This window comes from Marmota monax, unplaced genomic scaffold, assembly GCF_021218885.2.
Source record: "Marmota monax isolate L192 unplaced genomic scaffold, Marmota_monax_Labrador192_F-V1.1 WCK01_AAM20220418_F8-fsc00108, whole genome shotgun sequence".
Taxonomy (NCBI): domain Eukaryota; kingdom Metazoa; phylum Chordata; class Mammalia; order Rodentia; family Sciuridae; genus Marmota; species Marmota monax.
The window spans coordinates 6,139,241-6,261,136 of record NW_026694593.1 but is presented as its reverse complement, the minus strand read 5'-3'; the positions used below and the strand labels follow the sequence as shown (position 1 = coordinate 6,261,136).

The window sequence follows — 121,896 nt, the reverse complement described above, 5'->3', positions numbered from 1 at the left end:
AGCTGCATCAGGAATGCCAAATACAGAATTATGACAGGAGTTCTGGCCTACTCCAGCCCATCCTCATTCAGCAAGTTTGCTCTTTTTCTGTTTCTGCTCCCAGCTGACAGAGCTACTTTTAAAAAAAGAAATCATTTCTGCAAACACATTTGAAGCAGCTCATCCCTCTGGCTTTTAACAGAATAGGACTCTGACAGAATAATCTAGAAATTGTTTTCCAATGCTCAAATAAAAGTGCTTGAGTTTTTACTATTGGGGGAGGGTGTTATGCCGTTAGAGTAAACAAAAAATATAAATATCTGTGTAGGTTTTGGCTTGTCCAAAATAGCAGATTTTGGACATTGCAGCTTTTGGACTTCTGGGCATTTAAAAATGCTCATATGCTGTAAGTGTTATTGCATAATTAATTTTAGAAGCTTTTTTCATAAAGATCAACACCTGTTTCTTTATTCTTAATTTGTTTCCTAATGAGTGATAAATTGGAGATAGAATATTCCAATTCAGGGCAAGGCTGGGGAAAGTTTGAGCCCAGGGAATGAGTGGGCGTAGCAGCAGGAAAGAAAGATAGCCTGAGTTTAAGGGACCGAAGGGGAACACTGAGTGCAGGTGTGGGTTGTATGGGTACCCTCACAAAATATAGTGACATTTAGAACACCTAATATCCTCACACAGAACTGTCAGCTTCCTGGGTTCTAGAAAAAATAAAAGTAATATGCCAATCTCTATCCTGATTATGGGAGTTACCAAATGTTATGTTTCTACTGCTTCCTTTAAATGTACATCTCTTACATGAGCATGGTGGTGCACACCTGTAATTCCAACGACTCAGAAGGCAGGAATATTGCAAGTTCAAGGCCAACCTCAGCAACTTATGGAGACCCTGTCTCAAAACATAATAAAAAGGGCTGGGGATGTGGCCCAGTGATAAAGTACCTCTGGCTTCAATCTCTGGTACCTAAATAAATTTATATCTCTTTTATGGTTGCAATAAAAATACATGCTCAATTAATGTTACCACTGTGTGCCAATGACAGTGCTAGGAAAGGATTTCTCATTTTTACAGTGCACCTGCAGAATAGTCAATTATATCTTCCATTGGACAGTTGGGAACACTGGACCCAGTGAGTCAAGTCACATAGCTTGTGAGGGAATAAAGCTAAGACCGGGATTCTGGTTGCTTCAGGTTCAAAGTCAGTCTTTTCATGACATCATTCTATTTCCTGATGACATATCTTTGTCTGCTAATTGCTCATATATTGTTTTGTTATGAAACTTGACCATGTTACTACATGGTCTTCATCATTGATCTTGTGATTGTTCAACATTCCAAATGAGATAGGCAGGCTCGTAGGAAGAAAGAGACCCTTAATAGATGGAGACCCAGAATTATGAGTGACCAGCCATGCTTGTCTTTAATTAGATGAACAAAACCTCCAGCATATGCTTGTACCAGATCAATCAGAACAAAAACATAATCAATTTAATTGTCACCAGATTCAAAGACCTACACAATGTGCCCACAAGTGATTTATGGCTAGATCAGTTAACCAAGAAGAAATATTCTGAACTCCAAATATCAAATAATTGAAATGAGATTTGATTTTCAAAAAAGCTTGCCTGGGAACTTGCACATTTCTTCCCAGGAAAATCATCCTCTCTGGGAGGTGAAGGTTATCTGCAACCCCTGCCTTTGGAGTGTGTATGTCTTTGTCGTCTTTTAACCAGTCTTTATTGTGCCTTGCTTTCAATGCATCCTAAAATTCTTTTCAGCAGCATAAATCAAGAGCTCTACCAGCTGATTTGAGGTCTCACTACCCCCTTGGAAGGACCTCCTCAAACCTCTATCTGGTGACACAAAAAGTGAAGCCATGGGGCTGGGGATGTGGCTCAGTGGTAGAGTGCTCACCTAGCATATGTAGGGCTCTGGGGTCGAGCCTCAGCACAACATTAAATAAATAAATAAATAAAATGAAGGTATTGTGTCCAACAACAACTAAAACAAAATTATTTTTTTAAAAAGTGAAGCCATGATTATATAATCAATTATTTTCCCATTTCTGTTACTTTTAGGATGATAAATAAAGCTACAATGCATTTGGGAGTGGGGGTACTGGGGATTGAACCCAGGGGCACTTAACCACTGGGACACATCCCCAGCCCTTTTTTGTACAGGGTCTCACTAAATTGTATAGGACCTCACTAAGTTGCTGAGGCTGGCTTTGAACTTGCAATCCTCCTACCTCAGCCTCCTGAGCTGCTGGGATTACAGGCATGAGCCACTGCACCTGCTATAGTGAATGTTTTAAAAACTGTTTTAATAGAATGGTCCTCAAAGTTGAATCCAGGGAAAAAAAAACAGTATGAAATTCAGATCAATTTTCAGACTAGGCTCAGTGGCTCATGACTCAGGCAGCTAAGGCAAGAGAATCTCAAGTTTGAGGACAGACTCATCAATTTGTTGAGTCCCTAAGCAACTTAGTGAGACTGTATATCAAAATGAAAAGAAAAAGGGCAGGGGATGTAGCTCAATGGTAAAGTGCCACTGGGTTCAATGCTTAATAACAAAAGAAAAAGAAAAAAGCTTTCAGGTGATTTCCATATTGATTAAAATCATTGATTCATCTTACTTAGTGAAAAAAAGAATACTTATCCCAACTTATCAATATCAACAACACATAAAAAATTAAACAATTGGAGGTCATGCATGTCTTGTTTAGTTTTAGAACTGAATTATTCATCTGATAAGATTTATATGTAAGTAACATAAACTCTGTTACCCTGGATAACAAAGTTATTATTATTAATTATTGATATTAATTTATAAGTTAGATATGTTCTTTACCTATGGCTATTTTCAAGCATATATGAAAAATAAGAGCTAGCAAAAGTAACTTTTGGCAATAAAGACATATATCTCTAAGATAATGAACAAAGAGGGTGGGAGAATAGATTGAACAAAAACAAAATTTTTGAAGTTGGATAGTAAGTATCTAATTTAGCAGATGATGCATTATCATATAGGTGACACCTTATCATAAATTTTAATTCTTTAAAAATGTATGAAAAAACAAAAATATATGAATATTTGCTAATCTTAAAAAATTAAACACTCTGAGTATACTGTAGAATATATAGTTTTGAACATTATTTTTCTCTTATTGTGACTGAAGTTCAATTTGCTTTTTTTGGCAGGGTGGTGGGGATTAAACCCAGGGCCTTATACATACTAGGCAAACACTCTATCATTGAGCTACATCCCCAGCCTTTTAGCCTCCTTTTTTTAATTTTCTTTTACATTAGCAAAGATCTCTGCTGTTAAATAGCAGCAGTCACAACAGGCATTCTCGTCTTATTCATGAAAAGGCTTCTAATATTTCATAATAAAGTGTAATGTTTAATTAAGTTTTTAAATAGATAGCCTTTATTAAATTAAGGAAATCTCCTTTGTCTACTTATAATAGCTTTCATTAAGAGTGGGAGTTAAATTTTATCAAGTTTTTTTTCAGTACTTTAAATAATTATCTTTTTATTCTTTTTTAAAAAATTTTTTTAGTTGTCAATGGAACTTTTTATTTTTTATTTATTTATATGCAGTGCTCAGAATCGAGCCCAGTGCCTCACACATGGTAGGCAAGAGCTCTACCACTGAGCCACAATCCCAGCCCTATTCTTTATCTCTCAGTACAGTGAACATATTCCCTATTGTCACTTATTTTACTGAGATTAATCTTGATTAGTTAGGATTAGTCAATTCAACAAATATGTATGTACCTAATATATGCAGGTTCTGGTCTCGTCAGTAGGCATGTATTAGGGAACAGGCAATGATTGTATCCCAATGGAGTTTATATTCTATAGACACATCTATGATCTATTTTTCTTTTAACCCATTGCCAATTTTAAATTGCTAATATTAGACTTAGCGTTTTTATATTTACATCCATAAGTGAGATTGATTCAAGTTATGTTTCTTCATTTTTGCTTTTATGATAAACTTGTTGACTTCCCTTTCAAAATTAGGCTAACCTTAAGGAAATATATTGCTGAGCACCATGATACACCCCTATAATCCCAATAGCTCCAGAGGCCAAAGCAGGAGGATCGCAAGTTCAAAGCCAGCCTCAGCAATTTAGCAAGACCCTGTCTCAAAATTAAGATAAATAAAAAGAGTCACTGGGGCTGGACTGTGGCTCAGTGGCAGAGCACTTGCCTAGCATGTGTAAGGCACTAGGTTTGATCCTTAGCACCTCATAAAAAAAGTGAAATAAAGGCATACTGTCCACCTACAACTATTAATTTTTTTTTTAAAGGAACCGCTGGTTTGATTCCTGGTACCAATTAAAAAAAGAAAGAAATATATTGCAAGTGTTCCATTATTTTCTATGCTATAGGAATACAGAAATAACTGATAAATTTCTTAAGAGGTTTTCTATAACTCACCCATAAAGCCACCTAGGCCTGGAACTTTTTTTTTTTTCTTTTAATTAAAAAATATTTTAAATTGTGATTTTTAAAATTGTTGTAAAACACATAAAATTTACCATCTTAATTTTCCCCTCTTTGGGTGGTGGGAATTGAACCAAATACCTCAAGTTCTCTACATCTGAGCTGCATGTCCAACACCCTTAACCATTTTTAATCGTATAGTTCAGTAATATTAATTATATTCATATTGTTTGGTTTATTTTCCTCTTAAATTATTTTTACTACCTTTTAAATTGTTTCTATAGATTTTGGTTTATTAGTTCTCTACCTCTTTTTGACTCAATTTGGTTTCTATTATCCCAGAAATTTCTGATTCACCTAGATTTTTAATGTATTGATCTTAAATAATGTCTAATACTTTCTTATGCTTTAAAATTTTTCCTGTTATGTACTCCCCTTTTTTTTCCTTTTCATGTTTTTATATTGTTCTCCTTTTCCATCTTTCTTTCTCTTTGCATCAGGCCTGCCAAAGATTTATCTATTTGACAGTTACCAAGAATCAGATTTTTAATATAGTAATTAAGTCACCTTCTCTCTCTCTCTCTCTCTCTCTCTCGGGAGAGGGGATGGAGGAGTCTTGGGGACTGAACCACTGAGCTACATCCCCAGTCCTTTATTTACTTATTTATTTATTTGAGACAGGATCTTGCCAAGTTGCCCAGGCTGACCTTGAACCTGTGAGTATGCTGCCTTAGCCTCCCCAGTCTCTGGGATAACAGGTGTGTGCCATCATGCCTGCTCAAATACACTTTTGTTTAAAATGTTTTTATTTTGTTTATTCATATGCTGTGCTGAGAATCCAACCCAGGGCCTCACACATGCTAGGCAAGTGCTCTACCATTAAGCTACGACCCCAGCCCTCAAATACTTTTTATTGTTTGTTTTCCACCTCATTAATTTCTGCTTTTATTTCTTTTGATGATATCCTTCAGTGTTTTTCAAGGGTTGTTGATGATGTTCTTTGTCTAGCTTATTAAGTTTAATGTGTGGTTCATTGATTTTTCAATCTTTCACTTTCTAGAGTGAAACACTAGTGCATTTCTAAAGCCATACATTTTTTAAAATACCACTTTCTGTATACTTAAAGGTTTAGCTTTGTAATGTTTTCTGTGTTGTTTTAAATTTCAATTTCTATTTACACTTTAATTAAAGAGTTATTTACAAAAGTTTTTTTTTTTTTTAAAGAGAGAGAGAATTTTTTTTTTAATATTTATTTTTTAGTTTTACCCGGGCCGCATGCATGCCAGGCGAGCGCGCTACTGCTTGAGCCACATCCCAGCCCACAAAATATTTTTCTTTTTCTTTTTTTGTACTGGGTATTGAACCCAGGGCCTTGTGTGTACAAGGCAAGCACTCTACCAACTGAGCTATATCCCCAGGCCTACAAAAGTTCTTGTTGGCACTATATACTTTTACCCCAACTCTCTTTTCACATTCGTTTCCACCCAGGGAATCAGTCCCCCACCTCAGGGCAGACACTCTCTAAACTAGCCCCCTCCACTGAGCTAAAGATGAACATGCCTTCTTCAGCTGGTGGTCCCCAGACACTCACTTTACCCTGCTCCACCTTTCTTTATACATCTCTTTCCTGGCCCCGCAGAGGCCCTAAGGTAAGGAATTCAGAGATCTGTTATTACCATATTTTGAAACAATGATTCTCAAAAGGAGGTTCAGAAAACTTTGCATTAGAATCACCAGCAGTATTAATTTAAAGCATTGTTTCCTGAGTCCCATCTCACACTTATTATGTCTGATTGAACTCAGGGGCGCTTAACCAGAGAGCCACATGCCAGCCCTATTTTGTATTTTATTTAGAGACAGGGTCTCACTGAGTTGCTTAGTGCCTCGCCTTTACTGAGTATGGCTTTGAACTCCAGTCTCAGCCTCCTTAGCCGCTGGGATTACAGGCGTGCCCCATTACACCTGCCCCAGTCCTTTTTACATTTTATTTTGAGACAGGATCTTGCTAAATTGCTTAGGGTCTCACTAAATTGCTAAAGCTGGCTTTGAACTCATGATCCTTCTGCCTCCGCCTCCTGAGCCACTGGGATTACAAGTTTGTGCCACCATGCCCGGCTCTATTATGTCTTTTGGGATAGGGCCCCAGAACTTCCATTTTTAACAAGCTGAATCTATTCTAGCACATTGAAGTAACAATCATTGCTCAGAGTGACACACAATATGCTTTAGGCAAGTTCAGAGCAATCCAACTGGGTAGAAAGGTCTTAGGAATCATGTCATGTAAAGAATACTGTATTGGGATTGGGGTTGTGGCTCCAATGTAAAGCATATACTTCTGATCTATGCTTGAGGCCCTGGGTTCAATACCCAGCACTCTTCCTCTCAATCCCAACCCTTTCATCACCACCCAGCAACAACAAAAATTTTGTGTCAAAGGAAACTAAGATGTTTAAAGCTAGAAAAATAAAAGACTCGGTGGGCAGAAACCAAGATGCCACTTGTGCAAAAGGTCCTTTAAATTTATTCCATAAAGTTTTCAAAAGGTTAAGACAAAAATGTAAAAATTGGTGATCAGTTTTGTCTCTAAAATAAGGAATAGATTTCCAACAATTTAAGCTCTTTAAAACTAGAATAAGGTTCTTGTGAATTAGTGAGTTCACCCCATCTGAACAAGCAGATAATGAGTGACTTACGCCAGAAATGTTGAAAAGGGACTTTTACAACAGGCTAGGTGATCTCTATGTTCCTTTCTGTTGGGATAAACACTAATCAGTGCCTAGAAAGACTTGTTCTAAGCAGGTGAGATAAGAAGGACTCCAAGGAATGTGATAATGAAGAAAATTTATAAGGGAAACTGGCCACGTTCCTTGTCTCCAGTGTTTAGGGTGGGGGTCAAAGCAGAACCATCTTGGTTGTAAAGTAAAAGAAAATACTCGTAAAAAACTGAAGAAATCCATCTGCACAGTGGGCGTGCAACCTGTCTTATATTCTCCCCCTAATGTGGGCCCGGGGCAGCCCTCCATATCATCCTGGCCTGCTGCCACTGAGGAGCACAAATATTAAACTGTTCCGGCCTCTCCGCTGAGTTCCTCAGGTTCCTTTATGCAGATCTGTAAACAGTATGCTGAGGCCTTTGAAGCCCTGAGGTTGAACACTTTCCAACCCTCAGGATTCTTAAGATTCTCTAATTTTAGGTACCTGAGCTCAGTAAGAATTATAAAAACAGATACTAAGACCCATTTCTTCATAGTCAAAGATTCAGAGCACACTTAGTGAGTAAACAGGACATGTACAAAAACTGGTCTGAATACACAGGTGTGGTGGCATACGCCAGTAATCCCAGCAGTTTGGGAGGCTAAGGCAGGAGGATTGTGAGTTCAAAGATAGCCTCAGCAATTTAGTGAGGCCCTAAGCAACTCAGTGAGACCCTGTCTCTAAATAAAATGCAAAAAAGGGCTGAGGATGTGGCTCAGTGGTTAAGTGCCCATGATTCAATTCCTGATACAAAAAAAAAAGTCTGAATAAGTAAAATTTCACACAATCACATTTTTTTCGAATTTAAGAGTTGTTAAAGGTTTAGTCTAGGTAATATTTTTGCACATATATATAATGTCCAAACTATCCTAAGGGAAGAAAAACACAAGTCTTATAAAAAATCAGATAGGCAATGACCAAATACCTCAGATGTGCAATGACCACATACCTCACTTATTGATTATTTGAAGATCAAGGATATGGGGCAAGAAAAATTACTTATAATAATCCAATATGATAATGTCTATAAATAATTCATCTATTCCTTCCAATTTCATAAAGGTGAAGAATAAGATTTAAAATATGAAGTAGACATGAGATGAATTATTTATCTATGAAAATGGTTCTTCGGTTGTGTATCTTTAAATTGACAAGAAGAAAAAAGAAACTCAGTTATAAAATCTAAAAATTATAAATCACTGTATAGTAGTTGTAACCAATGTCCTTAAATAGAAAAGTGTCCATGGTGTCAAGGTAATTAGTAATAGCATTGCTATAGCTTGGATCTGTAATGTTCCTCAAAGGCTCCAGCCTGGCACTCCAGGGAGGTGGTAGAACTGTTAAGAAGTGGAATCTGGGCTGGGGCTGGGGCTCGGTGGTAGAAGGCTTGCTTAGCATGTGTGAGGCACTGGGTTCAAGTCTCAGCACCTCATATAAATAAATAAAACAAAAGTCCATCTGTCGCCAAAGGCTTTGTCCTTGTCCCTGATGCCAATGAGGACATGGTTTTGAGAAAAAGGAAAAAAGAAGGTTTATTGCTTTGCTAGCAAAGGAGAAACACAGGGGACTCCTGTCTCAAAGGCTGTGATTCTATCCATCAGCAGCAACAGGAGGCTTTTAAAGAGGTGATTCAGAGAAAATGGATTAGGGACGGGAGATCAGGGAGGAGAAGAGGGGAGGAGAGGTTAGGGAAAAGAAGATCAGAGAAGATCTGGGAAGAGATGATATAGTTAAAGCATCAAGTGACACATCAACAACTAAAAAAATATTAACAACCATAAAAAAGAAGTGGAACTTAGAAGGAAGAGGTTAGGTCATCAGGGAATATTGGGACCCCTTCCCTACTCTTCACTCCTTGGCTTCCCAGCCACCATGAGGTAAGTAGTTTTTCCCACCACACACTGCCCACAATGATATTCTGCCCCAAAGCAAAGAAACCTACTGACCATGGACTTAAACCTCCAGAACTGTGAACCAAAATAAAACTTTCCTGTTTCTAAGTTGATTATCTCAGGTATTTTGTTACAGTAATAGGAAGCTGGCTAACACAAACACTGAGAGTGATTTGGGGAAAAGTTAACACTTTATTTCTTCTTAAACTAAATTATTATTATTATTTTTTTTGGATTGGAAATTGAACACAGGGGTGCTTAACCACTGGGCCACAACCAAAACCCTTTTTGTTTTTGAGACAGGGTCTCACAAAGTTGCTTAGGGTCTTGCTAAGTCATGATGGAGGCTGGCTTTGAACTTGTGATCCTCCTACTGCAGCCTTCTTAGTCACTGGGATTACAGGCATGCACCACCACACCCAGCATTGTTCTTAAACTAAATTATTCAAATCAGAAATATTATTTGGGGCTAAGGATGTTTCCATTCCCAGCATTGAAAAGAGAGACAGAGCTCAAGGAAATATTGTTCAATGAATATATACCAGAGTTTAGGGAAATTTTGGAACACGGAAACAAAGAAAGCACTGAGAAATTTATTACTCTACTAATATTAGAAGTAAAAGTTTTACTTAGATAGCAATTTACTTGCCTTGTTGTACCTTATGTCATCTTCACTAAGTCTACGCTGTTACAGTTCTACGTTAAATAACAAAAACAAATTATATATTTTGCGTAATTGTTATGTTACAACAGTAAGCTAAGACTAATAATATAAATCCACCATCCACTGCCAACTACATTCTTATAGTGGGTGCTCAAGTACATAAAAATGTGAACAAAAAGGCTTTATATTTATCTTACAGAGGATATAAACATCAATTTATAAGGAAGAGACACAGGCCTTATTCAGTTAAAAGTAATATAATTAACATGATTACAAAAGCATTTATAATAAAGCAGCAGAAGTGTTTAGATCACTTGTAGCTCCATTCGGAGTTTATATAACCTTTTAAAACAATGTCAAAACAATAAAATATGAGGCAAATATCCAATTAATTTGTATTGCTCTAGCATTTATTTCCCCCAAACAACCTAGTCTTAATTCCTATGGCATACAGCATGGTTTGGGAAAGTAAGAAGCTGAAAATTGGTCATTTCTGAGTTCCAGTTGTGTGGCCTGTAGGTGACAAAAGTGACAGTGAAGCTAACAGGGAAATGCAGTCTTCCCCCACAGAACCCACTTTTCCTACAGTCTGTTATCACAGTCTTCAGAATCCAACCTCGCCCTCCCCATCTCCAGGTCTCCAGCTAAAATCTCCCAACTCAATCTAAACTATTTATTTTAAAGACTCCTGACTGATTTCCCTTCTTTTGCCTAGGTCCCCTGAAATTAATTCTCAGCAGTGAGCCTCTCTTCTCAAAGCTCTCCAGTGACATTCTTTTTTTTCTTTTTTTGAGAAAAAAAAAAAAGAAAAAGAAGGTTTATTGCTTAGCTAGCAAAGGAGAAACAGGGAACTCCTGTCCCAAAGGCTGTGATTCTGCCCATCTGCAGGAACATGGGGCTTTTAAAGAGGTGACTCAAAGGCCACATTCCATGTGTTCTCTGTCTGGAGTTGTATTCACTTGTTAATTTGGGAGAGAATCATTTCTGAGATCTTCTGGTCCATCCCCAAAGTCTAGATTAGTTCGTTCCTCTGGTGGGAGTGTGCTCAGGGACAGAAGGGGAAGAGAGGAAATCCCCTGTCCCCAGAGATTAGGGAGGGGGAAAGATTAGGGAGGAGCTGGTAGAGGGGAAGAGAAAGAAACATGTTCATTTTGAAAATAAGGTGCATGGCAGAGCAGCAAGGGCTATATTCCAAGCATAAAGTGGACCTCTGTTACATTTCCCACTATCAATTTCTACAATCCATTTCTATGGAAAAATGGGCAAGGACATCTCCAAAGTGTTTCCTGCTGAAAGTGGGAGAAGTTGGGAGAAGTCACCCAAGTCCTTGTTCTCTCTTAGATGGGGCGGGGATAGCATCCAGCATCAGAGCAGTCCAGAGGTCCACAGCGGCAGATGGCAGGTGAGTGGCCAAGGCATACACAAGGCAGGGGTCATGGGTTCAGAGGTCTCAGTCCATAGAAGGCGGCTTCATTCCCTGGTGCTCCAGCAGGATGTCAGGGCAGAGGAGTGTGGCAGAGGGAAGCAGCTCACACGTTGATCAGGAAGCAGAGAGTGACATTCTGTCTTAGGGGAAAGTCGACATCCTCACGTTAGAGTCACACACAAACTACTGTCCATCATCTGTCTGCCCCTCGGCTACCCTGACCACTTTGCTCTTTATGAACAGCTCACTCCCACTTCAGGAATTTTGTAGTTGCTCTTCCCTTTACCTGGAAAGTTTTCTGTTTATTTGTTTTTTTTTTTATTTTTATCAAGAGTCCATGTGGCTTATTCCTTTCACTTCCTTCCAGTTTTTGCTCCATGTCCACTTTTCAGCAAATTATTTCCTGAATATTTTATTACTTTTTTTTTTTTTCTTTTCTCTTTTTGTACTAGGGGTTGAACTCAGGGGCACTTAACCACTGAGCCACATCCCCAGCCTGTTTTAAAATTTTTTGTTTTGAGACAAGGTCTAAGTTGCTTAGGGCCTTGCTAAATTGCTGAGGTTGGCTTTGAACTCACTACCCTCTGGCCTCATCCTCCAGAACTGCTGGGATTAGAGACATGCACCATCACACCAGTGTCTTTTTTCTTTTTTAAAGACAGCGTCTCATTACCTTGCCCAGTCTGCCCCCAAATGCTTGGGTTTAAGCAATCCTCCTGCTTCAGCTTTCTGAGTGCTGGGACTACAGACTACAGGCACGTGCCACCATGCCTCGCTGAATACTCTATTTATAACTGCAAACTTTACACATTCCAATACTCCTCTACCTCCCTTCTTTAAACAAGTTTTATTTTTCTCTATAGAATCTACCACCATATAATTACTATATATTATACTTATTTTCTTTATTGACTTATTGTCCTCACTAGATTGTAAGTTCCATGAGGTTAGGGATGTTTGTGTTTTGTTCAAGGCTATATTTCCATGGTTAACACAGTGTTCAATGCTTGTTGAATGAATGTATACCATCTACAAATCCTTTAGTAACTAATAAGAACTAGATGTACACATATGTGGCCCAAAGACTTTTCTCTAAAACTGTAGAGAAAAATAACTTTAGCAGAGGTACAGTGGTAGATGCTGTAATCCTGTAACCCCCAGCTACTTGGGATGCTAAGGCAGGAGGATGGCAAATTGGAGGCCAGCATAAGCAATTTAGTAAGACCCTGTCTCAAAATAAAAGGGCTAGGATGTAGCTCAGTGGTAAAGTGTCCCTGGGTTCAATCCCCGGTGCCAAAAAAAGAGAAAGAAAAAAAAAAAAGCAGCATTATATTAACCATTCACAGAAGAATTGGGCGATCATTCTCTTCACGTTTTGCTTATTTTAAGAACTGATGCCATCACTTAACTTTCAGAAAGATATAATTCCTAAATGCCTCCACAGAAGAAAGGTAAGGAATAAGAATAGAGATTATGACATCCTTTATTCTGCAGTCTTCTTCCAAAAGTTGACAAATTCCACACCCTTTCACCAAGAGTTAAAGACCAGATATAGCCTTTTTTTCCTCTAAGGAAATGATTTAACCAAAATTAAAGGAAGAATGTACAAGCTATTCCCAGGAACTCATGGATAGATAGAAGAAAGACCATGTCCTAAGAAATGTCACAGACAAATGACTCTGAACTTTACACCCTTTTGAGAATTCCTCACGAGTGCTAAACGAGGCACATTATCTCATTTATATTAACACAGTGCTCCCAGAAATTGAACAAGACATGTTAACATGTGGATATGAAACAGAAAAATTCCCACATACAAAACCACCAAACTCAGATTTGGGAACTGAAGTTTCCTAGTCCTTCATTTGAAAGACAGTGGTCTAGTGAGATTAGTTCTGAAACACATTCAGATATTAGTAAAATACACTATAAATCAGATTACCTGGTTCTCAATTTCAGTTTTCATTGTATCATGCTACTTTCTAAATATGCGTGTTTTGACCAGGAATCAAATCATTCTATGGCATCTGAGTTTAAATTACTATCCCACCAGGAAATTAAAAGTCAAATTTCCCAGTAATATTCCTAAAGTAAGTAGTGGAGGGTCAGAATGTTGTTACATACTTCAACAACAACTGAAAGTTAAAGGGGAAAAAACTCAAATTCACTATTATTCACATAATTGGGCCATGAACAGAGGAAAGAGTCATTTGCTGTAAAATTTACTAGGCATAAGCATGGATTCTGGTGTTCAAACCTCCAATTCAAGTCCCAGTTTTGTTACTTATCAGTGGAAATCATCTTGAACTAAGACACTATTTTCTTATTTTTTGTTGTTTTTGTCTTTAGAGACAGGGTCTTGCTATGTTACCTAAGCTGGTCCCAAATTCCTAGGTTCAAGGGATCCTTCTGCCTCAACCTGCCAAGTAGCTGGAATTAGCAGCAAGCACAACTGGGCCTCTTTTGTGTTCTTTTTGGTTTTTGTTTTGTTTTTGTGGTATTGGAGATTGAATCCAGGGGTATTCTACCACTGAGCTATATCCCCAGCCTTTAAAAAAAATTGGGGGGCGGTACTAGGGATTCCCTAGTCCTTTATTTATTTTTTTATTTCAAGTCAGGGTCTTGCTTAGGGCCTTGCTAAATTGCTGAAGCCGGCCTCAAACATATGCTCCTCCTGCCTCAGCCTCCTGAGTAGCTGGGATTGCCAGTATGTGCCACCATGCCTAGCTTCTTTTCTCATTTTTTTAAAAGCAAATAAAACATATTTCAAAACAATATGTTGTATTCAATAAACATGATTTTGTAAATTAAAAATAAATAAAAATTTAAAAATAAAAAGAATAAGAACACTATTCATTTCATAGAGCTGTTCTGAGAATAATGTACAGAAAGTTCTTAGCCCATGGCCTAACACACTGATATATTCATATTGACAGATACATTGTATGTTTCAATCAGTATTGCCATCAGACATGAATGGAAATTATCATTTTCGCACACTTCAAACTTTATAGATATTTATTAAACAAATCTTCCAAATTAGAATGCTTGTTGATTTGAAACCTATAGCAGTTACTTTTATCTAGTCTTTAAGAAATGAAAAAATTATATAGTAAATTCATGCAATCATTCATACCCTGTAGTCCCAGCTACTTGGGAGTCTGAAACAGGAGGATCGCTTGAGCCCAGTTAACCACAAAGCTGGCAACCTAGCAAGACCTTGTTTCAGAAGAAAGACTGCAATAAACAAGCTTTTTATTATCTATTTCAGTTAAAAAAAAAATGTTTCCCTCTCTTTTTTTAAAAAAAAAATATTTTTTAGTTATAGATGGGCACAATATCTTTATTTTATTTTTATGTGGTGCTGAGGATCGAACCCAGTGCTTCATGCACACTAGGTGAGCCATGGCCCCAACCTGCTTCCCTCTCTTATTCATATAACCATTACTCAGTGGGACAGCACACAGTTTTGAAGAACCCATTAGTTCTTGGTACCTTCTTGGTAGTTCAACACCGCCCTCTGCCGGACTGCTGAAAAATTCCAAAGCCAAATTAAATAATAAAAATTGATGTTTTCTCAAGTAAATTCTAAACAGTTCTATGGAATTGATCTTTTCTTTAATCACTGCTAGAAGATAGTCGGGGAAAAAAGCAAATATTATGTCCTTTCTTAGAAGACCACCAGAATGGTCAAATCTACCCTCCTCTGTAATTTACCCGGGAAAGAGGATTCATATTTCTCTTATGTCATCCAATAAATTTACTGGTATGAACCACCTAGGTAAGTTTACCGCCTCTTTGTTCGTTCTGCCCGTGTAAAACTACACTTTGTTTAACATGCCAGTGTAGCAGTTTGCCCAGTAACAACATTAAATATTTACTGGGTATCCTCTACGTGCAGGACACTGTACTAGGTAAAAAGGACAGGAAAAAACCTTCCCTGTCCTTAAGGAGATGATAATCTAGTTTCCAAAACGGGATGTGTAAAGAGGATGTGTACAAAGAAACATTCAGTAAAAGGCCCACTGAAGAAGCGTGCTTCTCTAAATTTGCTGCTTTGTGGCACCTTGGGAAAGTTACTCAGTTTCTCTGAACCTCAGTGTATCTGTAATATGGCAATAACACCCAGCTCAAAACAAAATTTGCAAAGGCTATTTGAAATATTTGTAAAGGTCTCAACAAAAGATGGCTGTTATTTATTATGACCCTTATGAGAAAAATCTTAAATAATAATGTCCTACATTATAAATTTCAAACATACCTCAACATTATAAAAGCTATATATGCTAAACCCAAGGCTAATATCTTATAAATGGAGAAAATTTGAAAGCATTCCCTCTAAAAACTGGAACAAGACAAGGATGCCCTCTTTCACCACTTCAACAATGTCCTTGAAACTCTAGCCAGAGCAATTAGAAGAAAGAAATTGAAGGGATATGAATAGGAAAAGAAGAACTTAAATTATCACTATTTGCCAATGACATAATTCTATAGCTAGAAGATCCAAAAAATTCCATCAGAAAACTCCTAGAATAAAGGAATTCAGCAAGTTAGCAGGATAAAAAAATCAACACCCATAAATCAAATATGTTCCTGTACATCAGTGATGAATCCACTGAAAAAGAATTAGGAAAAATACCCTATTTACAATATTCTCAACTAAAGTAAAATATTTGGGAATCAACCTAACAAAAGAGGTGAATGACCACTACAATGAAAACTAAAGAAAGAAATTGAAGAAGATCTTAGAATATGAAAAAATCTCCCATGCTCCTGGATAGGTAGAATTACTCTTGTCAAAATGGCCATAGTACCAAAAGCATTATACAGATTTAATGCAATTCCTATTAAAATCTCAATGACATTCTTCATAGAACTAGATGAAGCAACCATTAAATTCATTTGAAGAAATAAGAGGCCCAGAATAGCCAAAGCAATCCTTAGCAGGAAGAGTAAAACAGGAGGCATCATAATACCAGACCTTAAATTATACAACAGAGCATAGTATTGGCACCAAAACAGAAGACCAATGGTACAGAATAGAAGACACAGAGACAAACCCACATAAATACAGTTATCTCATACTAGCCAAAGGCACCAAAAACATAGAGAAGACAGTCTCTTCAACAAATGGTGCTGGGAAAACTGGAAATCCATATGTGGCAAAATGAAATTAAACCTTATCTTTCACCCTGCACAAAACTCAACTCAAAGTGGATCAAAGATGTAGGCACTAGAACAGAAACCCTATGCCTAAGTAGACCCAAATCTTCACCATGTCAGCTTAGGAACTGATTTCCTTAACATGACTACTAAAGCACAAGAAGTAAAATCAAGAATCAATAAATGAGATGGGCTCAAACTAAAAAGCTTCTTTCTCAGCAAAGGAAACAATAATGTGAACAGAGAGCCTACAGAATGGGAGAAAATCTGGTAAATGAATCTCAGATAGAGCATTAATCTCCAGAACTCAAAAACCCCAACACCAAAAAATCAAAATATCCCAATCAATAAATGGGCTAAGGAACTGAAAAGACACTTCACAGCAGAAGAAACACAATCAATCAATATATGAAAAAATGCTCCAACATCTCTAGCAATTAGAGAAATGTAAATCAAAACTACTCTAAGATTTCATCTCATTCCAGTCAGAATGGTAATTATCAAGAATATAAGCAACATGGGGCTGGGTTTGTGGCTCAGTGGTAAAGTGCTCGCCTAGCATGCATGAGGCTCTGGGTTCAATATTCAGCACCACATAAATGTAAAATAAAGATACTGTGTCCACTTAAACCTAAAAAATAAATATAAAAAAAGAATATAAGCAACAATAAATGTTGGCAAGGATGTGGGGAGAAAGGTACACTCATATACTGCTGGTGGTGCAACCACTACGGAAAGCAGTCCTTAGAAAACTTGGAATGGAACCACCATTTGACCCAGCTAGCCCACTCCTAGGTTTATACCCAAAGGACTTAAAAATCAGCATACAACAGTGACACAGCCACATAAATGTGGCTTCACAATAGCTAACTATGGAACCAACCTAGGTGCCCTTCAACAGATGAATGGATAAAGAAAATGTGGTATAGATACACAATGGAATATTAAGCAGCCTTAAAGATGAATGAAATAGTGTTTGCCAGTAAATAGATGGAGCTGGAGAATATCATGCTAAACAAAATAAGCCAATCCCAAAGAACCAAATGCCAAATGTTTTCACTGTTGTGTGGATGCTAATTCACAATAAGTGGGAGGATTAGAGAAGAATAGAAGTACTTTGAATTAGACAGACAGGAGCGAAGGGAGGGGAGGCGATATAGGGGTAGGAAGCATGAATCAGACATTATGATCCTATGTGCATATATGATTACGCGACCAATGGAATCCTACATCAGGTACAACCAGAAGAATGAGAAGTTATACTCCATTTATGTATAATGCATTCTATTGTCATGTACAACTAATTAGAACAAATAAAAAAAATTTTCATTTTCTTCAAGTGGAAAGATATATAAATAATTTGCAACTTTTTATAATATTAAATATTCTTTCTAGCAAATAAAAAGTGATCTTGATCAAACATTTGATTGAGTTGATAAGTTATTTCTTTTTTTAAATATTTTTTAGTTGCTGATAGATCTTTATTTTTTTAATATGTGGTGCTGAGAATTGAATCCAATGCCTCACACATAACAGGCACGTGCTCTACCACTGAGCCCCAGCCCCAGCCCCGATAAGAAGTCATTTCTAATGGAATAATTTCTTTTTAAAAAAACTTTTTTGTAGTTGTAAATGGACAGAATGCCTTTTGTTTATTTTTATGAGGTGCTAAGGATTGAACCCAGTGCCTCACATGTGCTAGGCTCTGCCACTGAGCTACAGACCCAGCCCTAATGGAATAATTCAATATGAAAAATATCACACTCTAGACTCCTTTATCCCTAATGAGATTTAAGGAGATATTAGAATATGAATTTTCTCATACTTAAGTCATATGACTTTCCCGGTCCCTTGAAACATTATCTAAGATCTTAAAAATAATTTAATCACGTTTATGGTCCTTTACATATCTAACACCACGGAGCAGCCCCACAACAGAATCATGATTCTAGCAATAATCAAACTTGATACATTTTAAGAAATTAGAACTTATTATGAGTCTCCTTAACATTATAAGGCATTTTAAAATTTATTTCATGGATTTTTCATAATTTCTCAGGGAAGCAAGAATATAATAAATGCTTTATATTTAGTTTGTAGATGAGGAAACATAGCAAAACTAAGCATGGTATAAAACATTTGCTAAGAAAAATTAAAGCTAGGCCAAAGACTGTATGTATTATCTCAATTCTCACACTAACCACAGTAGCTGTTATTTTCTCCTTTCACAAATGAGAAAACTAAGGCAGAGAGAGGTTATGTAACTTGCCAAATTCACACAGAAGAATTTAATCCAGAGTGGTTTATTCCAGAGTCTGAAACTTTAATCTCTATCTTATGTTCTTTCTATTACTTAAAAATAATAGTTTTCTTAAAAATTCATGTGTCCGACACCAGTATGTGATTAAATATTTATTTATTTGTTTGTTTGTTTACTTATTTATGGTACTGGGGACTGAACCCAGAGGCACTTAAACACTGAGCCACATCCTCAGCCATTTCTGTATTTTTTTAGACAGACAGGGTCTCACCTCGCTGAGTTGCTGGGGCTGGCTTTGAATTCATGATCCTCCTGTCTCAGCCTCCAGAGCCACTGGGATTATAGACATGTGCCACCGTGCCCAGCAAGAAATTCAATTTATAAGTGTAGAAGAAATAAGGAAAATAATCCCTGTTACGTAAACATCGGTTGTTTGAGGCAAGACCTATTAATGGATTGCTGATAATATTAAACAGGGACAAATATGAGAAACAAGATCTTTTCATCATTTTATTAAGTACATTTGTCTACATGATAAATACTTATTACAAGGAGATAAGTAGTTTACAGTGGAGAAACCCAGCAGATACCATCTAACCCAAGTGATCAAAGTTAGCATCATCAATAATAAGAAATATCAACATTATATTCTCCCTGTATTGAAAGTACATCATTTCTGTGATGATTCTGCCAGAACAACTTTACTCTAATAATGAGAAAACATTAGATAAATCTATACTGACATTTTACAAAACAACTGACCTTTGACTCTCCAGCAGTGCCATGAAAGGCTGAAAAACTGTCACTGATTGGAGAAAACTAGGACATGACGAATAAATGCAGCATGGGATTCTGGACTGGTTCCTGGACCAGAAAAAAAACTTAGTTGGAAACTGGTGAATTTGAATAAAGTTTTTAATTTAGTTCATGGTGTTTTGTTGATGTTAATTTCCTGGTTTTGATCTCTGCACTATGTACAAAAATCTTTGTAAGATGTTAATTTTAGGAAAGATTGGCAAAGGTTATAAGGGAATTCTATTTTTGCAACTTTTTTCTAAGTCTTATTTCAAAATAAAAAATTGAAAAAGAAACAATTTTCTTAAAATTCATAATTCAACCTTTACTAATTTATCTTTCTCTGTCTCCTCAGAGAGTCCAAATTGGTAAATTCTTCCATGAGGTGACCAGTGTCACTGGGAGAGGAGCTAAGAAGAATTATCCAAGGGTCAAACCTGTCCTTCATGTACTATATGCTTCTTAATGAGACTGGATGATGACATTATCCAATAAACTTGTATATATAAATTGTAAAACCAAACATTTCAAAACTAAAGGTCTGCTGGGTACAGAGGCACAAGGAATCTGAGATAGGAGGATTGTGAGTTCAAAGCCAGCCTCAGCAACAGCAAGGTGCTAAGCAACTCAGTGAGACTCTGTCTCTAAAAACAACAACAACAACAAAAATCCAAAGAATCTCTTTCCTAGATTAGTATCCATAAGTCTCTAATCATGAAATAAAATCATTGCTTATGATTCCGAAATTTTGTGTTTTTTTTTTTAATATTTTATTTTTTAGTTTTCGGCGGACACAACATCTTTGTTTGTATGTGGTGCTGAGGATTGAACCCGGGCCACACGCATGCCAGGCGAGCGCGCTACCACTTGAGCCACATCCCCAGCCCCGAAATTTTGTGTTTTAATATAAGACATTATACAGTGAAATAACACTGTTAAGCTTTGCTTAATAAAGTACATTTCATTATCAATATGCTTTATACATGTTAACTCAGTAATATTTACTGCAAGAATGTAGAAATAACTGTGTAAAGCCCATAAACGTGAATAAACAAATTTATAGTTATCTAACATTATAGCTACACCCAAAATGTATTAACCAAATCCAAAGAAGAAAAGTGAGTGTGAAAGCATTTCCCTCAGGTCCTTAGAGTATCATTATGAGTCCATTTCATGAGCAGATACTAGCAGAAATGGACCAAGGATTATGAAGCAGAAGGTTTAGGGGAATATAATAATATTATTATTATTATTATTATTATTATCATCATCATCATCATAGTTGTAGATGGACAGCGCGCCTTTATTTATTTTAATGCGGTGCTAAGGATTTAACCCAGTGCCTCTCACATGCCAGGTGAGCACTCTGCCTCTGAGCTACAGCCCCAGCCCACTTGTTATTGTTATTATTATACCAGGGATTGAAGCCAGGGGCACTTTACCACTGAGCCACATCCCAGGTCTTTTATTTTTTATTTTGAGACAGGGTCTCACTTAGTAGCTTAAGTCCTCAATAAATTGCTGAGGCTAGCTTTGAGCTTGTGATCCTTGCCTCAACTTCCCAAGTAGCTGGGATTATAGGTATGGACCCAGCATTTATTCTCTTTCTTTAATGCCCAATCTAGTTAGGGGAAAACAAACATTCACTATGTTTATCAGGGTAAACTTAAGCTTAACTACACAACATAAACACAAATGATTGAACTAAAAGTGGGAGGGATCAATATGGATTGCATGACCAGTTTTATCTATTTGACATTTCCAAAAGAGCACCAACAAAGGAAAACAAAACTGCCTTTTTTTTTCTTTTGCTATTGTGTATTTTCAGTATTCTCAACCATTTTATAAAGTACAAGTAAGGGAAAAATCAAAGGATAGACGTAGGGCTGCACATCCTTATTTAAGATTTAAGTATAGAAATACCACACAAGCAGTGGCTCCTTCGAAGAGTTTCAGCGCTTTTTCACACATTTTTTTTTTCTATAGGTAACATCCAGGGCTGAAGGACTTACTCAGCAATAAATACCTATTAGGGGATGAACTGTATCCCTTTCAAAATTTGTATGTTGAAGTCCTAATGTCCAGTATCTCAGAATGCAACATATGTAGACAGGCTCTTTAAAGAAACAATTAAATTTAAATAAGGTCATTAGGGCAGGCCCTAATGCAACAGACTGGTATTCTTATAAAATGAGATTAGCAGACATACACATTGGGAAAGATCACCCAAACACTGGGAGAAGATCACTATCTACAAAAGACCTCAGATGCCTTCATCTTGGACTTCTAGCCTCCAGAAATGTGAGAAAATACACTTCTGTTGTTTAAGCCACTCAGTCTGTGGTATTTTATTACAGTAACCCTAGCAACTTAATATAGCAACTAAAAAAGTATGCAATAGATATTTATTTAAGGAATGAATGTTGTATTTTTTTCGGCACTTAATTCTGCTCAAAGCTGAGGCTGGTGGCTGACTTTCCACCAGTAAGGCTGAGGAAACATTTTTAATAAAATAAAACATGTTGAGAGCCACAATCAAGTCAAGTTGGCGCCTGGCATTTTGCTAGAAGGAGTGGTTGAGAAGTAATGCCAGGGAGCCATTAAGATGATGATAATTAAGTTAAGCTGTGTATAATTATTAAGATAATGACTGATTGCTGTAACTGGATGATGCTAAATTGAAACAAGCTGTGTATTCAGTTGTGTATATAAACCTCTGCTGTCTGGCAATAAGGCGGCTCCTGCTACCTCGGGTGCCCACTACTTTTGAGTTCCCGTTAAGTTCTCGCAGATATTGTGTCCATCTACAGCTAAAAAAATATTTTAAAAAATATAGTATCAGTATTATAATTGAAGGACTCTGTTCCGATCGCCAGCTGTCACCCTCTTGCTCCCACTTTAGACACAACCACTAATTTGAATTTGGTTATAATTTGCATGCAGCATTTCTTTGTACATTTTTCTACAGGCCTGTAGTCCTAATCAATATGCTACTGTTTTTTGCTTGCTTCCCAATGTTATGTAAATAATACCATATTCTACAAAGACTGTGTATGCTGCCTTTATCCCCCTACCATTTTTTTGAGATTCGACCACAAGGATGCCCTTAACTCTGGTTCATTTAAAAACACTGAATATAGTATTTTATTATGAAACTACTATTTATTATAAATAGGATTTATTTATTCATTCTTCTATTGATGGACACTTATTTTCAATTTAGGTTACTTTTAACTTTTTTACTATTATCAGAAATACCTGTAAGGACATTTTTGTACATGTCTTATAAACATGTAAGAAATCCTATAATCCCAGCAATTTGGGAGGCTGAGACAGGAGAGGGTTTGCAAGTTCAAGGCCAGCCTGGGTAACCCAGTGAGACCCGGTCTGAAAACTTATAAAATAAACAAATACAAAAGGCTAGGGATGTAGCTTATGTGGGTGTGGGGGGAGTCCCTGAGTTCAATCCCAGGTACTGAATTCTCAAGAGCAGTGAAATTTCTTTTATGACTATACACACTGGGAAAACATAGGTAAAGGACTAGGGCTGTTCAGACAGTGGAGACCTGCTCAGGGACTCTAGCTGTCTCAAGTCCTGCTTGGCCACTTTTGACATAACAATAAGGAAGGAAAGCTCTGTTCTAGATGTGTACCAAGAGCAGAATTTTTGAGCCCATGAATGCACTGTCAGCTTTTTAAGATATTTCCACTTGCTCTTCAAGACATCACACCAATGTTTACACTCCTCCTGGCAATACATTGTTTTCTACATTTTCTCCAAACTTCTGTCCAAGAAAATTTTTCCTACTCTGAGCAAGTGTTCTTTTCTACCTATGTTGGCTAGGATCCTCTCTTGAACAATAAAGTACATTCTATATTATATATTAGAATTACTTACAAAACTACCATGGTCCACAGTCTACATCTTGAAAACTGCTAACCCATACAATGGTATAGAATTGGTTAAAAAGTGAACAAGAAAACATGAATTACATTCACAATAATTCCAAATCCATAGAATCAAAATTTCACTCAGACTAGATCATTTCAGCCTTGGTAATGCAAAGGTCTTATTTAAAGGAATTTTAGTTACCTGGCTCTTTCAAAATATTGATGGTGTTTCTGTGGATAGGAATGGTTCTTGCTGTGGGCTTGTTCCCACACAGAAATCCAGCTTCTTTGGTAATCTCAAAATCTCAAAAATAAATAAATAAGCAAGCAAGCCTGATGCAGTGGTGCACTCCTGTAATCCCAGAAGCTTGGGAGGCTGAGTCAGGATTTCAAGTTCAAAGCCAGTCTCAGCAAAAGCAAAGTGCTAAGCAAATCAGCAAGACCCTGTCTCTAAATAAAATACAAAACAGGGCTGGGGATTTGGCTCAGTGGTTGAGTGCCCCTGAATTCAACTCCCAGTACCAGGAAAAAAAAACAACTCACAAACGAATTTATTTGTAATCAAAACTATGAATTCAGGATCATTACTTTAAAAAAAGCCTGCACGGATTCCACAGATGGTTGGCAGTCATGCTATACAAACTCAGCTAAGCAATACAACCACTCACTAGGACTATTATCAATTAGCTTACCCAGAAAGCTGGAGTTATTGATTGTGCAGAAAGAACTCTTTATGCAAATATTTTTTACTTAATGATTGGAAGGTATTAATACTTTCACTGAGCCAACTGGGATGAAAATTTTACAAATTATTTGATTCTAAACCTTTGAAATCACTTGAAGCACATTTTTTCCCAAGTTTTGCCTTCATAAAAATTGCATGCTTTACAAATTATGATGGAGTGGGCCAAATATTTCCATGCATATTTCTATTATTGCATAGTAACACAAAATAAGATTATTATGGAAACTACATTTAGAAGTTATACTTACAAATTCTGAAATCAATTCTATTTTTAAACTTCCTTGTTAACAGGTATATTAAAGAAAGAAATGAGTTAAGAAAGCATACTAATCTTTTTATTTCCAATAACTAAAGCTAATACATGTCTGTGTGTATGTATATGTAAAAAGAGTGAGCATTTACCATGTGCAAGCTCTGTACACTTTTGGCACATCATTTCATTTAATTCTCACAATTTCTTGTGGTAGATTATGTTATCACCATTTATCAGAGGCAAGCAAGGTTTTCCCAATATTTTTTCAATTGCTATCAAATAGGAAAGCTAGGTAACTGCAGTCTCACTGAATTTTATCTTTACTTCTCTCCTCGTCGGGACTTGAAGGAGAAGTGTTTATACAATTCAGAATAACCCAGAGTTTGTCATATCTTTATTGTAATTATACTGAACCTTATTTACATATTGTTTTATATTGAGTTTTAATGGGGGGAAAACATGATTTTGATTAAAACATGATTTTGATTAAAACCTCTAAATATACATTTTGGAAGAAGCTGAGGTGCATATAATTATCATTAACTAATTTACATATATACAAGTTTAAATGCACAAATGTAAAGATCCCATTTTTAAACTTCTTGTTGTCTATACTTAAAGCATTGATTTCTTAGACCCAGTGAAATTAAACGTCTCAATTAAGTGCATTTGAAGCTTTTGTAGCATAATCATTCATATTTGAAAGACATTACTTATTTTCCAAGTTTAAGATCTTTATTTTAAAATATATTTCTTGATTACAGTTTATTTACAGTCTAAACAAGTAAAACACTTCAATTGACTGAATTTTCTATCTGTTGCCTATAACAAATCACTCTGAGTTTATCCTGGATGAGTCACAAAGCAAGAGTTCGGACTTTATCACTGGTTTCAGCGCTAGTTTTGGAGAGATGGGGAGACAAAAAATGTTCTTGATCTGGAGACAATGAAAATGGCTTGTGTGGCTTTCTTCAGGAAGAAAGTAACGCTGTCAAATTTCAGGACCATGGAGGTACCCTTTAAATATACAATTATTTTGTTCAAAATGTTTTTTCCATATCTTATCACTCAATGCATAAAATAACACAGCCACTGACATCAATGGAATTTTATGGGAAATGGAAAACTCCCTTGTCAAAATAGGCATTTTCCTTCTCCCTCAAAAAAGTTATAACTGCCCAAGTATAAATAACCAAAAGGATGTAGATTCTTTCCATGTTTTCTTGGCAAACGATTAAGGTCTAAAAAAACACAAATTTCATGGACATGCCTTTTTCTCCTCTAGGTTCTTTCTCAAAAAAGTGCAGAAAATAGGGGGGAAAACCCCTTATAATACAGTCCAAATTATAGGTAAGAAACACAAAATTCAAGTGACAAGGGAGGTGAATTTTACTAGTGGTATTTGTAGGTGAATTTTTTTTTTCATGAGCATTGTTTCATCGCTTTCCGTTATGTAGGAACATTTTTAGTTGACAAGGACAGAATTTTAGGGGCTGGGATTGTGGCTGAGTGGTGGGGCACCTGCCTAGCCCATGCGAGGCACTGGGTCCCATCCTCAGCACCACATTAAAAAACATACCAATAAAGACATCGTGTCCATCTACAACTAAACAAATTTTTTTAAAAAGAAAAGAATTTTACATAACATTTGCTTTTATTTGTATCCATTTAACATAGTTATTAAAGACTTGCTTCAAAACACATCTCAAAAGTAATAAAACATTCAACTTCCAGTAGAAAAACCCGAAAAGAATGCATTCTTCTCAATTTCGGAGATGACAAAAGTTCCAAGTTTCCAGTGACTCCTGGTGTCCTCTCGAGGATCTGGAAGTTGGATATGCTGTATAATATCAGCCCGACTAAGGCCCTGTCTTAATCGACTACTTCTTAACGATAAACTGAAATAACTTACTTGTTAATGCTGGATACACTGATTAAACCCATCCCCAAACGCTGGCCGCCGTCTTAGTGGGAATACTCAGGAGCATCTAGTCCATCCACAACGCGGGGGCCGGCCGCGGGCCGGGGAGGCCTGCCGGCCCCGCTCCCCCCACGCCCAGTCGCGCGTCTCGGCGGCCGCGAAGTCAGGGCGCCGGCAGCACCGGGCCCCTCCGCTCGCCCCTCCCCGCCGCGCCCGAGAAGGCGCGCAGGCACGCGGCCACCACGGCCACGCTCGGTCCTTCTCGCCTCCGAGCCGGCCTCAGAGTGAGGCGCCATCCTCTACCCACGCAGGAGAGGTTCGGGCCGAGGCCCGGGTAAGGCACCCACTGCCCGGAGGGGTCTGAGAGCTCAGGCTGCCGACCCCTCCGGGCGGAAGGAGGCTCGCGCGTCAGGTCCGTGCGCCGCACCTCCCGCGCTCTCACCGCGTTTTCCCACCCGGCGGAGGGGCTTCCCCGCCAGGACTCTACAGCGGAACTACAACTCCCCACGCGGTGGCCGCCCGGACTCCCGGAAGCCGAGGCCTGGCTGAGCGGAAGCCGTTGCGACCCCGCCAACAGGCCGGGTGTTAATTCAGCTAGAAAAAGGGGGCGGGAAGGGCTGCGGGGCACCTGTCAGCTCGCCACCATGAACGTGGTTTTCGCTGTTAAGCAGTATGTCTCCAAAATGATAGAGGACAGCGGGCCCGGGATGAAAGTGCTTCTCATGGACAGAGAGACGGTGAGTTTGCTTTTGCTCAGTATTTGTGTGTGAAGGAACCCTCCCTCCCTGAGAAGGTCCCCTTTCACCATAGGGTTTAGTATTTAATGCAGATCCCAAGGTTCGGTTCTGCGCGGGACTGAAAAGTTGCATAAAGCTTGCGCAGTGGGTTTCCAGTTAAAGGCTTTCACTGCTGCCCACAGACTTTTGTACCTGGAACGGCGTCTCCGCCAAGAAGTCATTCCTGGGAGAGCGGTGGGAACCTTCGGGGTGCCTGGGATTTCCCTCAACCTGGCACTTTTAAAATAAAGCTGTCGGAGGCTCAAGCTGATGCCTCGGGTTATTTGTTGGCCACAGATTTTTAAAAAAAGGAAAAAAAAAATAAAACTCTAAGGCTACGGAGAAATTATTTTTGGAAATTTATGGATTGTTTGTGTTCAGAGAGATCGTGTTTTTCATTCTGCTACATTACTATACTTTTTGGATGTTCCGTAGATGTTATTCGGTATGTTAATGTGTAAATTACCCTAAGTACTAGTGGGAAAAAAGATATAATATTGATGCTTGTTTTTATTATTCTGAGCTAGCATAATCTTAGTTCATTCTTCTTCTTTACAGACTGGCATAGTGAGTATGGTATACACACAATCGGAGATTCTTCAGAAGGAAGTGTACCTTTTTGAACGCATTGATTCTCAAAATCGAGAGATCATGAAACACCTGAAGGCAATTTGTTTTCTTCGGCCTACGAAGGTACTACGTAAATCGACCTGCTGTCTGCTTAGGCAAATGCAGAACTCTCTGATCTGAAAGCAAAGAAGGCAAAATAAATTTGTATTATCATCATTTGTGGCATCATAATTATCATGGTTTGTCAAGAATTATAACCTTCATTGTTCTCCTTTCCATGGCTCAGTTTACCCCTTACAGCCACTTCTTATTTCAAGATATCGTTTAGCTTCACGGTTACTCCCAAAGTCATAAGCAACTCTAAGACCCACATCACTTTATTCCTGGACCGACCTCCATACTTACTACTGAACATCATTTCCACTTAGTCTTATATATAGCTATTACTTTCTTGAGCTTTTACCATTTCATTCACGTCTATGTTCAGGAAACAATAATGGCTCAGTGTGATCTCCATGATTAGTAGCTTAGCAAAGTCCTCCTTCAGCTGGTTTGCTCTGCCCTTACTTATCCTACCTTTCTATGTACTGATTTTCTTCCTCCGCTCTAACCAACCAGGCTTTTTTATCATCCCTCGACATGGTCATTCCTGTCCCTTCTTTGTTTGTTTTTCCCTAATCAAAGGATCTTTAGCCATTTGTCAGTTTTTGTTCATCAGCTTCTAAATCTAGCTTGAGTATCTCCTTTAAAAATTCTTTCCTATTTCAATCTCAGTTTGTACATTCTCTTGCCTCATTCATATTCTTAAATTCTAATGCACTTTTATCACATTTGTATTTTCCAAAATGCAAATCTGATCATGTCATCCCTATTTTAAATCTTTGAATGACTTATTATTGCTTTTATGATAAAACAAAACTCCTTTCTTGTTTTCTACAAGGCCCAATATAGGTCTAAATCCTACACTGTCTCCAGTCTCATTTCAAATCATTTCCCTTTTTACACCCTGCACCTTAGCCACACTAATCTTTTAGTTCACACTATTATCCTTGTTTCATCAGGCCAGAGGACCTTTGCATGGTCTCTTCTCTTTGCCTGGAACTTCTTCATCCCTAAACAAACCTTTCCTGGCCTTCCTGACCTTTTATAAGCACTTCCAGCACCCATCTTCCTCTCTCATCACTTGTCATGATAGAAGTTGTGAGGTATAAATGATTACTTAATATCTGTCTCACCTACTAGCAGTAAGCTCCATGACAGCAGAGATGTTATCTGTTTTTCTGACTTTTATGTCCCCCATAGCGGACACTTGATAAATAGCTGCTGAATTAATGAATACATATTGTGTTATGGTGGTTTCCAATTGTTTCACATTTGTACTCATGAAACTTTGGCTTGAGAGGGATCTTAGAGATCATTTAGTTCATTATTTCCTACATTTTTAATGAGAAAATATCATTCACAGTTATATATTTTCTCTCAAACGCTCAGGCTTTGTTATTTTTTATCTAGCATATTATGAGGAAGTAATATTAGGTTTAAAATATTTTTATTAAGAACAGTTTGTTCTTAAGATTATATCATAAAATTAATTTTTAATTTATTTTAAGTCTAAATGATAGTTAAGCTTTTTTCCATTTAATAAGCAATGTGCATTTCTTTTTTTGTTTTACAGTACTGGAGATTGAACTCACAGCTCTTTACCACTGAGCTACATTCTCCAATCTACAGTCTTTTTTTTTTTAATTTTTATTTTTTTTCGTTGTAGATGGACACAATACCTTTATCTTATTTATTTATTTGTACGTGGTGCTGAGAAGCCAACCCAGAGCCTCACACGTGCCAGGCAAACGCTCTGCCACTGAGCCACAACCTCAGCCCCTACAGTCTTTTTTTTTTTTTGGAGACAAGATCTCACTGAATTTCTGAGGTTGGCCTCAAATCCTGCTTCACCCTCCTGAGCAGATGCGATTACAGATGTACACCACTGTTCCCAGCTATAATGTGCATTTCTTAAACTAATCTTAATACTGTATTCATGCGATATTTTTTAAAAATTCAGGAATTGTATATCATGTTTACTTTGGAGGCCCAATTTATAGTGAAATTTAACTATGGGTACTACAAAAAAAAAAGCATGCAATTTGATATTATGTAATTGGAATTCTCATATTTCAACCACATAAAAATAACTCATTTTTTGCTTGTAACACTCATTTTATTTTAAAATAATACAATTATAGAAAAGGTCTTTGCCTGATGTTGCAAATATTTACAAATATTGCTGTTGTTCAGACTCTTAGGTCCAATAAGTTAAAAGCCGAAGTGAATATAATTAACTATATTTTCTCTTGAATGTTGTTGAAGGACCAGACGCATTTTGATGTTTGGGGTGGAAATTTTCATCAGATGAATATAATTTATAGACAAGCAACTTGAGGCAAATTTGAAGAAATATTATTAATCTTATGTTGTATTTCAATATGTGGCCTTTATATATTTAACTTAATTTGGCCAGGATAATTCAGCTAATTAATATTGAACATTAATTAATATTACCTGTATCCTATAAAATCATGTGTATGATTCTGATCATTATGTTTAATGTAGCTCTTTTTTTGTCCCCAGTCCTCACTGCCCAACATACACACAGTCTCAACCTCAGCATACAGTAGGCCCTCAGAAAATCAATGAATGAATGGATAATACTTGTTATTTTTTTATTTAAGCAACTCCCCTCATAATTTGTTTGCTCTTTATTTTCTAGGAGAATGTGGATTATCTAATTCAGGAGCTTCGAAGACCTAAATACAGTATATATTTTATTTGTAAGTATGTTAATTCACTTTTTCAATCATATACTTATATCCCCCCTAGTATGTTCCACTGAACACTTCATATCAAGTTCATTGAATTCATCACCATAAAAATCTAGTTTAGTTAGTGTTCAATCAAAGTATTATAAGTATTGTGACCAGCATTCTCTTTCAGAGAACTAAATATGGTTTTCATTCATTGATTGCCTTGATTTTAAAAATTTAAGTGTTTTTTGTGACTTTATCTTATTTATTTATTTTTAATGTGGTGAGAATCGAACCCAGTGCCTCACACATGCTAGGCAAGCACTCTACCACCGAGCCCCAACCACAGCCCCTAAAAATTTTAAGTCTTATTTGCCTTTCAAGATGCTTAATAAGTCAAAAGTTGTAAGTAGCCAAATTTTATATCCCACCTCCATCAAAACAAAGTCTATATTTATTCCTATTTTTCACTTATGAATTGAGGTATATAAACTGATTTATTTATTTGGGAGAGGATATACTTGAATTTGTTGGAAAACCAGAGGTTTCTTTATGTACCAGATGAAAACATCCCAATTCTCTTTGCCACTTTATCTAATTCATGAAAGTATAAACCACCAGGAAGTTATCTCTTATGTGTATACCTTTTTTAGGTAGAGGGTGCATAGGGAAACTATGGAAGTAAACTAGGTTTATGTTTGCTATACAATTTATATGGATTTTTCTGATCTAATACATTCTGCTATGGAAATTACATCTGTTCTCCTCTAGATGTCATTATTGATCTTTGTAGGATAGCTATAACTTATTTGGTAATGTTCCCAAAACCAAGAACAAAACATAACACTCACTTAACTTACTTAATAGTAAGGAGGGCATTTGAGAGGTTTTAAAAATAACTTAAAGGCTTTAGAATTTTAGGGTTTAGACTATAAGGCATACATATTTTCTTTAATTATATCCAGGGGGCCAGGGTTGTGGCTCAGTGGTAGAGCACTTGCCTAGCATGCCTGAAGCACTGGGTTCGATCTCTGTCACCACATAAAAATAAAAACAAATAAAATAAAGGTATGTGTCCATCTACAACTAAAAAATAAAATATTGAAAAAAATGATACCCAGAATTAACACTTGTAGTAAGACTAAATATTTTATAGAGTTGTATCATTTTATTTCATTTGGCTCTTTGCAACATTCCAAAAGGTAAAAATAGATTATTTTATTTGTCTCTCATCCTAGGTTTTGTTTAGGGCTAACAGTCACAGGTTTTCCTTCTTTCTTTCTTCCTTTCTTCCTCTCTCTTTCTTTCTTTCTAATTTTCCTTCTTTCTTCTTTATTTGCAGTACTGATGATTGAACCTAGGGCCTCACCAGTGCTAAGCAAGTTGTCTGCCATTGAGCTATATCCCCAACAGACCATTTTACTTTTGAGATGGTCTTGCTAAGTTGCCCAGGCTAGCCTTCAACTTGAAATGCTCCTGCCTCAGCTTTCCCAGTTTCTGGGATTACAGCCATGGGCCACTGCCCCTGCAGCTTTCCTTTTTTAATTAAACTTTTTATTTTGAAATAATTGTAGAGTTACATGTGCTATGATTTGAATATGATTTATCCCCTCTAAAATTCATGTTGAAATTTAATCGCTGTAGTAGGATATTAAAAGGTAGGAAAATTTAAGAAGCAATTGATATAAACTTTAAGAGGTTATTGATCCATTTATGTGATTGAGGTGTTAATGTGTTATTTGAATGGATCTGCTTTAAAAGCTTAGATTGGCTAGGTCTCTCTGTCTTACCATGTGATGCCTTGCACTGCCTCAGGACTATACCAGCAGGAAGGCCATCCACAGATGCTGCCCTAATCTTTGGACCAGAACCATGAGCCAAAATAAACTTCTTTTCCTTATAACTTACCCAGTTTGAGGTATTGTGTTATTAGCAGCTGAAAACTGACAAAGATAACATGCAGTTGTTAAAAATAATACAGAAATCTCATATATCTTTTACCCATTTCCCCCTAATATAGCATCTTACATGACAATATTGTGTACAAAAACACAACCAGCATATTAACATTGATACATTCAGGTTACAGAACATTTCTGTCTCCACAAGGTTCTCTCTCATATTGGGCTTTTATGAGCCATGTCCACTTCTTTCCTACCTTAATCCATCATTAACCCTGGGAACTACTGCTCTGTTCTCCATTCTGTAATTTTGTCATTTCAAAAGTATGGAATAAATGGAATCATACAATATGTAACCTTTGGGGATTGGCTTTTTTCACTTAGCATAGTTCTCTGAAGATTCATCCAGGTTGTTGTGTATATCAGCAGTTTGTTTCTTTTTATTGCTGAGTAGTATTCCATTGTAAATTTTATTTAACTATTCTCTGTTTCTAGTTTTGACTACTACAAATAAAACTACTTTAAATATCTTTATATAGGTTTTTATGTGAACATAGTCTTTATTTATTCAGATAAATAAAGCTTAGGAATGCAATTGCTGGGTCATGTGGTAGTTATTTGTGTTTAGTGTTTTAAGAAACTGCCAAATATTTTCCAGAATAACTATATCATTTTACATGTCCACTAGCAATATACTGGTGATCTGGTTTCTTTGCATCTTCTCAGGCATTTGGAATTATCTCTGTATTTTATTTCAGCATTTTTTAGTCTTATCACAAGCTAGGTCCTCTGTTAATATATATAAATAAAATATCCACACATATTCATGTATGTATGGGTGTGTAATATACATGTATATATTTGGCAGCATAGAGAATATCTATACATATTCATATTCTCTATGCTGCCAAATTTAATTGGATATATAATATAAATACTGTTTTACTAAGACTCTACTAAAAATTGAAGGGGGTCATGTGACAAAAGACCATTTTATCCTGTAAAGAGAGTTCTTTCATGCAACAATTGAGATTAAGGATAGTAATGATAATTAAGAGTATTTACTGGGCTGGGATTGTGGCTCGGCGTTAGAGCACTCACCTAGCATGGGCGGGACCCAGGTTCGATCCTCAGCATCACATAAAAGTAAAGGCATTGTGTTGTGTCCATCTACACCTAAAAAATAAAAAAAATTTAAAAATTTAAAAAGAGTATTTACTCTTCTGCTTCTAAAGATTGTTTAATTCAAGACATAACTATGAAGTGGAAGAAAAAAATTATATTAGTTAATACTAAATCTATGAAAAATAGATTTGTTAAAGTAAACTAAAATATATTTTTATACTAATTTTGGGGGGCAAGGGACCAGGCAATGAACTCACAGGCACTCGGCCACTGTGCCATATCCCCAGTCCTTTTTTTATTTTATTTAGCGACAGGGTCTCACTTACTGCTTTTTGCTGAGGGTGGCTTTGAACTCCTGATCCTCCTGCCTCAGCCTCCTGAGCTGCTGCGAATACAGACTTGTGCCACATAGGCAGCTATTGGAATTTTATGCATTATAAATTTTTAGCACAATTTATATTGACACTAAACTGTCCTTTTGTTTATCTTTTTTCTTATCATTTTTTGGCATGTTTTAGGCCTACTAAATTGGTTATATAACCAGCTCTTCCTCTTATTAAAAAACTTTTTATTATGAAAATTTTCAAATGTATAACAATATAACAAATCTCAATGTACCCATCACCCAGGTTCAACAATTATTGAGCCATGCCCAATCTTGTTTTAGCCATGTTGATACCTTCTCCTCCATCAATATTATTTTGAAGCAAATCTAAGACATCATACATTTCATCCATAAGTATTTCAATATGCCTCTCTAAAAGATAGATTAATTTTTATAAATACTAGTATTTTAGACAAATAAAAAATGAAAAATAATTCCTTAATATTTTCAAATACTCATTCAGTGTTCAAATTTCAAATTCTCTAATGTCTTTTTTTTTCATTGTTTGTTTGAATCAGGATCAAAATAAAGTTCACATATTGCTATTGGTCAATATGTTGAATTTCTTTAATCTTCTATAGGTCCCTCTCTTCCATTCAATTTATTTATTGAAGAAACTAATTTTTCCTCAGCCTGAATCTTGCTGATTGTATCCCTGTGGGGGTAGTTGTACATGTTCCTTGCAATTCAAAATATTCTTCTTTCCTTGTACCTATAAATTTGTAGGTGGATATGGAGCCTTATTTAGATGTCTCAGTTTCCTTTTGGAAAAAATAATTAAGTGATGTGGTATAGTTTCATTGGATGTTTCTTCTTGTGATGCTAGCAGCTGTAGATAAACAATGCTTAGATCCATCTACTGATTCATTAGGGGCTGGAAAAATTGATGAAATTCTAATTATTAACATTCTTTCTTTGTTTTTTAGATGGAATACTTCCATAAAGAAAATCTTTCCTAGTTTCTTTTTTGGTTCAATGTCTATATATAATAGAGGATAAGAGCTTATTTCTTTCCCTTTAGTTGTTATTTTCAGTGTAATAACTTGGTTCCCTGATATCCACCAGTCATAGCCCCCCTTTTTTAGTACTGTTATTAATTTATGCATTTAAACACCTTTATGCTTCTCATTCCAATTTGAAGCAGTGTGGTTTGGCATATACCACAATATGTATCAAACATTGCTTGTTCATTAGGCTTTAACTCTCAGGCCCATTTATGTCTTATTACAGCAGAGATGATCTTGCACTCTCATGTGTCTGTTTCAGATTTCAGTAATGTGATCAGCAAGAGTGATGTGAAGTCATTAGCTGAAGCTGATGAACAGGAAGTTGTGGCTGAGGTTCAGGTAAATATGTTGGTCCTGTAACACTGTCTTATTTGGCCCTTTTAAAAGATCCTACTCTAAAAATAAGGTGAGTTGGAGTTGTAGCCTAGAGGTTGAGCGCTTGCCTAGCAAGTGGTTGAGCACTTGTGAGGCACTGGGTTCAATCCTCAGCACCACACCAATAAATAAAGATAGTGTGTCCATCTACAACTAAAAAACTTTTTAAAAATAAATAAATAAAAATAAGGAAGGTGCTGTCTCAATTTGGGACGCTATTGACTAGATGGAATAACTATGCCAGACTCTACTTATATTCAGAAAGTTTGGAAGAGGTATCAAATTGGATAAGAACAATTAAAGGAATAAGTAAAAAGGAGAGAGGGCTAATGAATTGATAGGAAGAGTTTCACTGGGTTGAGGACAGTCAAGTATGTCCTATGTTAGTTTTATGAACCACACTATAAAAATGTTCATCAACAGGACTATACTTAATGGGAAGAGAATAACAAGAATGGTTGTGAATGACATTTCTTAAAGTTCTATTTGTGGTTATTATTCTTTGGGAGGTAATGGATGACTTTTGTCATTAGGTTAAAACTTGGAAACTCCTAAACATTCATTCTGCGTGCTATATAATACAGCACTAAAAAACCAGGACATATTATATTACCTTTCCTTCTTGAATACTTTAGTATTCTTAAATACATTTATCACAAAAGTGTGAATATATTTATCATCTAAGTGAAAAATATTGTCTTCAGGGGCAGCAAATAAATTAGTTTTGAAATTTTTAGAAGAACTGCTAGGTGAATTGCTCTTTTTTTATATTTTTGGTACTGGGAATTTAACCCAAAGGTACTTTACCATGGAGCTACATCCCCAGTCCTTTTTATTTTTCATTTTAAGGCAGGGTCTCACCAAGTTGCTGAGAGTCTCACTAAATTGCTAAAGCTGTACTCAAACTTGCAATCCTCCTGACTCAGCCTCCCAAGTCACTGAGATTATAGGCAAGCAACACTATGCCTGGCTGATAAATGAATTTTTCAAATGACCAATTTTTTTTTTTTTTTTTTTTTTTTGGATACTGGGGATTGAACTCAGGGACACTTGACCATTGAGCCATCCCCAGCCCTATTTTGTATTTTATTTAGAGACAGGGTCTCACTGAGTTGCTAAGTGCCTCACTTTTGCTGAAGCTAGTTTTGAACTTGTAATCCTTCTGCCTCAGCCTCCCAAGCTGCTGGGATTATAGGTGTGTGCCACTGTGCCCAGCTAAATGACCTATTTTAAATCATATTCTTCCTCATGAGAATGTATTAGCCGGGTGGAGTGGCCCTCGGCTGTAATCGTAGCAGCTTGGTAGGCTGAGTCAGGAAGATCAAAGGTTCAAAGCCAGCCTCAGCAACTTGGCGAGGCCCTAAACAATTTAGTAAGACCCTGTCTTACAAAAAAAAGGGCTGGGAATGTGACTCAGTTTTTAAGGGCCCCTGGATTCAATCCCTAGTACCAAAAAAAAAAGGGGGGGGGGATACATTAGACAGCAAAGCTCTTTTTAATCTGAGTGTAACTTTGTATATCCTATAGCAGTATTTTATTTTTACTAATTGATATGTGTATAGAGGTTTCCTGAAATATAATGTGTATACTGCTATGACTTTTGTTTTTTTAAATTCATCATTATTGCTGGTGGTTTATAATTATTTTAATTCTACCACACTGACTATTGTTACTCAATTTTTATTTGAACATTTCATATTTCTTTATACCTGGGTCTTACCATTTGTTTATATCATAGTATTTTATCACATATAATACTTGTGCTTTATAGAATTCATGGAATGACTCATCTTGATGCTTTATTTACAGGAATTTTATGGTGATTACATTGCTGTGAATCCACATTTGTTTTCCCTCAATATTTTGGGTTGCTGTCAGGTATGAAATGAAAGGATTTAAAAAATAATTTATTGGGTGGAGTTAATTCAGCAATAAATTGGACTTGTAAGAGAAATAAAATATTTTCTCTGAATGTATGTTTTTAACACAAAGGGTCGAAATTGGGATCCAGCTCAACTATCCAGAACAACTCAAGGACTGACAGCTCTTCTTTTATCTCTGAAGAAGTGTCCCATGATTCGTTATCAGCTTTCATCAGAGGCAGCAAAGAGACTGGCAGAATGTGTAAAGGTATGGCATTCCCTGTCCCTAGCTCCAAATCATCAAGGCCATTTATTTCCCTTTTGTATTTTAGAAACCATCAGGAATATTTTCTCTACAGCCAAGGGGAGGTTGATATGTTAGGTTTACTGGCAAAGAAGAATGTCTATATATAATTCAAAACAAAAAAAGCAACAAATTAGAGCTAAGTTTGGATTTAACCTAACAAACATTCACAAGCTTTTTGGATAAATGACTGGTAGAGTTTCAAGTCTTAAGCTCTTACATAGTATGCTGCAAAATTTGTAAAGTTTAAAAAAAAAAACAAAAAAAACCCCTTGTAACGTTTTAAAATCCTTTTATGGAAGGCCCATGAGGGTATGAAGAACGGCTAAAAGTGGTTTTATTTATCAATTTTCTATTTTTACCATCTCTATCTACAGCTAATTAGTTGTTCAAACCTTCTCTCTCTCTTACCTACAGCAAGTAATAACTAAAGAATATGAGCTGTTTGAGTTCCGGCGGACAGAGGTTCCTCCATTGCTACTTATTTTAGATCGCTGCGATGACGCCATCACTCCATTGCTCAACCAGGTGTAGAACCCTTTGTTAGCATGATATAAGGATGATTTTAAGTGATGTTCATCCAACTGCAGACATAGTCCCTTCACTTGTCTCCTTTTCCCCTCTGTTCTTGTTTCTTGGCCTAGTATTTCTTGGTGTTTTGGTATCACTATTTTTCCAACCACAGTCACGGTCACTCCCTCTTCCGCCTCATCCTTCCTATCCCTTTCTGCCACTAATCAAGGATTCTTGTTTGTTTGTTTGTTTCTTTGTTGTTGCTTTTATTAGAGCATTATAATTATATGTAGTATTTAGTTTAATTTTGACAAAACCACGCATGTAAGGAATTTGATTTTAATCCCCATTCCCCCTCCCTCTTCTTTCCCTCCTACCTCCTCTTATTTTCTCTCTTCTCCTCTATTGATCTTTTCTTTCTTTCTTTATTTTTGCCTAATCATGGGTTCTCATTTCCAGTGTTTAATTCTATGTGCTCTTTTCCATTATGATTGTATTGCCTTAGTGTAGACCCTAATCTCTTATAGAAACACTGCAATAGTCACCTGTTTGGTTCCTTTCTTTTAATTTCTTTTCACTCTAATATATTCCACAAACACGATGTTATTGAATTATTTTTCCTAAGCCCAATTCCAATCCTATTATTTTTGGCCTAAAACTCTTTATTGGTTCCTATCTGCCTGCTGGGTTAAAACACAGCACACACACACCCCTGACTTTGGCATACCAGCTTCTTAACAGTGTGTACTGAACCTCATATAAAACTGATAGCTCACTGCTACATAGACGCCACATGTTTTCTTGACATCTTGCTTTTGCTGTGGCCACTGTCTAAACTCTGAAATGTTTGGAATACCTTCTCTTCCCATCTTTATTTTTCAAAATTTTCTCCCTTAAAACCACTCAAAAGTCACATAACATCTTTTTGAAGACTGTTATTACTTTTTTATTCAGACAGGTTCTTTTATCCCTAAAATCACTGTGGAACTGTGTCTCCACTGTATCTGGACCTGCACTGAGTTCTGTCTTTGGTTGTTTTTACCCTTCCCTGGATTACATGATCTGTTCAGGCAAACTGTGTCTCACCAGTGTTTATTTTCTTTCAAGTAAAAGCACAGTTCCTTGCACTTAGTAGGTGCTCCATGAATAATGACTTTGGATTTATAAGGAAAAGCAGAATCTGTTTCAGTTTCTGCCCAGCTTATAATGTTGATGCTAAGAGAAATCTGTAGCTGTGGAAACTTCTTTATTGTATAAGATAATCCTGTATTTCTAAAATTGAAAGTAACATATGTTTACTAAAGAAACCTTTGATAATATAAAAAGTTAGAAAGAAAAATAATTGCCTATAATTCTGTCTCACAAAATAAAGCAACCATTTGTTCAACAATTTTCACTAAGAATCTATTATGTGCCACACACTAAACTAAGTACTAGAGATAAAAGGTCAGGAGATGCAGTCTCTGCCTTCAAAAAACTCAATGGCCCAATGAGGAAAGCAGAAAACACATGGCTTTATTACAGCGTAAAGTGGTGTGGTAGAGCCAAGTACGAAACATGACATTATACTTATTTTAAATGCCCTAATGGAACTTGCTTTATTAAAGGTTCCTTTGGCAAATGTTTTAGGAAATAAAGCACCTTTTTTGTTAATTTATAAGTTATTTATTAATAAATCTAGTTTGTTTGAACTAAAATATATTTATATAAAAATTTTAGCATTTGAATTCTAGATTTAAAAGATAACATGCTGGAAATATTTAGTTTTATGTAATGGACTTATGACAGAAGTAATCCATTCTCCATTAGCGGTGAGAAGGCAAAATTTGGAAGTGTTTTCTTTTCAGTTTTACCAGATGAATTTACATTTGAGTACCAGTCTTCTTTGTAATTTGTACTAGGTAAAAATATAAAACAAAGTGGATTGAGAGGCAAGTTTTCTGAATATGCCAGTGTTTTGACCAACTCACAAGGTTTCTTCTGATAATATTAGTGTTCCCAGGATAAATATAGCATCTCTCAGATCTGCAAGAACACACTTCTCGTGCTGCAGAAAACCACAGAAGCATACAGGAAATGGCACAGCTTGTCACTGCAGTACCGATATAGCCCTGTCTGTGAAGCCAAAAATATACTCAATTCACAGGCGAAAATTAGAGCTAATGATAAATATAATTTGTTTTCTTTCTATCAAGAATATTAATCTTGTTGTCTTTCTTCCAAAAGTGTGAAATCTAAAAGTATTTTGACTTTTGGGTGTTTAACCAATTAAAATGATAATCTTAATGCTTATTATAGCATAAACTATTAATAAAATTTGAACAAAATAGAGAATCTTCATGTAAGCAGACTAGTTAATTAAGAATGTTATCAATTTTACTTATTTTCCTGAATATGTGCTATATCCATGTTTTGTTAATAACCAATTTTTTTGTCTTAATTCTTTATTTAGTGGACATATCAGGCCATGGTTCATGAACTACTAGGCATAAACAACAATCGGATTGATCTTTCCAGAGTGCCGGGGATTAGTAAAGACTTAAGAGAGGTGGTTCTGTCTGCTGAAAATGATGAATTCTATGCTAATGTAGGTGGTGTTAAATTTTTAAAATTTTGTTTGTTTTTATGTAACAAGGTCAATATTGACTTGTTAGAATGGGGACAGGTATGGAATTTCATGTAAAAAAAAATGATAGAAGCATACCACAGATAGGTTGCATCTCAAGGGAATGCAAAAGACTTGGATTCTGATCCTCTAAAATAATTTTTTTCCATAGATATCACATAGTTATTTACTTCCCTCCCTTCCAGTGGCTCTTTGTGAGAATAATAATGGTATTCATCACTGGTGTCCTGGCTAATGTCCAAATTTGGTAATTAAAATGGAATTTTCCCTTCAATTCTGTATTCAGGATTCTTTTTCACTTCTTTTAAATTATCTGAAAGACTAGTTCATGAACTGTCTTCCAACTTCCTTTTTCACAGAATATGTACCTGAACTTTGCAGAGATTGGCAGCAATATAAAAAATCTCATGGAAGACTTCCAGAAGAAGAAACCAAAAGAACAGCAAAAACTAGAATCAATAGCAGACATGAAGGTAAATTGAATACACATGTGGTTGACTTACATGTGACACTTTGGAATTATTCATGTAAACAAGATTCTTGGAATTTCTGGGCCTGATTTCTATCTTGGTTCATCTGGTTTTGTTGAGACATTTTCTGTAACGTGTCTCTTTAGTAAAAAATATAGTGAGAAGTTCATAATAAGCCTTGTGCTTGTTTCTGTTGTTTAGTCATATTTCTATTCTTTAAAGACTTAGTCTATTGCCATACATCAGTTTTTCTCTCAAGCATCACAAAATGTTGTATGATAGAGAGCTGTAGGTGCCTTAGCCTGTACAGAAAAACAACTCCTGGATTTTTTAATTATTATTATTCCTTCTTCATATATGTCTGTTCTCAGTCAAAAAGTAACAGAACCTTTCCTCTTGCTGTTTTATCATGGCAGGCCTTTGTTGAGAATTATCCACAGTTCAAAAAGATGTCTGGGACTGTATCAAAGCATGTGACAGTGGTTGGAGAACTGTCTCGGTTGGTCAGTGAGCGGAATCTGCTGGAGGTTTCAGAGGTTGAGCAAGAACTGGCCTGTCAAAATGACCATTCTAGTGCTCTTCAGGTCAGTCCAATTTGATGAGCACCCACTATGTGTAAGACACTGTGCCAGGCAGAGCAAGAGATGCAAAGGCAAGTACCTTCTTCATCAACGTGGAATTCCATTTATCAAGAAGTTAAGACAAGGACACAAATGAACACCATTAAGATATTAAGATAGATATTATAAGAGCTACAGAAGAAGTATAAAGTGCAGTCCCCAAGGTTCAGTCAGTTAATTGAGTATTTATGAGAGCAGCCTCATTAACTAGAAAGAGCAGTAGACTAGAATTAAGTTCTGGATATTAGTGTTTGGTTTACAACTTACTGGCTTTGTGACCTGGAGCTATTGACTTAATCTCTGAGCCAGTTTTCTCATTTGTGAAATGGATATAATAATACTTGTTTCACGGGGTTGTTAAGAAGACCTTGACAGATAAAATGAATTATCTAAGTTTTAAAAAAATTATTGAAGATTGCTTTTCATTCCATAACATGTGAATGCCTCTTATATGCACATACTGCTATGAGGATCTAGGAGTACAGAGATGAATAGATACCATCCCCTTCTTCAATATGCTCACATTATGGGAGGTAAGGAACTATAATACCATGCAGTAAGTGCTGTAATAGTGGTATTTCCAAAAGAGTTTGGAAATACAGAGGAAAGACAAGGGTGAGGCTTGTTAAAACTTCCTAGAGAAATGTGACATGAAAACGGGGTCTGGACAGCTAAATAACTAGGAGTGCACCAGGCCGAGCAAAGGGAGGAACATTCTCAGCAAAGAGTATGCAAACATGGAGGGGTGTATGTATGAATAGAGTGTAGTTCAGTGTAACTAGTGTAGGAATAGATGCTGAGGAGAGGTTTTAGATAAGCTAGAAAGATATATTAGGGTTAATTATGGCCATTGAAATGAGGTTGAGCTTTAATTTTAAAATGATGAGAGCTACCAGAGGATTTTAGAAGAACAGTGACATAATCATACCCTGACCTCAAGAAATTTATAGTCTATTATAAAACTAAATTTATAGTCTACTATAAAACTAAACTAAAGCCAAAGAAATAAATAATGTTTATTATTAAATTAGGCAAAACTAAAGCACAAGAAATAAATAATGTTTCAAGATAATATTTAATTAAGTTAAAATTATGATACTAACTATAATAGGATTTTAAGTTATTAGGAAGACTTTCTTAGTGAGGGCAATATGAAGATGAACCAAAAGAATGAATAGAATTTAGAGGAGGATTTCAGTCAGGAATAACAGCAAAAGAAAAGATGCATAAGTATGCAGGAAATAATACATAGCTTCACTTGTTGAGAGTGGGCGTGAAAGAGAAAGAGAAGATGAAGTTGGATTGATAAACAGGAATCAGTTTATAAAGAAGCTAGTAAGAGAAGTTTATATTTGCTGAGATAGGTGAGAGATCCAGTGCAGATCTTATGTAGAAAGTTGATGTTATGAAGGCAGTGTTTTAACCTAGTGAGGATGCATTAAGGTGAAAAAACTGAGAGGCTGTAGACTTATCGTGATATTAATGACAGTGTATAATAAGGGGAGATCTAAGAGACATTACAAAGGGAGAAAACCATTAAATGACAGATTGGATGTAAGGATTGAAAGAACAAATCAGACGTAATTCTAAGGTTCATGAGTTAAAAAAAAAAAATGTGTTGTCCCCAACAATTAATTTAGGAGTGAGTCCTTTGGGAGATAATAATTTCTAAGCCACCTGTAAGAAGCACATTTCCTCAATAATAGGATTTTATATGCTAAAACTTAGTTTTACTTTCCCCACTGCAATTCTACTTGATTTCATAAAATAAACCCAGTCTGGTATATCGGAAACATCACAGGCTTTGGAGCCAGGCTGTCCTGGCTGGTGTGTTATCTCTACTTGCCAAAGTTTTTTGGGAAAAATTTCTTACTTTGTCCAAGCATTAAAGATAGTGATTTCAAACTTTCAGATTGTTATAAAGAATCAGTGTGATAATAAAATGTTTCATATATGATAGGTGCTTTGTAAATATTATTTCCCTTCCTCTAAGCATAATATTTTTTGCATGGTATAATCAAAAGAAGGAAACCCACCTATGGGTACTCTGTGTTATATCAAGATCTTTATTGAGATTTTTAGTTTTTAGTTTTAAATTTTTAAAATGTTTATCAGGATTTCTCAGAAAACACCTTCATTTTGAAAATTACAAAGTTGCTATTTGCTTTATATTTTATTTTTATGTAAAGTGCTTCTCTATCATTGTTTTATTTTGTCCCCGTGTTTCTAAATCTTCACAAAGGACTCTGTTCTTTAGACTGACATTATTTTAATAGTGTATTAACTTTTAACTCTTAAATAGATGATATAAGTATTTGGTAAAAGAGGTGTATAGTGAAAACTGAGTCTGTTGTTTTATATGCATCCTTTCAGTTCTCCATGTATATGCAAGGCTTGGTGTGTGTGTGTGTGTGTGTGTGTATATATGTGTTTTAATTAAAATGTTACCATACTAGACACAGAATTCTGCATTTTTTTAAAAATATTTTTTTAGTTGTTGATAGACCTTTATTTTATTTGCTTACTTAAATGTGGTGCTGGGAATCGAACCTACTGCCTCACACATATGAGGCGAGCGCTCTACTGCTGAGCTACGACTATAGTGCCCTACAGTTGTTTTTTTTTTAACTTTGTATCTCAGAGACTGTTTCATATCAGAACCTAAAGTCTCCTTCATTTTAATCACTAAATAGTATCTTTTATAAAAATGTATTAAAATCTATTTTACCAGGGCTAGGGTTGTGGCTCAGTGGTAGAGCGCTCACTTCTCAAGTGTAAGGCACTGGGTCAGATCCTCAGCACCACATAAAAATAAAGTAAAGGTACTGTGTCTACCTACAAACAAAAAATATTTTTAAAAAAACCTGTTTAACTTTGCCAATTTATTTTAAACAACCCTACTAATAGTTTTTAGTTGTTTTATAGGCCTAACAGAAGTGTTCCTATCTTTATCTCAATAAAATGAGTTTTCTGCCTCTTATTAAATAAAAACAAAACTTTTTCCAATAACCAAATATAATTTTTCTTATGTTTATCACTTGATTTTTCCTTTTAAAAGGATAGAACCAAATTTAGCCAGGTGTAATGGTACATATCTGTAATCCTAGCACCTTGGAGGCTGAGTTAGGAGGATTGGAAGTTCCAGATCAGCCTGAGCATCTTAGGGAGACCAGTCTCAAGATAAAATTTTTAAAGGGCTGGAGGTGTAACTCAGAGGTAGAGCATGTCTGGGTTCAGTCCTCAGTGTGGAAAGGAAAAAAAATGTCAAAGCTTTATCACTAGCCAATTTCAGTGTCTTTATTTGTATCTCTCTATCATATGGAAAGCAGTTAGAAAAATTATTGTAATTCCTTCTTTGAAACTTTGTTCACTTTAAAAGTAGATATTTAAAAATGTGAACCTGATTTCTGATCTACTTTTTATTTCTAAAACTTATCTTTTGAAGACTTTCTTGTCCAGGATATTGGAGTTTTACGGTAAGCAGTGGATTCGGACTCTCCCACCATAAATGATTTCTTTGGCGACATGATTTAAATAGTCTATAAAGGGAACTTTTGTTTGATAGTAAGTAGATGCCAGGGGCCTGATCCCTAAATGGCTATAGCATTCCTTGGCTTGACCTTAGAGAATAATACGTCATGAAGCAATGAATTGAGGTTTTGAGTAGAGATGGGTTGTTTTATTGAGTAGTAAGTATATCATGGTTAGAAAAAGAAAAGCTCATACATTGCTAAAAATTAACCTATAAATTGCTGCCCCTTCTATCCTACAGGTTAACAAAAATATGATTTATAAAGAATTTTACCAGAACCAAAGTGCAATGTACTACTATTGAAGCACATCCATATTCTCAAAAAAAGAGATTGATTTGATTAGTAATGAAGATTTTTCATATCATTAAGAGAAACATCTGCAGAAAGTGAGCAATCCCCACCCTACTCCCACAGTCCCACCCATGTTGTCATATCACAACTTTTTATTTGAGAGGAGGAACTGGTCTGTTTTATATCCTTTTTTCCTGATCTTGCATGAAAGATCTCAAATCATACTGTTAATGACACATGGTAAAAACTCAATAAATATTTATTAGAAAAATGAGGAGAATGAATCCTTTTTGAAGCTATATAGAATGGTGGCTTAAAGCTTGGACTTTTGATGACTTGAGTTTGGAAATGATTCTTAACTACCCTAAGCCCCAGTCTTTATCTCTAAATGTGGGGAAATAACAGTACTTAATTCAAAGATTGTGGAGAGGATATAATGTGCTAATATATGTAAACACTTATTATGTACCAGGTACTTAAAATTTTCAACAAATATTGTCACATTAATCATAATATTATTTGATGGTACATTCTATTTTCATTCTGGGATTTAGAACATGTTTTTTTAATCCACAGGTGACTTTGGATCACTCCCCACTTTCAGAAAGGTTTTTCTGTAAAATTATAATAAAACTGCTTGGAACACATTGGACCATTTTATTTTAATCAATTAAGAGTAAAAATGACCCTTTTTTCTCTAAACCACCACTTAACCAGTATTTCAGAAATAATGTTGACCCTCAGGAGATCTACTAGAAAGCTAAATTTTATGTTAGCTAGTCATTAAGAAAAATAATACTGACTCACATGTATTTATCAGTCAGTAGTATTGGGTTCTGACTACTTTCTATTATTTTTCCTAAATAAGCTCTTTATTGTTCTACAACACTGCTAGATCAGACTCATTTTTATCAGATCAACATATTGAATACCTCTGCCAATTTTGTCTTCATATCCTAATCTATTATTATTATGATGATGATTGTTATTATAATACCAGGGATTGAACTCAGGGGCACTTGACCACTGAGCCACATCCCCAGCCCTATTTTGTATTTTATTTAGAGAGGGTCTCACTGAGTGCGCAGTGCCTCGTTTTTGCTAAGGCTAGCTTTGAACTTGTGATCCTCCTGCCTCATTCTCCCAAGCAGCTGGGATTACAGGTACACCACTGCACCTGGCCCTAATCTATTACTTTAATTACTTATTCATTAACTGTTTACTACATTATTGTGATGGTTGTTAGCAAGGAAGGAATCCTGTTCTTTAGGTTAAACTAAAGTGGCGAGGTGTGGGGGAAGGAGACTCTTTGATTACTGAGTACTCTGAAATTTGTATAATGTATGTATGTCATACAAAATTTTTTTCTTTTTCTGTGCTGATTCATCAGTTTTAATAGAAGAAAACAAAAAGCAGTCAGCTAGAAACAATGAAAGAATCTCTAAATATTAGAAAATAATTGTTTTCTCATTATGAGTGGATGTTAGTGCCTTTTGGAAACTTTCCCTCTAAAAGACAGTATTTTTGCTTTTCTTTTCCTGTTTCTTGTTTAGACCTACACAAAGTTTTTGAATCCTATCTTCTTAAATAGACACTAATTTTCTGTTTTGCTCTTTATTCATCTATTGTCATTATGAGGCAGTGACCTTTTCTCTCTTGGTAGTTTCAAGACTTGTAGAAATTTTATCTATCGGTAGTAGGAATTGAACTCAGGGGTCCTCTACTACTGACCTGCATCCCCAGGCCCTTTCATTTTTATTTTTGAGACAGGGTCTCCCTAAGTTGCCCAGGCTGGCCTCAACTTGCAATCCTCCTGCATCTGCCCTAACCACCCTAACCCCGTTTCCCCACCACTACTCAACACTGCACCCCAACCAATAGCTGGGATTATAGGCATGCACCACCACACATAGCAGCTTATGGAAATTTTATTGAGAAATTAGAAATTTTAAAATTTATTATAGAATTCAGTAATATTTCCAACATATAAATACTACCATATGGCACATACCAGGTCTGTAGTTAAAAGTCTCTCTAATTATTTTTCCTCCTCTTCTCTGGTTAGTACTCTGGAATCTCAATATAACATATGCCATTGTCAGTCAAGTTGATGAGTCAAGTAGCCATAGGGAGATAGTTTAAAATCAAAAGATAACATGGGATCAAGTCAGACAAAAAAAAAGCCCTGCTTTTTCAAGGACTGACATTGCTGAAAGAGAAGAAAGAACTCAACTTGTACCTACAGGTTTCTTCTCATGAGGAAATAGGTTAAGTCTAGCCAGATCGTGGATCTGAACCCTGAGTTGGGTTCTAAGAACTCAAAAGTAGGCAGACTAATCTACTCAAAGTAATCCTAGGTCAGATCTGGTCAAAGTCAGGGAATCTGCATACCAGTACCATATCTCAAGAAAATAGGAGTGGGGCTGGGGACGTGGCTCAAGCGGTAGGGCGCTCGCCTAGCATGCGTGTGGCCCGGGTTCAATCCTCAGCACCACATATAAACAAAGATGTTGTGTCCGCAGAAAACTGAAAAAAAAAAAATTTAAAAAAAAAAGAAAGAAAATAGGAGTGGATTCTTTTATATTTTTTAATCTGTTCTAATTAGTTATACAGGACAGTAGAATGCATTTTGATACATTGTGCACAAATGGAGGAGTGGATTCTTAAATGGGAAACAGAACCCAGAGTCAAGATCCAAGTGAAGGTAATTAGGAAGGAAGCAAGCAGGAAGGGTATTAACTGATTGCTGCAGATAGTCTTTAACTTTTTGATGCCAGTTATCTGGGTTTATAGTTACATGGGTATCTCATCTCAGATTTGTTTTAAAGTACAGAGACAGGTCAGCCAGAAATTGAGCAGATTATACATGAAAGAGTGCAAGGGCAGGAAATGAAACATTGTGCCTGTAAGAAAAGTGACAATAGCGATTCCAAGGTGGGATTTCTTAATGTTTTAAATTTATGCCCAGTTGATTAAAATATATGTGAAGTTGTACATAAATACTTGAAGAATAAACTGTACCCTGTCATATCTTTATATTATGATAGAAAATAGTAGAACACTTGAGCATGTATTTTAAATAAGTTATATTCCATGGTTGCTCTGTAGAAAACATACAACAAAGGGAGAAAAAATTAAATTTTCTTATGAATGTGGGTCTAAAGGAGAAATTTATTCCTTTTTTAGTCTCTTAAGGATGATGATAATGAAATATTAACCAGAAAAGCCACAACAGGAGTCCCTCTCAGAGAACTTTCTACTTGAGAGCTCCTGGGGAGGCTCCCATTATCATCCTCGTCGCTACTCGTTATGTACAGAGAGATTCTTAGACGTTGGACATGGCTGTTGTGGGACACCAAAGAATGATGTGTATGACAGCATCGTATACATTATAAAGTGCCACACAGACGGCGGTTGTCATGTCCTCAGAAGCCGGCGCCCTCCCAGTTGCTTGCCACTCTCGCGTTCTTTCCTCTGCTTTCACATTCCTGTTCGGGATGACACTGCTTTCATTCCTTTATACCAATTCCAACTGTTACTGATTCTTTTGCAGAGTCACCTCCGTTGTGAAGTCTTTCCTGTTTCCTCAACAATCAGATGTACTTTATTTTTGTCTTTTCTCCCCTCCCCATGGCACTGATTTTCAGCCTGTTTTCTATACATATATGTCTGTTATAACGCCACATATTTGTTCCTGAAAACTCTTATTTTCTACAAAATCATGCATTAAAAATAAACAGATTATGGGAAAATACGGTTATAAGCAGACCACTTAAAAATCTAAAAAAAAATATAGATCTATATAACTTTGTAATCAGAGCACTAATAAAAATATTGTCAATTCTAATAAAAATACTAACAAAGGAAATCTCCACTGGAATTTGCACATAGAAATTGAGCCAGTCCACATTCGCAGCCTTATTCCTGAGGTTCCTGTTTTCTTTAAGATCCAAGGTCTTGCTGGGTGCAGTGGCACATGCCTATAATCCCAGCAGCTCTGGAGGCTGAAGCAAGCAGGAGGATCGTGAGTTCAAAGCCAGCCTCAGCAAAAGTGAGGCACTTAGCAACTCAGTGAGACCCTCTCTATAAATAAAATGCAAAATAGGGCTGGGGAGTGGCTCAGTGGTGGAGTGCCCCTGAGTTCAATCCCCTGTAAACCTCCACCCCCACCACCAACAGATCCAAGGTCTTAAAGACATTTGCTTCTCATGGAGACTAATTTCATCAAAATTAAAAATACCATTTGAGGTAGCCTTCTTCATTCATCAATTTTTGCTCATCATTTTGGTTTTTTTTTTTATTTTTAACAGTGAAATGTCTTTGAATCCTTTTCATTCGCACTTGCTCCTTCTCCAGATAGTTTAACAGTGGAAAGTGCAGCAACTCCTAAAACCAGATCCTTCCTGTAGAAAATACTTTTGTAGCATTGTCATCTTTTTTTTTTTTTCTCTTAAAATTTTGATAAAGCTTCTTCTTTAATCATCAGGAAGCCTGTCCATGCTGGAAAAATTACATGTGACTCAACATGCCTTCTGATATCATACCATTTTTACTGTTCTCGTAAAGCTAAAGTACATTAACTGGACATGCTTTGTAACAGAATGGATTATACTCATTTCACCTCTCTTTACCTCATTGTCTGTGTACTCGCTGAGGACAGAAATTGGCTCTAACTCATCTGTGTTTCCCTAACAATGCCTGGCATAGTGCCTGATGGGACTTAAAAAGTTTGTTTTTGTTTTTGTTTTTTTTTTTTTTTTTTTTTGCTTAAATGGAATTATTTGTTCTGTATAATAAATATAAATCTGTACCATATGGAAGACCCTTAATGTGAAAATGGAAAAATCTAAACATGTTTTCTTTTGGCTCCTTTTGCTATCTGTAGCTGTACTTTAAGATCATAAATACTCAATTTAGAGATTGCATGCTTTACCATCTTGAGACATATTGTTACTTCTGATGTTTCTTGGGGATTAAGTTTAGTCCTATGTAAAATTCTATCAACTCGTCTCAGTATTTAATCAAAGCAAAGAGAAAGCAGTAGAGTTGCAAGTCAACTGCTCAATTCTGTGTGCTGTATTAACTAAAGTGGTGGAAAATAGTATCTGTTCTTATTTCAGCAAGGAAATGATAACTTGGGTTATTAGAAAACAGGAACAATCCAGTATTAAATTCATTTTTTCTAAAGCAATTATAATGGGAATATATTTCCTTATTTAATTCTTATCTTGAGCAAAAGGCAGTTAATTTTCTATAGTTGAGACCTGGGCATTGTCATCATAGCCATCTCATGAATTCAGATGTATCACTATCACTCAATAATTGTTAACTCTAAACCATCATACAAGAGATCACTCATGTGAAAGGGGATAAATATCAGTTCCTTCTTCCTTCAGAATGTAAAGAGACTCCTACAGAACCCCAAAGTGACAGAGTTTGATGCTGCTCGCCTGGTGATGCTCTATGCTCTACACTATGAGCGGCACAGCAGCAACAGCCTGCCAGGACTAATAGTGGACCTCAGGAATAAAGGTGTTTCTGAGAAGTATCGAAAGGTAACCGATTTTACATGTTGAGCCCAATAAGTAGGAACCGGTTCTGTCATATTCTTAGCACCAACCAATGATAAATCATACCATTTTTATTTATAGAACTGTATAATTCTGTCTTGTCATGTCTTCATTTCCTTAATAAAGGTATTTTTTATTAAATGGGCTTGCTGATCCCTAAGCAATAAAAGATAATTTCTATTTTTTTCTTTCTATAGCTCGTGTCAGCAGTTGTTGAATATGGTGGTAAACGGGTTAGAGGAAGTGACCTTTTTAGCCCCAAAGATGCTGTGGCTATTACCAAACAGTTCCTCAAAGGATTGAAGGTATAGACATCTCTTCTGTGCTGAGAAACAGTCAAAGCCCCTAAGGCAGAAAGTACATGAACATGATCTTCAAATTAACTTCAGGAGTGCTGCTGGTTTAGTACTAGATCAGTTAAATGAAATTACATCAACCATCTCTTGAAAGCTTTTTCTTTCAGTGCTTTCCTGTATTGGAGTAGTATCAGCACTGGCTCAAATAGCCAAGCAGGAAATAGCTGAAGATATTTCCAGGAAGTACTCAAGAATAAAAAGACAAACAATTCTGTTAGTTACAGCTATTTTTCATATTCATTTGTTTATAATCTGGGATTTAGATAGTTTCTCTTTGAAGGACATTAAAGAGAAAGCAAACATTTTTGATCTTTTAAAAATACTAACCAGGGGGCTGGGGATGTGGCTCAAGCGGTAGCACGCTCGCCTGGCATGCGTGCGGCCCGGGTTCGATCCTCAGCACCACATACAAAGATGTTGTGTCTGCCGAGAACTAAAATAAATAAATAAATATCTAAAAAAAAAAAAAATACTAACCAAATTTTTTTTAATGGTCAAAAATTAGTTTTAATTTGCTAGCCTTTCTCATGCTTCCTGAAGTTTCTTTCTTTTTTCTTCCATGTTTACAGTCTCCTTTTCTACAGTTCTTTCCTTTCATTTGCTTTACTTGTCATTTAACATTTTCACAACAAAATGAGCAAGACTCATTAAAGACATGATAAAAGATTTAAGCAACTCCAGTTTTAAAATTCTTTTATAATAGTTAGCATTAATTTTAGTATTTTTATGAGATTGGAACATTTCTGATTAAATTTTTGAGTAAAATATTTTTCTTTTTCTTTTTTTTTTTTTTGGTACCAGAGATAGAACCCAGGGACACTTAATCACTCAGCCACATCCCCAGCCTTTTTTATATTTTATTTAGACAGGGTAGCGATCAGTTGCTTAGGGCCTCGCTAAGTTGCTGAGGTTGGCTTTGAACTCACGATCCTCCTGCCTCAGCCTCCCAAGCCTGTGGGATTACAGGCATGTGCCAGTGCATCCAAAGAAATAAAATAATTTTTAAAATATCATAAAATTCCTATTTGAATTTATCCCAGGAAATATCTATTGAGTGTATGTCCTTTTCTAATGTGAGTATTATAAGCTGTTGTATTGCTAGTTTTCCCAAAATGACCTAAGAACCATTTTCCCCTGTTTTAGGGAGTAGAAAATGTATATACTCAGCATCAGCCTTTCCTACATGAGACCCTGGACCATCTCATCAAAGGAAAGCTTAAGGAAAACCTCTATCCTTATCTAGGCCCCAGCACACTCAGAGACAGGTAAGGTAACAAATATATTAATAATAAAAACCAGAAACACTCTGAGAATAGGACATTTAGAGTAATGATAGGAACAGACACCAAAATTATGTCATGTCCTCCTTCCTCTGCTTGAGTTCTAATATTCTTTTTGTTTTACATATGTGAATATTAGATATGAATTCCCCTGGTAAGCCTGAAACATTTATGTACTTGGGAATAAAGAGACAGGTGTTTTGGAGGGTCCCGATCCTTAATATTCTGTGTTTTAGTAGCAGACCAGTTTACTTATGCCATGTAAGGTTCAGTTCTATGGCATCTGGCATTTGGAGTTTCAAACATTAAGGCCAAAAATAGATCTGGGCTTGATTGCCATCCAGAGCAGGTTGTTACTATTTTTGGTGAGGACTGGACTTTGCCAAATGTGGCCAGCACACAACCTGAGAAACCTAATTAACAAAAGCCATGTGTTACAAAGGAGAAAGAGATAGGCTGTCTTTTAGTTGTAATTTCAATTCAGTAGGTAATAAATTTTAATAAATATAAAACATGTCCAGAACAATTTACTTATATCAGCCTGAAATTTTAAATATACACAAATTCTACTAGTTAAAAATACATTCCTATATTTGTTATTTGGACCACATGTTATGCAGGACCTACTATATATAGCTGAACTCTATCGGGCAGTTTAATGTGAAAATTTTCTATTAGTAGTATAATTCTTCTGTTATTTCAGCTACTAATAATCTAAGAGTCTTGGGCAGGGTAGTATTTTAAAAATGAATTTCTGAAAAGGGAAAATGTTTTGAGGTTCAGAGATGACTCTTTTATATGATGAAATATATTTCTTCACTCTGTCCCTTTAAAAAAAAATCTCTATAATTTGATACAAAACAGAAAAAAAATCATCTTTTTAAAATCCAAGGTTGAAAGGCAATGTTAAATTAAGAGAGTACATTCATTCAAATAAATGTTTAAGGTCCTTGGCATCAAGATTCAGAAATGTCAACTAAGGGGGAAGAATGAACACCAATCCAAGATATTTGTCTGAGAGGATTTTCAAAAAAATGTAACTCTATTGTTGAGACTTTTAATTAATTTGAATAAAGGAAAAATATTAATTTGCTTATGATATTTATATAAGAATTGCTGAAGAAGAAATCAGCTACTCATTGCTAGAGGGAAACCATAGGCTGGAAGAATATATTGTGTATGATTAGTGCACAACAACAAACCTTTCTAAGTTTCATGGTTCATGCCCAAACAAAGCTCAAAATAATGCTCTTCATCCAAAATACACATTTATCAATTGTTGGCATCTGTTAGCGTGTCACTGTAGTCTAAATATGTGTATAGTTAATAATTCAATCACTTCACTCTTTTATACAGATGCTTATTTAATGCCTTCAATATGTTAACTGTTTTAGATGCTAGGGATACAGAAGTGGCAGGAAAGAAAAGATACCTGCCCTCAAGGAACTAAAATGAAGGAGACAGAGTAAATAAGTAAAAAAACCTAAGTGCTATTAGGATGTAAATAGGATAATAAGCTGCAAAGTATCTGTGGAAGTGGGGAGAACTACTATAGATGGAGAGAGCCTCTCTGTGGAAGTGATACTTAAAATGAGTTTTGAATCACAAGAAAGCCAGTCACATAATGATTAGGAGAAAGAGCATCCCAAGCAGAGGCAACACCAGATCACAGTCTTTGAAGAAAGGGAGAGCTTGGTAGGTAGGTAAGCCAGAAGGAAGCCCTGTGTGGCTAGAGTAGAGTAAGGAAGGAGGAAATTGAAGAAGATAAATAGGAGCTGGATCACAGAGGGTCTTGTAGGCCCTGGTTAAAAAGTTTTTGTTTAATTTTTTATTTTAATATATTATAGGAAGCTGTTGAAGAACTTGAAACATGTAAGCAATGTGAACTGAATTATGATTTAAAAGTTCACTTTGTGGGCTGGGGATGTGGCTCAAGCGGTAGCGCGCTCGCCTGGCATGCGTGCGGCCCGGGTTCGGTCCTCAGCACCACATACAAACAAAGATTGTGTCCGCTGAAAACTAAAAAATAAATATTAAAAAAATTCTCTCGCTCTCTTAAAAAAAATTTTTTTAAAAAAGTTCACTTTGTGGAGCAAATGGATTCTTGAAGGCAAAAAATAGAAGGAGGAGATGTCTATAAAAGTCAGAAATCAAAGTGGGTTGGATAGGAGGCTGAGGAAGAAAATAGAATCCATAGATTTATTTAGTGGTATAGATTGATGGAACAAAGGTAAAAGAAGCCAAGAATAATGCTCAGTCTTGTTAATTGGAGATGCCTTTTAACCAAATAGAAATATCATGCTGAATTGAGAGTTAACAAGATATTAGTGATACCTAAGCCACAGGATTAGATAAGATTACTTAAGGAGAAAGCATAGAGAGAGAGGAGGTCAGTGGGGTCACACACTGTCTGGAGGAAAGGAGCCGGCAGTAGAGACTGAGGAGGAGCCAGAGTGGTAGAAGGGAGTCCAGGAGAACATGGTCAGAAAGGCATCGAGTGAGCAGGGAATGTAAGAAGGTGAAGGAAGTAAAGAACCTATCAAGGTGGCAATATAAAGAAGGTCTTTGATGTTCTTATTCCTACGTTTCAGTGAGGTTAGAAGCCAAATTAGGTTTACAGGATATAAAATAAAATGGAGACATTTATATGTAACACTTTTTAAGAAGTTTTGTATAAAGGAGACAGAGAAATAGGAGGGTATCTAAGAGATTGTGAGTTCAAAAGAGAGATTCCAGAGCATGTTTGTGATCTGTTGAGAGCTATCCAATACAGGAGGAGAAATAGATGATGAGGAAGAGCTGCAGAAGTAAAATCCTTAGGGTATCTAGAGCACAAAGGAATTGCCTTTGATAGTGGCAAAGGTACTTTCATTTTAACAGGAGAGAAAACAATGTGTATAGTTACACCAGGTTTGTAGTTCATTTTTTGTTTGTTTGGTATCAGGTATTGAACCCAAGGGCACTCAACCACTGAACCACATCCCCAGCCCTTTTTATGTTTTATTTTGAAACAGGTCTCACTAAGTTGCTTAGGGCTTTACTAAATTGCTGAGGCTGGCTTTGAACTTGTGATCCTCCTGCCTCAGCCTCCTGAGTTGTCAGGATTGTAGGCATGTGCCACCATACCCAGCCACTTAGGTTTATAGTTCTGATCATGAGAACATGGGCTCATTCTGTCTGATTTTCTCTGTAAAATATGATGGTCAGATTATCAGCTAAGGGAGGGGGTGAAAACAGAAAACATTGTGAAGTTGTCATCTTGCAGTCTAGGAATCAGACTTGTCAGGGGAATGTTAAGTAGACCTTCTGGGCAAGGTAGAGTGCCTATTAGTGGTCATTAATTTAAAATAGTGAGCCTGGTTGTGTGGTTTTATCCAGCAACTTTTAGATACTCTGGGTTAAATGTAAAGAAGGGAGATAGTTTGGTTTAGCCAGCATTTTGGAAAATGGAAACAGAAAGAAGGTACTGGATAGTGAAAAAAGTATCAGTGATGAAGTCACAGAGTTATTATATTAGAGCATTTTTGTAGTTGAGTTAAAAATTGAGAGGTGGTTATTAGACAAAGAGGTGTTAAATTGAAGATTCTTGTAATGAAGAGTTGTTTGTAATCAAGAATGTAGGTGATTGATTACAGGGGATGGAATAAAAAAATCAATGTGAGGGAGGAGACCCGGATGTGAGACGAGTAATCTACATTGATGTCAGAGTCACCGAATATCTTGAAAAGAGAAGGAATAAAAAGGAGGACAGTAAGCCAGAGCTAAATACTTTAGAGAGTAAGAGTGACCAGGAAAGGAGGTCAGGAGGAAACAGTGGGACTGAATCACAAGCTTCTAAAATTGGAGAGATTTTGGAGGAATACAGAGAAATGTTTATGAAACTGTAACTATCTACACCACCTCCTGGTTCTGCTTCATAGAAATAAGACTGCAGAAGACTTGAAGAGACTCCTTCCTGATAATTTCACTTCTAAAAGTTCACCCTACAAATATACTTGCACAGGTATACAAAAATATATTTACAAGATTGTTCACCAAAACATTATTTGTAATAGCAAAATCTAGGAATAAGTTAAATGCCCACTAATAAAGGACTGGTTATCTAAATTACAGTATATTACTATGCATTCTTGTTTTAAAATGGCATAACTCTTTGTGAGGTGATATGCAAAACATTTTTTTATTATATAGAAGGAAAGATGCTGTCATATCACTTTTAAAAATATGTGAGCATAAATGTGACTATATGTGTGTATAAAATAAGTATATACTTGAAAATAAATATGTATGCAATATGTATGTATAATACATATACAAACATATATGTATGCATACAGTAACCTTTTTTTGGTACCAGGGATTGAACCCAGGGGCACTTAACCTTATTCAGCCACATCCCCAGCTCTTTTTTTATATTTTATTTAGAGACAGGGTCTTGCTGATTTGCTCAGGGCCTCACTAAGTTGCTGAGGCTGGCTTTGAACTTGAAATCCTCTGCCTCAGCCTCCTGAGCTACTAGGATTACAAACTTGAACTACTGTTCCCTACAGTAACTATTTCTATTTTTTTTTTCTTTTTCCTTTTTTTTTTTTTAGTTGTTGTTGGACCTTTATTTTATTTATTTGTATGTGGTGCTGAGAATCGCACCCAGTGCCTCACACATGCTAGGCAAGTGCTCTACCACTGAACTACAGCCCCAGGCCCCCTACAGTAACTATTTCTAAAAGAATAAATAAGAAATTATTGGTAGTCCTTATCAATGGATATTGAGACAGTAGTTAATTGGAATATACATATCTATCCTTTCTATTAGCTATTATGTTAAGTATTATAATACTGAAATAAGAATTACATTTTATTAATCTTTGAGGTTTTCATAACAGTTAACATGATACTTTTCAAATAATAAGTATTCAATACTTGTTCAGTAAATCATGTAGACATGTATAGCAGTTGATTTGCCAAGATTTGTGTTTGGAAAATTTAAACCAAAGGATAAATTTAGTTGATGCTACAGAAGACTTAGATTTTTGCAGGTTGCTATTAACTCTACATAATATTTTGGCTTTGCAGCTACTTGGCCCCACTGTCAGTTCTGTCTACTTTCTTGGCCCTGGTACATCACATTGAGAAAAGTTATTGATTTTGGTCATCTTTATAATGATTTAAATCTCATGGTAGAACATCTTGGTTTTATTGGTGTTGTAATATTGGAAAGTGTCAGAGGAGATGTAGCAGAAATATAACTTTATAAACCCAGAACACTTGTAGAAATTTCCTAGCCCTTAGCTATTAAATTAGTGGTTAACCTGTTTGGCAGCATAGTCACATCCATAAATTGGGTTTGATCTTTATCCTACAGATGGGATTCCCACATGTAATATTATCAGGCTAATTTTTTTCTCTCCAGAATTGCTTCTTTCCTTGATTTAAAAAACAATAATAAGTGCCCTCTTCACTTGGTGGTAAACGGAGCTGTGTGATCATGCATTCCAGAGTCAAAGAGTTCAAGGAGATGCCTCCGTGTTTTATGATTTTAGCAGACTCTTATCACAGCCACTTGCTTTTGTTTCTATAAAGGCAGAAGTCCTTTTTTCTGGCTTTTTTTTTTTCCTGCAGTAAATACTCATAAGAATTTTACCATGTGCAAGTATTTTAAAAATTTGAATTTTAGACATAAATGTAAAGGTTCAAAAATTAGAAAAAAATATTGCCTTTTGAAGTTTGTTTTTCTGTCTAACTTATTCACATACAGAAATAATTATTTGCAGAAATACTGTAAAAATTTTTAAATTTTTCTAAGAAAGTAAGATACAAATTGGGTTCTTAGGATGTCCTTGTATAGCTGGCTACAGTGTAAACTGGCTGCTATTTTCCAATGTTTGCTGTCTGCGTTAATTAATGCCTTTGGTTGCTATGGTGAATTAAAGAGCACAAGAAGATGTACACAAAGAATTGAACTTGTATTTTCCACTTAACTTTGACCATCATATAAAACATTTTGCTGTATATTTTACCATTGGCTTCATCAGAACATCTGCTTTTAAAATTCACCATGGAAAGGAAAAACATCAGAGAGATTAAAAACTCTTTTTCATAGATACCCTTCTGTAGACCAGATTGAATACGTAGAGGAGGCTCTGGAAACGTGCATTTGTGTTTCTATGATCAGATGCAGCGAGGTCACCTTTGTTAGGTACGCAGTTGAGCCTAGCACTCAGTCCCTATCCTAGTATTTATGTTTTGTCCACACATCTGTATAACCTGCACCCACAGATAGCTATCCATGACATTTTCTTCCCTCTTTAAAAATACCCTGCACCCTGCAATTATCAACTAAAGGACAACATTCTAGAAGTCTGCTTGAGTTATTCTCTCCCAGTTCTCATTTTTCTTTTCCATAACAGACAGCTGTATTCTTGAGGTAGATTAGTTGTAGTTGTCAGTACCTTTATTTTTTTATTTATTTTTTTACGTGGTGCTGAGGATTGAACCCAGGGCCTCACATGCGCTAGGCAAGCGCTCTACCGCTGAGCCCCAGCCCCAGCCCCAGCCCAACAATCTGTGTAATTCATCAGTGTTCAAATAAACCCGTATGATGGACCTCAGTAGTGTTGTCCCTCACCATAAGGGACATTGCACATGGAATCTTACTGTTACAAAACACTCAATTGGTAGAGTGCTTGCCTCAAATGCACAAAGCCCTGGGTTCAATCCCCAGCACCACCACCAAAAAAAAAAAATACTCCTCCAGGTGTGGTGGTAATCCCAAAGACTCGAGGCTGAGGCAGGAGAATTGTGAATTTAAGTTTAGCCTCAGCAACTTAGCAAGACTGTAAGCAACTCAATGAGACCCTGTCTCTAAGTAAAATATCAAAAAGGGCTGGGGATATGGCTTAGAGGTTAAGTGCCCCTGGGTTCAATCCCCAGTACCAAAAAATAAATAAATAAAATACTCGTTTTCTGAGAATATATTGTCTGTATTCTCTGGTCTCTCTTCTTTCTTTTTACTTAGCCACCAGTATTCAGTCATGGGAGTCCACCCCGATAACTTTATCTAACTCTAATCAGCTCCCAGAGGTCCTGCTTCTAAATGCCATAGCCCCCTCACCAAGGGAATTAAATTTCAGGATATGAACCCTTGGGGGACACCCTCAAATAATATCTAAACCCTAGCAGGTAGCCACTAGCTACATGTGACTATTGAACACTTGAAATGTGTCTAAAGGTACTGAGGAGCTGAACATTTTTATTTTATTTTGTTTTAATTAAGTTAAATTTGAATAACCATATGTAGCTAGTAGACACACTATTAGAGCAGATCTAGGGAGTATGTTAGGTTAGGAAGGAAGAAGAACCAATGACTAGACTCTGGGCACTATATCATTAAGAGATTAGGGAGATGAAATAGACTCATCAAGAGACACTGAAAAGTAACAGCCAACGGAGTAGGGAGAAAACAAAGAATGTGTATCCTGGAAACCAAGTCAAGAAACTATGTCCAGGAGGAACAGTGATCAACTTAGTCAAAAGTTGCTGACAGCTGGGCATGATGGCCCAGGCCTGGAATCCCAGCTACTCAGGAGACTAAGGCAGGAAGGTCACAAATTCAAGGCCACTCTGGGCAACTTAGGAAGACCCTATCTCAAAATTAAAATAAATAAATAAAAGGGCTGAGGTTGTAGCTCAGTGGGAGAGCACCCCAGGTTCAATCCCTAATACCAAAAGAAAAAATATTTAAAGAAAATAACTGAAATGAGAAAGGACCTTATTTTTCAGTGTAGCCTTTTGTATTTTATACTATGTGCATGCATTTATCCTTTCAAAATCAATTATTTTTTAAAAAAAACAAACAAACATGATTTTAGATAAATATACAGCAGTCTAACTTTTTAAGTGATATGGTGTTAGTCTATTGTTTCAGGTGGGTAGTCTTGAATGATGTTTATTTTGTCTTAAACAGTAAACTTAGTCCTGTCAGTGCCACATACCTGTAATCCCAGTAATTCAGGAGGCTGAAGCAAAAGATTGCAAATTTGAGGCCAGTCTCAGCAAGTTAGTGAGGCCTTAAGCAATTTAGCAAGACCCTGTCTCAAAATAAAAAATAAATGGGCTAGGATATAGGTCAGTGGTAAAGGACCCTTGAGTTCAATACTCAGTACAAAAAAAAAAATGCAAATTTAGAATTTGGGTACAGTGACACACATTTATAATTCCCGCTACTTTGGAGACAGACAAGAGGATTACAATTCAGTTCTTTTGTGTCTCATGGTTTTAAGTCCCATCAATATAGAAATGTAATAATTGACTCTACCTTGTTGATTGCATTTCTTCATAATTGGGAAATTTCTGCAATGTGAAGACTATCTGAACATCCTTAAATAGCTACAGTACCTGATTCTGTTCTGTGAAGTTCCACTAAAACAAATACCCTCTACATTAATTAATTAATTCCTTCCAGGTGTCTTAGAAAGAGAGAGACAAACAGAAAGGAAATGTAGAGTTGGAGTTTTATTTGAGATTTATACATAAGCGTGTGTATCTCTTAATTAAAGATGTTTCTGGTTGAGTATTATGTCATAACCTCCAAAATGGGTGTTTCTGCTTGATGTAGTTTTAAATAGTGTCCAATGAGTAATTTAATAAAATTGCTTTCCTTCTAAGATAAAGTAATTTTATCTTTCTGATGGCACAAGGAAAAGAAAACAAGACAAATAATAGCTTTAAAAAATAACATGAGGGGGCTGGGTTTGCAGCCCAGAGCGCTTGCCTCATACATGTGAGGCACTGAGTTCCATCCTCAACACCACATAAAAATAAATAAACAAAATAAAGATATTGTGTCCATGTGTAATTAAAAAATATTTAAAGAAAACAACATAAGGGGCTAGGGTTATAGCTCAGTGGGATAAAACACTTGCCTAGTCTGTGTGAGGCACCTGGGTTCCATTCTTAGCACCACATATAAATAAATGAAAAAAAAAGCTACAAAAGAAAAACTTAAAGAATTAGAAGTTTAAAAAATAATAATATGAGGGACTGGGGTTGTGGCTCAGTGGTAGAGCATAGCATGTGTGAGGCACTGGGTTCAATTCTCAGCCCTGTATATAAATAAATAAATAAATAAAATATAGATCCATTGGCCGGGTTTGGTGGCCCATACCTGTAATCACAGTGGCTTAGGAGGCTGAGACAGGAGTATCATGAGTTCAAAGCCAGTCTAGCAGCAGTGAGGTGCAAGGCAATTCAGTGAGACCCTGTCTCTAAGTAAATACAAAATAGGGTTAAGGATGTGGCTCAGTGGTCAAGTGCCCCTGAGTTCAATCCCCAGTGCCCTCCTTCCCCCAAAATCCATCAACAATTTAAAAAAAAAAAAAAACACTTTTTTTTAAATAGTAATAATATGAGTTTGTTGATATCTGCAAAAGAAGCTCATAGGAGAATCATTCATTTGTTATGAAGCCATTTTAATAGATAGAAACACAGTAAAACAACCTAGTGTCCCCAAATTAAGCTAGTGGCTGAGCTGATATGTGATATGTCAACATGTCCAGTATCAAAATTACACCCACTTTTTGTTGTTGTTATTGTTTCCATGGTTTCTTTTTCTTGCTTTATCAAAGGATTCCAAAACAAAAAATTTAAGAAGAGGTGGAGTTCTTGGAAGTGCTATTAATTTATGTGTTACGTTCTTTTTATGTACTCAAAATACTAAATGTTTCTAGTTCGAGTGTTATGGATATCCAAATATACTATTACTTTCCGAAATGCTTTGAGGTCCTTGGACAGAAGCCATTGTAATAACACTGTACCAACTATTTGACACAGGGTATACATGAAAGGAGATTCATGATACAAGTCCAAATTAGTGCTGATATCATGTCACAGTATGGTATTCTGCAGCCTCTTGATTATGAAAGATTATTTCTACATTTGGTTCCAGCAAACACTATTGTGCTATTCTGAAATCCACAGCACAGAAATTATAAGACATCCGCTCATACACAGAAAGCAAATCACTATTCAGCATTTCCTGTTCTGTTTCCTGCCAATTTCAGATAATTAAAACTTTTTTTAAACCTTTTATTCTATTCTGCTTTAATTCTGCTTCCTCCACCAAAAAAGAAAGATTAAGAAATTAAAACTCTATATAATAACAACAACAAATCTTTGCCCTAGTTTTTTCTTATCCTGTGACATTATCTCTGTCTTCATTTTCTCAGACCTCAAGATATCATTGTATTTGTAATTGGAGGAGCCACCTATGAGGAGGCTCTAACAGTTTATAACCTGAACCGGACCACTCCTGGAGTGAGGATTGTCCTGGGAGGAACCACGGTGCACAACACAAAAAGGTAAAAGACAACAACCATCCCTGCAGCTCTCTCCCTTTTCCCAGAGAATAAAGCTTAAATTCCCTGTAGGTTGGAGAGATTGGTCAGTGATGACCAAACTCCTATTAACCAAATGCTCTGTGTATGCAGCATCAGTTCATAGAATAATTGATCATTTGTGAGATGAAGGTTCTATAGTCCCTTAAGTTCATCACTCACTTTATTAGGTCAAAGACCTGGAGAACCATCCTATGCTGTCAACAATTTGTGTGTTCTGTGTTCAAATAAAGAGAAACCCAGTAGTCATAGGCTGGCATTTTAAAAATAGCTAAGCATAATGGCATTGAATTGACAGTTTTTCTATATTGTCATTAAGTACATTGTTTAATAAGTATTTAGTAAGAAGACTACAAAGACAAACTGAAGATCTTGTCTCAAGTTAGTCATTGTCTATTAGGAAAGACAGAACAAAAAAGTAAGAAAATAAGTGCCTGGAGAGACAGAGAAAAGACTCATGGATTCTTAAGAGTGGCTATAGGAAATCAGCAAACGTTTCATGGAAAAGACAGTATGAAAACTATGCCTTAGGCAGAAAACCGGCATATGGAAAGAGAGTATATTCTAGGTAGAGTTAACCACAAGGACAATTTGTGAAAGCTGTAGACAACAAACATACACAAAGAACAAGTAGTCAGCTATCTGGAAGGAGTGTTAAAGTAAAAAGATTGTTATAATTATGGAAGGGCTTAGATGCTAGGCTAAGTAAGGAATTTGTACTTTTTTATGTAGAAAATATTGAAAGTTTTTAAGCAATGAAATTTTAAAAGAGTCACAGTACTTTAGGAAGATTAATTTGTCAGCAAAAGGTAGAGGAAAGAGAAACTGGAGAATTGTGGCAAGATGATTGAATTTAGTGATTGGGGCCCCTGAGAGAGCAATGCATGGATAACTGGGAATCATTAAAGATATTTGTGTATTTTTCTTTGTGTATTATTATTTGGTTTAAAAAAATACAACTTTCACCTTTATTATGATATAATATATGCTTATTCTGAAATTCGTTTGTTTGTTTTTTAATTCAGGAAGCATATAGAAAATAAAACCTACCATAATCTAATCACTGTTACATTTTGATCTTTTCAGACTTCTTCTAAGCCTGTATAGCCATTTGTGTTGAGTGTATGGGCAGAAATAGTTCTCATTGTACAGTCTGCCTTATAAGTTTCATTTCACAGTTTGATAGAAACACCTTTAGTGTTTTATATATATATATATATATTTTTTTCCTCCCACTCAGGTAAATTACCTAACATCTTTGTCAGTGTCCAGAGCTCATTGACCATTTGTATATTTTTTGGGTGAATTACCCATTCATGTTCTCTACTCATTGCCAGGTATTTTTTAATTTTTATGAATAATTTTTCAAAAATTCTGTATATATAATTAAAAATTTTGTCCATTCACATTGTATTTTACAAATCTTTTTCTTCTGTTTGATGTTTTTATTTTATTCAGTGTTTTGCAATATGAAAGTTTTCTTGTTATTGTGTTCATTTTATTTAGCCAAAACGACCAGCGATTTCTGCCTTTGGTATTATGCTTGGAAAGTTCTTTCTCCATCAAGATTATACTAACTATACTAACATCCATTTTTCCATTGCTTTTAGAACTCATATTTAAACTTATATCTTCATAATCTATCAGAATTTTATTTTGGTTTAAACTGTTCTGTAGAGTTTTCTTTTAAAACTTTGAAAGAACTATTTTATTGAACTATTATTGTATTTTTGTCATTAAGTACATTATTTAATAAGTATTTAGTAAGAAGACTACAAAGACAAACTGAAGATCTTGTCTCAAGATAGTGCTCCTGACTATCAAATACCTGGCATCTTCTCTAACACTACTTCTCCATTTCTCTCGATACCAACTGGATGCTGAACAATTCAATTCTAACACTAACTGGAGTTAGCATCAGATCTCACGAATTAAAGAGACTCATTTCCACAAGACTGTCGGTCCTTCAAATGCCAGTCACAAGTCCCAGACCACCCATACTCTGTCTGACCACCTATAAATTCAGGATTCTCATGACCACTTCTCCAAGTTTGAGAATTTATTAGAAGAGCTCACAGAACTTTACTTGCTTTACTTGCATTGCCAAGTTATTAGGAAGGACACAACTCAAAAAACAGCCAAATGGAAGAGATGCACAGGGCAAAGTACAGTGGCGAGAGGGATTTTCCAGGTCTGCTCCAAGCACACCACCCTCCCAGTACCCTACCAGGCTGGAAGATCTTCCAACCTAATCATTTAGGGGAATTTAAACAGGTTTCATTATTTGTGTCAATGGATTAAATTATGATTGATTAAACTATTGGCCATCTGGGATTAACTCAATCTCTAGTCATTTTCTCCTCCCTAAAGGTTAAAGGGTGGGCTGAAAGTTCTGAGCTTTAGATCAAGACTTGGTCTTTCTAGTGACCAGTCCCCTATCCTGAAATATGTAGGCATCCTTCAAGGATGGCCTCATTGGTATAAAAGACACTCTTATCACCCCTCAGCAAGTTTCAAGGGTTTTAGGAGCTATGTATCAAGAATGAGGGACAAAGTCAGATATCTTAATGTGATACCACATACATGTATTAAATATAGAAAAATATATAAATGATAAGACATCTCAATAAAATATCACAAAACAAATAATTCAGTATAGCCACTGCCAGCACCCTCAAAATCACCTCTTTTGCCCACTCCATGTCTTAACTCCCCACAAAGTAATCAATATTAAGACCTCTGTCACCATAGATTACTTTTATTTGTCCTTAAAACATATTTGTTGGGGCTGGGGATGTGGCTCAAGTGGTAGCGCTCTTGCCTGGCATGCGTGCGGCCTGGGTTCGATCCTCAGCACCACATACAAACAGAGATGTTGTGTCTGCCAAAAACTAAAAAATAAATATTAAAAAAAAAAAACATATTTGTTGCCAGGCATGGTGGCGCACACCTGTAATCCCAGCAACTTGGGAGGCTGAGGCAAAAGAATTGCACGTTTGAGGCCAGTTTCAGCAGCCTAGCAAGCAACTTAGTAAGATCCTGTCTCAAAACAAAAAAATAAAAAAGGTTGGGGGATGGGGTTAGGGATTTAGCTCAGTGGCACCCCTGGGTTTAATCCTCAGTACCCTCCCCCCCAAAAAAGATACTTGTTTACTTGTTGAATAAAGAAATAGAGAAATAGACACCAAATTTTTCCCTCCTGTGCTGTGGATCAACCTAGGCAAGCACTCTACCACTGAGTTACATCCTCAACCGCCATAGAGGTTAAATTAATCTATCTCAAACTTTTCTCACAAATAGATTTGCCACCCATTTTCCTCGGTTTGTTTGTTTCATCCTGACTCTTTCATTCAGTTTTCTTCTTACTAAAGAATATCCTGTAGTAATTCTTTCAGCTACTGGTCAACCTGGCATTTTTGTCGGAAAATGTCTTAGTTTAGCTAAGTTTAGAATTCTAGGTTGATAGTTTTCTCTCAGCACTTAAAATCAAGATGAAAATGGACTATTAACTGTTGCCATTAAGAAGTTTGCTCTCATTATCATTATTTTCCTTTTGTAGGTAATCATCTATGATTCATTTTTAATATTAGTCTTTAATGTTTTGGCTTTAATATTCTGTATCTAAATGTTTATATATTTTTATTTATGTTACTTGATATGAAAATTTGTGTTTGGCATATTTTTGGAAGTTTTCCAGTCACATTTCTTTGAGTATCGCCACTCTTTCATTTCCTCTTCTCTCTCCTTCTAGAACCTCTTATGAGATATATGTTGGACATTCATCTGTTCTTCGGGCTTCTTAACCTTTCATTTATATCACCTATCTGTTTTTTCTATTTGCTGCCTTCTGTGTAATTTTTTCAGATCAGTATTCCAATGCAGTTAAACTCTCTCTAGCTGTATCTAATTTACATTTAATTAAATTTTAATTTAAAAGTTACATTTTATACCTATAAGTTCTATTTGCTTCTTATTCAGATTTGCCTGATATTTTTAATACTGTGTTTTTTTGTGTTTTCAACTCCTTCATCATCTTTCAAAGCCCATAATTTTTCTTTAGAAATTACAGGAGTACCTACAGAAGTTAAGTACCTCTATAATCTAAAGTACTTGGAGGTGTGATACTACTATTGTATCTGCTAACATTAGCTCACAACGAATCATTTCCACATGTTCTATTAGTTTGAACCATAAGTCATTTTAAGCAGAGTTTTATTTATGGGACCCAAGAGGCCTAGGTTGAAGATATATTTCTCCTGCATAGTTTTCCTTTCACTTTGGCTAGGTATATCAAGAACATTATCAGTCTGGAATCATTTTTATGTTGATTTCTATATAGTACTTGAGGTTTCCTGCACTGTTCAAAACAGTGCCAATTTAGGTTCAAACTTCCTTGTTATCTCTCTGTACAGATAGATTTTTTGTAAATCTACTTTTTTAGTATGGTCCTCTACATTATGTGGGAGTCTTGATTCTAATTCCTCTTCGTATTGAAGTGTATGCCTTGTTTCCTGACCCTATGTGGCTTTTAAAACACAATGCTCTTGTTTAATAACACTAGCACACGTCTATCAGGTAGCCATAGCATTGGCTTATACTTACCAACCTAAGTTCTGACTCCATTTTTGTGATGACTCTGGAGACTTCATTTCTCCTTAGGAGGTTAGATATTCCAGAGACTAGTTATTTTAAAGGGAAAGGAAGGAAGGTGAATGTATTACCCAACAGGTCCTGAGTACCACCTGAACAATCACCTGTCCTGCAGTTTAGCACTTCTTAAGACGTTTTGGGGTTTTTTGTTGTTGTTGTTGTTTTACATTTTTTTAAAGTTGTAGATGGACATACTACCTTTATTTATTTATGTTTTTGTGGTGCTGAGAATTGAACCCAAGCGCTCCACCACTGAGCCACAACCCCAGCCCCTTCTTAAGACTTTGGACAGACAGAAAAGTAAATCCTGCTAGATGACCCCAAATCAGCAATCCTCTTACTCCCAGATTCCCTTTTAGGTCAGTAATAATGACTGCACGTTATAGGTTCGCTATATTCAATTAAAATTGAATTAGATTCAATTAGGCCCTTATTAGCTATAAATCTGCAAAATGATTAATAATCCTCTCTTCAATTATTTTCTCTTTAACTGGCAAAGTTGTATAGTGCCTATAGACATTCCCCTACCACCACCAAGTAAATAATTCCTTCTGGTTCTAAAAAATAGATAAAACTGTTTTTGTTTGTTTTCAGGACTGGGCATTGACTCCAGGAGTGCTCTGTCACTAAGCTACACCCCCAAAGTTTTTTCCTTCTTTCTTTTTTTCTCTTCCTTTTTTTTTTTTTTTTTTTTGTTGTTGTTGTTGTTGTTGTTATTATTGTTAGTTGCCCAGGCTGGCCTCCAACTTGTAATCCTCCTATCTCAGCCTCCCAAGACACTGGGATTCCAGGCATGCACTGCAACACCTGTGAGGATGTGTCTTTAACCATTGTCACATAAATGATTCTCAAAAAACATTGTATATATTAGAAGTCCCTGACACCATCCCTGATTATTTCCTTATGATAAATCTGCAGTGAGGCAATCTCAAATATGGCTAGTAGAAATGTAAATTGGTATAACTTCTCTGGAGAACATTTGGCATTATGTATTCAGAGGGGTAGCATTATCTTTAAGGCTCTTGTTTTTGTTGGATTTTGTTGGTTGTTGGATTTTGTTGGTTAGAAATGTCTTTTATCTTAACTGAGGAAGTGGTGATGTAACTGGAATGTTAGTCAGATTCATCAGTTGATACCCCTTAAAGTCAGTGAATTTTATTGTCTGTGAATTATATCTCAATAAAAATATTAAAATGTAAAAAAGCAAAGCACCATAGTACCAAACTGATACTTTCTCCTTGACACAATCAGAAAGATGGAAAAACAATTTTTAAAAGAAATGGTTTTCTGCCAGGCACGGTGGCACATGCCTGTTATCCCAGCAGCTCAGGAGGCTGAGGCAAAAGCCTGGCAAGATCTAAGCCAGCCTCAGCAAAAGCAAGATGTAAGCAACTCAGTGAGACTCTGTCTCTAAATAAAATACTAAATAGGGCTGGGATGTGGCCCAATGGTTGAGTGCCCCTGAATTAAATCCCTGGTACCTGCCCCGCCCCCCAAAAAAAGAAAGAAATGGTTTTCTTACTGCATGATTCAGTGTTATTTAATGCCATGTTCCAGAAACCCGATGTCAGCTGGTATTCTGAGGAACACACTTTGAGGAATACTGGTCTATGGCAATCTAGACAGGTTGTGATGACAATGAGAACTAAAATGTACTGAGAACATACCATGTGCTAGTGTTCCTCTATACTTTATACATATGCTGTCCAGTGGTGTAGCCTCTTAGCAGTATGGAGCTACTGAGAACATGAAATGTGGTTATTTTGTAAGTAATACACCTGTAATCCCAGCAACTTGGGAGGTTGAGGCAGGAGGGCAACTATCTGAACAGCCAAGACCCTCTCAAAATAAAAAATAAAAATGGCTGGAGTTTTAGTGTGGTGGTAGAGCCTATGCCCCTGGGTTTAGTCCCCAGTAACTAACACACACACAGAGATGAAGAATGAGATTTAAGTGACCATGTTGTTCTTTGAATAAAAGTGATTAACTTGATAACTAGTAACAGCTGGTATTTTAATGACTATCTGAAATGATGCCTAAGTCTTGATAATGATTTAACTTTTCAGTAAATCGGTGATATTAATCTTTTTTTTGTAGAGAACACAATTAAGAGCTTAGAAAACAGTTGATTAAATTTGAAGCCCGAAAGGGGCCAATTCATGTTATCAAGAGTACTTTATAGATTTCTGCCTAAACCAGTAACACTAGAAACTTGGACCTTCTCCTATAACCACAAGTTGGTTGATCTCTGAATTATTTACAGAAAAATTAGGATACTATGACAGAATTTGCATTTCAAAGAGAAGAGAATCCAGAGAGCTCTCTTCTTCACTTATTGGCATTTCAAGTTCCTGTTTGAAACTGTTGAAACCATTACCTTCTTTGTAAAGATTTTCTTGGGAGTTTCTTTTCCTCCTATGACCAAAGTATGAAACATTGCAGAAGTCATAATGGAGTGCACTGCCTGCACCGACAGGCGTTTATTGAATACTGATTGCATGTCAGGTTCTGTTCAAGGTTAGAAAGATGAAGGCATGTTCTACACCTGCAACATCTTAATGTCTAATGGGAAAATAAACATAAATGAGATCTAATAAGATCCTTCTTTTAAAGTTGAATTTAACTGAAGACTCAAATCTAGGTATATTTCCTGATTCCAGTTTATTTATGTACATAACATTTTTAAATTAAAAATAGCTTTTCATTACAAAATCAATACATAATCCTTGTAGGAAGAAAAATTAAATGTAGCTAAGCAAAAAACAAAAAAGATAATAGGGGGCCTGGGGTTGTGGCTCAGTGGTAGAGCGCTTGCCTAGCATGTGAGGCACTGGGCTTGATTCTCAGCACTGCATATAAGTAAATGAATAAATAAAGGTCCATCAGCAACTAAAGATATATTTTTAAAAAATAAAATAAAAAGATAATAGGAGGTGGGGATTTAGCTCAGTGGGCAGAGTGCGTGCCCAGCAAGCACAAGGCTCTGAGTTCCGTCCTTGGCCCTGGGGAAAAAAAAAAGAAGATAATAAAAGTATCCATATTGCCACCATCCCATCATAGGGAATGTTGTCAGCATCCTAATGCATACACTTTTAGACTTTTTAAATAAAAAGAAGTATACGAACATGTGTTTTCAATGAAAATACTCATCTATGTCATTTCTAATGACTGAGTCACATTCTATTGGATTAAGCCACAATTTGTCAGTCCTCAGTTTTTGGTTCATTCAGCAAATACTTATTGTGTACCAAGTTCCAAGAGCTATCTTGAGACTGGACATATATTGAAGAACAACAACAACAACAAGAATTTGATATTAAATTTTTGTAATTTTTCTATAATAAACATCACTTTATATACATCTTTATAGACATATCCAGTTGTTCACTCAAGATATGCTATATGCCAGACTACTTAATTCACTGTGTATATTATCTCATTTAATCTTCATGATTCAAGAAGTAAGATTATTATCATCACAATTTTATTTATTTATTTATTTATTTTGGTACCAGGGATTGAACTCAAAGGCACCCAACCACTGAGCCACATCCCTAGCTCTATTTTATATTTTATTTAGAGACCAGGGTCTCACAGAGATTCTTAGCACCTTGCTGTTGCTGAGGCTGGCTTTGAATTCTCAATCCTCCTGTCTCAGCCTCCCAAGCCACTGGGATTACAGGTGTGTGCCACCGCTCCCAGCAGGTGTAAGCATTTTTAAGATGCTAAATTACTAAATTTACAGCCAGGAAAGTCTTCTATACCTTTATAATCTAAATACCTAAAAGTGTATTTATACTTTCACATCATGCCTTGCCAGCACTGAGGTTAGCTGCTGCTGATTCTTAAACTTAAATTTTTAAATCATCAATTTATATGTGAAAAGGTTGGCTAAAAACCAGTTTACTTCAACCCAGATGCAAAGAAGAATGAACTAGATTAATACTGTGAAGCTTAAAGAATGAAACAAGAATCAGAGGGGTAGATGCTCTCTGGTTCCAAAGCAGTCTTCCAACTCATCACTCCTCGCTCCCCCTCCAATGCCATACGATAAACACTTTTCTTTTGCTTGAGCTAATTTGGATGAGTTCCTATTTCTTGCAACCAGAATGTGACTTGTGGGAAAATATTATAGGAAAACATTCTCTCTCACAAGTTTGTAAGAAATGCCTTTTTGTGTGGTGTGTAAAATTCAATACAGCGTTTGCATATTTCTTCCAGGATTTGTTGGGTAAAATAATAAAAAGTTAAAATGGAAGAAAAAGTCCAAACATGCTAACTCTGTATAGTGGGTCACTTCATTCCTCTGCCAAAACTGTGCTGTTTACTTTATTTTAAGAACCCTTACTTTAACATAATTCAGGGGCAGGATTGTATTATTATTCCAAGTAGAAATATACCAAGGCAATGATAAAACTTACTGTGGAGGTAGTCCAGAGGCCACATGGCCTTCGTGTTCTGAGAGGAGAAAAACCTTGTGGTTCCATTTCCATTTGTGCTCACTTAAAATTTCCACTTGGAAGCCCCCAGCATCAGTACCTCTATAATTAAAGACTTACAAAGAGTCTTCAGCCTCCACGGCTGCTACAGCTGGGTTCTTTGGGGCTTTGTTTCCTATTTTTTTAATAGTAGGCATGATTCTTCTGCTGCAGTTGTGGTTGCTCTGACAAATCGATGTGGTCTTGAATGTCCCCAGTGGTGGGAAAGCACATCTATAGCTCTTTTCTTTCTCAGATGATAACCTCCTTTCAGACTTGTGTGACTGATATTATAGGCATTTCTGTCTCCAAAGAATCCGTCTCTTACCCCGTGGGATCTGAGGGCAATTCCTTCCTTTCTCTTCACATGGTATTCTAAGGAATAAAACATGCACAATGCTGGATGCGTGTAGACTTCCATTGTGTTCTCTTTTGTCCTGTGGAACTAAAAATAGGGTCAAGGACTCCATTTTTCCTTTGTTTTATTTTACTTAGTTTGTTTTTCATAAGTCAGGTGTCCTGTAAAAAGGTGGGACTTGGGAAGGAGTAGCTATATTTTTTAATAGGCAATTACATCTTTTGGAAGAAAGTATCTCAGGTGAAGTAACCTCAGTGGAACTGGTTATAATCAAGGAAATATTTTATACCTTAATTGTTTCCCAAGGTCCACTCTATAGAAAATTTGGAGAGATAAAGTTTTTCCATATTTTAAAAAAGATTTTGTAGTCAACCGAGTTCAGAAAATGCTATTTCCCTTTCTTGGAAAAATTGCAAATCACATTTGCATGTTAAAGAATCTGAGGAAATCTAGAGTAAAGAACCTCACTCTGAGGCTGGAGTTGTGGCTCAGTGGCAGAGCGTTTGCTTAGCACCTGTGAGGCCCTGGGTTCCATCCTCAGCACCACATAAAAGGATAAATAAATTAAATAAAGGCATTGTGTCCATTCTGCAATTAAATATATGTATATATATATATTTTTTAAAAAAAGAGAATCTCACAAATTAAATTTTTTTTTTAAATCAAAAAAAGAAAAAAAGAGAATCTCACTCTGGCTGGGCACATTTGGCACACGCCGTAATCCCAGCAATTTGAGAAGCTGAGGTAGGAGGATCACAAGTTTAAGGCCAGCCTCAGCAATTTAGCAATGTCCTAAACAACTTAGTGAGACTCTGTCTCAAAATAAAAAATAAACAGTGTTGAGGATGTGTGTGGATGTGGCTCAGTGGTAAAGCATTTCTGGGTTCAATCCCTAGTACCAAAGGAAAGAATCTTGCTCAGCACTCAGGTTTTGTGGTTTTTATTGTATTTTAATATAACATTTGATAATTGTAAAACAAGATATATAACACGAGAGTTAGAAGGCATAATTATATAATGAACGTCCTTGAACTGTTTGTTCACTTAACTCAAGAGAAAACTAGAAAATTGGCAGTAACATAGATCTACCCATGTGTTCCTCTTCAGTTACATCTCTCATCTTCCCACAACAAGAAAGCACTCTCCTAAATTTTGTGTTTAATTCCCTTGCTTTGGTGGGGAAAGGTTGTATTTTTGTCACTTATCTATGTATTTCTAAATAACATGTTTATGTTTTTGAGCTTTATAAAATGATATTATACTTTTTTCAGCAAATATTGTTTCTAAGAGTTGTCAGTATTATTGCATGTAACCTTGTTCATTCATTTTTCAGTGTTGTGTAAGATTTTATTGTGTGGATATACCACAGTCAACTTCTTCGTTTTTTATTTTGTTTTTTTACTATCTCTGTTGCTTCTCTCAGGAACAGAAGAAATATGAACAACGAGTATTGACAGAATATTATTATTACTTGAGAGCAGTGGGGAGACTATTTATGGAGTGGCTATAAGCTACTATTCAAGGATGAAACTAAAATACAAAAATAAATAGGATGTGCCTATCTTTCATGAGCCAGTGGGGGGAATCAAACAAATCTATTTTTCTCAAATCAGAATGTTACCAGTCCTAGGGACACACAAAGGCACAAAATAAACATGACACATCTTTTGGAGTGTCCATTTTCTTACATTTTAGAGGGATATGTGGGGGATAATTAAATAATTTAACTGAAAGTGCCTTAAAATATGTTTATGTCAAAATTTAAAAGGTCAGTTTATGAAAAATAGTAAAATCATACATTTTTAAAACACTAGTCAAACTCAAAGAAAGGTGTAAACTGGTCTGCCAATCCAGTCTACCCCTCCAAGACCAAAAATTTTTTTTCTAAGACCAAAAAATTCTGCTATTAGGGGTTCTTAGGTCTGATAAAAATTTGAGAAGTGTCAATGAATATAAATAAAGTGTGTCCCACCTAGAAATAACTAATTCTAACTGAGTACTCCGGAAGTGCTTCACATAAAGAGTGAGCAGGATCTCCGCAGGGCCCCTGAGCAATCAGGGCTGAGAAAACATGACTAAGAGCAGGAGGAGGAGGAGGAGGAGGAGGAGAAAAGCAAAGCAGAAGTTCTTTATGGTGGAGCATATGTCCAGAGAGGAGCAGGATGATCCTTGTGTAAGACTCCTGGTGTGCAGACCTAGATGCCGAGTGCCAGCCTCCTCTTTTGCTCCCGATACAACTGCTATCGGGTATTCAAAAAAAGTTTGCATAGTAGGCGTCATCTGTACTGGGAGGCCTTGACGCATTTAAAACTTGTATCTATTCATGTATTCATTCAGCAAACCGTTCAGTACTTACTTATATGAAGACGGTAACGCTGAGGGTGTACACCAGTTGTAAGAGAAACCATGAGGAAAGAGCATCACAAGGGGCGCAGCTGGTAGGGGGCTCGCCCTGCATGCCAAGGACCTGGGTTCCTCCCCAGCACCACAAGAAAAAATTTTAAAAATAGAGGAGAACATCACAGCTCCCACCACCACTGCTTCTAGCCACCTTCCACCTGTCACGCTGGATGGATGCTCTTGGCTAAAGCCAGCCCTTCTAAAATGTGGGCACGAGGTCCCTCCTGCCCACCTCCTCCAGAGCACACTCCACACTTGCCCCCCTTTCTTTCCAAATCACTTCCCCCACCACCCTATCGGGTCATTCAAGAAGCATAGAAACGTGCTGCTGTTTCCTTAAAACCCTCTCTTTAGCCTCCTTTTTCTCTCAGGGCTTTCTTGGGTGTCCTCTCCCTCGCCTCCTCCCTCACCCTCCTCCCTCACCTCCTCCTCCCTTACCCTCCTCCCTCACCTCCTCCCTTACCCCCTCCCTCACCTCCTCCTCCCTCACCCTCCTCCCTTACCCCCTCCCTCACCTCCTCCCTCGCCCTAACCCTTGGGCAGGGAATTGAGCCCAGGGCTTATTGCATGGTCAGCACATGCTCTGCACATGAGCTGTGCCCCAGCCCCTCTGAGGCTTTTACAGCAAGATACTCCAAGATGTTGGCACTCCTCTCTTAATTCCTCCCCTCATCTAGCCTCTTCAACCCACGCTCTCCTAAACCACTCCACTCATTCCCCAGATTGCCCTTGTCATGGTCCCCAGGAACCTCCATATGGCTAAACCCAGAGTGAATTCACTCCTCATTGTCTTGTCCTATGGGTAGCATTTGACACATTTAGTCAGTTCTTTTTACTTTTTCCCTCCCCCGCGGTTCTGGGGATGGAACCCAGGGCCTCACACATGCTGGGCCAGTGCTTACCACTGAGCCTCACACTCGGCCCCTGAAACATTCTTCTTCACTCGCTTCCAGGAAATGCGCTGTTCTGCCCTTCCTACTTCAGTGGCCATTCCTCTGTCTTGTGCTGGTTCTCCCTACTTGGGGGGATTTCTGGGACGCAGGCCTTAGACCATCTCTTACCTCCACACCTGCTGCCTTGACAGTCTTATCTGGTCTCCTGATTTTAAAGTCTCTCTATCCACTTCTGACTCCCAAATTTATATTTTTAGTCCAAAGTTTCTTAACCTTAACACTCTAATAATTTGAACCAGATAATTTTTGTTGTAGGGAAATGTCCTTTGCATTGTAGAATTTTCAACAATATCCCTGGCCTCTACGCACTAGATGCCAATTATTACAATGAAAAATGTGGCCAGAAATTGCCAGCTGTCCCCCTGAAAGTGAAATACGACACCTCCATTGAAACCCTGTTTCTAGTCTGAACTTCTTCCCCCAACTCCAGACTTCTGTGCCCATCCTCCCCCCTACTGTCATTTCTACTTGAATGTCTATAAGCATCCATATTTAATGAGATCAGAAACAAACCTCTGGGGCTTGGGATATAAGCCAAGGGTTAGAGTGTGTGTCTGGCGTGTGTAGGTTCTGGGTTCCCTTCCCAGGGCTGATGAAAACACACACACATCTTCTTCCTTCCTCAACCTCATCCCCCTCAGACTTCCCACCGCAGCATTTCCACTCTTTAAGTTACTTAGGTGAAAGACCTTGGCGTTTTCTTGACTCCCCTGTTTCTCTCACATCTGGGTCCTGATTCATCGGTGAATCCTGTGAGCCTTACCTTCAAAATCAGTCCAGAACCTCATGTCCTCTGGCTACCATACTGCCTCACCCTTGTCCCCCCAGACCTCTTCTCAATATAGGAGTAGAGTGGTCATGTGAAAATATGTGATCTGGGATATGTCACTTTGTGGAAAACCCTCCAGATATCCCTCGTTTTACCCAAAAATCGAAAATCCTTACAACCATCAGCAGGCCTTCCGCGATCTCCTCTTCACACTCCCCTCCATCCCCTCCTCTGGTCTGTCTGATCTCATCCTTGCTACCTCACACCTATTCACACCAGCCACACCAGCCTCCTTTCTGCTCCGTGAACATCCAAGCCTTGGCTCCTTTGCACGTGCTCTTCCCCCAGGTAAATGCTCTACCACCTCATGCAGGTCTTGATTAAATGTCCGTTTATCAGTGAGGCCCTCCAGGAGCACTGAATTTAAAACCTCACACCACTGACAGTGTCTCCAGTTCTTCTTTCAACGGGCTTTATTTTTCTCCATAACATGTTCTTCATCTAGCATTGCATCAGGAGAACAAACTCTGAAACTGGAATGTCTAGTACTGTAAGATAAAAGACCTTGACTTTTCTGTGCCTCATTTTCTTTGTCTAAAGTGGCGTAGTTTCTACCTTCTTCCTGTTCTGTGTTATATATCTATTTTTTTACCCATTAATTACTTTTATCTTTCTTACTCCCCCATTGGAATATAAATTCCATGAGTCCAGAGTTGGTTTTTTTATGTTCTTTCTTGTTTCTAGCACAGTGCTTTTGGCACATAGTATGTGCTCAATAAAATATTTGTTGATCAAATCTGTTGTTATCTTTGAAAAGAGTAATGGGGAGAAGAGTCAAGGAAGACATGAGATTTTATGTGTGCTAGTTAAAACTTTTACAGTATTTGTGTATCACTTGTGCCCTCAAAAATTCACAGGCTTACATGAAAAGTAGACATGTAGACAAATTACACACCTTGTAAGATACAGAGAAACAAGCAGGTGACTGACTGTTTAGGGGGAAGGCAGGACAGGCAAGGACAGCTTCCTAGGAGAGATCATGTGAGAGGTGTGTTTTAAAGAGGCATAGTTCCACTAGACAAAGCATGAGGCAGAAGGGATATTGTGTGTAAGAGTAAAGATACACGAAAACCTAATAGTGTCTCTGAAAACTGGGAGGAAAGGCAAGAGGAGCTCTCATTGTTTTAAGATATTAAAAATTCCATCCTATTAGTCTCCCTCACCAACTCCCATGCTCAAATACCTCCAGCCAAGTGTGTGGCTTAATTAGAAGCTTACTTCTGCTTAAAGCTAAGATCTTAGCCAGGCGCAGTGGTGCACACCTGTCATCCCAGCAGCTCGGGAGGCTGAGGCAGGAGGATTGTGAGTTCAGAACCAGCCTCAGCAAAAGTGAGGTGCTAAGCAACTCAGTGAGACCCTGTCTCTAAAAAGAGCTGTGGATGTGGCTTAGTGGTCAAGTGCCCCCAAGCCTGGTACCAAAAAAAAAAACAAAACTAAACTAATATCTTGGGGTTTTCTCATTTTTTAAAAAATATTTTTTAGTTGTCAATGGACCTGTATTTCATCTATTTATATGTGGTGCTGAGAATCAAACCCAGGGCCTCACACATGCTAGGCACTCTCTACCACTGAGCCACCACCCCAGCCCCGGTTTTCTCATTTAAAAAAAAAAAGAAGAAAAAAATATATATATTTATATGTAGACAGACAGAATACCTTTATTTTGTTTATTTTTATGTGGTGCTGGCATCGAACCCAGGGCCTCACCCATGCTCAGTAGGCGCTCTGCCACTGAGCCCCAGCCCTGCCAGGTTTCCTCATGTTTTTGAAAGTCATTTTCTATTTTCCTGTTCCCTACAAGTTCTTTTTTTTTTTTTTTTTCCATCATACCATTCTTCAGATTTTAGGTTCCCTTGTTGTCTTGGTTACAAGAAACTAATATGTAATTTTTTATTTGAAATTTATTTTTCAATGATACCTAAAAACCAAAATACATATTTATGAGGTATCATATGACATTTCGATACATATATTTTCCAGTGATTAAATCAGGATAAACATACCTGTCTTCTCAAATATTTCTCATTTCTTTATGGTAGAAACATTTAAAATCCTTTCTTCTGGCTTTTTAAAATACAAAGTGCATTACTGTCACCTATAGTCACCTCTTGACAGTAGCACCCCGGGACTTCTTCGTCCTATCTGCCTGTAGCTCAGTTCACACTGGCCCACCTTCCCCATGGCTCCCGCCCCGGCACTTCTGATTTCTGTCTGTAGGTTACAGTGGGCAAGGAGGAGCACATACTTTAAATGTACACCATACACATATGTCATTTTGTGATGTTATGTAGCTAGTTTAGGGATATAGTGATGAGCTTAATTACATTTGTTGTTAAAATTTTTAATTCTGTAAGTGTTGGTCCCTAGATCTTTACCAGAGACTTAGACAGTGAAGACCCTTGTTTATTGATGTGTGACTCAGGACTTTTTAAAATCTGGGTGGAGGATTCTGTTTTTCCCACCCACCTTCCTCTATCTATAGAGTGGGGAACGCACCCTTGAACGCGGTACAAACCAAGAAGAGCAGCAGTGTCAACTCACCGATGACTTAGTGAGTCTCTGGTGTTACCCCTGTTGACACCATGTCTCGTGGTGAGCTGTGATTGGGACCCGTCTCTGACTGAGAGGCCCTGAAGATAAGAATCGTAACAGGTGTTCATTCATACTCCTAGTTCAGTGCCTGGTTCACAGTGGACACTCAGTAAACATTCATTAAATTGAATTAAACTGAATTGAATTGGATTATAGCACCACAGGAGATGGGGATTTTTGAGTTTGCATTTTAAGTGAGATTGATTTAAAACAAATCTAGAAAGAAAAATTATTCTTTTTGTTTTGTTTTTAAACATAGACTAAATTTAGGATACAGCTAGCTACCAGTATGTTCACTGCCTATAATCTTTTAAGCATTCTGTGCAATGACTCACTGAAGTCCCCAAATAGATTTTTTTTTTTTAAGTCACAATGGCCATAAGAAGCAAAATAAGGTTTGGAAAATATAGTGTTTCCTTTTTGCAGTCAGCAGTGTAGGGTCTTGTTGATATACAGAGGAGGATCTTTCAAATATAATTTTAGCAAAGTTATTTTTTCCTTTGTGTTGAAATGAAACACAGATCACCTGATAAGTTCCTATAGGGCTTCTCACTTGTTTCATTCTTACTAGGAGTCACTCATCAAAGACCTGTGATGTTCACTTTCAGAAAAGCAGCACCACCTCGTTTCCTAACACTTGTCTTCTGACCTCCAAGCGTTCCAGTCCAGCTGGCCAACAGACCAGGCCACCCAGAGAGGCCTGTGTTTCAGGAGAGTAAATAAACTCAACATACTCCTTTCCCTCTACTTAACTATTTTTTTTTTCTTTTGCAAAGGAGTTTGGAATTTAAATCCTTCAAACCCAGAATCTTCCAGGTCCGAAACTATGAAACAATAATAATAAAGTACCTGGTCATTCTTTCAACCCTTTGTCTTCTGTAGATCTGTCTCCTTCTGAGAAAGTCCTGAGCATACTTATAAATACCATCCAAATAACCCCTGTGTTATAGAAAAGGTTCTCTTGCCAATGGGTTGCTAGTTTAATTAATTCATTTCTTCAGCATATCTTTACTGGGTACCTTTGCTAAGCCCTGGAGAAACAAGCTGAGTAAAAGGTATTCCCACCCTGAGGAGTTCATGATCTATTTTGGCAACAAGAATATAGACGGTGCCATGTTAATAATACAGTACTAAAATAGCCCTGGGACTAAGGGATAATAGTGGTACAAGTGACAGTTCAGCATGGGGGGTTTGTGAAGGCTTTGCAGGAAAAGTGATTTTTGATTCTTAGCCTTAAAAAGGATTTCGGCAGAGAGAGAAGGGGCAAACTTACATCTCAGACACAGAGCACAGTAAGAGCAAAAGTATGGAGGTATGAATGTTTGTGACACGTTTAGGGAAGAGTGAGTGCTGTTGGGCGTGGATGGCAGGGACTACCCTGCGGGACACTGACCTAGACAAGTGAGGGGCAGCCTTAAAACTCAGATCATGCTGAAGGGCACGTCTCCAGTCCATGGGTTTGAATCCCAGCTAAGCCCCTCACTAGCTGTTGTGACACTGGCAAGTCACTTTACCTCTCTATAACTTTTTTCATTTTTTCAAATAAAGATAATAGGAGCAGCTATTTCATAGGGCTTCTTGTATATATATATTCACACATACATGTATAAAACAGTTCTCTGAACAAAATAAATACAATGTATTATCAGGCCACAGTAAATGTAAATACTAGTTATTATCAGGCTACAGTATGAAGGGCTTGAAACTTTATATACATTTTTCTGTAAGTAAAAGGTTTTAAAGAAGAGGTGAGAGTGTGCAATATGATATAATCTGTATTTTAGAAAAGTTACTCTGGTGTGTCTTTGGAGAGTAGATAAAATAAGGAAGAAACTCAGGCACAATAAAAGTTCTGAGACAATTTCAAGAGTATAGGTAGAAGATGCTGATGTAACATGGTCCTGAGTTAATATAGGAGCCTTGCCCTTTAAAATTCTGGGTTCCTATCTAGAAATTTCAAACTTAATGTACTAGCAACTGAACTTTCAAACTTGAGTACTAGCAACTGAACCCAGGGATGCTTTACCACTGAGCCACATCCCCAGTCCTTTTTATTCATTTTGAGACAGGGTCTCATCAAGTTGCCAAGGCTGGCCTTGAACTTAGAATCCTCCTGCCTCAGTTTCCTGAGTCACTGGGATCACAGGCATGTGCCACCTCACTCAGCATAATATTAATCTTAACAGACGTTACAAATTTAATCTAGAAAACACAGTGAGGACCCTGGGGAAGAACACAAAGGGACTTTCCTTCTGGTTTGGATGTGTTAAGGCTCAACTGATAACTTGTATTTTACACCAACTATCAGACCACTGCTTTTGCATCCTATTCATATCTGTCTATGTAGTTCAGTGTCATGAGCAAGGTATTCTATTTTTGATGATACTTTTGCTTTTCCTTTAAGTAACCTCAAGTCTTCTTGTCAGCTTCCTAGAGGAAATTCTGGCTTCTGGACTGCACAGCCGGAGCAAGGAGAGCTCTCAAGTCCTTTCCAGGCCAGCAAGCAGGAGATGAGATGATGATGGAGAACGTGGAGAACGGCACAGCTTCCCCCTGGCCCCCCACAGCCTCCCACTGACCCGAGGGCTGGGAGAGGGTCTTGTGCTCTTGTTAGAATTCATCTCCTGGTACCTGTGGTTCCTGAACTGCTAGCACAGACACCAAGACTCCCAGAGATGCGCTCGCTGAGAATAAGTCCGAACCCTTCCCAACCTACTTTTCTTGTGGTTTCTTTATCGAGTAAATGTATTCCTTGTGTATTTGATAGTACAATCACTTCAGTTTATGATGGATTTTGTTGGGATCTTACTTGGGAAAAGAGTTATCAGAGCCCAGGGGGTTTAAAAGTAATCATGTATGTACATGCCACCTTCCTCGATTTCCTCTCTTCCCTTGACCCTTTGTTTCTTTCTGTTAACCACATGCCTGCACAACTCAGTTCTGAGAACTTACCATGTTTCTTTAGAGAGCCATCCAAAAATTGTTTGTCCCTACCCTGGAACTTTCTGTGGCACTGAGAAACCATGTATGACCACAATAAAAAAAGCATTTTGTGAAATGATACGAGTGATTTCATTTTATTTCTTTAGGCTTCCTTTATGGAAATTCAAAAAGTGAGGCTTGAGATGGCTTTTTTCTTTTAAACATTTTTTAGTGTTTTTTGTTGTTGTTGTTTTTTAATGTGGTGCTGAGGGTGGAACCCAGTGCCTCACACATGCTAGGCGAGCGCTCTACCACTGAGCCACAGCCCCAGCCCTTGAGATGACTTTATACCAAACAACGCAGGCATTGCCTCTACCCAAGGACATTTAAAGTACACCAAAGCAAGAATTCTCCTGCTATCAATTTGCCTCTCAGGAAAGCAGAAGAAAGTGATGGCATCGGTGATGCCAGGAAATTAAGGCACTCTCAGATCATCATAGCAAAAACACCACAGTTCAATCTCTCCTTTAGTCTTTTGAGGCTCAGTTTCCTCATTTATAGTATGGGAGTAATACTGGTACCTTCCTCCTAGGATTGTTAAGGGTTAAATGAGATAATACCTGTGAAGTACTTAGAACATTGTCTGCACTGATAAAGGTAAATAAAATGGATTCCTTTCTCTAAGTTGGGGAATACAGGATTACTCTGCAAAGTAACTGGCATGAGACAGGGAGAGAGTGTGAGGGAGTGTGAATGCTTCCAGTGCAGGGAAAGAAACGGAAAAGCTGAAAGATGGGTCCCTCTCCATTTTCTCCACTCCTCAACTCATAGCGTTGTTTCCTTACATTCACTCATGGGAAGCCATCAGGATTCTGTTCACATTACACCTAAGATCAAAGGGTTTTTTAGATAATTTTTTAAAAAGTCTTCAGTTTTTGTAAGTTTTCAAGACACTTCGCACTTGGGGAGGCAGTATGTTAAATGCAGCATTCTACAAGTTATATAGTCTTCAAAAAAAAGTGGAGAATTCCTTCCTTCAAGTAGAAGTACCTGTACTTCCTTTCCTCTTGACAAAATAACTCTGGAATTTAAAAAAAAAAAAACAGACTTCTTATATCGTTCTCTTCATTATTTGCTTGCTTCCATTGTGGCTATTCATCTAACAATATCTAGAAATCTTAGAAATGAACACTACCCACAAGGAGTTTTTTTAACAGCACTTCAAAAAAAAATGGCATTTCTTTGGTAACAATGACTCATTTTTATATCATTTACAGAACTGAATCCCTTATTTCTGGTCCTTAATTTTCCCTTTTAAAAACATCATTTTGATTAAGGTCTTTTATGCTTTTTTTTTTTTAACAGTCATTGCACATTTTATGCTTTTAATAACCCCCTCCCCTCAAAGATTGAAACACCCTAGTCAAAACCCATTTACAAAAGCCAAAGAATTTATTCTTTTTTAGAGAGAGAATTTTAATATTTATCTTTAAGTTTTCGGCGGACACAACATCTTTGTTTGTATGTGGTGCTGAGGGTTGAACCCGGGCCGCACGCATGCCAGGCGAGCGCGCTACCGCTTGAGCCACATCCCCAGCCCCAATGATATTTGTTTTTAAACAACTGTTTGGTTAACAGTTTTTGCTCAGTAAATTTGCAGGCAGCAAATCACAAGTTTTTACCTCTGGTAGTCTTCTTTTTCCCATAAGTGGAGTTACCTATAAAATATTCAATTGAATGATTACTGGCACTGATACCTTAAGAATGGACATAATTAGGGAGGTATCCCCATCATAAGTCCTCCCAGTATCTCATCTTCACCAAAGACGAGATAAAAATTGGCTTGAGCGTTATTTTTGTAGTTTGTGTATATGGTAGTGTCAAGTTCATTGAAGAGACAGTGCTATAAAAATGTGTAAAGAAACCCAAGAGTGCTTATTCCAACTTCTTAAGCTTTTGGAAAACAGTCCCCCGCAGATCTAAAATCAGGTGCTATGAGGTTCACCTGGTAAAAGAGAACTCAGCTTTAAGAACAGGTCAGGGGAAGAGTATGGCATGTGGAAAGAGGGGTGGCTGGCATGAGACAGGGACAGAGTGTGAGGGATCGTAAGGGCAGTGTGATAGGAAGAAACAGTACAATAGTTCAGGTTAATGAGAGAGAGAGAGAGAGAGAGAGAGGGCGCCAGCCAGAGATTTATGTAACATCTCAAGGAGCAGACAGGCAGAGAAGGTTCTGCAGCCCACATGCATCTGCTCTTAAATCTGAAAATTACTTTGGAGGGTTACTTTTTATGGGTCCCTCGGCCTGATGTTTCACAAAGCTGTAGCTCTTATGTGATGCAGTGACAAGAAGCCCTGTACCTTGCCTTTAGAAGGGACTCGGGTATTTGTTGACTTAAAGAGCTACTGTGAAGGGAGGAAGATAGGGCAAGTCATTGATTCTTTCTTTCTCATAAGCCAGAATCTACTTGAACTTTACTTTTTTTTTTTTCCCTCCAAGTGCTGGAGATGAATAAAACCGGGGGCTTTGTGCATGCTAGGCAAGCATTCTACCACTGAGCCACACCCCCAACCCCTATTTAAACTACTAATCCAAACCATTCCAATCTGCCTGGCTAAGAAGCCCTCAAAAAATCATGCAGGCTGATTTCTTCACCATGTCCTAATATTGGTACATTTTGCTTCCTCTTACTCATGTAGCCAGGATTTTTAATTCTTTTTTCCATCACTTTTTAAACCGGATGGGAAATAGAGACAGTAGGAAGGAGAAGATGGTTTGAGAAACGTGTTTTCTTGTGTGTGTGTGTGGGGGGGGGGTGCACGCACACAGGCGCGTGCACAAAATCTGAATAGTTGACTAGAGTCAGAAAGCCTGGATTCAAATCCATTTAGCCAGTAACGTGTAAATTTGGGCAAGGCAGATTTGCCATGCCATCTCCTCATTTCCCAAGTGAGGATATTAATACTTTTCTATATGCCTCACAAGGTGGCACTAAAGATTTAATGAAATGATGAGTATTTTTAAAGGATCAAGTTCTGTATCCAGCTAAAATAAAGGAACGAGTTAGGATGGTTATTACTGAGAGGAGTATCACTGGGTTAGGAGGAAAGGCGGGTCTGTGAACAGAAATGGCATCCCCCTTAAATTTGACAGATACCAGAAAAATAAAAAACATCCTCAGCCCCTCAATCCACAAATTTAGCCAACGTTTTATCTTGAGACATCTCCGGAAAAAGAATTTTTTGCTTTTTTTCCTACTCTTCCGTGCCAGGGATATTTAATTCATTTTGTGGTTATTGTGTGCCTCCCATATGCCAGGCAATGTGTTTATTAGCTTACTGTCATCTCGTGATTAGCCCAGAGAACCATACTCCTATTTTCGAAGGACTTTCCCAGGTCATCTCGTATACTCCTCTTTCCTTGACGATGGAAGTGGCAGTCCATCCCTCACCATTGAATATGTTGAGGACCAGAGGCTTAAAGAAATGCAGTGACTTGATAAGGGCCACTGAGTTGTGATGAAGCCAGTGGTCACCGTGGCTTTCCGACCACCCCCCTCCCGTCTACACGAACTGAAAGAAGTTGCTAAGGTGTGTCCTGCAGGCTCTGAGGCAGACCCGGGCAAGAGGGGTCAGCAGAGGTTCCCCTCGTCAGAGCATCCTCTGGGCCCTGGGCCCTTCCCTGGCCTGGACTCCAGGGTAGACAGGATCTGGGGTTACAGAGCTGGCCTGGACTCCAGTGTAGACAGGATCTGGGGTTACAGAGCGGGCAGGGGGACAGACCCCCAGGAAGGCTGCGCCCCACCTAGAGCTCACATTCCAAGTCCCCTGGTATAACGGATCATGGCTTTGGGGACAGGGCTCTCTGGCCAGCACTTGGGCGGCTGCGTCTGGATATCCTCGTCTTCCCGAGTCTCAGCGTCTCCCTGTGAAGTGGAGCTCAGAAGACCCACCTCCAGTTTGGGGCTACTCTGCGGCCCCAGAGGCCCGAGGCTTTGTCACTGGGGAGTCGCGCAGCTCCGCGGCCCCCTCGTGCCCCCGCCGGCTCGGCCCCTGGGAGGCATGAAACTTTTCCCCGACACCTGACCTGCCCGGTCACTCTGGGCCCGGGGAGGGGCTCCCCGTTTTTGTCTTGGGCTCGGGAGGGCGGTGGAGTCGGTCTCGGGGATCTCGTCTCCCAGCCCGTGCGTCTCCGGGGTCCCCCCGGCCCGCGCGACGGAGCCCCGGCGGCCGGGCGGCTGTCCTGGAGGCGCCCCCCTCGCCGGGGCGTCGAGGCGGGGTCCCGGCGGGGTCCCGGCCGGCTCCCTCGCCCTCGGGAGCCAGAAACAAAGGCGGGAGCGCACTCGCGGCGGCCCCGCGCTTCCCGGCATCCGGAGCCCGCAACGTCAGCGGCCGCGGATGGAGCCGGGCGGCGCGGGTGGGCGGCGGGGGCGCCGGGCTGCGGGGCGCCGGGGGGCGGGCGCGGGCGTGCGCGAGTGCGAGTGCGAGGGAGGCCGGCCTTCCGTGTAACCGGAGCGACAAAGGCAGAGTCCGGGGGCGGGCGCGGGCGCGGGGGCGGAGCGGCGGCGCCGGGACCTCGCCGCCAGCCTCCCGCTGGGCAGGCGCCCCTGCGAGCCGCCCCGGCCCCCTCGGGATGATGAAGAAGAACAATTCCTCCAAGAGGGTGAGTGCGCGCCGACCCGGCGTCGGGGCTGCGGGCTGGGCCGGGAGGGGCGGCCTGCGCGAGCCCCCCGCCCGCCTGGCCGCGCCCGCGCCCGTCCCCGCGCCCGTCCCCGCGGCCGGCCCGGGGCTTTGTCTGTTGACTTGCGTCGGGGGCTGAACTTGGCTGAGTTTCCTCCTCCCCGGCCCTGGCCGCCGCTGGCTCTGCTCCGCGGGGCCGGGAAGACAATGAGAAATAAAAGGAGACGCCGCTAGTCCGGGCGCTGCCGGGAGGCCCGAGGGCGCGAGGCCGGCGGTCGGGGCCCGCGGAGGCCGCCCCCCTCCTCCCGCAGTTTCGGGGTCTTGGGGAGGGGGAGTCGCTCGGAGCCAAGACCTGGCCCAGGGGGCAGCGGACCTTGGCTTCCAGGCTTAGAGACGAGCGAGCCGGGGTCCCCTCGGGGTCTGGTCCTGATCTTGTCCCTCGGACAGGGGCCTCAGGATGGGAATCATCAGTCGGCACCGCCGGAGAAGGTCGGCTGGGTCCGGAAATTCTGCGGGAAAGGGATTTTCAGGGAGATTTGGAAGAACCGCTACGTGGTGCTGAAAGGGGACCAGCTCTTCATCTCTGAGAAGGAGGTGGGTGCCCTTTACCTCTAACTTCGCCCTGCTCCCGCGGCTTCCCCCTGCCCACGGGGTCTCCAAGCAAAACAGTGGTGGCATTAGTCTGTACCGCGTCCTGTGCTGCTGAGAAAGGTCACCCTTTAGCGAGAAGACCTGAGTGGGAACTAGAAGTTGAGTTGCTTCGTATAAGTGTTTTTCTCTTTGCAAATACCTCTCTGACAGCAGCGATTGTCCCCTCCTAGCAGGTCCCCTAAGTTCTAAGCGTCCCCTGCTGTGCCTCCCACCTGTCCTGGCCTCCTAAAATGTGGACCATTGTCCCCCTTTGCTATTGTTGCTGGAACACCATGTTCAGCTTCCCCCCGTCCGGCCCGCCACCCTGACCCGGCTTCCTTTCCTGTCTGCAGTAGGGTTATCAGTAGCACAGCCATCCTGAACCATAGAAAAGACACAACCCAGGGCTGCTATCTTTTGACTCCAGTAGTGGATCTGTGAGTGCCAGATAGTTACGTTTGTAGAAGTCACTGTTCCTAACCGGTATGCTTTGTGTAGCTCACCACTCCAGTTAAAAAAAGAGGGGGCATTTAACTCATGTTCTGCCCCCTTCCTGCCTACCCCTATTTGTATGAGAGGGGATAAAAATGGAGGCATGAATCCCTGTATGTCTCTGCGTGGTTTTAGCTGTGTAGTTAAACATGAAAACATAGGCCACATTTGGTCAGAACCTGCATCCAGATCATTAAATCCAAGCTCTTCTCCCTTTTGTCCCCAATGCTTGGGATGGATACCGTGGTATCATCCTGGAAAACTGGAATTGCTATTCTGTGACTATGTCCTGTACTCCCCTTAGGATTCCTCACCCCAGGCTAGCCGGGAAGCCCTCTGTGAGTCTAACCTCTTCTGCTTTTGGCAGTAGGCACTCTTATTCAGGAGATTATATGTAGGTAAATAAATCCTTTTATGGTATTGAAACAGACACATGTTCAGCCCGGAGAAAGTACTCATCTGGAAACAGTATCTACTGAGGCAGCTAGGGAAGGGCAAAGCCATGCCAGGGCCGAAGAGATCCCTCTGCGGGGTGTCTGAACCTAGCTACTCACTCTTAACCTGGGAACTTGCTGGGGGAGAGTCTTAGGGGGGAGGTAAGGGAAGACTTTGACAGGAGGATTTATTTTTAAGGGTCACCTCTGCCAATCACAAATCCTACAGAAAGTTTTTTCCACAGTTTCCTGGCTTTCCAGTTTAAAAAGAGGGAGAAAGAGTCAAAGTGTCTCTCCTGTCTTTCCCGAACTTGATAATAGCAGGAAACTCTAGTGAGCAATCGAGAGAACTTCCTACACGTCAAAGGGGGAACTAGAGAACAGTGAAAGGGTAGGAGAAACAAGTCATTTTTTTTCTTGTTTATTTATCCAAACAGCAGAGTTTGGGTTGAAGGAACATGGTTGAGCCTTGTGTGTGGAGAATGGGATCCAGAGCCAGGGAAAGGATGGAATGATCTCAGCATGGTGTCCTATGAGTCAGGAGCATCTGATTAGTCCTGAGGCCAACTGACCCCCTGTGGGGAAGGGTATAGCAAAAGAGGGAACAGCATATTGATGTTACTTTTCTTGAGAGCCTGTTTGCATGCTACTGTGGGCCTGAGTTAAACGTGAAATTGACCGAGGAATCTAAGTTTTATTCTGTTCACTTCCCAAAAGCTCCAGAACCAACAGATTCAAGATTTTAAACAACAACAAAAAGCACAGTGTATTTGTAATTTATGTTTTAATACAAAAAAAAAAAATTCCTAACCCTCTTTCCCAGAGTTTACAGCAATCATTTTTTGTTCTTTCCTCCTAAAAAGGCAGGGTCTCCAACAATTACTTCCACCATAGAATTCCTTCTGTGTTTGTTGTGGATCATTTTCCTCATTTTCAAAGGGTGCCCTTTCTCAGGGCTGGGGCATCTTCTGAGCTGGATCTTAGGGAAACCTCGTGGTAGAGGAAGTTAGGTTCTAGACAATTCTTAGCAAACGTGAAAAAATCCCTTCTTATGGGCAATGGGTGAAGAATCAGAGGAAAGGAAATGTTAATTTGGAAGATGAGTAAATATAAATGAGATCTTGAGAATTAGCAGGGGAGGAAAAAACAGAATACAGTGGAGAACAAGGCTCCCAGGAGTGTCCATCTTTTCTGGACATTAGAATATACTTGTTCTACTGCTTGTCTAACCTCGGCTCCTACCCCTGCCCTACAGTGGCAACCTCTGTCAATGTCTCCTGTTCCCCAGCTCCTTATCAGCTTGTGTCCCAGCCAGCACTCCTTGCCCTTCCCTCTCCCTGAGGAAAACAGAACAAGTTACTCTCTTCCCCTGGCTGCATACACACACCTAGCGCTTTCCTCTCCAAGGTTTCTGGCTTCTGCTGATTTCTGGCTCTGGGGAGGAGGGAGGGGAGGATGATGCGTCATCCTGCATCCTGGCCCCGTGTTTCTGGGAATTGTTCTTGGATGCCCCTGGCAACACCTTGTCTCACCTCCACCCATAATCCTTCAAGGCTTCTGGTCACTTCCAGCCCAAAGCCAGGGATGGCTGGGAAGGGGTAGCCCTGGAGGAGCCAAGCCTTGCCAAAACGAAGGGAGCTGTGTGACCATCTGTCCTCACCATCATCACCCCCTGGTCCAGGACAATTTAGAGGATGGACAGACCCACTCCACCACCATGTAGTCCCACGACATCATGCCAGAATTTGGAAGCGGGGCTCCTTTGTGAAACAGTTCCAGGCAGGGAGGTATATGTCTTCCAGGGAAGAACTGAGGCTACTTTTGTTTTTTTTAACATGTTTGCTTAATTTTAACAGAACGAGTACTGGTGGTCTGTACTTTTCATCCCAGGAAACATGGCCAACTCATTCCTGAGGTGTTCCTAACTGAGCAGAAGAGGGTGGACAGGCTGCCCAGTCTGGATGAGCCTCTTCGTAGTAGGATATGTTAGAGGAGAGCAGGTTGGGGACAGGAAAGCCACCGTGTAAACCTAAGAGGCCAGAGGCAGCCCTTCATTCCCTGCAGACATCCTGATACTAGGGCCGCCTTGAGAATTCGCTGGGGGTGGAAAAACAGCTCCCTCCTCTGGACCGCTGAGGGCCACCAGGTCTTCCTTACTTGGGAATGATCAGATCAGCCCACTCATCATGTCCCTTTAAGGGCTTGAGCCTTTTCTGCGTCCTTCAGTGGATTCGTGGTGAAGAGAGGCTCTGGAAGCGGTAGCTCAGCTGAGGAGAGTAGGGTTGATGGTTCAAAGAGAAATCTGCCTGAGGACGTAGGACTCGGAGGCTGCCCGTCTGGAGCCCCGTGATGTAGAGCCTCTGTGTGGCATGGGTCGGGTGGCCCTGTCCTGCTGTCCTTCCCTCTCCTCAGGCACCGTCAGGTCCCCAAGGCCTACCTACACTGATATTTGGGGGGAGGGGCTAAGTATTTTTATCCTCCTCACCCCCCCCCTTGGGTTTCTCCCCCAGGTAAAAGATGAGAAAAATATTCAAGAGGTGTTTGACCTGAGTGACTATGAGAAGTGTGAAGAGCTCCGGAAATCCAAGAGCAGGAGCAAGAAAAATCATAGCAAGTTTACCCTTGCGCACTCCAGACAACCCGGCAACACAGTAGGTACCTCCGCATCCTGGACACCAGGGCACTGGAGGGGCTGGGAGAGGCAGAAGGAAGACCTCCCCCTTCGGATTCTCCTCCTCAGCAGTCTTGGCTCCGAGGTCCTGAGCTGCTCTCCTGCTGGCTTTTATTATTTAACCAGAGAATATTGTGGCCATTTCCTCCTCTCCGGGCCTTTAACCTGTTCAGCCACAAAATCCCTTTACCTGCATCCGCAGCAGCCCCCCATTCCTCTCCCCGACTCTAACCCTCGCACACACCTACATACACACATCCCCTGGGAGGAAATCACTGGTCTCTGTGCCCTGGAAGGCGATTAGGGTTCTGACTCTAATTCCCCTGATCTGAGGAAACCAGGGAAGCCATTTCTGTCACCATCTACTTCCTCAGACATAGAAAGATCTCAAGTTTCTGACCTTTGTCAAACCTCCTCTAATTCTCTCCAGAGCCACCCACCCTGCTTAACTCCTCCTCAGTCGTTTCTAAAACAGAGTCCAAGCCGCGGTGTGTCTGGCAGGAGCAGAAGCTGGGTTTCCTTGAGTTAGGGATGACCCGGGAAGCAGGAGCTGGATCCCAGAGAATGAGATCATGATTTCCTGTCCCTTCACTGTCGAGGTGAGGCGCCAAGTCTAACGCCCAGGCTGAAACGAGACTCTCCCCTCACAGGCACCCAACCTGATCTTCCTGGCCGTGAGTCCAGAGGAAAAGGAGTCCTGGATCAACGTCCTCAACTCTGCCATCACCAGAGCCAAGAACCGCGTCTTGGATGAGGTCAGGGGCTCACTGTGGGGAGAAGGATGCTGGGACAGAGAAAGGGAGGATTATTATTCGGGGCCCCACTCACCTGCTCCTCCACCAACCCTTCTTTTTCCTCTCCCTTTTGAAATCCTTGTTCTCCTGTACCTTCCAAGTCTGTTCTGCCAACTCCTCTTCCCCAAAACGATGCATGAGCCCATCTTGGGGAACCCCCTCACACCCAGTAAATCTCTTTGCCTGTGATTGCTCAAAAGTGGTTTATGGGGTGCGCGTATTTCCCAGTCCTGGGTGGGACAAACAGTCTGAGAATCCCGATGACAGTACGTCTCTTCAGGTCACTGTTGAAGAGGATAGCTATCTCGCCCACCCCACTCGAGACAGAGCGAAAATCCAGCACTCCCGCCGCCCCCCAACTCGGGGACACCTCATGGCTGTGGTACGTAAGCCTAAGGAAGTAAACATTGTCCAAGGGCTAATTCGGGGTCAGTCTGTCCCAGACAGAACTGTATACCACCACCGGCATTTAAGGAAGACCTTGATAACAAGATCAATACCCCTCATTCTTCCTGATTCCTCTGAATCAGAAATATTTATTCAGCAATAACATCCTGAAAGACAGACGCAAGCTGCTGCCATTTCCTTCTCCCGGTGCCTTCTCTGAGGAGACCTCTCCGCCCTAGGCGAGCCCTTCTACTTAACTTGCTATTTCTTAATTTCTTTGATGGTGATTCGAACTTTTTATCTTTCTGTGACTTAATTTCTCCTGCTTGTTTCCCAGATTCTCCCCTTACACCTACCAAGAGCTAAGACGTCTCTGCTCTCAGTAATTTTATTGTCTTTGGGGGGAAATGAGATATACCACCCTGGAAAATTAAAAATAGAGGAGCTGAATACCATACAAGATGACGTAAACTTGTGTGCGGTGGGTAGCTGTCTTGATGAATGACCGTGTTAAGATCTGCATGGGGGCTGGGGATATAGCTCAGTTGGTAGAGTGCTTGCCTTACAAGCACAAGGCATTGGGTTCAATCCCTGGCATGCCCCCCCCCAAAATAAAAAAGAACTGCATGCATTCAGAGGAGGAAGGATCACAGCAAACCCCTGTACCATACAGTCAATGGTTTCTTTCATTGATCTGAGCTCTAAGTTTCTAGGAAGTAGTAGCAGGAATGCAGACTTTGGAGTCGGGCAGAACATAACTTTGCAGTTAACTAGGTGGTTCCTTGGAGCTGCATATCTGTAAAATGGGGCAGTTGAATATCCTTACCGCTTTTTAAAAATCACTGTGTTCTGGAACGAAGAACAAGGTTTGGCTGGGCCTGTGGTACACACCTATAATCCCAGTGACTTGGGGGCTGAGGTAGGAGAGTTGCAAAGTCACCACCTGCCTTGGGAATGTATCCAGACCCGTTGGTTGGCTGGAAGGTAGCCTGGCGGCTGAGGTGTGCCTCAGAGGACGCAGGTAGAAAAGGACTGTGCCAAGTGGAGCGTCCCGTGTGTGCCAAGCCCAGTACTGTGCTTGGAGCCTCCAGTACAGAGGAAGTAGACACCCCTCGGGAAGCTTGTAGCTAAGGGGAGAATCTGGGTAACCAGCAGCAGGAGAAATTAAGTCGCAGAAAGATAAAAAGTTCGAATCACCATCAAAGGAATTAAGAAAAGGCAAGTTAAGTAGAAGGGCTCGCCTAGGGCCGAGAGGTCTCCCAGAGAAGGCAGGTGAGACGGGGATGGCAGCAGCTTGCGTCTGTCTTTCAGACGTCACTCCTGAAATCCCTACTGATGACCGTTTACCGCCCTGATTCCCACACCTTCTCCCCAGGCTTCCACCTCTACCTCAGATGGGATGCTGACCTTGGACCTGATCCAAGAGGAAGACCCCTCCCCTGAGGAGCCAGCCTCTTGTGCTGAGAGCTTCCGGGTGGACCTGGACAAGTCTGTGGCCCAGCTGGCAGGGAGTCGGCGGAGAGCAGACTCTGACCGGATCCAATCTTCCTCAGACCGGGCAACCAGCCTCCCTCGACCTTGGGAAAAGCCAGACAAGGGGGCCACCTACACCCCCCAGGCACCCAAGAAGTTGACCCCCACAGAGAAAGGCCGCTGTGCCTCCTTGGAGGAAATCCTGTCTCAGCGGGACGCTGCCCCAGCCCGTACCCTCCAGCTGCGGGCTGAGGAATCTCCAGCCCCCAGCCCACCCCACCCGGGCCAGCTGTCCCGGATCCAGGACCTGGTAGCAAGGAAACTCGAGAAGACACAGGAGCTGCTGGCAGAAGTTCAGGGACTGGGAGATGGCAAACGCAAGGCCAAGGACCCCCCACAGTCTCCACCCGACTCGGAGTCTGAGCAGCTGCTGCAGGAGACCGAGCGGCTGCTAGGAGAGGCGTCCTCGAACTGGAGCCAGGCAAAGAGAGTGCTGCAGGAAGTCAGCGAGTTGAGGGACCTGTACAGACAGATGGACCTGCAGACCCCCGACTCCCACCCCAGACAGACCACCCAGCACAGTCAATATCGGAAGAGCCTGATGTGAAGGACAGGAACAAGGTCTGGAACTTGGTGGGGGGCTTATAGATTCTTATCTCCAGGTGTTGCAGGATAAAGTTTTTTATTTACCTCAGTCAAAAAAAAAAAAAAAAAACACCATTGAACTCACTGCTCTTGCTGGTGCCTGACCCCCTAAGCCTTTGTCCCCCTACCCACTTTCCTTACTCAACTCCCCCTCCTACTTGGCCCCTATAACAGTAGTAAGGAGCTTCACCTGCACCGAGAAGGACACAGTCTGCTCCTTTTACACAGCCCTCCCACCCCCCAGCAGTGGGGAGTTGTCCAGCACATGCACAGCCTTCTGAGTTCAGAGGGAGCTGCGGCAGAGGGGTTTCTCGTATGTCCCATTCCAGGTTCTATCTGAGGGTGAAATTTCAGCTGCCCAACTTCAGTTCCAGGAATGTGGAGGACAGTGCCACCTGTCCACGCCACAGGAGAAGTGAAATTTACCCCAGCCCTGAGGAGGATATGTGGAATTCAAATCTCCCTGCCCAACACTGGCTCCTCACCCGTAGTCGTTAGTCTCTGGTTGAGATTGAACTACGTGGGGCTGGGGCTGTAGCTCAGTGGTGGAACACCTGCCCCTCGTGCATGAGGACCCGAGTTCAACCCCAGTATCATGAAGCGAGACTGAGCTGCTAGGAGGTGCTTTCTCCATCTCCCAAGCCCTTCCAAGCGTGGAGTCAAAGATACACCTTTGGATGGTGGGACTGGTTTGGTCATTTGACTAGGGGGTGACTAGCATAGGGGAAATGGGGACAGCTGACCCCATGGAAGAACTGAACTAAGAATGAAACTGATTTGCAATGCAGGCTGGGTAGGAAAAGGGGGAAAACCAAACCTGGGCCTGGGTTCCTCTTTCTGCCAAGTGAGGGTTTCCTGTTGCCACTCCCTGTCCTTCCTCAGGCTGCTCCCACCAGTAAGCAGATCCGGATCAGCTTTAAAAGTCGTGTCTGCCTCACAGGCTTCTCTGTGGTCCATCCCACACAACTCGTTTTGTTTGCTGCTTTTCACTGAGATTTTTTGTTTGCTTTTACAGTACTAGGGGCTGAGCCAGGAGTGCTCTACTACTCAGGTACACCCCCAGCCCCTGAGTCAGAGGTTACAGGCATGTACAACCGCATCCAGCTCTATAGAGTTTCTAAGATCTGTGAGTAACAGTGCCAAGGTCTAGAAGAAAGTTGTGAAGGCAAGATATGAGTGATTTTTGGAAAGAAGGGGTCAGAGAGCATCTGGATCGAGTGAATAAGGGGTTAAAAACACTTATGTCCCTTGTGAGCTTCTCTTGATCCTCTTCCCTAGGTCTCTTCTCACAACCAAGAGCCAAGTCCTAGAGCTTCCCTCGGGGAGAAGGGAGAGGAAATAGGGACAACCCGCATATAGATACCAGCCATGAGCCTGTTGGATGTTAGGAAAATTGGGTAGGAAGGAGGGAGGAAAATCCTTCTGGAGAAAGAGAAGGACTCAATTCCTTTTGTGTGTGTGTGTGTGTGTGTGTGTTGCTGGGATTGAACCCAGTACCCGGTGCATACGAGGCCAGCACTCTGCCACCTGAGCTAGATCCCCAGCCCCCCTTCTTCTATTCTTGACATTGCTCCTACAGCCACATTAGATAAGGGAATCTCTCCAAGTTAAACTGTCTCTAGGGAGGAGGGATTCCTGCTCTCCTTTTAGACCCCCACCACTCACTGTCATGAAAGTTCTCTGTCCATGCGGCCTAGAGTTGTCTAGTCTCTTCAGGGAGGAAAAAGTATTCTGTTGGATTCAGGGAAAGTGCACTTACTGTCATCACCAGCATCTTCTGGGGGATGAGATGAGGGAACCTAGTTCTTCAGGTTTCCTGTCCTCCAAATAGACTTCACTCTCCAAAATTCTAAACCTGGTCATCAGCGTCACCCATTGCCACATGAAAGTCTGAGTTAAATTTTTATTTTCTCTTTATGAGTCTCCATTTTTGTATTAATTTTATTTTACCAGCATTTTTCCTTTCTCTCCTCCTTGTCACTCCCACATAATGAGAAAAAAGACAAAAGCAAGAATAACATAGTGTGTCCCAACATGCCAATCATCTGTGGTTCCCAGGGGAACCAGGAAATGAAGGGAGACCTGCAGAGGGAATGGCAGGTGAGCAAAAGCACAGGACGAAGGTCAGAGAAGACCTGGGCACTGGGTCCTGGGGTTTTCAGTCCCCAGCATCGGCAGCTTCCAGTTCTCCAGCAACTGCCAAAATATCCACATCACAAAATTGGGGACATGAAACCAGACCGATCTGGATTCACGTTCTCTGTCCCTCTTTAGTTATGAGGTCCGGGGCAAGACACAAGCTTTCCGAGTATCAGTTTTCTCATCTGCAAACTGCAGAACTGTTAATTGGGTGAGGACAATGGAGGGAAATGCATGTCGGTCAATAAGTGGCTGCTATGCCTGCTATCATCCGTGGGGCCCAGTGGGCAATGGACAGGAAGTCCCGGTGGCTAGACCCAGGTTGAGAGTCAGTGCACTAACTCAGTATCACTTTGTTTTAGTCCACACACTTGATCAGGCCACACGCTGTGCCCGCTGTGCCCGTACCTCTTCAAAGGAAAGAGTGTGCCCGCTGCAAAGGGGGGGAAAACACTATTCCCAGGCTTCAAGGACTTCAGAACTTAGCAGAAAGCCAGGCTTCCCACTAGAAGAACACAGAGTGCCTTTGTGGTGGGCTACTAGCAAGATTTCTGGTCTGGGGTTTGGCTCAGTTGGTTCATTGGCCTACCCTGTGGAAGACCCTGGGTTCAACCCCCACACCAGCAAATGAAGACAATTTTGTTAATGTTGACCGTGTGTGTGAGCTCAGGCACCGTGACAGGCTCATGGAGCATTCCTCTGATTTCCCCTCCTCCTAGCACCTCTCTTCCCTCCCTCCTTTACTCCAAACCATTTTCCTGCAACAACATTTCTCTTATTTCCTCCAAATAACTGTGTTATGCAGTAAATGGGTGGATTGAGTCAAGAAAGGCTCCGTGGCTACCTGGGGCAGTTTCCCTATTACACAGCTGCTAAAGGGCATTTCCCAGGATGTGTGTACCTTCCTCCCTTCCTCTCCCCCAACAACTTTGCTGTAGGCTTTTTCTTAGCCAAATGAACTGGAAAGGGGAACACCTTTGGGTGGCCCCAGGATGGGGAGACGGGAAAATCCAGGGAGCAGAGACGCAGTGATAGATAAAGACGGGTCAAGAGCCAGATGCTTCATTCCTAATTCCGTGGCATCTTCCTCTGCTGCTCCCGGCCTCTGCCTTAAACTGTGGAGAGGTTGGGGGAGTGGATACAAGCACAGTCCTGATCTTCCTCCATTAGGAAGAGTGTCTGCGAGTCGGCCTGGCAAGCTGATGAGGTCATCTGCATGCAGTTTCCACAACCTAGCTGTAGGTCGTCTAGGATGAGAAGAAAAGGAGAAAGAAAGGAAAAAGGCACATGTTTCTCCAGCCCCTGCTCCAACCCTCACAAACGCCATGCTAGGCTTCAACTCCAACCCCAGGGAAATAGCTCTTGCCTCCCTCCTCACCCACTATCCCAACCCCGGAGCCAACAGCAAATTTACCTCCTTCTCCCCAGAAACCAGCCCCAAAGAACCTCTCCCCTGTCTGCACCTCACAGGCAAGCAGACCAGCCCACTCTACAGCCCTCAAACTGGGCTCGGCACCCTCCCCCAACACACACACACACACACACACACACACACACACACACACACGCAGCCGTCTCACTCCCGCCCTAAGCTTGGTTCTTTCTTTTTCTGCTATCCTTCTACCTCCCGGTCTCCCAACAGCAGCCAATCCCCAGCCTGCTCTAGAGCCACACCATATATGGAGAGGTTGGAAGGAAACCCGAGTAAAAGCAGGAGCGAACACACACACAGAGTTTAAGTGCATTTCTGCACATGATCTTTGTCTGTGTGTATCACATGAGTTCCACTGTCCCCGGTTCATCCCACCCACAGAATGAGGAACCTGTTTGCTATTCCCCACTTTTATTCATGCCCCAGGAGAACATCACTCCAATGGCTGCCTCTGACCTAGATTCCCTGCACTAATTACAAGCCTAACGAGATCTAACAAACACCCAACTTAGCACAGCTGAGACCCTCGAGGTCAATTAGTGCAGCCCAGCTCCACTCAGGAAATGAGAGATGGAGCCTGAAAGTCGCCTACGTGCCTTACCCAACCCCACTGCAACCCTGGGGTTTGGAAGCAAGAATGGGGAGAACGCAAAAATTAGCAGGACCAGTTTAAAAATAGGATCTTGGAGAGTTAACAAGTGTGGGGAGAAGTGTGTTAAGGTTGGGGAGCCGTTGGACGGTTACAGACTCCCACCGCCTCCTAACTGACCATAAGCATAGAGGCTGATACCTTGATAACAAGGATGGACACAGGCAATTTTCCTAAGGACTTAATATGAGGAACTGAAATTCATAGAAAAGCAAGCACAGGAACTCTGGTTCTGAGTCATGACCTTCAGCTCTGAACTCTTCCTCTTAGCTTCCAGCTAGTTTGGGATAGTCTAGAAATCACCCCTTTCTTTCAGAATACTAGACTCAACTTCATTTTCCCTTTTCCTTCCTACAACTATTAAAACCATGACAGCAAACGTCCTCTTCCTCCTAAGATTCCGTGCGTAAGTGCATTCGAACTAGAACCCAGGACCTCAAGCAAGCATTCTACCACTGAACTACATCTGCAGCCCTTCCTATTGTATTTCGTTTTGAGTTAAGGTCTTGCTAAATTGCCCAGGCTGGCCTTGAACTTGCAGTCCTCCTGCCTTAGCCTCCAAGTCCCTGGGATAACAAGTGTGTGGTCTGGCTTTCAGGGTTCCTTTCCTTAGGCACAAAGCAAGACAATGGGATAGCTTCTCTAGCCCAGAGTCCTAACCTCCATCCCTAAAGAGAACTCCTACAGAGGTGTAAGGGGGAGGGAGGGGGAGGGCTAGTGGACTGCTTTATATGCCAGAGGAGAAGTGAACTTACAGCCACCTCAAAAACAGAATGCTCCTGCCAGGGGCAGGCTGTCATCCCAGCAGCTCAGGAGGCGGAGACAGAAGGATCCTGAGTTCAAAGCCAGCCTCAGCAATGGTGAGGCACTAAGCAACTCAGTGAGACCTGCCTCTAAATAAAATACAAAATAGGGCTGGGGGTGTGGCTCAGTGGTTGAGTGCCCCTGAGTTCAATCCTTGGCACACACACACACACACACACACACACAAAAACAATGCTCCTCTCCACCCCCCCCCCAGGCTCCACCAGCCCTAGCTACAGAGGGCAGAGGGCAGCACTCTGCTAGTACTATGCCGCCTTGTTCACAACTCAGACTTATGCAGTAACCAAGAACCCAGAGAGCAGGACGATTCACATAATGTGCCACATCTATATGGTGGTGACTCCCGAATATATTTCTTAAACCTAAGTCCCAAACCTCTCCCATCAAAGTCCTCATAGCCAAGGGCCTATTTGATACCTCTACCTGTCTAAAAGGAGCCTTAAACATTATAAACGGGATAGATCATTAAATGATCCTCAGCCAGGTGCAGTGGTGCAGCCTGTCATGGCAGCAGCTCAGGAGCCTGAGACAGGAGGATCACAAGTTGGAAACCAGATGCAGAAACTTAGCAAGGCCCAAGCATGTTAGTGAGACCCTGTCTCAATTTTGTTTTGTTTTGTTTTGTTTTGGTACCAGGGATTGAACCCAGGTGCTCTTAACCACTGAGCCACATCCCCAGACCGTACCCCCCCCCTTTTTAAATAATTTATTTAGTGACAGGGTCACACTAAGTTGCTTAGGGCCTTGCTAAGTTGTTGAGGCTGACTCTGAACTCATGATCCTCCTGCCTTAGCCTCTGGAGCTGGTGGGATTACAGGTGTGTGCCGCCATGCCCAGCCCACAAAAAAAAAAAATTAAAAGAACTGGAGATGTGGCTAAGTGATTAATTGCTCCTGGGTTCAATTCCCAGTGCTAAAAACGGAAAAAGAAAAAGTCCTCAATCAACCTCCCACGTACTCTTTTACTATGTGAGTTTATTGTTCTTCCGATTCAAGAGGCATTGCTATTTTTCCAACTGTTCCTCAAATCTTGTGACTTGGCTTTGACCAATAATAGAACATGCCATATGTGTAAGTTCCAGAGCTTAGGCCTTAAGGAAATTTGTAGTTTCCACCCTGGTCCTCTTAAAATTCATCCTCTTAAAATTCAGCTGCAGGTCTAGTATCCTTGATGTGACACCATGTGGTGAAAAAGGCCCCCAAACCGCATGGTTCCATCCCAACACCTAAGCCTGCTGCCCAGCTTCATAACTAGAGGACCAGTGGCCAGGCCGACCCCCTGAATTCTGAGGAAATCACAAAGCACTGTGGACTTCAGACAGTTTGGGGATGCTTTATATATTTATTTATTTATTTATCAGTGGACACAACATCTTTATTTTATTTTATGTGGTGCTGAGGATCGAACCCAGCGCCCCGCACACGCCAGGCGAGTGCGCTACCACTTGAGCCACATCCCCAGCCCGATTTGAGGATGCTTTGTTACTCAGCAATACAAACTAAAACAAAAACTGGCTCTTGGAAGTAGGAAGTTGCCATAGTTAAAACCTGAAACGTGTGATGTTGACTTTGGGACCAGCTACAGAGGCAGCATGGACGTGCTAATACAGGCTGGATGGTCAGGAAGGAATAGCCATTGGGACTAGGGAAAGGCCCTGCCGTGATTTATAGTAATTCATGTCACCTGCGGAAGTGGAACGTTCCTAAGAAGCCCACTAGAGATGGCCAAGGTGCTGTCCAGGCATAATGGTGAAAGTACCAACCAGGTAGGGCTGATGAACTCTTACCAGAAAGATGAAGCAAAAGGAACTTTTCAGTTTGTAAGCAAAACTTGAAGGAAAACGGAGGGCTGGAACAGTCTTCAGCTTTTAAAAAAATAAAAATAAATCAACTTTCACCAGTAGTAATGTAAGAAAATGATCTAAGAAATCACTTTGGCCAGTGGGAAAAAAAAATGGGACATTTGAAAAGTTCAGCAGTACAATGCATACAGGGACAGTGGAAATGGCTGGTTGACACTGAACTGCCTTCGTATCTTAGGGAGATAAGGGGAAGCAGCTAACACACGATGGAAACTATCTGTGAAGGCCACTGTCTCCCAAGTAGGAGGAGAGTGTAAGAGGACTAACTCTGAGCTTGACAGATGTGGAACTTCCAGAACTACCCTCAGCAGGCAGACCTGTCATGCCAAGGTCTGGGCTCTGCTTGAGAATCCAGGACTGGAACCCTGACACATTAGTGGGGACATTTGGTGCCAAACAAAGATTTTTAAAAATATCTTTGTTTTATTTATTTATTTTATGTGGTGCTAAGGATCAAGTCCAGTGCCCTCATGCATGGGAGGCAAGTGCACAACCACTAAGCTACGACCCCAGCCCCCCAACCAAAGATGTTTAATTTCCAGTTTCCCCTCAACCCTCACAGTCTTCAAAAGTACCCGGCCCTCCCCCATTAACAGCCAACATCAGGGGCTGGGATGAAGCTCAGCGGGTAGAGGGCTTGCCTCACATGCACAAGGCCCTGTGTGCAGTCCCCAGCACACCACACACACACACACACACACACACACACACACACACACACACACACACATACACACACACGCCAACATCACCTGCCACTCAAGAAAAACAATACAAAGGTCTTTTCTTTCAAGGTAACGGGAGTGCCCCTCCAGATCTGCCCCATCCCCTCTCCTGGCTGCCAGAATGATAACTGGGGCCAAGTCACAGCACAATTCAGCCAAGAACATGCTGGACCTCATTAGGGAGGAAAGAAAATAATACCCAACATGTACCAACAGGAGCTGGGAGGTTCCCGTGGACCTGGATATATATATTTTTTTTTTTTTCCCCCCGCTTGGTGATACTGAAGATTGAACTCAGAGCCTTGTGCATGCTAGACAAGTGCTCTATCACTGAGCTACCATCCCCAACCCTGGATCTAGATTTTGATGATACAAGAATATAACAGTGAGTAAGAAAGAGTTTTTCAATTGGAGGGAACCCTCTTAGGATACAGGATTTACACTTCAGCAAGGACCACAGGAGATGGTTTGGATGTGCTATGAGGGTACCCCTGGAATCCTAGAAAAAGTGATGCTCTACACTGAGCAAAGTTGAAATTCATGAATTTGCCATATCAGCGGTAAAGGAAGGAATTTAGAAGCTTGGGGAAGTAGACATGCTGAAATGGATCTATTATCTGAGACTGAGCATGGGGTTATGTTTCATGGAAGATCCTGAGACAACATCCACCACAACTGCAAAGAGTACAGCGCAAAGCTCAGTGATGATGGTTCTCTTCTGCAAGCCAGGCATGAAGGTGGAGGGGAGTGACAGAGCTGGGATTATTGATCGAAACAGAAACAAGACTCCCGATCCCACTGCCAAGCCAGCAGACCAGGGGCAGCAGTAGATCCCAGGGAGCCCAATCATCTCAATGACAGCAAAGTTAAACAGCGGGTCAAGGGGACTTAATAAAAGTTTATAACCCCAGGGGCAAAATAGATGGGCAACCAACCAGGACACTGCTCAATATACATAATGAAATTTAATATATGTAATAGATGAGCAGGAGCTTGATCGCAGTTACCCCAATGCCAAGTCAAAAAGTCCTGAAGTAGAGAAAACCCGCGTGCACTGTGGATGAGGGTGTAAATGGTGTGACCACTGTGGAAAGCTGTTTGGTAGTTCCTCGAAAAACTAAAAAGGGAATTACCATATGACCCAGCAGTCTCACTCCTGGATATGTATCCAAAAGAATTAAAAGATGAAGCTCAAGGAAATATCTTCATAACCATGTTCATGGAAGCATTATTCACAGTAGCCAAGAGGAGGAAGCAACTTAAGAGTCCATCTATGGATTAATGGATAATAAAATATGGTATAAACATATAATATAATATCATTCACCCTTAGAAAAGACGGAAATATTGTCACATACTACAACATGGATGAACCTTGAGGAAATTATGCTAAGTGAAATAAACCAGTTACAAAAAGACAAACACTGCGTGATTCCACTTATGCGAGGTCTGTGATCGCATTCATAGGAAGAGGAAGTAGACAGATTGCCAGGGGCTGGGGGGATGAGGAGGTATTGTGGAATGGCTCTGGAATTTCACTATTACAAAACAAAAAGGTTCCAGGGCTCAGTTGCACAATATTGTGAATATGCTTAACACTGCTGGACTGCACACTTAATGATTAAGATTATAAATTTTATGCTATTTACCACAATCTAAAAATGTTTTAAATATTTTTTAAAAAGTCATAATCCCTGGCCCATTTCCTAGATCTGAAGCAGTTTTCAGACTTGATATCTATTAAATGAAAAACGCAGCCAGGTTCCCAGGAGAAAGGACCCTTCGGCATCACACCAAGTGTATTCTATAATAATTCTACCAGTCCTTCTTCCAGAAGAGGGAATTAGATATTTTCTCAGGCAACTGTAGACTAGGGAAAGGGGAATGTCGACATGTTTTGAATTCAGGGCACAGGGTCAGAAATGACCCTGATATTCAGAAACCTGAAATATCATTTGTAGATCCCCATTAGTGACAGGAGCACTTGAGCAGTTGGAGACTACTCAAAGGGAAGAGGCAAAGGAGTCCTCTGAAATCCAGCTTAGAGTAGGTCCACTGGATCCATGACCCCACTCGTCCCTGAAATTAGAACAGATTAATAAACCTGGCAGGTGGAGAAGCCCCCACATTGGGTCCTTGGTTTATGATAGAGGAATATCATAGGGACAGGTCAAATGGGAGCCTCTGAAATGGTGCCCTTCTTTCCATTTCCTTAGGACAAGATAGTAAATTTAAAACAATATCCCATTTTGGAAGAAAAATAGGAATCAGTGTCCCCTTAAGGATCTCAAGGAAGCCGAGAAAGTGGCCTCCATTGCCTGTAGTTAATTCACCAAGCAGGCTCCTGCAGAAATGGTCCACAGACTGCGGACGCCCACTCAAGTCCTGATCGAAGCCATCGGGCTGGATCTGACCTCATGCAAGAACACAGCTGCAGGTACGTGACATTGTGTCGGCTGGTCCAGCAAATGCATTCTCCTTTATTTCAATAACGAAAGAGAGTCAGAAGCAGTATTTGCAGGGGCTGCACAATATTCATTTGGTTTTTCCTTACCCCCAAGACTGGTAACTCTCCCAGTCTAGGTCAGGTTATATTCAGAAAGGATCTCGGCCAACTCAACTTCCCACGGAACACTGACCCACTGCACCAGTGAATGACCTGTTGATTGGGGAAACTGAGCAAGACACATGCACTTTAGAAAGTGGGACATGAATTCTACAAATACACTGAAACCTGCCCTTTCAGTAAGATTTTCTGATGTCCCACGGTCAGGGGTGTGCTAGCACATAACGGCTAGAGGAGGACAAACCACTCCCTCTTGCATGCACAAAGGTGGGAACACAGTGCCCGAGAGCCTCTTTGAGTTCTGAAGGTAACACATTCCACACTCAGGAACACTGCTTCAGCTCTTATGCTGAATGGCATGCAAGGCTGAAGGGATTTTGTTTTTATTTTTTGGCTTTGTTTTGTTTTGGGTACTGGGGATTAAACTCAGGGGCACTCCACCACTGAGCCACATCCCCAGCCCTATTTTGTATTTTACTTAGAGACAGGGTCTCACTGAGTTGCTTAGCACCTTGTTTTTGCTGAGGCTGGCTTTGAACTCGTGATCCTCCTGCCTCAGCCTTCCAAGCCATTGGGATTACAGGTGTGTGCCACTGCACCCAGCAAGGCTGAAGTTTTGAGTGGGGGCTGGGGAAGGAATACTGAGCCTGATTAGCAAAAGGAGTTAGAAGTGCGGTTGTACAATAGGAAAAGAATATGTGTGGAACTCACATGATCAACCTGGGCACCTTGACACCTGATCTTCAGGGCCTATTGTGGCATCAACAGCAAGTGCAGCCCAGCCTGTAGATGGCTGGTGTTATCAGGGACTCCTAGCCCCTTGAGAATAAGGGTTTATGTTTACTACCAGGTAAGACCAGCCGAGATGATAGTGGTGTCATCTCTAGCAGAGAGCAAGAATGGAATGTAGAATGGATGATAGAAGAAGGAGAGAAGGTACCAGTTACAACCCCAAAACCTGTGGTTATCCCACTGATCTCCCTCTTTTAAGTCCCTTTAAGAGCCAACTGGAAGTCCAAAACAGCAACTCCTGATGTGAATTGGCAACATGCATCCACATGGAGTAAGAGGAAGCGTCCCCCCCAGGTCTGTCTGAGAAGCCTGCCTTTCAAACACCAGAGGCACTTAGCCAGCCGCCTGCTCTTACTGCCTTCAGGACCTGACTCACATTTCCGCCAAGGATCACTCCTCCCAAGGCAGCCCCTGGCCAGTCGCTGAGCAGCGTGGAGGGGTTACCAGACTGCACGTTTCTGCCCAATAGGGACTCTTCTCTGAGACACCTTTGCTCTGGAGTCCCCCATGAGTTGCCCAAGAATTGATCTGTATTTCAGTACCCATTGCCCATCCTACTTCCTCTCCCGTTTCCCGTGTGTGTGTGTGTGTGTGTGTGTGTGTGTGTGTGTGTGTGTATTGTTAAGGATTGGATCCAGGAATGCTCTACCATTGAGCTTTTCATTTTTTATTTTGAGACAGTGTCTAACAGGCTGGCCTCAAACTTCTGATCCTCCTGCCTCAGCCTCCTGAGCCTCTAGGATTACAGGCCTGCCCCACCAGGCCCCGCTCACCTTTCCTTTATAGTCACTACCCCCTTCCAATGGCTGGTACACTCCTGACTCCTCGGCACTGCTTCCCACAGGCCCAAATGACGTACCTTTCTTCCTCTCCCTTTCCGCACCCTCAACCTCTGATCCATCAGAAAGTCTTTAGAGGGTCTACCCTAGAGCACATCTAGAATCTGACCGACCTCTCCTCTGTCCACCCTCACCGACAGCCAGTCTTCGGGTGATCCCTCTCACTGTTTCTCCTCTGTCCATTTAGCGGCTGCATGTCTTCCTTAAGCACCGTTGTGTGTCTTTATCTGCAGTGCTAAGGGCGGGCTCTAACCCAGGCCTCATGCCTGCCGGGCAGACTCTCCACCACTGAGCCACATCGCTGCCCCTGGCAGGTCTTCCTGAAGCGATTCATTCCACCTCTCTACTTAAAACCACCCCCACGTGGGCTGGGGCTGGGGCTCAGTGGGAGAGCAACTGACATGGAGGCGTGAGGCCCTGGGTTCGATTCTCAGCGAGAGAGAGAGAGAGAGAGAGAGAGAGAGAGAGAGAGAGAGAGAAAGGTCTATCGACAACTAAAAAAAAAACTAATGAAAATTTTAAAAATAAAAGTGAACAAAAGCATCCACACTTCACATCACTCTTAAAAACCCAAATCCTTCCCTTGGCACTGGGCCCTTTATCATCTGACCCACGCTCATCTCCAACTCGTATCCTCTGAGTGAACGTCCTTTCTCTTCTTCCAACACCCCAATCTCTCTCCCAGTCCGTGTTGCTTGATCTTCCTTTTGTATAAAATATTCGTGTTTTCTTTTTAAAAAGTCCTTACTCAAACATCAGCCCCTCTGGGACCTTTCTCTGGCCACCCTGTCTTAAGGGCTCCTTTCAATGGGATTGTTACCGAATCATCCTGTTGGCCACCTTCACAATGACTGCAGTTTGATTATCCACCTCACTCTTAGAACACAAGCCCCCCAGGGGCAGGGCCCTGGCTGGTCCTCTGTTCCAATGCCCTACATGCAATATGATTCAATTATTATTGTGTAATGAATAATTGAAAAAAAGACTTGCCTAAGCCATCCATACCCTGCCACATCCACTCCCCACCATTTAGTTCCATTATAATAATATTTGAATATTTTGATGGCCTCTTACATTTTTTTTTTGTACCAGGGGTTAAACTCTGGGGCACTTGACCACTGAGCCACATTCTCAGTCCTATTTTGTGTTTTATTTAGAGACAGGGTCTCACTGAGTTGCTTAGCACCTGGCTTTTGCTGAGGCTGGCTTTGAACTCGTGATCCTCCTGTCTCAACCTCCTGAGCCACTGGGATTACAGGCATGTCACTGCACCGAGCACCTTATTTAATTTTTGATCAGTATAATTAACCTTGTGAAGAAAATAAAACAGAATTACCCCCAGATTAAGGATTTAAGAAATTGAAGCTGAGGGAAGTCATCAAACCAGCAAGCATTAAACTCTAAATCTAAGTGCAATGATGCCTGACACCAGTTACCCAGAGTCAGGCCAGACCTACAGGGTAAGAGGCCAGCCTCCCACAGGATGCCAGGCACAAATCGGGGTTTCCCACTGGCCCCTCTGGCTTGATAATTTGCCTGAATGAGTCACACAACTCAAAAAAGCACGATATTTACAATCAAAGTTTTATTTAGCGAAAGGATACAAATGAGCCACAGAAAGAGACACGGGAGGCAGGACCTGGGAGGGGCCAAAGCTACACTTCCCCGTTCTCCAGGGAGTCCTAGACGTGCCCCTCGCCAGCCCTGACATGGGGCAGTGCTCAGCAGGACTGCAGCCAGGGGAGCCCCGAGTGTTTGGTGTCAGGGTTTTCCCCGGGGCCTGCCCACGAGGCTGACCTTCAGAAGTGATAGGCGTGTTCCAGAGCCCCCAGTACAAATCACACTGTTCAGCCGTGATGTGGCCAACCTCCCAGGAGAACAGAGGCAGGCCCGGGAGGGAGGCCTTCCAGGGCCCAGAGATCACGGCTCAGTGTGGACAGCCGAGGCCAGACTCTCTTTGGGTACAATTAATTCTTCACCATACACCGGAGTTTTACTCTTTGTTTTAATTTCAAATCCAGGGCTCGCAACACACTATCCTGTTTAACCTTCGATCTCTATGTTTTGACCCATTTTTCCACTTTTAAGTTCTGCCTCAGGACCACTGGAAGACGAACAGACCAACAACCAGCCATGACCTGAAAAGAGCCAGAGCTCAGAAGTCAGCAAAGCCCTTACCATCAAGCAAGAGACAGGCTGTTTATAAGAGAAATGACTTCAAATTCTTCTTTTTTACATGAAATAAAAATGTTGTAATAAATGTAAGTGTTAGTAAGAAAAAGACCAAACAATGCTGGGCAGGACATCAGAGCCACATAGTACTGCGATCTACGTGACATTCTCTGATGAGACACTACAACGCGGCAGACTGTGATTCCTGCAGATTCACACACCAAGAAAATGCCAGCCACTGACTGAGATGAGGATCCGGTGCTTCCCCGGGGGGAGGGGGGGGGCTGCGCAGTGTCGTGGGGGTGCAGGATTGCCGTCCTTCTCCCACTTTTTGCACAATGTGATTGCAGCTATTAACTCTGAAGTAAAAACTGTCATCCTGCTGTCATTATAAACACTTGTTAAGGCTCCAAGTTGCAAAGTATGTTTGGTCTTCAAGTGGAACCACGTGTTTATCTACCTTTCTCCCAACTGGATGGTGAGAAGTTCACACAGGTGCTCAGGGAATGGTTTTAATGATACCTACAAGAACTTAGCTGGTTTGAATTTTTAAAAAAGAAGTACAGAACACAATGAAAACATAATAAAAGTACAACGACAACAATAATGAAAGCATAAGAAGGCACTGAAGTTGCCTGTGGAAGGCCAGGCTTCCAGTTTGGCCCCGTTCCTTACTGTGGGTTGACACTGGGCAGGTGTCCATTCCTAAATCTATTTCCTCATCTGAAAACCTCACTTTCTCTACTCCCCCCTTAGGATACTTGCAACGAGGCAATGGATTTTAAGGTGCCTTGCAAACTGTAACATACCTTACTGATGTTATTATTTCAACAACAACAACAAAAGGGATTTCAGAAGTGGCCTGCATTTCCCTAGGAAGCAAAATGATGGGAGAAACACACTCAGGAATTTCAGGCCCAGGCAGAGTGAGACCAGGGAAGTCACCACATCTTCCCTGAGCCTCTTGGAGAACAAACAGTGCCCAGCTGATAATAGTTCAACTTGGAACTTGTCAACTCTATTATGGTACAAAAGCAATATGCATTCAGTAGAAATCAGACCTCATGCATTAGATGCTCTCTCCGTGCTGGGCAGTGGCCGTGAGTCACAGTCCCCCAATATCCCACAATCAACGGTGGGGGCTGGGGAGGGAACCTGACTGCCCTCGACCGTGTGCTGTGCGGCCAAGCTGTTTGGTAGATTAGGTGTATTAAACACATTTCGGTTCATGATTTTTTTTTCAACTGTTGAGACATGACTCATCATAAGTGGAAGAGCATTTGAAATCCAGAAGTGAATTATTTCTAGCTCCAACTATTTATGTGTCTACTCTGAAATTCAATTTCTTTCTATCAATCCCTCCAACCTCAGTTCTATCATCTGTTACACTGAAACAAAACATGCCTTATCTCAGAAGGTTTGTTAGTGGGTTCAAATTGGATAATTGTTGCTAAAGTCCCTCTGGCAGCCGTAAAGCACTAACAGAAATATAAAGAAATCTACTAAGAAAGCCCTGAATGTAGTGAACGTTCAGGAAGAGTTTCGACAAAGCACACGAGGTGTGGGAGGCTCACCGGGGCAGCCACATCCCAAGAGAGAAGAGAATATGCTTCTGTCTATTGTCTTGGGTCAGATAACACACAGACTGACAAACACAGACCCTTTCCCCTCCACCCCTGGGTTCCTTAAACCTGCCTGACACTTAGGCCAGCTGGGAATGACGCCCACTTTACTGATGGGGAACTGAAGTTTGGGAGATGTTACCCAAGATTAGGCAACTGGGAAATGGCTGCATCTAAAACTGATTCTCCCGACATGAGCAGACAGAGGACCAAGTGTGCTTAAATTAAAAGGAGGAAGTCACAGGAGGTGGCCTTCAACAAGTGGCTCATTTCTCATTTCTCTCTGATACCACTTCCTGTTCAAGCCAGTGAGCCTATTTTGTGTCTTTCACAAATTATGTATTTCCTACAGATTAACACGCCATCTTCTTCATATTTCTTCATATTTCCCCTTCTGGCAAGGCCCAGGGAAACGACACTGCTAGTAGGTCAATTTAGGATTCAACAGGGTGACTGCTGTGGATGGGCAAGAATGTGTTTCTGCTAGAAGGGAGTATGGTCAACACTCACAGCAGTGACAGCCTCCTCCCCTGGAAGATCTTTAATTAATGAAGGACAGTTATGGCCAGCTTTAATCCATCCCTGTAAGAAATGCCCGGCTGGGTGTGGTGGCCCATGCCTGGAATCTTAGTGGCTCAGGAGGCTGAGGCAGGAGGATCACAAATTTGAGGCCAGCCTGAGCAATTAAGCAAGGCCCTAAACAACTTAGCGAGACCCTGTCCCAAAATTAAAAAAATTAAAAAGTCTAGGGATGTAGCTCAGGGGTAGAATGCATCTGGGTTTAGTCCCCAGTGCCAGGGGAGAAGAAGAAGAAAAGAGAGAAAAAAAGAAAAGAAAAAGAAAAATATCAGATACAAGCTTACAAAGGCACCAAAAAAAAAAATAACTAAAGAATATACAAAAAAACATTAACAGTGTTGACTTTCATTAAAGAGATTTACTTTTCATTGTTTATCTTTAGTACTCTTATGATTTTACTATAGCATGTGCTCCTGTTTCAATTTAAAAAAACGTAAATCTAACTTAAATCTTTTCCTTCCAAAGTTTTACTCACACATTGAACTTCCTAAGTATGTCCCAGATCGGGTTATCTCCCTCCTGTGGCCTCTGCCCCAGCTTCACCATGGAGACTGAATATGCTTTGACCTTGAACAACAAAATCTAAAGGAGACAGTGTTACTGTTGTTGTTTTCTTACATAATTATTTTAAAAGAATAGCACCTGCTTATCCAGAATACATGATTAAATTTAAAGCTATTGATGGGAGAAAAATTCTGAGATGTCCTAAATTTAATTACAAGAGGCAGAGAACAAAAAAGTTAATCAGCTAACATCTTCTGTCCAAACCAACCAAGGAATGGTTTCACATTCCTAAAGGGTGTTGAAACCTGGTCTCACAACCCCAAGGGCTGGGCATGTGCTCAGAGGCAGAGGGCTTGCCTGGCATGTGTTGTAAGTGCTTGCCCTGTTGTGTGTGAGTGCTAGCACTCCATCTCTAGCACTGCACACACACACACACACGTGTGTGTGTGGGGGGGACACCCAGAAAGTCAGACATTAATTGCATCATCACGTTCTGCTACAACACCAATTAAGAAGCAGAAAGTACTTCTTATAGTCTGCCCCCCACCCAGAACCTTACCTGCTTTCTCTTAGCCCTCCTGGTGTCTGAGGTTACTAAGTCATTTGTGCTTTCTCTCCCCCAACATTCTCATTGTAAAACACTCTGACTTTTTACATCCAGCAGACACTTGTCCCACCACTACCTAGCCTTGCCGCTGGGGACTCTGGGGACTTTTCCAGGACCTGTTCTTTCTTTCTGACGCCATCTGTAATAGTTCAATAAGCTTTTTTTTCCTCAGAGATCTCTCAGTCGTGAGAGTCTTGGTTGAACACTATCAAGAGACACATTAGCAGTCACCCCAGTTTGCAAGCCAGATCTTGAATTGCAGAGTTATCTGAAGGTCAGTTTTGAGCTGTGTGCCCTGAGTACCAAAACTGCTATTCAAGGTCGTGCCTCTACTGGTCCAGGCCGTCAACCCCCTCTCTTCACTACTACAAAGTGTTCTCATTAATCTCACTGACTCTACTATTTCTCATCTTCCCTCTTCCATGATCCACACTGCAATCAAATTGACCTAAAAATTAAAACCTGATACTTATATTCCCCCTTGCCATGAATTAAAGCTCAGTGTCTTCAACACAGCTCCCGAGGACCTGGAGTCGGCTCCTCCTGTCCCTGTCACCCTCCCTCTTCAGGCCTTTTGTGGATACCCGAGGGCCACCCTCTGCTCTGAGCTCCGGCCACACTGCTGGGGACTCCCCTTTCTGTTCCCACACCTCCTCTTCTCTGGCTTCAGACATCCGCACGTGATGCTTGCTCTTCAGGGACAGCCCTGCACCCCTAACAGGACCGCTGAGCAGTGACCAAAGAGGCCTGCTTCCCTGGCCTTCTCCTGTTACAAGACCCCAGCGCCAGACGGGGACAACGGTTACTTTAGCTTTCAACAACAGAGAAGACGACCCAGGGCAGAGAGGTAAGAAGAATCCAACATCAAGACCAACCACTAACTCTGCCACAGCCACGCAGAAGTTAGGAGAGGCCACCATGGCCACCAAGAGCCCTGCTGTCACGAAGTCAAAGCCCCAGCAACCTAGGTGCGTCCTCACAGGTGTGTGGCCTTTGCGAGTTCATTCAGAAACCTGAGAATCACTTGGATTCCACTTCCCGCCCACCCCAGACTCCCAAACCCTCCTGGCTTCAGTTTTGATTGGGAAAAGTGTGAGTTTTCATCGTGATGTGTCCCCCTCCCCGTCCACCTGCAGGATGCTCCGCAGTGGCGCTTCGTGGACACTCACTCGCCCGCAGAGGACATACTGAAAGACTTCTTTATACTTGAAGAACTGACTCCTTCAAGAAATGTGTGATCTCCTCATGGATGTCCCCAAACAGCCCAGACCAAAGGCCAGATTTTCCTGTTCTTTTGTAATGTCCACAGGATTTTTATTCCTAAAATCCATCACACTTGCAGACAATTCCAGTTAACAGTGAACTCTCCCCGGGTGCAACGGCAATCGATTATTAATTGAACACTTTCTGTATACTGTCTTGAATTGATCTCTAACAACTACAAGGTGATTTCAACAACAGTAGACGACAGATACCACCTGGGGAGAAAAAAGGTCTGGCTTTTCATTAAGACTCTGCCACTGGGCTGGGCTGGGGCTCAGAGGTAGAGCACTTGCCTGGCACGTGGGAGGCACTGGCATACAAATAAAATAAAGGTCATTTGACAACTAAAAAAATACATATATATATATAAAGTTTTAAAGAAGAGTCTGCCACTAATTTCAACAAATAACCTTCGACAAACCACCTTTCTGGGCTTAGTTCTCCTTGCAGAGAGAGAGAGGGAAGCACTGCTGGCCTCTAGGGATCTTCCACAGCTCAGTCCTGGGGACTGAACCCAGGTGGGCTCTATCACTGAGCTACAATGCCCCCAAGCCCCCCCACCTTTTTTTTTACTGGAAATTAAATAAAATAAAAAACAAAAAATAAAAAAACAACAAAAAAAATAAAACAAACAAAACAACAACAAAAAAAAAAAAAAAAAAAAAAAACAGGGTGCTCTACCACTGAGCTACATCCCCAGCCCTGTTTTCATTTTGAGACAGGGTCTCACTAAGTTGCCAAGGCTGGCCTTGAACTTGAAATCTTCCTGCCTCAGCCCCCAGAGTCTAGGATCACAGGAATGCACTGCTACACCCAGCTCCTAGGAGCTCTATTAATACTTGAATGAAAACCACTGAGGAAGAATTGCCTGGCCCTGGACTTTCTCTAGCAAACCAATATGCCACAGAAAATTTGCATTTTTCCTGGGAGAAACCCTCTCAAAGTCTACAAGTGATTTCACAACTTCACTGATACAAATTTAATAACTTCAATATCTTGGAAAGGCCATTTTTTAGTGTAAATTTAAATCTCTACCGATTAACCTTCAAGAAAACTAAGAAATTGCTGAGCTGAAGGTGCACACCTATAATCCCAGTGGCTTAGGAGGCTGAGGCAGAAGGATCGCAAGTTCAAAGCCAGCTTCAGCAAATTTAGTGAGGCCCTGAGCTACTTAGTGAGACCCTATCTCAAAAGTGAAAAAAAAAAATTTAAAAAGGGCTGGGGATGTGGCTCAGTGGTTAAGGGCTCCTGAGTTCAAACCCTGGCACGCACGCACACACACACACACACCAAAAACCTACAAAACTAAGAAACCAGGGGTAATGATTTAAATTGTCAGCCTCAGATTTGCCTCATTTCTCCTACCGCAGCAATTCCTTTTGCAGTAGCACTTGGATCTTGGTTCAAAAAACAAACAAACTAGTGCTGTACCACGGATTGCCCAGGAAACTGCAGCTCTCCCACCCAGATCCCCAGGGTTCCACCAAGTAAGCCCAATGCCGTTGGAGCCATTGCCCGACATCCACAGGCAAAAGAAAGAAAATCCCTTTCAGGAATTTCACTTGGAAAACCAAGTATGATGGAGGGCCCTAATATTTGAAGTTTGGGGGCCACTGGGGGGTGTGGAAATCTTGAGAGCTGGCTTCCGAAGGCACCACACAGACCATGTGCTGCAAGAGGCCCCGCTGTCTGTGGGTGAATGAAGCCTTTCAGGCCTCCACACTACCTCGCTTGTTCCCCTAAAGTAGCACTTTCTGGAAGCTGAACTCTCAGCTGGCCAGAACGTGAACCCTGGGCCATTTGTCTATCAGCTTCTTCAAGAAGAAAAGCCTCCTGTACAGCTGTCTTGCTTTGTGTTTTCTATTCTGTCCTTTAGTACACTAATGACAAACAGAGGAGGCAAGGACTCTTTTAACCATGAAGAAAGAAGAAATTTAAAAGTGGCCGGAAGTCTTTACTTTCAGCTACTACAGAAAAGTTTGCATCCATAGAAACCAAACCTAACTTTAAAAAAAAAAAACCTAACTTAAAAAAAAAAAACACCTAACTTAAAAAAAAAACTTAACTTAAAAAAAAAATCTAACTTAAAAAAAAACTGGGGGGAGCATCAAAAAGATTAAATATAAAAAACAAGCCAGGTGCAGTGGTGCATGCCTGTAATGCCAGCGGCTCAGGAGACTGGGGCAGGAGGATCTCAGAGTTCAAAGCCAGCCTCAGCAATGTCGAGGCCCTAAGCAACTCAGTGAGACCCTGTCTCTAAATAAAATACAAAAAGGGCTGGGGGTGTGGCTCCGTGGTCGAGTGCCCCTGAGTTCAATCCCCGGTACCAAAAAAAAAAAACAATAATAAATAAATAAATAATGAACATGCATAGCCTATTCGGTCTTTCAAAATCAAACTATCACTCTCCATATTTTAAACATAAAAATGTTTTCACATGACTTTCACCTTAACATTTTTTTTTTCTGTGCTGAGGTTGAACACAGGGCTTCATACAGGCCAGTCAAGAGTTCTGCCACTGAGCCCCTGCTCCAGCCCCAACAAATTAATTTTTAAAGAATTTTTTCACATTCACACTCTGTTGGTACCATTAAGAAAATACTTGATCCAGATACTCCAAAGTAATAAGTATTCTCAAAAAAGCATTTTACTATTTTGGTGTACTCTATATAGATTTTGCATAAGACTTATCTTCGTAATTTTATTTTTCTTTAAACTCTGCTTAGTAAAAAGTAGTTTTACCAGGTGCCATGGCCCATGTCTGTAATCCCAGCAGCTTGGGAGGCTGAGGCAGGAGGATTGTGAGTTCAAAGCCAGCCTTGGCCACTTAGCAAGGCTCTAAGCAACTTGTGGAGACCTGTCTCTAAACAAATGTACATGTATAAAGGGCTGGGAATGTGGCTCACGGGTTAAGTGCCCAGGGGTTCAATTCCCAGTACAGAAAGAAAGAAAGAAAGAAAGAAAAATGTAGTTTACACTTCTTGAACATATATCCACTAACAGCACAGAAAGTGATCCAAAAAAGTGCATAAAAAGAGCCAGGGGTGGGCTGCACTGGGCTCCATCCTCAGCACCACATTAAAAAATAAATAAAATAAGGGTATTGTGTCCATTTATAACTAAAAATATTAAACAGAGAGAGAGAGAGAGAGAGCGAGCGAAAGAGAGAGAGCGAAAGAGCACCAGGGGCAACAGCCATCTCTACTATTCAGGAGGCAGAGGATCAAGTTTGAGGCCAGCCTGGACGACTTAGTGAGATCCTGTCTCAAGATAAAAATAATAAAAAGGACTGGGGATGTAACTCAGTGGCAAGTCCTCCTGGGTTCAATCCCCAGGCCACTACGAGGAGAAGAAGAAGAAGAAGAAAGGACTAAACAGAACTTAAACTGGGTGTTTTTCACAAACAAGATACCAAAAGAAAAGAAAAGAAAAAAATAATGTTGAAAATCAGAAAAAAAAAAAAAAGAAAAGAAAATCAGCATCTCAGGAAAATTATCTTAAAAGAACTATTCACAATGTTCATTTAAAAAAAAAACAGATAATGTTTTGATACATAAAGAACTCCAAGAAACTGATAAAAAATGAAGAAAAAGTAAATAGTGATGATATAAATAAATAGGGAATTACCATAAATATGGTGAAATATTCATAGTAATAGTAATCAAGACTTTATAGTATAACGATTAAACAAACATTTTTGTCTCCAACTTGGCATTAAAAAGCAAAGGAGACTGCCTGGTGCTGGTGACAGTCATTAAATGGGTCCTGTCCTACTGTGGAAAGAATGCAAATAGGGACAATCTTTCAGTAAGCAATTTGTCAGAATGTATCAAGGACCTTAAATTGTTTATACTCTTCAGCTTGGCAGCTCCAACTCCAGAATCAGATCCAAGAGAAAAATCCTGACTATGAAAAAGAGTTACACACAAGGACAGTCACTGAAGATCGAATATGGAAAAACAGAATAAATGTCTGAACTTGGGAGAGTTGAACAAATTGTGGATGCTATTGTCATGTAGGTGGGGTTTTTGTTTGTTTGTTTTTGTTTTGTTTTGTTTTTTGGTACAGGGATTGAACCCAGGACCCAGGAGCACTTAACCACTAAGCCACATCCCCAGCACTTGTAGTTGGACACAATACCTTTATTTTATTTATTTATTTCTATGTGGTGCTGAGGATTGAGCACAGCGCGCCTCACACGTGCTAGGCGAGCGCTCTCCTGCTGAGCCACGACCCCAGCCCCTCCCCAGCCCTTTAAAAAATCATTGTTATTTTTTTATTTTGAAACAAGGCCCCACTGAGTTGCTTAGGGCCTTGCTAAATTGCCGAGTCCAGACTCAAACTTGCAATACTCCTGCCTCAGCCTCCTGAGCCACTGGATTACAGACATGTGCCACTGAACTTGGCTCATGTAAGCATTTTTAATGATATTTGTGAACACTAAAACAAATGCTTTGTCATAATTTTAAGAGACTAAAAAGCAAAATAAAAGCCATAATCTGGGCTAGGGTTGTGGCTCAGTGGAAGAGTGCTTGCCTAGCATGTGTGAGGCACTGGGTTCAATTCTCAGTAGCACACAAAATAAATAAAATAAAGGTCCATTGACAACTGAAAATATATATATTCAAAAAAAATTATTTTTGTAGTTATAGATGGTCAGAATGCCTTTATTTTATTTGTATATGATGCTAAGGATGGAACCCAGTGCCTCATGCATGCTAGGCAAGCGCTCTGCCACTGAGTGACAGCCCTAGCCCTAAAAAATATTTTTTAAAAAAACTATAGTCTATGATCTCAAATATTTTTTAAATGTTTTCAAAGCACTTGGAAGGAAATATACAGAAATGTTTGTCTTTAGGAGTATTAATTTTTTTCAAGGGCCATTTCCATAATAGGAAAAAAACAGATTTAAAACCTCTGCTTCTGCCAGGCATGGTGGCACACACCTGTAATCCCAGTGGTTTGGGAGGCAGAGGAGAATCGAGAGTTCAAAGCCAGCCTCAGCACCTGAAGGTGCTAAGCAACTCAGTGAGACCCTGTCTCTAAATGAAATACAAAATAGGGCTGGGGATGGGGCTCAGTGGTCAAGTGCCCCTGAATTCAATCCACAGTACCAAAACAAAAAACAAACAACAACAACAAAAAAAACCTGTTGCTTCTATAATGTGCAAATACTCCTAATTTACTAGGATTAATATGAAATTCTTTTGAAAGAACCAGATATTTCATTTTAACTCGGGATCTACAATGATCTCTCTCTCTTTTCCTTCTGTATTTCTGAACCATAAATTGAGCCTTTTCAGTATTTAGCATGTTAGGTCTACAGTTTAAAGACTATACTAAATTTCTATATTAATATTACTTTCCCAATAGATTTCAAGCTGATTGAGAGCCATAATCATATAGTTTGTTTGTATAGCAAATCTATATCTCCATATCCCAACCCTCTGCACATATTAGAACTTCTCGTGACTGTGCCTATAATTGATAAAGAACTAGTAACTGAATAGTATGGCTAGAGAAACGATCAAATGTAATTGACAACAGGACCTTCCATTGCCCTGGGTATATTTACTTCTTTTGCCATGTTAAGCAGGCAATAATGCATCATGAATACATGAATGAGTAACTAAGTAAAAATTACTTCAGAATGTAAACAACTAACTTATTTTTTAAAAATATTTTAGTTGTAAATGAATCTTTTATTTTATTTATTTATATGTGATGCTGAGGATCAAACCCAGGGCTTCACACATGTCAGGCAAGTGCTCTACCACTGAGCCACAGCCACAGCCCCACAGCTAAGGTCTCGATCACTAAAACCAACCCTCTTAGCAGTGCTAGGAGAACTCACACCACCCTGTATATTTAAGGGTCTGCCCTAGTCCAAGTAGTTTTAGAAACTCTCATTTACCATCAACCATACTATTACCACTCACTCCCCTCCCACCACCGCCAACACCCACCCCTAGAATCAAGATTTTTACCTAGACCCGTGAATCACCCAGCTAATCGCATGGCTTAGATCAAATTATGTGCTTTCAAGGTTTGGATTCCTTCTATAATTTAGAACTACATTGTTCAGCTACAGGGGCTACTAGCTTCATGCGGCTATTGATTATTCAAAATGTGCATTCTGGGCTGGGGTTGTAGCTCAGTGGTAGAGCACTTGCCTAGCATGAATAAGACCCTGGGTTCAATTCCCAGCATCATGAAAAACAGAAATTGAGCTTTCTGCAAATTCAGATGTGCTGCATTTGTAAAATATACATATTATTTTAAATACTTAAAATGAAAAAAAAACAATGTAAATGATGATATTTTTATATACTGCTTTAAATTGTTAATTCAAAGTAACTTCATCTATTTAAAAGAATTTTTATGTGGCTACTAAAAACTCTTCATGCAAAATCACCAGACATAATGGTACATGCCTGTAATCCCAGCAACTGGGGAGATACAAGCCAGAAGGATCACTAGTTGCAGGCCAGCCTCGGCAATTTACCAAGGCCCTTAGCAACTTAGTGAGATGCTATTTCAAAATAAAAAGGGGTGGGGGTGCTGGAGCTGTGGCTCAGTGGTAGAGTGCTTGCCTAGTATGTGTAAGGCACTGGGTTCAATTCTCAGCACCACATTAAAAAATAAGGATATCATGTCTAAAAGTATTTTTTTCAATTTTTCATTTTTTTAAAGAGAGAGAGAATTTTTTAATATTTATTTTTTAGTTTTCAGCGGACACAACATCTTTGTTTGTATGTGGTGCTGAGGATCGAACCCAAGCCGCACGCATGCCAGGTGAGCACGCTACCGCTTGAGCCACATCCCCAGCCCGTCTAAAAGTATTTTTTAAATTAAAAAAAAAAAAAGGACTGGGGATGTAGCTCAGTGGTAAAGTGTTCAATCCACAGTACCAAAAGAAGACAGAAAAGTAGGCCTATTATGTTTCTATTGCGTAGCTTGACTTAAAGGATTAGACTGAAAGACTTCACAGATCCCTTCCAGGCTTAAACAAAAAATAAAATTCTTCCAAAGGGTTTGGGTTTAAATCTCTGCTCTGCCATTGACTAGCTTTGTAACCATGTGCAAATAATAAAATTATTATTATTATTATTATTATTATTATTATTATTATTATTATTGGAAACACCAAACTTTATTTGCACCTGGTCCAGTTCAGAGCCATCAGACATTGTAGCAACCGGGAACAGCACCATCCCGGGATCATTACAAGCTTGTGCAAATTATTTAAACTCTCTGTTTAGTTTCCTCATTTATAAAATATCTACATGAAAACAAGAAAGGTCTTACATAATTCCAAATATAGGGTTGCTTAATATTAAGTGATTTGTTTTATTTTTTTGATATTTATTTTTTAGTTTTAGGTAGACACATATCTTTATTTTATTTCCATGTGGTGCTGAGAATCAAACCCAGTGCCTCACGCATGATGCTACCACTTGAGCCACATCCCCAGCCCCAAGTGATTTGTTTTAAATATCCAAGTAGTTCAGTGAAATGCAAGTTCTCATTCAGCTGGATGGTGTTCTTTATATTTATTCATTCAACCAATAAATATTCCTTGAGTATCTACTATATGCTAGGCATTTCTACAAGCATAGTATAAACAAAAGTAGACTAAAAGTGCTATCTACATGGAGTTTACATTTTAATAGAGGGCAATATAGCTATGACTAAAAAATGTCAGTCTGAATGATGTGAGGTTTTTAGGTGACTTATTGTTGAATATTTAAAAGTGACTTTAAGCTGGGCACAATGGCACATACCTGTAATCTCAGCAGCTTTGGGAAGCGAAGGCAGGAGGATCATGAGTTCAGCAATTTAGCAAGATTCTATCTCAAAATAAAATAAAATATAAAAAAGGGATGGGGATGTGACTTAGAGATTAAGCACCCTGGGTTCAATTCTATATATATATATCCTCATTAGGTAAACAAAATAATAGCATTAATATCCAGAGAATTCTTTTTATATTTGTTCCATAGTTTTAGAACACAATCTTATGCAACAAATTGTAGGATTTTGCATTTTTAAAACTTAAATTTAATGATAAGACAGCAAAAAATGAATACGTGCAACCCAGCATTTTCATTCCATGAATACACTAGAGCAGGAATCAGCAGACTTTTCCTTTAAAGGGTCAAACAGTAAATATTTTAGGCTTTTCAGACCTAAATGCCTCTATTACAACTACCCATTAGGTCCCAAACAGCCATAGACAATATATAAATACATGAGTATGGCTGTTCCAATAAATATCTTATTTATGGACACTGAAAACTAATTTTTAAAAATTCAGAAAGATAGGGCTAGGGCTGGGGCTCAGTGGCAGAGTACTTGCCTAGAACGTGTAAGGCACTGGATTTGATCCTTAGCACCACATAAAATAAACAAATAAAATAAAGGCATGCTGTCCATCTACAACTACCAAAAAAAAAGAAAGAAAGAAAGAAGAAAGAAAAAATAGTCTAAAAGGAAAAAAAAAATCAGAAACGTAGAAACCCCTTTAGCTTGAGGGTCATACCAAAAAAGATAACAGGTGGAGGACCGATGGACCAAGCTAACTTAACTCCTGCCCGAAAGAATTTGTACACATGAACAAACTCAGGGACATGTGAAAATGCTTATAACATCATTATTTGCATTAGCAAATATGCAAATACCAAAGATGTTGTTACCCTAAAACTGGAGCTGTACGTATCAATGTGGATAAACCTTACAAACCTAATATTTAAGGGAAAACCAAAACTGCAGGGAAAAAATGATGATACCAATCATATAAAATATAAAATGTGCAGAAATCATATACAAGTGTGCATATTTAACATAACTAAGTAAGACAGGTAGGAAGGAATACATGGAAATGCTCAGCTTCAGACTCATCCCCCCCCACCCCCATGAGGCAGGCTGGAGGCAGAAGATGGTGCAATTGGAGAGACACAGGGGCTT

At 39.9% G+C, this 121,896-nt stretch overlaps 2 protein-coding genes and 1 long non-coding RNA gene across 5 annotated transcripts; 2 read left to right on the top strand and 1 right to left on the bottom strand.

Annotated features, from left to right (window-relative positions):
• Window positions 1–9,663: 9,663 nt before the first annotated feature.
• LOC131423307 (uncharacterized) lies at window positions 9,664–26,484 on the bottom strand. Its single transcript, XR_009224679.1, has 2 exons — window positions 26,202–26,484; window positions 9,664–11,322 (listed from the first exon to the last, which is right to left on the bottom strand). It is a non-coding gene; the product is annotated as an uncharacterized LOC131423307 (long non-coding RNA).
• A 235-nt stretch (window positions 26,485–26,719) lies between these two features.
• Vps45 (vacuolar protein sorting 45 homolog) lies at window positions 26,720–82,284 on the top strand. The gene is made up of 15 exons (XM_046421625.2): window positions 26,720–26,947; window positions 27,545–27,679; window positions 30,324–30,384; window positions 35,035–35,114; window positions 36,960–37,028; window positions 37,143–37,280; window positions 37,734–37,844; window positions 40,282–40,416; window positions 40,815–40,928; window positions 41,342–41,509; window positions 50,766–50,924; window positions 51,137–51,244; window positions 52,439–52,560; window positions 62,799–62,930; window positions 81,653–82,284. The coding sequence occupies exons 1-15, from the start codon at window positions 26,855–26,857 to the stop codon at window positions 81,738–81,740; spliced, it is 1,713 nt and encodes a 570-aa protein (XP_046277581.1). The 5' UTR covers window positions 26,720–26,854; the 3' UTR covers window positions 81,741–82,284.
• Window positions 82,285–86,679: 4,395 nt separating this feature from the next.
• On the top strand, window positions 86,680–96,271 carry Plekho1 (pleckstrin homology domain containing O1). Of its 3 annotated transcripts, none has more exons than XM_046421833.1 (6): window positions 86,680–86,811; window positions 87,276–87,422; window positions 90,895–91,035; window positions 91,706–91,810; window positions 92,130–92,231; window positions 93,612–96,271. In XM_046421833.1, exons 1-6 carry the CDS (start codon window positions 86,782–86,784, stop codon window positions 94,314–94,316), a joined length of 1,230 nt encoding a protein of 409 aa, XP_046277789.1. In that variant the 5' UTR covers window positions 86,680–86,781; the 3' UTR covers window positions 94,317–96,271. The 3 variants fall into 3 exon arrangements, with proteins under 3 accessions (XP_046277789.1, XP_046277792.1, XP_046277793.1); XM_046421836.2 differs by lacking the exon at window positions 86,680–86,811 and adding an exon at window positions 89,938–90,171 and having other exon boundaries at window positions 87,284–87,422; XM_046421837.2 differs by lacking the exons at window positions 86,680–86,811; window positions 87,276–87,422 and having other exon boundaries at window positions 90,903–91,039.
• Window positions 96,272–121,896: the final 25,625 nt, after the last annotated feature.

Bases quoted from the DNA above. Each gene is read 5' to 3' on its own strand.
- Plekho1 (XM_046421833.1), top strand. From the start codon at position 86,782: ATGATGAAGAAGAACAATTCCTCCAAGAGG. The intron at 86,812-87,275 runs GTGAGTGCGCGC...TCCCTCGGACAG, and splicing joins AGAACAATTCCTCCAAGAGG to GGGCCTCAGGATGGGAATCA. The intron at 91,811-92,129 runs GTCAGGGGCTCA...ACGTCTCTTCAG, and splicing joins AGAACCGCGTCTTGGATGAG to GTCACTGTTGAAGAGGATAG.
- Vps45 (XM_046421625.2), top strand. From the start codon at position 26,855: ATGAACGTGGTTTTCGCTGTTAAGCAGTATGTCTCCAAAATGATAGAG. The intron at 51,245-52,438 runs GTATAGACATCT...CCCCTGTTTTAG, and splicing joins AGTTCCTCAAAGGATTGAAG to GGAGTAGAAAATGTATATAC. The intron at 52,561-62,798 runs GTAAGGTAACAA...TCATTTTCTCAG, and splicing joins CCCAGCACACTCAGAGACAG to ACCTCAAGATATCATTGTAT.